Source organism: Siniperca chuatsi, linkage group LG2 (assembly GCF_020085105.1).
Source record: "Siniperca chuatsi isolate FFG_IHB_CAS linkage group LG2, ASM2008510v1, whole genome shotgun sequence".
Lineage (NCBI taxonomy): Eukaryota > Metazoa > Chordata > Actinopteri > Centrarchiformes > Sinipercidae > Siniperca > Siniperca chuatsi.
In genome coordinates this window covers 14,302,167-14,412,166 of record NC_058043.1, presented here as the reverse complement: position 1 = coordinate 14,412,166, position 110,000 = coordinate 14,302,167, and the positions used below count along the sequence as shown (strand labels likewise).

Sequence of the window (110,000 nt, the reverse complement as noted above, 5' to 3'; positions counted from 1 at the left end):
TGACAAACACATGGTTTTCTGAGAGAGATCACTGAAGACACACAAAAGATGGGCCCTTGTTTGTGATTGTGAAAATATCCTACTACTCCTGGGTGACTCTTCATGCATAAAGCCAGTAATGACATTTAAGTGATTAGAAAAACAAAAAAAAAGAGATTACAAAACACTTATTTTTAATTCCCTTTCGATCAATTTTTTTTTTTTTTCATTCACACATCCAACTATCTCAGATGCAGGTGTGTTGGAAAGTATACATTCAATCTTGAGAAAAGAGGACTCCAAGATGCTAAGTGAGTAAGAGGAGGGTGCGAGTGTCTTTTCTCAAGATCAAATTTATTTGAAATGCTTTCACTAAAGGATATATACACAGTTGCCACTTCATACTTTACAATTTCTTCTGTAATGTCTAACTAACTTACTGAGGCTGTGATGTTATTGCAAGTTATTCCAAGGGAAACATGACAAATGCTAAAGACAAAATGTTTTAATTACCAAATTGAGAACTACTTAATAGCGTATTGTATTTAAAACAAATCTAATTGAATTATTGTATCACACTATCCAAACACACACACACATCATTAACTGAAAAGGATAAGAAGATTACAAAGATATTAGTTTAAAAAGATTTAAACATTTTGTCAGTTTGTTTACAGAAATAATTTCAGCAACCACATAAACAACGTAACACAAAACATTTGCTTCTCAACGACCAGGGCTGGAATTTTCAAGAGGAAAGCGTCATTATTGAGTTGACCACGTTTTTTTTTTGTTGGAAAAACTGAAAATGAATAGAGGCTTTACACAGTTAGGCAGCAAGAAAAATGCATCTTACATGGTGAATCGGCAATGCGTGATTATCTGAACGGTGACATTGATTCTAGTTGTGGCTCACTCTCTCGTGAGGACCCCATGCTCTTTGGGATACCAAGATGAGTTGTTCCTCCTCTAATCATCTGTGACAGTTCAGTTAGAGACGCTCAGATGACCAGATATTTTACTTGGAAAAGCAAGAGGAGTCTGCTTTGAACGAAGAAGGCAGCTCCAGACATTGTAGTCAAAGATGTCAGAATTTAATTTGATTATGTGGAAGATGCTACTAATATCTACTAAGCACTGAGCTTGCTCTTACATTGTGCTCTAACAAACACCTCTCACTACCTCTGTAAGCTGAAGTAAATCAACATCTAAAATATTTGACATCATGGGTTTACTATATAGTCCCAAACTTCTTTATATATATTCTTTCATAGTTTTTAATGTTGATTTATAGGGTTAAGGTTTGGATTTCAGGTAAATTGAAAGTCTCCTTTTTTCTCTGCATCCAATATAAACATAATAGATATTATTAACCAACTCAAGTTTAGAATCACAAAACTGATTTGTTTTGAAGGGGAAATATTGATTGATGCACAACTTTTGTCAGCTACTATCAGTGCTAGTTACAGGTTTTGACATTACAACTTCCATCAAAGCTGCATAAATCCAAACCTGAACTGTGTTTCAGATGTGGAATTGAGGAAAGCTCTTTTTTACATTGTACCTGGTTGTGCTTTTAAGTTCACACTCTCTGGCATAAACAGTATGTAGTATTAAGGAATACTTTGACATTCTGGGAAAGACGTTTATTCAGTTTGTGGTGGAGAATTAGAAGGTTTTTACCACTGTCGTATCTATCCGTTAGCTTAGCTTAACACAACAGGGGAAAACAATTAGTCTGGCTCTGTCTGAAGGTAACAGAATCCGCCTACCAACACCTCTAAAGCTCACTAATGACCGTTTGTTTAATCTGTACATAAACCGTAAATGTAAATAAAGTGTAAAAATGACAATTCATTGTTTTACGGGCGTTATGTGCTGGACTATTTCTTGGCTCAAATACATGTTGCACAGAACCAGGCTAGCTGTTTCCCCCTGTGTCCAATCTTTGTGCTAAACTAAGCTAACCGGCTGCTGGCTGTGCCCTTCTATTTAACAGATAAACATGAGAGTGGTATCAACCTTCTCATCAAATTCTACGCAAGAAAGAAAACAAGCGTATTTCCCAAAATGTCAAAGTATTGTTTCAATCTTCCACTGGATCTAAAACTTTGTTTATTAAGGAATTTCATAAATAATGGCGCATATCTAAAATAATCTCAAAAAAGTTTTTGAAAATAACTGTGCTGCTAGAAAGTGTAAAGTAATCACATGGAAGTCGGACTCCCCTCTTTCTACAGCTGGATGGTTTTCAGAAAACAGCTGTGTCCCCTTTGAAAAGATTACAGTCTAAAAAGCGGTACAATTCTTAGAGATTGACATGATACCTATATTGGTGGTAACTGTTGAAAATAAAAATGTAATAATCTAACTTTGAAAACCTCTCTTTGTAGTGTCTCTTCTTGCGTATTGAACCCTTTTTCTGTTTTACATGCATGTGGCTTGGTGTGGGCAGTTTCTGGAAGGGGGTCTGAAACAACAAATCTAAAACTGCATCTTGAAACACCTTAATGTTCACTTTGTCCCACCTGCTTAATTATTTTCAAGCTTGTAGTTTGGAGCCACTTGAAGCACATACATGGAAGGCAAGAAGACACCTTGGACAGGACTTCCCAATACAGAAATATTGTGTAGACATTCATTTTTACAGGTTCAGCAATGTTGACTATCCAATTTACATGCTAGCCTTGTGTAATGTGTAATGAAGCTATTGGAGTACCCCCTAGGAAACCCACATGAATGCTGGGAGGCCATGCAAACATTAGTATGTTCTCTATTCAAAATGGTGCAGGGAAATGTCCAGATCCCATCATGAACCAGATCACAACAAAACAGGCCAAATGTCTCTGTCCTGAACAGGAAGTAAGAAACACAACAGAAGTGAATTTTCATTTCTTGTATGTGGAACTTTGAAATACCACATTAAAAACACCAGTGATCGAACCTGGGTCATTGTGTTAACCACTGAATCACTGCATCACCCTAACCTCTTGAACGGCCTAAACCATTTTATGCTACTTACTTTTGACCACCATTTCTGCACAAAATAATACATTTTCTAAGGTAGATTATCAGGAAAACAGCCAGCCAAAGTATTTGGTTAGACCAGAGGTTTTCAAACTGGGAGGCGGGCCTCCCCAGGGGGGCTCTAGAAAGTTTCAGGGGAGGCACAGTGAATGGAAGTGAAAAAATACATTAGTTATCAAAAGGAGATCACATAGAATAGTCTAAATGTGTGTGAATCTGAATTTTGAATTTTGCTTTTCATAAGAAAATGTATTTTGTCAGAATAGAGTAGTACTTCCATACTTTATTGCAGATCGTGTTAGTCTAAACTGGTGCAAACTTATGAAAGTTATGATTCTCTATTGACATGCAGTTTAAGGAAAGTGTGCTTGTAAGTTCACAGGGCGAAAGGTATTTCAAACTTGTGCATTTTCCAACCACACAGCAGTTTTATGTTGTTGTTTTAAGTTTATTTTTTGAAAGGAGCACCATATGCATAAGATTCTTTAGCACGGTTATTCAGAATAATGGATCCTTTCAATCACAGGCGCCGTGTGACTTCTAGTCTGTGAGCTCTTTGTGATGCTCTCTGGTTTTTTAAAGCATCTGTGTCCAGCTTCAGCAGAAATAGAGGTTATGGTTGCGTAGAGCACCTAATGGAAAGACAGGATTCAGTCACAGATAGGGGGTCAAGTGATCTCCCTTTTCTGGAAAGATCTTTCAGATGGTTGTGGTGAGACTAATTGTGATAGCATGCAAAATGGAGTCATCACTTTTATCTTCATTAACAAAGAGACTTTTTCTTTTTCTGATACTTTTTTTCCTAAGATTTGTCTTCTCTTGCCGCCTCTGATTAAGGCAAAATGTTCTATGTTCTTTGGAATTGGGAGGCATGTGGTCACTTGCCTCAATCAACAAAGTAGTGCATGTTGTGGGTCATACACACAAACCATTTCATTAGATAAATATAGAAGTCCTTATACTCTGATTTTAAAAAACTAATATTGTTACTTTGAAATGCTTTTATTTGTTTCTAATTATGTACCAACAGTGTTAATTTACCAAAGCAAACTGTTGTGTTGCCAAACTGGTACTCTGGCTCCCTTTTCAAATATCAGCAAAGAATAAGTGTATACTGTATTTCAACCTGGACCATCTTCAAAGACCAGGATAAAGCTGCATTTAAAAATCAAGCGCACAGCACAGTTACGATCAATTCATTAAAATGGGGTTGTAAACATCACTTTCAATAAGGTTTTAATGACTTTATTTCTTCTTCAGCACTGGAAAGAGGAGGTTGCAAAAATTTGGCCTACTAAAAAGCAAATGTTTGTGACCATGTTTATACTTGTACAACAAATATGCCTGTCTGATTATGTGAGCTCTCCATTTTAGAAATTTACATTTTGAAGGCCCAAACAAGTATCCATTTAATAGTTTTTAAAACATTATCAGACTGTTTATGTACACTTAATGCCTGCTGTGCTATGCAGGATTATTAATTTTGATAGGATGTGGGTTAAAGGTAAAACATTGCACTCAATCAAAGACAAACAGAGAGAAAAAGAGAGCTGGGGCACATGTAACTGATGTCACAGTCCAATGGTGCAATTGTACTTTTTACACCACTATATTTATTTGACAGCTGGAGTCACATTGCAGATTCAAATTCATTTTACACACAAATCATATGATCAATATATAAAATTTGCATTGTTACTGATTAAACTACCCAACAGTATATAAAGTACTTAAAATCAGTTTAACCTCGAACAGCTACAGCATTAAAAATGCTTCATCTAGGTTTATGCATCAGTGATAATGATTCAATAATATAATAGGTCTGTTAGAACTTTTAGTGTTTATTTCTTTTTACTTACTCAATTTCTATGTTCAGCACAGAGGAGTAAAATGCACGGACATTTCAGCTATGCCTTCATCATGTACAATAGGCATTTAGCTATATATAAAAGGACATGGGTTAAAGAACCTCTATAAAAGAATGCTAATAATTTACATTATGAAACAATTAACAGCCAGTGAGAGCAGACAGGGTAACTGCAGCTAGTTAACGGTAATATTTGGTCAAATTCAGTCAGCACATCACATTGTGATTCCTGCTTTAACGGGTCGTGACCTGCTTCCTGTGCTGCTGCTCTCCCCAGACCTCTGCTGGCAGAGCTGAAACGGCAGAGCCACACTGGTAGGTTGTGTGAGAGGACAAGTGGATTTGGCATGCACATCAGAGCGTGATACCCAAGCATTTTGGTCCTATCACATGCCACACACACACTCACTCACACTCTCTCACACAAGTACAACACACACACACAGAGAGAGCATTCTTGGTCGTGTAAAATGGATTGTAACACTGGCCACTGTAATGAAATTATGCCAGCAACCCACAGTATTCCTTTACAGCCAAACTCACTAAAGGTTTCAGTGTACTCTCAGTGTCCAGTGTTGTTACAGCATAAAAAGGAGTTTTAACAACTGTATTTTTTTACATTGTAAATAATCTGTGTTTCTTGTTCTGACCGCAGACAGGGGAATGGTAGGGCAGCCATACTTGAATTTACAACAGGTTTACATTTCACAAACTTAAAAGTAGATTTAATTTAGTTTGACCAAAAGTGTTACAATTAATAGAAAAAGCCTTCCAGTTATTTTCTAGTCAAATCTTTGAAGGGATTTTGAGCAGAGTGACAAATATCATCGGGGACAAATTCTTCCAAAATGCTCGTTCTCTGATTTAGTCTCGGTCATGTTCATGCATGCTTCAGGGAAATCTGTTCATCTGTGATCTTTCACATTTAGGTGTTGGTATAACCTGTTTATTGAACACCCAGTAGCAACACAGAGATTTCTCCTTGTGTAACTGTAATGATGCCCCACTCTTAGGAAACTGACACTAAACCAAAAGCTGCCTTATCTTAGGGACATCGTAGGCGGCCATGACAAGTTATACACCATTTAAAATGTTGCATTATCTGAATGCATTTGTGCCGGTCTGAGGCAAATCATCAAAGACACGAGATCAACGGTTGGCTATGACATGGTACCTTGTTTATGCACAACTCGGAGTAGCAGGCATCGCGTTAAACTCTCACGACCAGCGCCATCCTTACATAAACAAACTGGTGTTGAAGTGAAAGTGTGATTTTATGTGACAGTGAAACAGAAAGAGGTGCTTTATTGGTTTTCTGTTGCGTTAAACAGAAGGGGGCAGGTGAGCTCTGTTGTGGGGTGATAAGAGCCTTGGGATATACAGACAACAGGTTTCTTAACGTATTGTGTGACGAGGATAAAGGAGCACTATTGCACTTCCTGAGATGCTGAGGAGACAACAGTCATCATCATTGCTTTGTCATGTGCCTTGTATTTTCTCCTTATTTGTTCCCCGTTACTTCCTGGCTTCAAAGTGTGAGATCGCTCTCATTTGAAGACTTCAGATTGTCCTGACTGTTCCTTAGTGATCAAACTACATTTGCACTCTCCTTCTTTCCTCCAGACCTCTATCTTCAGTGTCACTAGCTTCATCACTATGCTTGTACTGCTTGTGTCAAGTGAAGGTGTTATTAAGGATACACAGAATTCACACTATAATGAGCAGTGACAGGATGTCACCCACTCTGCCATAGATCACCCCCAGCCCACTGTTGCCACCCCAGCACCCACCTGCACCCATCCAGCTGAGTCCGCCTGTTTGTGTGATGTCACCCGCACACCTCGCTTGTTTCCACAGAGTTGTTCTCTCTGCAGAGCCGATTGGCCTGTTGATGGTGTTGCAACAAGGAGGCAACATTCACTCTGTCCCTTGTTTCCAGCTCGGCCTGATGTGGCTGAGTAGTCTTCTCATTTTTACCACAGTTGTACCATCGTTTGTTGTTTCTTTGCCCAGTTTTTCCACCCTCTGATACCTCTGATCTTCTTGGAATTCAAGAGAGAGCTGCCCTCTTTAAGTGGCCTTTGGCTGTGTTTGATCACTGGTTGAGTTATAGATGTCTCCATGACTCATAACTCAGACGCCAGACTCAGATGTCAACATAACATATGTTGTTTTCCCGCTCCCCTACCACACATTGTGTGTGAATAGAGTATGAGGTGATGTTGGAAAGAGTAAGGTTGTGGGATGTCTTGTGCTCTAAAGTGATGGTTCCAGAGCTTTTTGGTTTTTTGGATATCCCAAAATGAAACAATGTCTACTTGTGACTTGGGGGATGAGTTGTGAGCAGATCAACCAAAGAGTGGCTGATCTGCTCACAACTGTCTTTCCTCTGATTGTTTCTTTTGAAGGATTTGTGAGGTCTGACGGTAAACGTTTTTTGTATTTAACAAAAAATGTGATTAGATTAGACAGAAAAATATGCAGTTCTTATCCCTTCAGTCCTCTTGACACCTCAGATTCGGGGTGGGGAGCCACTGCTTCTCTAAAGGACCATTTCAAAAAGGATCTGAAATGCTGAAACTGTTCTATATACTGTAGAGTCTTTATGGTTTTATGAAATGGGGTTCTCTGTTGTTCTTTTGAAAATTTATTCCATTTTAAAAACTAGCTACCTCACTTTATTTTATTATGTATGTACTGTATAGAGCCAGCTAGGAGGAGAGTGAGAGTTCAAGCAAGGTTCACACGTATGGCTAACTTCAGTTCCGAATGAGTGTGAGGAATGCCTGCGTCCTTGCTCTCCTTATTAACCAAACATCACCTTGTCAGACCCTACATGCCTATTCTGAGCTCCTCCCTGAGCCACATATAATGAGATGAATATCCTAAGTCAGCTTTCTTGAAATAAAGTTACAACACAAAGTAAGCTTTTCACCAGTCTCTTTCTAAGAGCGCATTTTATACACTCACACTCTATCATGATAAAATAATTCCCATAAGGAAGTGATTACACATTTGGATAATTCTGAGCAGATGTGAAAATGTTTCAACATGTTGACAAGGCTGTGGTGGAAGTGCAGACCATGTCACTGTTGAAGCAGCATGCCACGACATCACGAAAGTGTCTTCAAAGCCTTCAGCCTAGCAGTGGAGGTAAAGTATGAACGGACGGAAGATGATGATAAAACACTGTCACTTGTTGACTATTTGTGTGATTCATGCACTCAGAAACCTCCTCTATGAAATCTTTGGGAGGCAGTTTATCTTAGTGACCACTGTTTTCTTTTCATGCAGGCAGATTTTGCATGCATTGCAGAGTCGAGGCCAGCCATCATGGGATAGAAAAAGCAGCTTATGATTCATGTATTGAGTACTAATGCAGATGTAAGATTATTCTTTAAACACATCTGCCATATTGTCAACAAAGAACTGAACTGAACTTGCCTTCAGCATTAATATGCCCACAAAATGGAAAAAAGCTTCAGAATTGAATTAGATTTATAAATTTATTTTATTTTTATAGTTCAGGCCAGCAGGGATCGTAAGACTACAGGAGATGAAGTATTTGTCTGAATTTTTACTGTGTTTTGGGTTTGAACTACATAATGTATTAACGTTCTGTTTTTTAAACTCTTGTGTTTTATATATTTCACTGTCTATCCTCTGCCCTTCAAACAGGGCCCAAATTTGAAAAAACAAGGGTTTTCCTTTTTGTTTTATAGAGTTTATTTATAGTATGCAGGCAGTGCAGAACAGAGGTCTATCAGCTCTGACAGACATCTTTCAGAAAGTCAATCGGCTGTTGTAATATATAATCAAATATAGTCTGCACACCATTCACTAAAGACAAAGAGTGTTGTTTGGATGCATTTATCAGTCCACCCTCACTTACTGGAAGATAAAAACACTGTTAAAATTTAAATACAGGAAAAAATCATGTTTATGTTCACTTAATGCCTGTACTTCTCGCCTTTGTTCAGCTCAGACAAAGATAAAGCCTAAATTGGCGATGCCTCTCATCAAAGGTGTTTTCTCTTTGTGCTCCTCAATGTGAATAGCTAAGTGTTGTGTATAGAGAAAATACATGTAGATAGGGGGGGGAGTGTTCACCTACAAGCAAAGAAGAAACTTTGGTAATTGCCATAACACAAATAATGAGAGGCTATGTAGGGAAGTGTTTGAAGAGCAGTCCTGATCAAGATAAGATTGGAGACAGTATCATAAGAGAGGAAGTGTTTTTCTGTCTGCTGCAGCTGAAAGGAAACGTAAGTGACAGAGTTACTTATATGAGCCAGAAGCCAGCCTAAATGGAGTTTAGGGTGTGACGAGGAGGAGTGTGATTCAGATGCCACCTGTGGTCAGATAATACAGAAACGTAATGCATTCATAGATACAATAGGACTACAAAACTGTTGTTTGGAGCAGCATACAGATCACAAAAAGGTTGCCCAATGTGGCTTTTTTCCCTTTTCTAACACAATGATGGAAAAAGTCGCCATGTCCACTAGTCGCCCACTAGTGGACATGGTGTCACAACAACATGAAAATATTGTAATCCTAAACATAAAATACTTGAAAAACTCAGTGTAAAAAATATAGACCTATTACAGGCCTTTGTAAGATTAAAATCAACTGTTTTTGCTGCGGTGTTGAGCTCTTAGTTCTTTGTTTCCAAAGCTCTAATTAAAGTAAAACTGGCTTATAGACTACTAAAACATTTAATGAGGAGGCTGTAATAACCAGTTTTTCTATTCAACATTTCTGGATTACATTCACTGCAAGTGGAAGTTACCATACATTTAAGCAGGCATTATGATTTTCAAAATTATGAATTAAAAAATGTCCTTGAACATGGTGTTACATCAAGAAAAATTTGAACACAAAAAAACAAACAGCTGTGCAATAGTGAGATGAAAGAACAAAATGATTGATCCATAGTATAGCCCACTTAGCTTTTCATTTGGAAGGAAATTGTGACAGCACAGTAGATCAACATTCTTGAAATACCTATAAACAAACTAAAACATCAGAATATACAGGATATACTGCAGTAGACATATTCCAGTCCTGCAAGTGAAAAAAACACCTGCATCTTTATGTTTTTACAAACTGAACAACTTCACATTTACATTCATACTAATGTAGCCCAAATTAATTTCTCTGCACACTGCAAACTCTTTTCTTTTTGGGTGTAATTATCAACAGCTGCATAACAAATGAATACCAGGCTAATAATGACAATAATAACAGAGGCAAGACCTGACGGTGGTGAACCAATGATATTTGCAGGGATACTTAGGGATTATTAGCTTTATTTGCGTGTCTGTGTGATTTCAAAAACATACCTGTGGTAGCTTCAGAGAGAGGGCGAAACAGAGAGGTGAAATGCTTGTAAAAGAACAAGCTTTCCATAAGAGAAATTTGCTATTGTTTGGATTTCACATGATTGATGCTTGACTTAATCCAGTGCTCTTTGCGCCTTCCCAGGAGGGTGAGGCGGTCTCTTTGTGCTTTTCTGTCCCATGTGAAGCAAACCAGAGCGGGAGAGTGAGGGTCATAGCTATTCGGCAGGGTACCAGATCCTTCCCACCGGCGCATCTGCATGTGAAATCGCCATTTCACCCCTCCACACTCCCTAATTGTTGCTAAAATTATTTGTGAAATTGCCTTCCACCAGGAGTGTTTTCCACGGCAATTGTCACACAATTTTATATGCACGGTGGGCCCACAGAGTTGACACATGCACCTCTTCTTTTCTGCCATATGTGCTCTTTTTATTCGAGTTTAATAGTAGCGCATTATTGTTTTTAACAACTACCTTTAAGCAATTACTCGAGGGCAAGTCAAACTGCTGTCATCAATAGCAGGTCGATCCAAATGTTGTAATTACCACAAAAGCTATAGGACCGTTTTAGATGTTCATGCTGCACACATTTACTTAATTGAAAGGTTAACAAGCCAAACGCATCTTATAGTCTAAACTTCGCCAAGCAGGGCTGCTTTTGCGCAGCATTTGTCCATTCAGAAATCACATCATCAGTTCCTGACTCAATAATTTTGGGCCGTGATTTTATTCACAGGAAGCTCTGCGTGTGCACCGGTGCATCTATGGAAGAATAACTTGAAGTTTGATCGGAAACAGGATGATTTTGGTCAATTAATTCAGATATTCTTTTAAATCGGAATTTAATTTTTTTTCTGCAGACAATATGAACAATAAACATTTCATAATAATTTACAAATATGTTTTTTCTAACGAAATCACTTAAGTTTTTTATTTCAGTCTGCTATTGTTGCTATAGATGCAGTTTATAGGCTATATGTTTTTTGAATTTCTTGAGTTTCTCATGATTAAGCAAAGAAAGAAAGAAAGAAAATGGAAAAATAATCATTCTCAAAGCATTAATATTCCACAGGTTTGATCAGCTGAATGTCATGGAAGCAGACACATTTTGAAAAGACAGGATTTAGAATAACATTTAGATATAATAACATTTTGAACTGGTTTTTGGTGTATGGAGTCTGTAAGAGGGAGGCAGCAGTGAATTAAAAGTGGAATATGTGTCGCTCTGATTGGTCGGTCGGCTTGTGGCTAAACCCACTCTCTTTCATCCATAAAAGAAAGGCCAGGGAGCCTATGGGAGCGCTCGGCTGTCTCCTCCTACGACATGCACGAAAGTTGGCCACTTAAACTACTTCCAACCAGCCAGCAGACATTATACTGAACCCAAACTACACCAAGGGAAAAGAATAACAGTGCATTTTTGTCCAATTCAGATACACAACTTAAAGTGCAGCTGCTCTATTTAGCAGATTTATATTTTATTCGTAGCTGCAGTTATTTTTTTATTTTTTATTTTGGCACGTTCATCGCATCAGTGGAGAGATTTACTTTTATTCTCCCCGGTGGAAGAAGGGCTTGTCCAGTTTATCCGCCTGGGATTGGGATTTGACAGCAAGACTGAGCATCTTTTTGAGCATTTTAAAGACATTCCGTTTTTGACCTGGACGTTGTGAGGGTAGCAGATTCGAGTCCGTTTTGTTGTTTGTCTGAGTAGCTGCAGGATGGCTACTTTACCAGGAACAGTACCTCGGATGATGCGCCCTGCGCCAGGCCAGAACTACCCCCGAACCGGCTTCCCCCTGGAAGGTAAGAGAAACAACAACATGTGTTTGACGTATAAACTTGTGTTGTGACAAAACTCCTCAGTGCTGCACTCTGTCAGCTTGTAGCGTGATAGTCACACAGAGCACAGTTTGTTGCCGGCGACATGCTGGGAAATAAAAAGGTGGGTGAACAAATACGACCTCCAGTAAGTGATGATTAAAGTTAACAACCTGAATCAAAAGTGAATTAACCTATAGTTGCAGAAAAGCATCAGTTCTTGCTTTGAAAATCAACCCACAACCTTTTAAAATACCACACATGCATGTGTTTTGATTTAGCCTGATGTTATTGTCTATGAATTTATGTGTTCAGCCTGTATTTACTTATAACTGATTTTAGTTTGAGTTTAGACAGAACTTCTCTCAGTAATTATTATACACAATATACCTGAATTATTTGTATTAATAACGATTTTTATTTTCTAAATTATGTATTTGTTTTTTTAATTTTGATGCTTTGACTGTTAAATTACAGACATTGTATTAATAATAACATTAGGCCTAGAAAATGTTGTATTTTGAATTATTATTCGTACTTAAATTTAAGCCAAACTGAAAGTAGTTTACCCTCGTAACACTTTAGATGACAGCATAAGCAGATGCTTGTTCGGTACATTTTAAAGAACATTTCTTACTTCGATTGTTACACACACACACACACACAAAACCCCAATCTAATTGGTATTTTTTTTAAACTTCGATGCCCACACTCAAGTCGTCTAAACATATGGGCGGAAAAAAGCTCACTTTGTATTTGCATTCATTTATGGAAACAGTTTTCCCATTACACCCAGTTCGTGCTCAAGTGCCCTGGACTGAAATGTACAAAAACCACGTAGCACGCAAGTTACTCGAGCTTCGGGATTTGTTCAAGTGTCCTGCTGCTGGAAATGGCAATAATACACACAGCAGAGAGATGACTCAAAGGATCACATCAATATTTGTACAGCATGACTAGGAATAATCAAGGTGGGAAGTGTCACCCTCTTTAGTGTCTCTTGAATGTGAAATTGGATCGTGAAGTGGCCTCGGATACATCCTGTCAGCCAGACTGACGCTGGATGAATTTGGCACGACGCTCTCTCGAAAATGTATAATGTGCGTAAATTGCGTCCCATTAAAAGTCAGAAACATAGCAAACATGCCACTATTTGACTATAACACAGGCTACATTAGCTTCATCTATTGCCAAACATGAAGTGAACATTGTAAAACTTTACAGAACCGGATGTGTTGTTGTTATTTGTTGTTTTTGAGACTTTATTGTTTATTGTGGCGCAGTATCCACCCCTCTGGGCCAGGGTAGGGTGAACCAGCTTGGCGGTGTGTTCATCAACGGGAGGCCCCTGCCAAATCACATCCGACACAAGATAGTGGAGATGGCCCACCACGGCATCCGACCCTGCGTAATCTCGCGACAACTGCGAGTTTCTCACGGTTGTGTCTCCAAGATTCTCTGCCGATACCAGGAGACCGGCTCGATCCGTCCGGGGGCCATAGGAGGCAGCAAGCCCAGGGTGAGTGGGATCCATGAACGGGTCTGTGGGTCACTGCAGCGCGAGGATGGGCGTCACGAGGTGCATGACACCTGAGTGAGCTCAAAACTGATAGTGTGTTATTATAACAGCCTGATGGAGTGCAACGGTCAAAAAAAATTTAATTATGTTAGACCTCCTCTGTTTGGTCTTTGGATGTCTGAAATATAATAATAATAATAATAATAATGATAATGTGCCTTATCTAATCAGTGACTTGTGTCTCCTAAAATTTTATTACATTAAGCCTACATTACAGCCCACCTGTAACATCATTTCTGGTTATAATAAACTTTGCATCTGATATTTAGTTCCTTCTAAATATTTGAATAAATATCCAATATTTTATATAATCGATCAAATAAAAAAATCATCAAAATCATTTACCAAAAAATTAACGTTTAAAATTAAAAACACTGAGAAGCCAATTCATCATTTCTCTGTGGTGCTCAGTAGTGAATGATTATACAGTAATATGAATATTTCATACTAAATAATAGGCATATTTTATCTTTTCCATTACAGTATTTTGTTATTATACGGTATATATTATACTGTATGGGGACACACAGTTTTTCACTGGTGTTAAATATTTAGTTTATTGTACCGTTCACTGGCCTATACTATTCCCATAAAAAATTATAGATAATTTATAGTTTTGTCTTTTATTATCAATGTTTGTTTTGTATGTTTTATAGTATCACCGTTCTTGTTCATCTTTAAAAATTCCCCTCAATTAAAACTGTCTGAAATCCCCCCCCCCCCTTGTCTTGTCTTTTTTCCTGCCTTTACACCATTTTCAAACCTAAAGCAGGTGGCAACTCCTGACGTGGAGAAGCGGATCGAGGAGTACAAGAGAGAAAACCCGGGTATGTTCAGCTGGGAGATCCGGGATAAGCTGCTGAAGGACGGGGTGTGCGACAGAAGCACAGTTCCTTCAGGTGAGGCTTCATCTGGTAAGCTGCACTTTTTTTTCTTATTACGAGCGAACACTGCAGCAACACTTCTGAACATCACTTTGAATCCAACATGTTTTAAGCCCCAGTAACTGATAATAAAATGTTTCAGTGTTCAGTGTAGCAGGAAGCACACCTACAGCTGTTTGACCCAGAAAAAAAAATCACCCTGTTGGGAAAATATGCCTTTGGTGCTCAATAGTTAATTTTTATTATTGCATTTATAGTGTAATTTTGGTCCTTTAATATAGAATTTTATTTTAAACATTTTCTCAACGCAGCTGCTTCATGTAAAACTTTTCATGTGCTTTTTTGTATGGTATCCTTCTAAAAAATGTATGATAGGATTACTATGGTTCTTTTATGGGTTTTAGGGCTAATCACCCATTTACCTTTTTGTTGCCATTAGTGAGCTCCATCAGCCGCGTTTTGAGGGCCCGATTTGGCAAAAAAGATGACGAGGATGACTGTGATAAGAAGGATGAAGATGGAGAAAAGAAAACAAAGCATAGCATCGATGGCATCCTCGGTGATAAATGTAAGTTAACAGCAGAAAGTATATGGCCCTTTTGTATATGTCTGAAATAACTAATCATTATTATTATTACCATTATTATTATGTAGAGTAAATCACAGCCTTGTAAGCAGGAAGCAATTGTTTTAAATAGACTTCCTACTTTACGTCCTCTTGGGAAAATGTCCCACATCCGAGCTGCAGCTAAACGCAGAGAATTTATTCCTGCTTTTAACTCCGAGCCAGCAGTTGTTCATTCACTCAATTATTTATGAGAGCCTTGGCAGAAGGTATTTAACTGCAGAAAATTAATTTGTGTAGCGAATTCCTCCTCATTCATTCACTTCATTTAACGACCTCTAAACGACAGCTGACAGTTGACCCGTTTCACAATCGATGTCAGTTCAGTGACATTTCACCACTTGTCAGTTAAAGTGGAAATCAATGTTCATATTATTATTTGCTCTATTAGTAATGCTGCGAGGAGGGAAAAATAAAGCTTTGATGCAGGGATTCGCATTTGTCAATAGTATTTACAAGCTTATAATAACCTTAAAATGTACTGGTATCTCCTGTGGTATATAATATTTTTGTAGAATATTTAGAACATTTTAATAAAACATTACACGTGAGAAATAACACATGGGGAATATTAGAAAATATTAGATTATTTTATATTAAAGTTGTTTAATAGAGTTGTTTGACATTTTACAAGACCAACTTGTGATTTTACTGTCATATTTTATTTTTGCATTATGTTTAGTGCTTCACTGTTTTTCTTGCCCATGGAGTGAAAAATGCCCAGCTTCCAAACGATATGAAGGTTGGCCCCTTTTGATGACCAAGCACGAGTGAATGGGGTTTAGATAAGAGTTCACAAAAGCCTCCTTTTTTTCCTCAAAAAGACACTGCCAAAATATTTTCAAACTTGAAGATGAACTTCACGAGCAAAACCTCCCCTCCTTTGACGCTGTTCTAAAGTGAAGAGAACGAGGTACAAAAGCAAATCCTGGAAAGCAGGGCAGCAAAAAGGAGAGTATGGGCCCGTCCATTCTCATTCAAAAACCGGGTAAAAGAGAGAGAAAAGTTTGGACAAAGGGCAAGGAGAGACATAAAAGGAGATGAATTATTCAGTACGCCCCGCTGGTAGATAGTTTTGTAATTTTATATAATGGCCCGTTGGAGAAGAATCAGTTGATAGCGTGAAAACGGTCTCTTTTTTCTGTCACACCACGCATTAATGTTATGAGAAAAGTGTCACATTTTTGTTGCAAATATCTCCACTGTCCACATAGATGGTCTGTTAACCCTGCTGGCTATAAATGACCAACATTTTTTTTTGAGAGTCTGCTCGTTAAGCGTAAAACTGAGGACACGTTTTCTGAGTAATGTGATAGTTTGACTTATAAAGTGTTAACTACATTATCATCGCATTATTATTGACTTTCTACTGTTGGTACAAAATATCCACATAATGTTCCTGCTTCTTTTTCTTTTCTTTGCGGCGCTTGTGTTTTAAATTGGGACTCAATTACGTTGCTATAAAAAGAGACGCACCCTCTGCGTAATGCAGTTTAGACTACCGGCATCCGGATGGCATCTAATAATGTTAATACTTATTAGAGTAAGCACTGGAAACGATGGCTGCTGAATAGGTGGCTGTGTTCGTGCCGGGTGTAATAGCTCGCAGGCATGGTAAGAAATGTATTTATCCCCAATCAGCGCCTCACTCTCCGAGTTTGAAGCACAGCCCTTATGTGGAGAGGGGTTTTAAAGCAGATTAAATAGAGCCTTTTATTTCTTTTCACTTTCATCTCAGAGCGGAGCTCACAGTGGCTCGCCCAGGGCACAAAATTCATGAGATTTTTTTTTCGTTTACTTATCCAGATTTTAAGACTTTATTTATTTATCTATTTGTTTATTAGGCCTGTGTATTTGATTTTCTCAGAGTTTACATCACGGATTTATCCCAGCTCTAATCTAGGTTTATTAAACGTGTATTTAAACTGCTAACCATATTACAATATTGTAAATTGTATTTTGTTGCATGGAGTTATATCTCAGAAGGATGTAGTGAAAGCTAAACCAACCAAAACTCAATGTATGGACCGAAAATAGTTCCACCTTTTCACGCTGCTGTATTGGCCCTTTTTTATTCTGATAATTGTTAATCGTCTGTTGAACACCGAGCCGAGATCTTGGTCCACGCTCTGTTCTGTTTCTGCAGAAATAAGTTTCCCACCCAAGGAGCGCACTTTATTGGTCATGTACGGCTGTAAAAATTATGTGTCAAAGTTTAATTACGCGCAAGAAACGGGGGAAAGGTTGCGCTACATCTGTGCAAACTTGGCCATCCTTTTGTTTTGCGCCACACCACCCAGAAAGAGAAAGCGAATCAGCTGTCCGGCGTCCATCTGCCACACTAATGCAACCAACCTGACCGTCACATGAGGTGGAGACAGGCGATGGACGCTTCAGCAAATCGCAGGATTACCTGAGGTCCTCAAACTAATTAAACAGATGCCAGGTGGGATTATTTCCGCGCATCAGGGAGGGAAAGTGACAGAGCAGCGGAGATGTGCGTGTGAGGAAGTCAGACAAACCAAAGATCCAGGTTAGGATTGGCTAAGAGGAGGCTACTATTATATTCAGTGAAATGTATTTTGTAATGCAAGGAATATGAGGCATAAATTGTGACATACACTTTGTTTCAAACATATTTGGAGAAAATAATTGATGTTCCTTTTTCCGTTTCTGCTTCAGTGTGTGCTGTAAGTACCTGTACAGGTTTGTTCATTTACTTCATACATCAACCAATTAGCCTACGCAAAAAAAAAAAAAAAAAAAGTTTTTCAGGTCTATCCTCCACTCCCAGGTACAACTGCAGAAGCAAAGAAACACAAAAGGAATAATTCTGCTGTTATTAACGATAAACTCGCAGTGTGAAAGCTGCCCCCTCCATGCTTTTCCGCGTCACAAACACACATGCACGCACGCACTAACACACACACTTTCGTGCACTCACACCCAGTCTCTAAGTGTATGGTAATATAATGTAGCTATATTTCGGGACTAAAGCCGTGCTGAATGAGAAGGACAGGGGAATGAAGCGAGAGACCACTTCAAACAAATCCATCTGGAACAGTGTGTGAGAGAGATTCAGTGAAAGTATGGGGAAGTTATTTAGCTATTAATAACGTTTTTTCCTCAGGCATTGAGAGTGACTCCATCTGCACTTTCTCGCAGCTATTTGGCTGGGTGGAAATTGAGGGAGACCCAAATGTTGGGCAGAGATAACATACCCATCATAGCCCAGACCCTGCGCTGTGCTTCACTGCATTAAACTCGGATTAACCTCCCCTGTCCCCGCAGCCACTCAAGCCACATTTCACTGGAATTTACATCGGTAGGCCTACATTTCTTATAAAGGGGGCAGGAGCTGAAAGACACGACATGATCGATAATAATAACAATAATAATAATAATACTTATTATTATTATATCATTATTATTATTTTAAGGTTGTTTGTATTTGCAGTAAATTAATAAAATTAATAAAGATGGCAAAATATGGGGCCTATTGAATATTGACATTTTTTTAACTAAACAGTACAACATTTTTTTGTTAAAACTAAACACCAATTGTATTTGTTAAAAACTCATATATATATATATATATATATATATATATATATATATATATATATATATATATATATTTTTATTTATTTTAATAGCCTATAAACAGTCAACAGTGTCAACTTAATAAGCTAATTTTTGGACATTTTCACATTAAAATGATATTTATAGTCATGTGAGTTTTACACTTGGCTCACTCGTTTTCAAGACTTTTCAATACCATCTCTGAATTTAAAGGATATTTTTTGTTTTGTTTTCAGTGTTCAGATGATGTTTAGTTGGCACAGGTGATAGCTACCTGTCATCTTTCTCTTGTGGTTAATGTAATAAACAGTGGCAGGATGTCTCTGGGACTTATGCGTAGGCTACCATGTAGCCTTTAACAGCTGCTCAATAATAGGCTACTACAAATAATAATAATAATAATAATAATAATAATAATAACACGTCAAATGGTGAGCACATTAGCTGTTGCAGTTAGCTTAGTTATTTGGTTGTGAGGTAACTGCAGTATCAGTAGGCTTAAAGTGGTGTAAGGAGTTTTAATTTTCATTCATCATTCATTAATTTATTCATTCAATCATCTTGTTAAGGCTACTACAACACTGAGCAGGCTTAAGATGAAAAATATCTGTGTGTAAGCATTTCCACCAGATAGATTTGGTGACATTTGTTTTATTCAGAATATTTTTTTAATTAAAAAATGGGGGTATGATTTGTTGTTAATGGCATATCGCAATATTTTATGGTGAAGAGCTACTACCAGTGTAACAAATTAGCCCATTGGTTCCAGCAAGGTAAAAGGAGCAAACCATGCAACATTATAACATGAAACCCACTGCTTATGAGTAATGAGTAATGCATCAATTTTAAGGAGTGCAGTTTAAGCTTGTAGGCCTACGATACTGGAGAGATGATTCAGTGTCAGGAGCTTTAAGAGTCTGCAGCATTAGGCGAAATAAAAAAAAATTGGAGTAGGCTTAAATTCATTCTGTGCTGGCATTTGACTTTGATCACATCAGAAATATTCATGGAAGCACAAACACTGGCTCTGCCACCATTATCCAGGCTGACAGTGATACCTCTCAAGGCTGTCTATTAATTAAAGTGGCGCTTACCATGTGGGACGACTCCCTATCTGGGCGCAAAAATGGTTTTTCCATCTCTTGTGGGGCTCTTGAAAAGGGGCAATCTTTCCTCTCCAGCTTCTTGTGGGAAATTTAAAAGTGTACAGAGGAAGACATGGGGATTTCTAGCTCATTTATAAAGACGAGTTTATAATCCTTTCCTGCTTAATAACTTAAAAGGATTCAATTTCTCCCCTCATTTATGGGGTTATGATCACACATTGTTAGCCGCAGATAGTAGCATTTCAAGGTTAACATTTCCTGCTCGGAAATATCAGAATATAAGCTGTAAGCCCATAGGTGCCTTTTGTTTAGCTTGCAATTTCCCCCACAAATGCTGATAGGCCCATTTTAGATGTTGTTACTATTAATGTGATAACAACGACGAAGCAGAGGAAGACCAAGTTGATAAGATTCCTCTATGCCACAGAGCATTTTTAAATGATATAATATTTAATTATAGCATATAATTTCACCATCGAGAATTAAATTCAGTAGGCTTACGCAGACTCTGAGGATTGAATGTCTGGTTGGGGGTCTCAAACCATACGAGACAAATTAAAGAGGAAGGGTTGCCCTCCAGGTATCCTGTCACAACAGTAGGGTGCTTCAGCGCGTCTCTCATTTCTGTCTGTGTTTTATTCCGCCAATTTTCACTACAGGGACCCGGGATCCTGCGCTGTGCCTGCAGGGCTGTAGTCCAAAATAAATAGAAAATCTCACTTTTTCATCTTTTTTTCTTTCTTTGCTTAAGTTTGACTCCCTCCCCTCTCTTTCACACACACACACACACACACACACACACACACACACACACACACACACACACACAGCCTTCTGATGTGCATCACACATTCATGTCAACAGGTGAGGGACAAAACCTTGTACTTTTAGGTTGCTGAATTATGTGTAACTTAATTTTTTGTTTGTTTTATTTAAAAATCTCAGATTTTTCTGGTTTTATAATGTTTCTAGAGATAAATTAATTCTGTGGAATATAAGGTAATTTGGGGGGTGATTTTGTGATGGGTTTTTTTTTTCAAATATAGGGTTAAAATTTTGGCAAATATTTTTAGTGTTGATAGTTAATATTCTGGGAAATATTGCTTCTATATATTACCCTATTATTTTATATAGACTATTACCTTATTATTTTTGTAGCAAATGTCATCAACAACTCCAACTTCAACATCCGATATTGTACACTATACACGCGTACACTGCAGACTATCCATTACAATGTAAATATTTTGTCAGTCAAGAGAAATTTTTTGTATTTTGTTTATTAGTCACATTTATGCTAATCTGTGCTATTATTATTATGTTAGTGTTACCAGCCTAACATCGCCTCAAACATTTACATTTCCACTTTAGGCGTTTAACGTATTCCCCCAAATTGCCACCGCTTTGTTAGCAGTGATGTTTAATTGGCTGGAAGAAGATGAATGAGGCTGACAGGAATCAGCTGTCCAGAGATTCCCTTGTGAGTCTGACTCGGAAATCATAACCTGACCAGCTTTTCCTCCTCTGAAACCAGCTCGTTGAACTTGTCACATCTAATTAGGGTGTTAAAACGCACCAAGTGCATCGGTGGGAAACAGTAGGTGGTTGGTCCGGGGCAGCCAATAAGGCCTTTTTGGGTCAGATGGTGGAGGGGGTGGGGTGGCGTGGTTGGATGGTGAAGTTGTTGAATTGGACCGCTGCAGGCTTTTATTTTCTAAGCAGGCTTTTTCCGCCATTACTTCAGTTATGGCCATCCAGCAGGCTAAACAGGCCAGCCTGCATGGACTGTATGGCCTTGTTTTAATTAGGTATGAAATTAATTACAGCAGACATCTATTAAAGACTTTTAAGTTTGGCAAAAAAAATTCCACAGAGTTTAAAGGTATAACAGTAGATTAATGGCTTACAGCCAAAATTACATTTTATTGCATCCCATCATTTCTGTGCTGCTTCTTTAACAGGTGTCAGGCAATCTTTGAATTTATAGAATATAATAGAAAACTAATATCTTCATATTCATTTCCTCTGTTTTTACACCTTCAACAGTATTTTAACCTAGAAATTCAACCAAACGCATTTGAAATATAAAATCCAAAAAATGTTATCTACAATTTCTGCAAAATATTAATGTTATTTTTGCTGTAATAAGGGCTCCAGTGCCTTACAAATGCTCTCTGCCATTATATACATTTATATATATAATGCATATGTATTTATACATTTCAAAACAACTTTTGAACTTATTGTGCTGCTTAACTTAGCCTATATATACCTTCTATGCAAATGTGAAAATACAATTGTCTTCGATTCCCATTTTAAGAGGCAGCATTCTCTTTTTTTTCTTGTATTGCTACAAAAAAGCCCTGTGATGTCTGACAGCCTACTCTCACCATTGTTAGACGAACAGCCACTAGAAAAGGACGAGAGAAAGAAGAGGGAGGAGAAAAGGCCTTTCTGTTATTTTCTGTCTTGAGACTTGCTGCATAGGCTATTCAGGCAAGTTGATGAACTCCTCCAAAAAGTTTATTAAGGGGCTGAAAACAATAAGAACCAAAGCCTTTGGGTGCCTGGGCAGACAGTTTATAAACTAGCTGCTTTTGTGCCTCAAAGGCAGATGCATGAATACTTTTGAATAGGGGCCTTCAAACTGACACGATCAGGCTGGACAGCAGCAGTTTTAAAGGAAGAGAGGGTGCTTCTGCTGCAGCTCGGATCTCTGCCTTTTTTGCATTAATGTACATCTGCAAGGGAAGGGGGAGGAGGAAGAGCTGGGCACTGTCTGTCATGGCCACGCTGGTTTTCCCTTGGGCTTTGCACTATGTGTGTGCTTAAAAAGAAGATATATGTTTGGGTAAACGAGCACGTTCTTAGACTTTTCTCTGAAGAAATTATTGGAGAAATGAAATGAGTTTATGGAAACGCAGTATGCTATATCTTCATGTTCATTTATTCTCGAAGAACAGAAGTCATTTTATAAGCATCATATTTGGTGAAATTCAAGCCCAGAAAGTCTGTCCTGTGAATCATCATAAAAGCAGATACCTCGCATCCTAGTTTCTCCTACTACTAATGCAATATTTTGGGTGTGGAAATTGCACAAGCTGTTATGTGAAGACCAAGAGCAGAGTGTGACAATTGGTCTTTCCTGTTAATGCTGAATTTCGAATAAAAACCCTTTCAAATATTCTCCTGATCATTTATTTGCCCAAAAGGAGGCAGAAAACTGTTGTGTGCTTTAGCGACGTGGATTCACTGTTGATATATTTTTTTGAATGGGGCACACTGGTTTGCGCGCACTCAAGAAGATACATTATTCCCCTCCTTTTCAGTAAACAATAGACTGTCACTCTTTATCCCTATTCCCTCCTCTGTCCCTCCCTCTCCAGCTTTCTCTTTTAGTCCTCTCAGTCTCTGGCTCTGTGCCTCACAACATCAGAGGGAGTCCAGTGATTTGTGACCCCAGCAACCCACACTTAATCTCGCTAAAGAGGGGGAGCATCCAGTTTGCAGCTTGGCGGGCCCCAAATAGGCCAAGCCTGCTCTGGCAGGTGTCAACATTAGCAAACAATTGGTCCCCAGTCCCATGCCCCGTACCCCAGTGCGACACTGAACCTAAACTATTTGAGGCGCGCTGAAAGGAGCCACATAATAGGGAATGTGGAGGGGGAGGAGAGGAGGGGGAGGACAAGGGAGAGATTACACTCTGAGACAGCTATTAGCAGGGATGAGGCTTTTCTAAACAAACAAACAAAAAAAGAAGACGATCAATACTGTGTTAGTTTACCAAGTGGAGTCATCATTATGGCTTTGGAGTATTTATTTTCTGCTCCATTGTTTTTCTCGACTTCTCAAACGTCTGTGGGCGGTATTGGCAATCCAATTTAGTTTGGAGGGGGGTCCCTGGGAGGCCTATTTCTTCTCCCGGGCAGTTTTGTGTTAGTTGCGGGTTTCGCTTTGCAGTGGGCAGTTCATTCATAGATTTGGTGTTGTAATGAATCCTGATTGGTGAGTATTACCTTTGATAGAGGACCGGGCTGTCCGGAGAGAAAACAACACTCAGGGATGACAGAGCTCTGCTTAGCCCTGTGGGATTGCAGTCCCTCTATTTCATTACACAGGAGTGTCTTAGCAAAGACAGCAGAGGAAATGGGAAGAGAATGAGTTGACATGTGGACTGTTGCTGCTCTCGAGTGGATATGTGTCTTGACAAGGGGGCCAATGTTTTTTAAAGGCCATTTATTTATCTCTCACTGCTGATTCCTAGCCATGCCACGAGGAGAGACAAGTGTTCTCAGCGGGGGAGATTAGTTTCAAAGGTTTTAATGGAAAAACCTACAGTTATCGGACAGAAATCTCATTTAATTGCTTTGAGATGGTCTCTTGGCATCTTTCCTCCTGGGCTCCAGAAAAAAAAAAAATACAACCAGGTCAATTCAGGTAACATCCATTAAAACAAACCTGGTGCAGTTGTTCTTGTCATTAGAGAAGCTGCCATCATTTTGCTGCAATAAACAAGAGTAATTAACTGACCTCATGACCTCTACAGACAATGTTGCCTGTTGTCAGAAAGCACCAATAACAATTTCAACAAGCGATAAAATTATTCTGAGCATTCATGGCATTAAGGACAAGGCAAACGAGCCCTAAACATAGACTGATCAGACTGTATGTTTGTCCTAAAGACTGGTGGCAAAATCTAACGTTCAGTCTGTTTGTTTTTGTCCCAACTAGGTGAGTTGCCAAAAGGGACAGACAGTTTACAGAGTAATTTCAGCTTTAAACAGTATTTAATTAACCATGTAATTCCATAAATCATAGTCATTTTGCCTAATAAGTTATCTACCAAACAACATAAATGTTGTTGCTGGCTGACAGATAATGTCAAATGATGACAAAAGCCAGTTAATTTGTGAAAGGTCCACCAGTAACTCTTCAGTATATTTATTTAGGCCTTATTGGTCAGGAGACACGTATTGGCGTGCAGTTGCCTCTTCGATTTCAGCCAAATCTTCCAGCAGAGAAATCAGTACCATCTTGTTTTTGTGGCTAAATTGGACTAAACACTGTCTTTTTTTCAGTGTTAAATTTGATAGTGTGCTTTTTAAACCCTGTGAAAGCCAGCTTTTACAAACTGCCTTTGCAGGTAATCCACAAATATCCTACAATATACTGTATAGGCTCACATGAAACATAGTTTTGCATTTGTTTCCCTTCAAAAAATATTAATTACGATGATTGATTATCATTGAATCAGTAAAAATGGTCAAATTTAGTCTTGCTGTCCTGTCATTACAGCGATCTGTTTTGGCTGAATGTTGTCTTTTTATAGCATTTAAATTTTTATGTTAAAGTGCATGCTTAAGATTGTTCTCTGCAGCTTGAGAAATATAGAATGAAGTATACAGTACGACTGAATTTGCTGCCTGTCTGAGGTAATCTTAGGAAAGTATTAAGATGGAGAGTGCAATAATAAGCAGGACCTTAGTCTTCGTGATTAAACCATTGTTATCCTGCTAAACAATAAAGCTGAAGGATCACAAAAATGAGTATACAGTACATCAGGGCATTATTATGTCCATGTTAAATTTTGCAATGGATGAGTAGGCCAGAGCCACATAATTTACTGAAAGAAATGTAGTTTCCTCCAATTCGCCTTGCCACCTAAGGTTGTCAAACTCTGACAGCTGGCATAGATCTGGACAGTGTGTTGCATTATGACCGTCCACTGGTTACCATGGAGCTGCATTAGAAAAGACAAAAAGCATTTCTGGCTAATTTTATTACAATACAGGAATAGCCCACATAATGTGCAACAGTAATTACGTTTAGCACAGTGCGCCCATGCTCTCCCCCAGTGATGAATGAGAACCATTGACCATGGTCTACTAGTTTAAAAATCGCCATTAGCCTATGCTACTTAGGGCCATAACATTTCACATTTTATGCTCTTGATCTGCCACACCACTGAAATATTCATTTGTTTTAATTGTGCATGTTTTTTCATAACCACAAAGACAATAAACATGTTCCCTGAGTGTTGCAAATCAGAAATGTGTTTTTTCCCACCAAGTTAAAATGTGTAAGCAGTTGTCCAAACAGTGGGGTGGAGCTCCTGTCCTTGCCGACAAAATAACAACTTCTAATGTTGTCCCCTATTTCAACTAATGGGCTTATTTCTGCATCGTCATTCTCTCCTTGGGGAATATGTAGTCTCAGTATAAAAAGCTTTGCTACTGTGCCACATTACAACCCCTCAATATGGAGGGATATCAGAAATTAATGCCAAGCACTGTAATGCTTCACTGTGCCCAGAAAAAAGCTCTTTATAGTAAATATTCATTAAATTGTTGAATATAAAGGAACTCTTCCGAAACAGTTTGTTTTCTTGCAATCCACTGAATGTCAGTGCACTATAATGGAGTATAATAGAATTTTGGAAATATGTTTAATGATTTCACATCTTATATGAAGATTACGGAGCATTTTTCTGAGGTTTCAAAATCAACTATACTGTTGTTATTTTTTCCAATTACAAAGACAACTCAGTGTCAGGATGTACAGGAATAAAGTAATATTCAAACATATATAGGCCATTATAGCTCTAAAAACAGTCAAGTAAATGTAGTGTTTTCTGTAAAGATAACCTTAGCTTTCCTGTCCATTATTTAAATATTTGCATAGTTTTTTGGGGCTTTATTGACATCAATCCTGAGTTTTTAATAAAGTTTCATTCATAACTCTTCTTTCCTTCATAGTGTCCTCTATATCGCACAAACTTTTCCACAATATTTGCTGCCCAGCCTTGTCCAGAAAATTAGGAAACTTCCCTTGGGCACATAAAATTGTCCGCTGTGCATTCCTATACTGTGCCCAGTAATCTCTCTTTGGCTTTGTTGAGAAAATGATTTGTTCCTCCAGGAGACCTCAGCTCATAGCCCTGAGACGTTACTGTTTGATTTCCTGCGTAGGTTTTTAGAGCTTTTTGCTGGGGGACCAAGGCGCTGGCTCCAGTGCCATTTGGCAGAGACCCCCATGGGCTCCTTTCTACTTTCTTGTGCTCTCTGTTAATTTCATTACTTACGCTGTGACCTCAATTAGCAAAGATTCAAGCTCAGGCAGTGACAATCTGCTAGACAGAAGAGGAAACCCAGTGCAAAGCTCAGTCTTAGTGGGGAGGCGAGAGGTGGCAACAGTCGTCCTAACAAGGTTCACATTTTGTATCCTCTGAAGTCTTTATGGGTCCATGTGGCTCCGTTGTGGATCCTTTCTAATATGGCTTTTTTCTAAAAAAACTGCCACAGTAGGAAATTTATATATGCTCATAAAATATAGGATTTTGCATTGTATTTGCAATGTAAGAAGTGCATTTTCCCTAATATTTGCACAAAAAGATGCCTTTCAAAACTATAATTTATATATTAAAAATTAAATTAACCTCATGACCTCTACAGACAATGTTGCCTGTTGTCAGAAAGCACCAATAACAATGTCGACAAGCGATAAAATTATTCTGAGCATTCATGGCATTAAGGACAAGGCAAACAAGCCCTAAACATAGACTGATCAGACTGTATGTTTGTCCTAAAGACTGGTGGCAAAATCTAATGTTCAGTCTGTTTGTTTTTGTCTCGAATAGGTGAGTTGCCAAAAGGGACAGACAGTTTACAGAGTAATTTCAGCTTTAAACAGTACTTAATTAACCATGTAATTCCATAAATCATAGTCATTTTGCCTAATAAGTTATCTACCAAACAACATAAATGTTGTTGCTGGCTGACAGATAATGTCAAATGATGACATTTTTTATTAATTAAATTAAACAGTACTCTGGAGAACAATAGTATTTGTCACATGTAGAAACAAAGTATATCTTAGAGTTAAAAACAATCATATTGTTGCTAATATCCTAGTTTTAGTCAGTAGTATATTAAAGAAAAAGAATCCCACCCTTCAAGCCCTTCACGCTTTCACACTCAGGCAGCACAGAGGCATGGGGAGTCAATATGTCAGCGTTTATGGATGCCCTGCGGAGCTGCACAGGGCTGTCAGGCCCCTATTCATGCTCTAATGGCCCCCTGAGGAGCTCGTCTCTCCGGGCTGAAAAGGCCGGGAGGCCCAGTGGACGCCCTGTTGTTGAAGGTGAGCGTGCGCTCTCATGGACGCGCCGCGCCTTCATCCATATGACAAGAGCCATAAAAGAGCATCGCTCTCGCTGCTTCTCCTTCTCTGTCTCCTCTGCTTTCTCTTGCGTCCCCCCCACCTCCCTCCCTCCTCTCTCCCACTTTCTCCCCACCTCAAACAGAGAAAGGGGGGCTAATTGTTTGTTGTGAGAGCCAAAGATTATAGAGCCTCCCATCTTTCTTCCTCCCTTGCCTTTTTCTCCTCTTTTTCCAGCCCCCTACTCCTTTTCCAAAGAATGTGATTCTGTCCGAGAGACAAGGGAAGAAAAGTATTGGAATTTTCCTGAGGAATGTTGATGTAAAAGAGTCTAAAACACTGACACTGGCAGTGAGAGGTTGTTGCAAGCAAAAGCAAGGCGGCCTTTTCTGTTTTCATCAGGTAGTCGTTTAGTCTGTTTGAAGTTTTTAACAACTACTTATTTAGTAAAACCACAATGTGTGTAATTGCTGCAAGACAGGTTGTCTGCAAATTTTAGAGCTCCTATTTACCTCCACTACTTTTCTCACTTGTCCGATCTTACCACTTGAAATAGATTTTGGGACAAGTGCCCGTGGCCCTCAGCCACCTGCTATAAACTGGTAATTGACATGATAGGCATGGGACAAAGCTGAATCCAATGACATCTGTCCATAAAGGTGAGCTGAGAATGATTTTATTTTAGATAGATGGTGGAGTTTTAATATCCTTATGTATAGTTACTCATCTCATCCAGATTCAATTTCAGCTAAATGTCAAATTATGGCCCAGAGAAGGTCACTGACAACCAGAGGAAATTGATGATGCATTTTGACATGTTACCAAGTAAACAGTTAACTTGATTTTGTCACATATGCATTCTTTTTACAAATTGTTTGGTATGTTGATCTGAATATTTTAATCTAATATATGTGAATAAATGCCAACTATGCTGAGGTTATGCTCACTTTTAGAGTTTTGTTTTTGTTTTTCACTCGCAGGGAGATAACTACAGGAAAAGATTATTCATAGAGAATTTGTCTTTAAACCATTCTGGTTATCGCTGTCGTCTATCTTGTATTCACATAAGGCTCCTATCTCAGATACATCCTTCGGTAAATGCCTTGAATCATATGCTTCCTTTAACTTGGCAACCCCTTTGGGATGAACAGGCAAGTGCATTAAACAGAGATGCCGCACCATTCTCAGAGAAATGCAAATTGGGAAGTTAGTTATTTGATGTTGCTGCACGATCCCCCCCGCCCCCGAAACATCCCTCCACTCCAGTGTTGGTGGTTGAATCACATTCAGTCCTGGGGACAGGCAGGGCTGTTTATATGCAGGCCTGGAGCCGCAAAGACAGCACAGAGACAGATGCATGTCAGAGATAGCAGATCCCATCTCAGGCAGATGCCTCTTATCACAGGCCTGTTTGCATAATTAGGCCTTTTGATATTCACCCCCTCTGACTGACAAAAAGTATAATTGCAGTATCAACTACGACAAAAGGTAGGCACAAAATAAACAAGTCAACATAAATAGGGAGAAAAGATGCGGTGTTATTTTTGTCCTGTGGGAAAAAAAGAGGGAGGAAAAAACACCATTTTAAACTAAATCTGCTGTCAGTCACAGTCAACTGGTGTGACTCGGTGCTCAGAGGCTGGTCCTGTGAATGCCTGCAAAACACAGAGCGTGAGGCCTGATTGTAATTATGCTGGAACTAATATGCTTTTCAAAATGAGCCATTATGAGCTAATGCTGCACTGCCAAAGCCCTGTCTGTTTTTGTCCCTCTGTCTTGGATAGTTTGCAAAGGTATGGCTGATATTGAGGCCATGGGTTATGATATCAGAGACAGTCTGACTAGGATGAGCGCTACTTAATTTCAGGCTAATACTGCTCACAGGTGAGTTAGAGATGAGGGATACAAACACCTGACACCTGCACCACTGGAAAGGGATGTAATATGCAATGTAAGATTATTATTGCATTGTATTTGCACAGAGAGAGTAATTTCTCTTCATATCATCGTCAGTATTGCTGCTTTGTTTAATTTTTGTTATTTTGTTTGTTTTCATGGCGGTTTTGGTACTGCCATTGGTACAGATTTTTACCCATTTTTTAGTTTTAGTTTTTTAGATTACCCATTTTCAGAATAAAGCTTTTTTACTTTTTCTTGGTGTAGTTTATACAAGGATGTGGTCTTAAAGATGGATAAAACCCAATTTTATGCATCATTTGAGAACTGAATGGATTTTTGCTCATACTATTGAATGTAATGCTTCATGATAAACAGTTAAGGCATAGTTGCTGATTTTTCATTCAGAACCACCTTAACATATCAGATGCACGTATTTAGCCAACATTTTTCAACAACCCGGTTGACACGAAGTTTATTGCCGTTGTTATGTATCATAAATCTGTAACCTTACAGATCACCTGGTTAATTGCCGGTATTGAGTGGACAGCTGTCTGTTTAATCAGCATTACCTCAGCGTCTCGAGGGTAAAGGTGGAGGATTGGAGGAGGCCGAAGGGTTGGAGGGAGAAGAGGAGAAGGAGGGCTGGTGGAGTAGGCGGGGAGGGGAGTCGATGTGAGGAGGGGAGGGGTTTTGAGGAAACAGGGTGATGATGAGGATCCCATCTGTCTGCAGTCTGAGGAGACTGTCTGCAGGGTCAGCAGAGGAGCATCAGGGGAGAGAGCAGGCTTTAAACCTCATAGTGACCTTAAACCTATTAACTTAGCAGCACAAGTCCTCCAAGAGCAAGATCTCTGTTTTATCTAAAAGGTCTGGTCAGAATTAAAGCATCATTAGCCAAGCAAAGTCACATCAGGGTGAAAGAATTTGGTGGTTCTCCACATCTTTAGGGATTATTTCAATTGTGTGTTAATTGTTAGAGTTCACCCACTGTGCAACCATAGTTTGTTTAGTAAGAGTGGAGTTTTCCAGCACAAACTAAACAACAATATACTGCAGTCAGTCAGTATACATACTAAAAAAAACAACCTTACTTTCTGAGTGTGCTGTTGATGCACACTATTCTCCCACAATGCAGTGCACAAACAATACAGAGGAGCTGCTCATAGCTGGAAAACAATTCAAACTAATTGTGAATGATGGTGAAACAGCTCCAGAAACACCTCAGAAAACAAAAAAATAAGAATTCATTTTTTTGGAAAACCATTTAGCTGTCTCTTTGTGAAGTTTGTGAAGTCGTAATTACGACTGGGAAGCTCATATAACCTACGATATATACCTGACTTGGGGCTAAATAACCAAACAAATATCATGGATGTCTCACGTCAGCTAAAGTCCATATTTTTTACCCTCACACAACCAACTCTGTAATCATACAACCGTCTTGAGTTGTCTGATGACGTTAATGCTCGCAATACATTAACATAGGAATCTTTCCCATCTCCATCATCCATCCAGTATGATATGAACAACACATCAGCATCAGCTTTTGCCCTCTTAAAGTGGTCACCTTTTTTAAGTTTTATCAGTTATATGTAGAACAGTTGTATTATAGGTCAGTGATTGATCTCCTTCAGTTAAATCTTTAAGCTATTTCCTGTATTGAAACCATGCCTTTCATAAGTCATGACATTCATTACAATTTAGGTTAAGGTAGCTTTTACTCAAACCATTCCCAGTGTTATTCTTAATCTTAATCAAGCACTTACCTAGATAAAGCAATGTGTAAACCTGATTAATTCCTATTTGTAATGGCACAATTTCAAATCAATATCGGGGAAAAACCTCAGAGGGCCCCTGGAGGAGATGGCAGGAATCATGCCCACTGGATGGAAACATAATTAGATTCTAATTGGACGATAAGTAATGAGACAAGGCATGAGTGGTTTATCAATATCCCATGGACCTGTGAATGGAATTACCGCAGCCGTATTATACAAAGGTCTAATCAGAATGTACCTTTTTGTGCTGAGCAGACCATTAAGGAATTGACCTCGACAGCCCTGCAGGGATTTTGTTTGCTGAGTCTATGATTGTTAACACTGGTACATGCGTGAGGGGAAAAAAGTGCTTTTGTCCGGAAAACAGACTGAAAAAATTGTCGTTTTCTGTCTTTATACCTGCTTGTGCTAATTGACATGTATTCAGGCCAGTTTCTAAGTCATCTGCTCTTTGGATTATTGTAACACTACTGTATGTTAACCAGAAATCAGTGTCAGGCTCTGTCTGACATCAACATGGAGAGCAGCCATGTGTTTTAATATATTTTCTATTGACCAAATGTAGTCGGCATATAGATGAGGTTTACGTCCAACCCCCAATCCCAGTTGGCCCCATGCAGCGTGTGCCATTTTCCATTTTCCCTTACTCATTACAGGCAGGGCTGTTGACCCTGTGCTTCTGGTTCATGTACAAGAGCAGATGTGTTGGCTCTGCAGGGCTTAATGGAGAGCAGCAGTACAAGCTATTGTCTGTTGAGGTTTATCAGTCATTAGCCTGATAGCATGCTAAATGTGACACAGATTGCCACAGCGGTTTACTTGCAAAATAAAGTCTGTGAAAGCGCCTCAAACAAAGGGGAGGAAAAGAAAATAATTTGAGGAGGAGAAGACTTTAGTGTCTTTCTCATAGCCCTTTGAGTATGTGTCTACCCTGGCCCCCACATCTCCCTGTAGGACACAGGGGTGACTTTGGAAAGTGATCTGCAGACTGCTGGGCTGGTCTCAAGTGTCGTCATGGCAAGTTACCGGGCAAATGGATATACGCATCCTCATGAAAACCAACAAAGGGATATGTGGTGTATGTACATATTCAACTTTGTATGTTCAAGGGTGTTCTGCAGCGGAGTGAGCCTGTGCTTCAAGAATCAATCTTTATTAAAAAGGATAAGACTGAAGAATTGATTTAATGAATGCGGCCTCATGTCCTGCGGCCACATGTAATCCGCAGAGAATCATTGAGCATGAGCTCAGGGGGACAAAAAATGTTCGTAGAAGACTCATAGAGTGGCCTGTAATGATAGTCTCCATATAATCCCATAATTCCTTGTTTAATTAAACTCTGGAGCTGGCCTTGAGACTGCGCCAGCTCTGTTGCTCTTTTGTTCTCACAGTTGTTATTTGGAGGCTAGGTTTGAATATTCTTTTGTCCACTTATGTTGAAAGATTTGACTGGAGTGAGCTATAAACAGAGATCATGGCTGTAAAACAATGAATTACACAGTAGGAACTCACTCAGGCGAGACATTCAGGTGAGCATTATAGTTTTCATTTGAGCTGAATAGCAAAGGGCCTCTGTCAGAAGCAGAAATCTCTTCATACACCCTCTTCTTCAATATCTCCCTTTATTTTCCCTCTCCCACACTTTCTGGACTGAGCATGATGCAATCCAACTAGGCCTGGAGCAACACTGGCACATCACGCTGCCTTGTCAATGTCTCAATGAGGAAATTATGAAAATATGAATTTTATGACATGAAATGAAAAGGGCCATGTAGTTTGAATAGACATGCAGAGGAGGTGAAAATGATGCAATTTTCTAAATTCAGTTATAATGGTAATGTGCAATGGTAATGTGTATTTGCTGTCAAAAATTTCCCTGTCGGCCCGGATTGTACAGCTTTGTGCTGTATCTATATTCCTCGAGCAAAAATTCAGCTTAGTTGAATGTCTAAAAAGTAATGTAAAACATGTTCTAATTCATTTAATGACAGCAGACACATGGGACTGAATGGTTTTGGTGTGATATTGTGTTCTATTTTATACACTGTGGCTGTGCTGTGTATGAGCAGTGTGCCCTGGGCCAAAGAGAGAGAAAAGCAGGGTGAGGAGCTGCAAGGTGGCCTGTGCAGATTAACCCCTCTACCCACCAACACCCCCGCTCCCCCTCAGCCCTCTGCCTTCACAGCCTCTGGGGCCCCTGTGTATCAGGGCCTCTTCTATATTAAATAATATCCACAGATTAAGATAATATTCTCCTAGTTGTATATTGAGAGAGGAGAGGCTGTCATTTGAATCCTCTGTGTTGCCAGTCCTGCTCTCTTGAGCATCAAAAGAGGCTCCAAAATGCAGATAATGCTGTTAGAGCTTCTTCTTGATCAGTTTCAGCTCACATTTGATGCTATTTTCTACAAACACTCCTCAGTTCATTCATACAAAATACTCCTTAACTTGTTTTCATTCCATGATCACACAGATGGCCCTCTGTCTTTTTCTTTTCACCTCAGGTAACCGCACGGATGATGGTTCAGATGTAGATTCGGAGCCCGACTTGCCCCTGAAGAGGAAGCAGAGACGCAGTCGCACCACCTTCACCGCTGAGCAGCTGGAGGAGCTGGAGAAGGCTTTTGAAAGGACACATTACCCAGACATCTACACCAGAGAGGAGCTGGCTCAGAGGACAAAACTCACAGAAGCGAGAGTACAGGTTAGACATACCAGTGACGGTACCAGTGAGATCAAGCACTGTGCTGTAGTACACCTGCATGTCAGTTCACCCAAATTATTAAAACATGTACATACATATGGTGCTACCTAGTTATGCAGAAAGTTTGAGTTTAATTCGTCCACCTCTTCCCAGGAACAGAAACTTTCTGGAAAGACAGATTGCAGATAACTTTTCAAATGTCATTTTTCACTGCCGTGAGCACCTGAGACAAAATTCGAATCACCGACATTGAATCGGCATTGACATATTGCGCTGTGCATGTAAGGTAGAAATCTCAGAGATAGATATCTCAAAACCTGGACAAATAAAACCGAAACTGTCTGCATGGCTGGACGTAAGTGAGGAAATGTGTTTTTTCATATTTTGGGTGAACCAGTGTTTTAAACAAGTGGACTTAGTGGACTTAAGCAATGCTAACTGTAAAAACTCCACCTGCCATCATCCATGTGCTAAAGTAGCTCAGTGCTGAGAATCATTAAGAAAAAGACGCTCACACTGTTTCACCTTGTGCAGGCCTGACAGGGATCTGTACTGCCTGAACAGCAAATACCATAATTCACCTGAACACACAGCAAAATGTATCACACTTGACTGAGCTCACGCTTGAAGGCTCTCCCTCGCAAAACAGAATAATATTGATCTTATTTTACCCACAGCAATTATTTACTCATCTGTCAGGAGGATGTTGCCCTTTTTACCATATTGCACTGTGCATGTAAGGGAGTTTGCTGCTTACCATTAGCCTTCATGTTCGAGATGTTTGACAGAGATGGTCCCCGTCTTCACACCTCAGACCCAGGAACCTGTCTGACAGCCTAGGTGCCCTGCGGTTCTGTGTAAGATTGAAGGAAGATATGTACAGTAGAGTTATAGCAGCAGCTGTTCTTCCAAAGATGGAGAGGGGGGAAAAAAGAGGAAAGGAGAGAAAGGGAATGCATTCCTGATGGATTTCTCATTTCGGCCTTTGGCCAGGATCTTATCCCATCACTTTCAAGCTTGCCGCTGCTTGTAAAAGCCTCCACATATCACACAGGGTTCCTCATCCTCTCTAGGGACCCTATGCCCCGACAACAACATTAATCAATCAGTCGCTAGTAAAAAAAAAAAAAAGGTCTGGGGCACCCTTCTCCTTTTACAACAGTCGTTCACACTCCCTCTGAACCCCCAAACTCCTCACCGCATGCTAACTGTTCATCACACTACAAACATGCAGTTGGGGTAACTAATTCCACACATGTCTTTGTCCATCTTGAAACCCCCCAACACGCAAGGATGTCCTATATGTCGGAGTGTTTAATGCCTCACTCAAGGGAGGAAAAATTTATCTCATGGCTGTTATGAGGCAATATATTAGTTTTTTTAAAAGGTAAATGTGGACAAGAGGTGGAAGAACTGAAAGCTTCATCAATAACTTTTATTTAAAACCTACTCTCACACATTCTGGTTGTTAATATCTAGAAAGTAAATTCAATTTTGCATTTTGTAGATTGAGTTCCAACAATCTAAATTTGTTTTTTATATAGCCATATAATTGTGCAAACCACATTTTTTGCTTCATTTCTAAAGCTTATAGTAAATGCCATGCACCAGTCTAGTGCTATTCAAAGTCATCATGGAGGACAGTAACACCTCAGGTTTGGGAGCAAAATCCACCTGTGTATTTATGGAGACTGACAAAAATATCTCAACATGAAAGCAAGAGAAGAAAGAAAACAGAGTGACTGCTGTGTCTTTGCTGTTAGATAATAGACTTAAATGATGTCATGTGAAAACCTGAGGAATTTGAGTCATGGCTATAATTTGTTAATGCTGTTTTCCTCATAATCTAATTCTTAAAGGCTTTGAGAGTCTCAAAAGGTCAGCTCAAACTTAATTTTCTGAGAAGGTTATGAACAAAGGGGCTCTGGTAGCCAAAATAAATAATGCCTAAAGTTGCACTGCAGTTTGGTGAGTGTGTATTAAGGAAGATATTTTGTTATAACTATAACTTTTTTCAGAGTTTGATAGTTTTGTCGTAGCATTTCCCCAAATATATCTCAAAGGAATCATTGTTTTTCAAGTTTTTAAACAGGTTCTGAAACACCACACAAACATCAACATTTAACTCTTTTAATGAAGAAGTTGATAATAAGAATTATTTTAAATGTGAATTTTCTGGTGTATGCATGAGAGTGTTGTTTGTATCACAGCGTTCTGAAATTGTCCACCAGCTGGGCTTTCACATAGGTGCCCAAAAGGCCCATCACAGGGCAGGAGAGAGGAGACCCTTTGGCCTGAGAGCAAAGCTTCTCCAGCACAGCTGCAGTGACGCATCTTCCAGATGTTGTTCACAGACTAACTGGTGTTTGGGGCTGAGAAAGAAACTATAGGCATGGATTGTTGGTGCTCCCACAGAATCATATTTTAACTTGAATTTGTGTCCGCAGTCATGGTTCTCCGTTATCCGTTTGTCATTTAACATGGTGATAAGGTGAAGAGTTTTTTCAGGTTGGACTGCACTCATGAGGCACAAACATGGCTGCGCTGGCACTCAACCGCCACAACCCAAAGCTGTGTTGTAAATTAAACTGCTAGATTCTTGTGTAAGTGATGAGTGTTTGGCTTAGCGCTGACTCACAACCTAAACTCATAAACAGAGCTAACTCCCTTGTGTCTGCCCTCGCCTGCCATTTTAAGACCCTTTCACCATCCATCTTTATCAGCCCCGCTGCCCCTTTCAGCAGAGCTACCAGCGCTCCTTCACCACCATGAGCCCTGCAATGGTTTTATCACCCCAACTGACAAATTGTGGGATATGATCCGTATCTCTCAGCCATTAGTTCCAGGCTGTCTTAGTGGGAGGGGATACTGCCAAGTCTACCTTCAGTATGTGCTCCGCTGATGCAGTGTGCGCTGCCACTTTCCATCTGATAACGCCTCAGTTTTAACAGGAGCAGGCAGCAAAGCCATTCCATGAGCTATTAGAGAAGAGAGCATCATTTGTGTCTGGTGGACCAGGTGGGGGTTGTACTAAGGGGAGGGGGTGCAGGCAATAGGCTGCAGGCCGCTGTAAATCAGTGCTCACAGATGAAGCAAATTACATTCTCCTCTATTTAGACTGAAGTTTTTAAGAGAGTGACTCCTCGAGTCTCGGCTGAGGCTCATCATCTCAGCATGCCGCCTCCGGCTCGCTTTACCAAATCTGTCACATAGATCCTCTTTCATTACCAATAAACATTCTGCATGTAGCTATTATACTTAGTGGAATCTAATAAGGTATAAGCATCGCTTTTTACGAAGCATGCAAATCAATTTGGTAAAAAGTTTCTCTCTTTATCTGTGGCTTGTGCCGGCCTGTTGATGCATGGAATGAGCACAGCCAAGACCTATGTGGACACTGTGCACTGGCCTTCATAGCTTTATGTGACAGACCAGTACAGGCAAATTCAAACTCATGCTGATGCTTTAAAACACGTTTTCAACACAGCGAGTGAAAATATAATCCCATAGGGAGGTATGAAGAGGTACTACACAGTTTCCTGATTGTTATAATATCAGTCGAGTACCAGCGGCAAGAGAGAAAATCACAATGGAGCTGAGTGGTGACAACCAAACCCAACAGGCAACTGTATTCCCGCCAGTATGGGTTTATGTTTCATAAAGGAATAAATAGGATTTGTGTAGATTGTAGTGGAGAAATTGTTGCAATGTATCAGTGTGAATGTTGTAACAGTTTCTTATTATTAGAATTTAAATGACTTTGGTACAGTGCTTCTGTACTCCTGATACTTATCAAGCTAATCCCACTCTCCTCTCAAATTCACACTCCTAGCTACTTTAATTAGCATAGTGCCAGTCTGGAAGGCAAGCAGGGAGGGAATCAGAAAGAAAGAGAGGGGAAAGAAGAGGGGAAGGAAAGAGGAGGAGGAGGTGTGAGGAAGGGGGGCATTGCGTGGTATGAGACAGAGGAGGATTTGTATGTTGAGGCTGGTTGCATCACCCCTCTGTGTTTTTGTGGATATGAAGTCAGCAGCACATTTTGTTTTGTCATTATCTCGGCTCTTGGTATTCATCTACCGAATGTTGCAAATTGGCTCCTGAAAGGCGTCACATATTCAGTGCTCGTCTTTGACAAAATAATTCATGGAGGATTGTCTGAACGGGGTTTTCTGAAATATGAGTGATCCTATTTAAGAGAGACAAGAGAGAGAGGTTTTTACTGCAGTGCAGTGTCACACATTCACAATGTTTGGAGTATGCATTATCACTGATCAGCGATAAGAAAATGCAAAATGCCACTTGATCGCTATGAATCGATTCTGTTGGCTGTGAGTGAATGGAAGATTAAAGGCAATGAAACGATGCAAGCCACCAAACTTGAACTGGGGACTAAAACCGTGAATGTCATAGCTGCTGTCTATTGTCAGTTTGTTATCCGATTGCAGGTTTGAGGTTTGCAACAAGACCCCCTTCTATTTGTGCTCTACAACAATTTTCACCACCCTATGTCTTCCTCCAAGCCTTCCTCTTTTGTTTCACAAGCAAGGCTAAGCTTGATTTCTATAAGTTGGGTTATTGCTCTTCAATCCTCCCTGCTTCCCAAAACTTTTTCCATAACCATTCAGAGATGCAATGCAGACGTATCCAAGTGCACCGGATCCATAGAAAACCTTTTAGTCCGTGAAAACGAAACAGAAGTGAGCCACAAGAATTCGGAGGCACACTTGTAGGTAGATAGTGGAGACATGGAGGAGCGCTTCAGCTCTCTGTGCTGCAGAGAATTAAACCGGATTGGGGAGAGCAGAGGAGAATCTGTGGTCCAAGGTGACTTTGTGATCAGGTTCCAGAGCGCAGCCTCAAATCCTCAGCTTCAGGCTGTGTGTTAGTCTGTGTGAGAGTGAATGTGTGTACGTATGAGTGTCCTGGTAATGTATGCATGTGTGTGATAGCGTATGGGCACTTTTGCGCATGTGCATCGCCACCTGTGTACATGTTTATCCCAATCTGTGAGTCTGACGATTGTTGCATTTTTGTGCAACAATCAGTAGAGCTGCAGCCTGTTCAGTAGTTTAGGTAAGTTTGGTGTATTAACGTTGAAGCAAGCCTGTTGAAAGCCTGAGAATACTGTAATTTTCCAATAAATTATGAGGATACCCTTCATTGGCTTTCCTCTATGTGAGTTTTTTCTGGCAGCTGAAGGGATTGTGATCAGACACCCTGTTCCCTAGAAATAATGTTTACATGCTACTAATTTGCAACAGCAAATACATTTTGAAAGAAACAATGCAGCCTGAATTACATTTTCTACCGGCATAATAAGGAAACATTGTTAGTGAACGTATCTGCCAAGTGGCAAAATGTTGATACTGAAAGTATCAGTCAAATGTTTACTGACAATTTATTTCATGTGTCTTCTCTACAGTATCTGCTTGTTGCAACTAAAGCAAACTGTGACTTGAAACACGAGATACAAAATTTTAACCAAAATGTGTGGTATCAAATCAACTGCAAAACAATTTAGTAATATATAAATGTAATATCAAGCAGACAGGGTTGGATCAGACAGGAAACACCATTAGTTTATGATTACTGGCTAAAAGAAGTGACATAATGACAGCCAATGAGTGACACATTCCTGTATAATGACAGGTCTCATAAAAATCAAAACAAAATCCAGTTTCAATGAAGGCGTAAACACAGAACAAACTCTGTAATTATGATGGATTTTATTAGAAAATTGGTGAAGGGCTAGGTTTTATAAATTTACATTCAATCTACTGTGGTAAGAACCACGGGATCATATTTGTTAGAGAAGTTATTTTTACAAAGGAAATGTGTGGAACGGCTGCAAATAAATCTACATATGCAATGTAAACATTAGTAAAGTTAGGAGCAGGAGATTGCAGGAAAAGGAAGTGAAAATGCAACACTGAAAAAAGGAAATTGGTGAAAGAAAAAAGCGGACTTCGGCATTTAAGACTTTTGTGTCTGCCATGATGGAACACCTCCTTCCTAAGCTTGGATGACAACAGGGGAAGGAAGTTAAAGTGAACATAAAAGAGGGGTAGGGTGAGTGGATGAGGTCGGAGGTGAAGTGGCACTGTGGGGTGGGGTGATGGGGAGTGTGTGGAAGAAAGGGGTGTGCCCCCCATGCCCCCTCCCCTGGGCCAGGCAGCTGTTTGTCTGGCCCAGTAGGAGCTTAGTTCAGACCTTGGACCACGCTCCACTACATCCCAATAGCAGACATTTCACTGGAGCCACTCACCACATTTGTTTTGGAATAGCTGATTGAGGGATTCAAATGGGGTCTTTAGAAGCGATCTGGCTTGAAATAAAGATTTCCTGCTGGTTTTCCAGTTGCATAATTGAGGTTTGCCTGACACAGTCATCGCCTGTTGCACCCCGTTTTCTTTCTAGTAAGCGCTCAAGACTAAACCGATCTATAGGCAAAAAAAATCACCTGGTTTTGCAGAGGCAGTGACTGTGTGGGAAAAGAACTACATTCAAATTAAGATCTCTGTCGGGCTGAGATCCCTTGTAGGCCTATACGAATTTATATGTTTGTGTGTACAAAAAGAGGCAGCCCCCGAAAAGCAGTGAGTATGTTGCTGTGTAAGTCCCCTTGAAAGTGTCCCTCTTTAAGACCTGTTTAAAAGGGACGCCCCCTCTTTGTGTCCAATGTTCTCCATGGCGTATGGAGGGGCTTTTGTCCCCCTCTTTCATGTGCCCTCACAATAGCCTGGGCCGTTTGAAACACAACAGTAGATGAACTGCGCTGACAGTGTATTAAACTCTGATGAATTGCCTGTGCGAGGCATAGATCAATGTCCTTCAACCCTTAGCACACAGTAAAGCCTGGGCCTTGTCTTGGTAAAATGGAACAGGTTGCTGGCTCTTTTCATAAGGGCCTGATTATATTCATGTTTTGTTGAAGCAGAAGCCTTTTTAAAATGTGTAAATCTTTGCAGTTCAAAAGAGTCCTATTTTTTTCTCTTTCATTCAGGGAATTTGGTGCTGCTCATTTTGTGAGCATTTTGTTATTTGCAGCCTTAGAACTTGGTGTCTTGACTCCAAAGTTAAAACACTTTCATTCTCTCTCTTCAAACTGACTTTTAAAGCTTTAAAAACAACCACATTAAAACAGCACAGTCGTAATATAACAGTTAATGTGTCTCTGTGTCTCCAGAAAAGTGATGGCCTCTCTCAAAGCATCTAATAGCTTCACAAACATACTTGAGGTGTGTGATGTGGAGGCTAGTGGCCTACGTCTGACCTTTAAATGACTTCTTCCCTCTGAAGGGGCTTAGGGCAGCCTGTTTACACAGATCACAGCTTCAGCCCCTTAAGAACAACAGGGACAGACCACTGAGCCTCTATGGCAGCTCCCATAGGGACAGCAGACTCTCAACTACCACTAGCACCACCACTCACACTAACTGGCAGATTAATCACAGGTGGCAGGAACCAGAAGACTCTACTTAGAGTCTACTGCAGTCAAATGCTCACAGCACAAACGTAAATGGAGTTTAAGTAAATGAAAAATAAAACAAAAACAACTTGTAACCTACAGAAGCTCAACATTCAACGCTGAAAATTAGTAAAAACAAAGAATTTTGATTTGAAGTTGTGTGTATTCCTTTTTTCAGGTGTGGTTTAGCAACAGGCGAGCTCGGTGGCGTAAACAGGCCGGGGCCAATCAGCTAGCGGCCTTCAACCACCTGCTTCCTGGAGGATTCCCACCCACAGGGATGCCAACTTTACCCACATACCAGCTACCAGATTCCAGCTACCCCAGCACCACGCTATCGCAGGGTAAGGCCGATACTTCTGCACGCAGTATCATAAAATATTTCTGTCCGAAGTGTACAGTATGCTCTGTACCCAGAGTTTAATCTAATTTTGGTAAAGATTACATTAGTCCGATTTATTTGTGGTATGCCATCTACATTTTATGTTCTTTTTAATAACTTGTAAAGTATATATTTACCATGTGCAGTATATAAGAACCACGCAGCATGTAGTTATGTTTACAACCATATCTTTGGAACAGAAACAAACTTTCACTTGTTTTCTTGTTCGTTTCATTTTTCTGTGGTAAAGAATTTGCAAGACGGACACTTAATATATGACTTATGACTTACTGAACTCAAATTTTGAGGCTGCTGTTTGAGGATTCTTGTTTAGCGTCAGCACTGAATTTTAAGTATTTTTTTCCTCGATTCTCTCTCACCTGTGCAATGTTTGTGTTGTTCTTGGTGTCAGAGGGCAGTACATTGCACAGACCCCAACCCCTGCCTCCATCCTCCATGCACCAGGGAGGTCTGAGTGCTGACAGCAGCTCTGCTTATGGTCTCTCATCCAATCGCCACAGCTTCTCCAGCTACTCTGATACTTTCATGAGCCCCTCAGCATCCAGCAACCACATGAACCCTGTCGGCAATGGGCTCTCCCCACAGGTCAGTCCAACAAGTTTTACCTCCATATATCTGGATGTTCCCACATATAGGTATCCCCTCCTCCTCCTCTCACTGTTCAGAATATGTAATTGTATTTGACTGAAATTAAAATTCAGAAGCAGCATGTTCAGCAAAATAACTGCCAGTGTGGGCTTTTATGTTCGCCTTCCAAAGCCCTGGATTTATTTTAGCTACTCTAAATTGCTACATTTGTAAAACAATTGGATTAACATCAACAAATTAAAATTCATCTTGATAGTACCGCAAGTGCTCAAGCTGCTCCAAACAGCAGTTTTGACTTTCCTGGGACATCTAAATCCTGTGCAGCACAGTGAGATGAACACATGCAGATGAAATAATTAACTAAAGCTTATAAATGTAGACCCATAATCTTCTTCACGTAATTGTCTGCAGCTGGAAGACTCCAGTGCTATGTATGATTTTCCTCATCTCTTTACTGCATGATTTCCAGGCAGTTCAATGTACAGAGTGACAGAGGCGATGTGCTTGCTACATGTGAGGGTTTTCTAGTAGGTTTATCCTGCTGGCCACTTCACATGCTCTTATGCACCCCTGTGATGATAAAGCAGAACATTACCCAGGCTACTTAGAATCATGGGTTTCCTAATTGCAGTTTAAATCCATAGAAGCCCTAAAATATCATCTCTACCCATTCTCCATTTTGCAATCTTAATGTGTGATACTACATGTGCTGGTTTATTTGTGTCCTCTTCTGAAAAGCGTTGGATTTCACATGTTAACCTCTTTGGACACCTCCATTAATGAGCGTTTAAATGTGACTCTATGGTAAGGGTTGAGCTTTAAGTAGCACAGAATGAAAAATGATTTGTATTGATGCAAATCGTGTGTACGGAGTGAATTATACACAATTACCCATCAATACTGGCCAGTCTTGCCCACCCTCACCAACAAGATGTGCTTAACAGGCAGAAAATAAGATTGAAATGGTGTGTAAAGAGTTGAAAATGAATTTCAATGCTGCATTTGTCCACAATTACCCCGTCGTTCACACGTGTTTTATTGGGAGTTTTTTTTTTTCTTCAAATATTTCTCAAAGCAGATTGGAAACATTCTTGGTATTACCCTCTTTCTTCAGAGAAGAAAGAATTAAGGATTTTGTGACAAAAAAGAGATTTTCTCTCCTGCTGGAGCGACGGAGGATAACATGGAGGCTCACAGCGTGTTTGATTGTTAATCGTGGCACAGGGGCTTTAACTGCTAATGCTCTCACTGCAAACCTGCAGAAAAACACCAGGAACATGGAGTCGTTTTTTTTTTTTTCATTAATGGCTCTCTCTAATACTGGCATGGGGTACACTGTCGCTTTCTCTGCCTCTCTTCACAGGCATTCAAGAATGTGTTGGGATATTAAACATTTCCTGTCATAGTGAGGATTAGGACAGGAGCCTTTGGGCAACTGTACAGCATGGATTTTCACTATTCAATTACTCTATCAAGTGGGTTTGATTAAAGTATTTTTTTAAAAACACCTGAAATTTATTTTATTTGTTCTTTAATTCATTTATTTTTTTAGAAATTAAATTGTGGATTGCGTGTTTTCATTTTTTTTAGAGGGGCATAAGCATGTGGTGTGGACGTTTTGATGCACTTGATGTTTGCGCTGCACAGAATTGAAATGTATTGAATGCATGCAGAATGCTGTGTGGCATTCCTATCAGTCTCTCAGCATGGAGATGAATGTTCCCACTGACAGCAGAATCAGAGTTCACTCTGTGGTGCAGCGTCCTGCTGGTCTGGGCAGCCCCCATCTCTCTCTCTCTCTCTCTCTCTCTCTCTCTCTCTCTCTCTCTCTCTCTCTCTCTCTCTCTCTCTCTCTGTGCACAAACATGCCGCTATCCACAGAAAACTCACACAATAAACACTAAGTTTACCTTGTCCAAGTCAGACCTTGTTTTGTCTTTGCATTTAACAAATTTCACTCAAACGGCAAATCAGTTTCAGCTGCACATTGGACACTATATTTTTCATGATTTACAGAATGTTTTTGCCCTCCTGTTTTCCATTCCCTGTAATGGAAAAAAGGCAACACAAAGAGACTCTCCATCGAGATGGAAATGAGAATTTGATATTGTAAGTTACAGACAGCATCTGTTTGCAGGAGATATGCTTGTGCACTGGTATGTGCAAGCTATTTCTTCAAGTGTCTGGCATTGATGGCCTAGCTGTTGCTGTAAAGATTGACAAAAATTCTCTGATTCCCAGTAAATGGGCTGCGGTGGCGAGGTGCCAAGTCTGTAATGGAATCCTGCAGCGTTCAGCAGTCCCGACAGGAGCTTGCGTCCATCCCAATCCCATAACCTATCCCGACAGCACACATTTTCCCATTACAGGCGGTGGAAAAGCCATCCACACTCAAACTGGTTGGTGTCATTGTGGGATACACAACATGTTTGGCTGGTTGAGGGAGGCAGTAATATTAGGGGTGGTGAGAGTGAAGCTGTGCATGGATGGGCAAAAGGTATGAAACCAGAAGTGTGTTTTGTTGTTGGTCTTGTTTCATTTAGCAGCACAGCAGGTGTTGGAAAGAAGGAAAGGCAAGGGCACAGAGGTTAGGCATTCCAGTATTTTTCTATCTTTACCTGAAGATTTAAGCTTATGTCTGCTTTTTCATTATGATCTTTTTCATTTTAAATATTTCATTTGAAATAGGCCTTTGTCTTGACCTTTTTAACAGCTAACATGATGCTTCAATTTAGACTTTTGCATACTGTCCAAAGCAAATATTGCTTATTTGTTTTGGACAGACAGCTTTCCTTTAACTGAAGAGGTTATGCTTTTACAGCCAACACAAAATCATTTCTCAAGAATATTGTTCATTTTCAACAAAACCTGGTAATAGGAAACTCTAAAGAGCCTTTGAGATACTTTTCAAATGATTCTTTGAAGTGTTGTTCATGGGCATTGCATTTGTGAGGACACATTTGGGCTGAATTCCTCATTGTTGCATGACAGGGACACCTGCTGGGAGAGGAAAGAAAACAACTGCACTGACTGGAGAGCTGAAGCCATGCAAGAGGAGTTCAGTGGCAGAGCTTGGGTTTCACTCCTCAGAGAAATATCTAGACATAAGGACATCTGGGAATTTAAAAAAAAAAAGCTCTCTTGCGAAGTAAAAGTATGCTGTTGAATGCTTTGCAGTGATGTTGTATGGTGTTCACAGGCTATTCAGCATGATTGAAAGACATGATAGGGAGAGTGGGAAGTCAAAGGTATGGTGGACAGAGATTTTATTTCTGTTTTGATGAAGGAAGTTCTCAAAGTTTTGTCAGGAACTTTTTTTCTGTTTTGCAGTTTTATAAAAGTGTTGTGTGTTTTGGAATGACAAGGATGTGTGTGTGTATCTGAGGAGGGCCTTTGGGCTGTGTGAGTGGGCCGGGCCTCCACACACACATACATACACACACACACACACACACACACACACACACACACACACACACACACACACGTACACGGGATCAGAGGCAGAGCGGCTCTCACCCCTGCCTCCCTTTGATCTGTGTCCCCAGGCCTGCCTGCCCGCGCGGCGCTGCACCGTACCACGCACGCTGACACCATGCTCACCAGCGACTCCCCACAACTGTCTGAGAGAGATAAGCCAGGGGAGACTCCAAACTGTGCTGCTTCTCTTCCATTAGCTAGCACAGACGCTTCTTTTAAAAACGGGATGAATTATTTTTAAGAAGCAAGCTCTGCCGTTGCCAAAAAAAAAAAATGGAGAGGGGAAAATGTACGGAACAATCTGGAGCTCTGGCTTCATTCCGCCTCCCTCCCTGACTTCTAACAAGACATTCTGCACCTGAATACCAATGAGAGGGGGAGATTCATGTAGTCCCCCACATTATTAAAACTTGGGCATTAAGCCTCTCACCGGGCAATGTGTCAGCTGGCAGGCTCCACTGACAACAAATCAAAGGGGATGAGCACATAGCCTGCATTCATAGCTCAGCCACTCGCAGAGCAAGAGGGGGAATACATACTGGTTAATTAGAACTCCCATTAAAACAAATACTGTTTCAATTTGGCAAGTATAAAAAAAGATGTAAGAGGCTTTCAGAAAAAAGAGACCTGCTGTTGGCAGCTGCCAAGAAAATCCAGGGACTGTAAATCATATCCACTGGCTATACTGTTTCTGCACAGATTATTAGAGTTTGCTGTTATTTTGCAACACTTTTGAACTCTGAGGAAAGATTGTGGGTCTGTGACACCAGAAACGTACCTCTGTACACACTGTGATTGCCGTTGCCATCTTCGTCATCGTTGTGTCCTGTTGGCCTTCGTCTACTGTAAGATAATGTATCTTGGTTTGTTTCTGCTGCTTATAGAGACTTATATCTATAAATGGCATTGTTTCTCAGTCTAAACTCAAAGCTTCATGACACTTTACAGAACCAAAGAGTGCCACTCACAGAGCACATCTTTGTCATGGCTGCAGCTTTTCATGTGGGCCTCATTTGCTAGTAGCTGAGAGAGTACTGCAGCTTACTATCCGACTGTGTACCTGAGCCATTTGTTGCTCACTCCATGTTTTAGGTCTCCCCAAGCACCCAAGTGAAGCCATTTTCTTTTTCATTCCAAAATATTTTTGGTCGGAGCTTTATGCATTCATAATCTATTTTTCACCTACCAACCTTCCTTCCCTCCATTTGGCTTTTTGTCATCCCATGATGCCTTGCCAATAGTGCTTTGCTCTCTCCCTCTCTCTCCCCACCTTCCTCTCCTGCTCCAACTCTCTCCCCTGGAGAGGCAGCTCTTCTCCCTACGCCCAGATGAAAGGCTATGGCGGACAATAAAAATGCTATTTAAATGCAAGGGTGTTTGTGTGCGGGTGAGAGATATTTCCTGCTGAAAGTGAGCTGCTGCATCCTGATAAATAGTAAATATAAGGGAATGTGATTTACATTTATCTTGCAGAGGCAGCCAATATGAATTTCAGTAAATCCTAGAAGATGGGGATTTAAGGAGGAAAATGACTGAGACTGATTCACATGCTGTGTGTCCCACGCAGTTGAAATGCCTATAAGGTGGAGAGTGGTACTGCCTTTATTAAAGTGTAGGCACAGACATCGATCCTATCTAAAATACCTATTACACACAGACACACACTGTGTCACATGCTCATCTGCGGAGATTTTCAAGCCTCATACACACACAATTTGAAGGTGACTTGTATTGAAATAATAATAATAATAATAATAATAATAATAATAATAATAAGTAAATGCAGCCTGTAATAGCAGGCAGCAGGGCAGGTGAAGTGTCTGTGGGGCATACACCGGGTGACCTATCTCTTCAGGGTCAAGGGTCAGGGTGCAGGGGGTTATGGGACAGTTGGAGGAAGAAGGAGGGCTGGTTTTGCTGTGAACCTGTACTACTAGCCGGAGGTCTCGGGATGTTGTCTGTCTGCATGTGGTTCCTTTTAGTTCCAGATGCCACTCTGACAGGTGCATATCTGTGATTAATACTCTCTGACTTTTTCTGTTACCCACGTTTTCTCACTTTGTCCCTCCTTCCCCTCTCTTTCTTATGTCCCTCATTCGTTTTGACTCGTGCTTGTGACCCCTTTGCAAAGTTGATCTAACACTCACAGTTTTCTTAGCCTAAAAAAAAACGGCTAGAAATATCAGTATCTATTGCCAGCATGCTTCATTGCACGTGTCTCTTTCTCTCTACTCCTTTCTTCCTCCTGACAATAAGACGAGAATATGGGAGGTGGTTGGGTCCTCAGCTGGTTGTCTCATGCAGCAACTCTCCCCTCTCAGTCTCCAGCTGAGAGCTATTTCACTATTTATTTACATGTAATTATGGCTATGAGGTGCAGATATTAACACTGTCAAGAACAATTTGACCTGACATTTTTCACTAGACCTGGCCCCTGCTGTTTTTTGCAAACAACCCCCATCCTCCCCCTCCCCTCCTCCTCCTCTTCCTCCTCCTCCTCTTCTTCTTCCTCCCCCTCTTTTTCTCCTTCACTCCCTCGATCCGCCTCGCTTTCCTTCTGGAGCTGCTCCCTCACACACACACAGGCCCTGCCTCGCTGAAACCACTCTCCTGGAATCAGAAAATCTGCCGTTTAATTTAGAAGAGGCGTTGGTGCAAGGTGCGGAGAGTTGATGTCTGTGTGTGTGTGTGCGTGTGTGTGTGTGTGTGTGTGTGTGTGTGTGTGTGTGTGTGTGTGAGCTTTGAAGGGGCCTCTCTTGTTCCCAGTGGCTGAATCCATCCCATAGTTACTCAAGCATATCACTAGCAGAGAATAGAGGATTGCTCCCCACACGTTCTCCAATTGCAGTCCAATAGACGGCATATTAACCTCTGGTTAGTGCGAGGGCCAAGTTTATAGCTTATACTGTGGGACGTTTAGGAGGGAGGGGGACCTTCCTCCAGCTTGAGCAGCTGTGTTTTCTTGAACATAAAGGCTAGCATGAGCTAAAGTGGGCTGGAGAGGATTTAGTTTAATGTAAATTTGCAAAGACAGAGAGAAGAGTTATGGACAATCCTAAAATAAATATGAATTCTATTCCACTTGCATTTGTTTCAGCCTCCTTTGTATGCATGAACAGCTTCATGGAGCGCAGGGAGATGAGACACAGGCACAGGGTGGCTAACATGTTGTGAGGAGTGACAGCTTGTTCCAGTGCCCACTAATCGTCCTCATCTGTGCCTGCCTTGTCAATGCCCAGATTCTGTCAGTGCCAATCAGCCAATTAATTGAACACAATTAGCACCCCACCCCAACCCCCCATATGCACCACATTCTTCAAAGGCCAATTTCTCTCCCTCCAGCACCAACCCCCTCCTATTCTACCTCTCATTCTGCTTCTGTCTTTTCATCCTATGGTGCTGGTGGAAGGCACTTTTCAGTTTTTATTAATGTGCTGCGGCCAATTAACGCAGTGGCATGCAGGCCAGAGCCCGTCATCTGCTGCCTGCCACCATCCCGGCTGTCTGCTGCGGCCCCACGCCACCCCTCGCGCCACCTCCACCGTGACCAAAACGCTTTAATTCAATTTATGCAATCACTGTTATTTTTAAATAGTCATTTTGTCTGCTCAGATGAGGGGCCTTACTGCCCGCTGGGCCGGCCCTCTCATGTGAGGGATGGGGGAAGGGTGGAACATGGTGGGAGCCGGAGTCGACTGTCTTGGGGAGGGGGGGTGTCCCTGATATTTTCATTTGTTATTTACTTCCTTCATGTTTGTTTAGTTTCAGGTTATTGGGTGTTTGATTTAGATTTTTTAAATGAGGATTCGAAGCAATAAAAAAGGTTTAATTTAGCAAAGAAAATATCTAGATTTTTTTTCTGCATTTATATATTTTTTCTTTTAATATTTTGGCTATTCTCAAAGTCAGACACTTTCCAGACACTGGATCTGTGTGACTCCTGGGTCACAGGCTTAAACACTATTCTCTTCCTGTAATCCCACCCTCAGGACTGGCCTTCAAATATTGATCTGAAATTCAGTGTCATCACTGTGGATCTTTAATCATTCTCTGCTAAAGCGAGTATCAGCCAGGCAGATCTGCTAAGGTGCAAGATGCTATTCTGCACCACTCAGATAACTTACAGACATTTGGAGTGCTCATTTTTCCCTGTCTGCCCCGGTGACCTCTGCCTAACTTAAAGGTACATCTTGGGGGCATTTTGATTTGGGCAGAACAGGGAGCTATCGGTGACAGAGGAACTAATCCAGTCTTGCACAGATTAAGAGTATTTGTGGAGTGGGGTGTGTTGGCGCTGGCGCCGGGAATGGAACAGAAGGGGCTCCTATCAGTTCTCCAGGCAGGCTAGCCCTCAGGCCAGCGCAGTCCTACAGGAGTCTTTGTACTTCCCAAAGCCTCCACTTTCCTCTCACTCACTCTATATCACTTTCTCTTCTCTATTCTGCCCCCCTCACCCTCTTTCTATATGCTATCATATTTTCACTGCACCATCTCCTCTCTTTACATTTGTGAATTTGTGTTGTTTTAGTCAAATGCGAGAGTTCATGTGCCCACTTATTATCGTCAGGTGCTTGAACAGTTGCAGTATAATTTTTCAGAGATTTGCCACAGATTTGAGGCACATTAAGTCCATTCTGCTAAGTATAAAAATACATAAATGCTGCACATTTCAATATTGCACAACATATTAAAACTAAATTGTTAAAGTGCAATAGCACCAACAAGTTTTAATTAAAAAAGTGGTATTGTAGCACATCTGCACTTTATTTCTTTCCTGACTTTTTCCCCTTCTTTTTGTTTTTATTTTTTCTTGTTTCACTCACAGTGTTTCTCTCAGCACTGTCTCTGTCACATTGTTTTATTCTGGTAACAAATCCAACAAAGAACATCTCGTCAAACATTCATGCAGACAAAAAAAAATGTAATTTGACTGTTGAAGAAATTAGGGAGGTATAAAAGGGCCTCTTTTTGTGTCTCAAGTGCGCTATTTATTTATCTGAAAGGATGCACATTGTATCAATTTACACTTCCCCATTCACTTCGCCACAGGCTGGAGGGCTCAGAAGTTGAGAGAATTAATTACTTTTTTATTATTATTTATAAAATAATCTATCTGTAGAGAGGGAGCAGAAAAGGAGAAGGAGAGGGTGAGGGGAGGGGGGTGAGAGAGGCAGGGAACGCCCTGGAGCATTGTCCTTTAAACTAGGTCCTGGCTCACATTATCTCCCAAACCAGCACTCACACAACGTCAAACAACAAACGAACTCTGGGCTGCTGAGGACGCTGTATGCAACGAAAAAGAGGGAGGTGGGGGAGAGAAGAGAGAGGGAGGGATGGAGAGAAGCAGGGAGGAAGTCTTCTCTGCAAGGGTGTAAAGAGTATGTTCGGAAAAATAATGTGGCTGTTAAGATTTTTTTCTCAGCTCTTAAATTTTACACTAATTCAGACTCCACAAGTCTTGTTTAATGCACCTGTGTGCATACTGAGATGTGAAATTTAAAACTTGTGTAACAATCTGCCGCACCAGACCCCATCCAGTGAAACTCCATCAAATGTTGCATCGATAATAAGCTTGTCAATCCAAGACCGCATTCCATTAATGTCTATCAAGCTGTGTGCATGTTATATATATATATATATAAAATTCTAGCAAAAAGCTTCTTATTCCTCTCTGAGAGTAAATTCACTGGCTAAGAGTTTTTGTGCCAGAATGTGATATCTATAATCTTCTATCTATCTTCAATCTATCTTTTGTTTTACATAGCATGCAGAGACAGAAATATGTGCCGGTATCCAGCTGCAAATGTTTTTTTAACGAGCATATGTGACTAAGTATCACTTAACCCCTGAATGTGAAGTGAGAGAACTTTATGGGGACATCAAAGTGACAAAGCCATGCAATTAAAACTGACCCATGAATAACATACAATACTGTAGATGTGGGTGCTGAGAGGCTGAAGTGACTCCAACACAATCCAACCTGACACTTGAAAGATAAGTTCCACTCTATCTGTGCCTTCACCAGATTGAGAGGACAATGGTGAAACAGCATTGATTTTTGTTTATGGTGGTGTGAACACAAAATCTAACTCATACACAGCCAATGAGAACCTGACTACTCCAGAAGAGCTTACCTTCTCCCCTCCAGCAATACTCAAATCATTAAGACAGAATCCTCTTTTGGGAAGGACAACTGAAAGATGGCGACATCCTCACAGATGACAACACTTGTTAGACTCTAAAGTGGCTGACCCATCCTAATTCGTTAAAATAGCAAAACTGCAACAATGTCAATGATAAGAAGTCATTTTCTTTTGAAGAACTTTTATGAGCATGAATAATATTCGGGCCAGTTGTTGGCTATTCTATTTCATAAGGGAGCGATGTAATCAAGCTTCAATTAACCAATGACTAAAATGGACACATGCCCTCCAGCTGTCTCTCTCAGGACACTTAACAAGCTCTCCCCCTTCACTTTCAGCCACCACAAACCATCAAGACACGTTCTCCTCTCATCCTCCTCATAGTCTGCAGCTCGGCTCCATATGGGAGGGAGCATCACATGTGTCCAGCATGAAGAGAGCCATGAATCTCCTTCTTATGGATACATGTCACATGCTTTGTCCGCAGATGTGGAGGGGACGGGGTGGGGGTTTCCATACTGATAGAATTAACATGTGGAAATGACTAACCAGCCTTTATGTTTCTGATGCGCTTCGAGTGCTTTATATTTCCTGGGAGGCCTTTTCTAAAGATATGATTAATTTGTAGAATATGGTTAATTTTCCCTCTGTGGGATATTCCTGGCTTAGTGCATCGTTTGTGGACTGCTTGGCTCGCCCTTGCATTGCCTCTATTTTCAGCGTACGTGTGTGTGCACGCATATGTCCATTTGTGTGTGCATGCATGCAACTATATGTCTGCGTGTGCATCACCCCTGTGTAACCACCTCCATGATGGGCTAATTGGTTTAGCAGTCAAGGGGCCAAAGGCCAGTGCAGCATAGCAAAACTCAACATGAACCTGATGTTGAAAGGAAGGCTTCCCTGCTATAGGAGGGAAGCATGTGTGGGACAATTCCCTTTTTACCACCCCCCTCCCACACACACACACACACACACACACCACTTTCCTTTTTCACTTAAAGAAACTTGCAGCATAAGAAAACAAAATTCTTCACAGTGTTCTGGATCGCTGTGCTTCAGACTGGAGTAGCACTAGAGGTAATCTCTTCCATTTTAACATATTTTGAGACCTTCTTCTGACGAATGTCACATGTTATTACATTAATCTAAAATATTGAATTGGAAGCTTTTATGCACTATGAATAATATACACACTGTGATATTCAGGCAAGCCTCAACCTGCAGTATCAGCGGGCCCCTCAGTAAGGTTTGTGGAGCCTACTTTGTGTGGGGATCTGAGGGGATCATTTACCAGTTCCAACTCCATTACTATTCATGAGATGGGTAGGCTAGGGGCGAGGGATTAGGGACTCCCTTGGTGCTTGTTGTGCTGTAGGCTTGGGCTCAGGCCTCATGCTTCGGGACAGGGGCTGTCTGGCACGGATGGTGGGTCTATTATCACCCTGGGACCCTTCTGTCCCACAGCAGAACACTTACTGGCAGCGCCAGCTAATGGAAACAGTCTCTCTTGTTCCCTTTCTCTTTTTTTTAACCTCATCACCCTCCTTGTATCCTTCCCCCTGCTCTTTAAAAAAAAAGATGGGGAAGTTTTTCCCTTTCCCTATTTCAAAGTTGAAATGGTGTATTTCTATTGGCATCTTTACCGTGAAGTGCTAGGATGGCTCTATATTTGCAGGAAAAAGTACTTTCCCTCAACTCTGTTAATGCTTTGATCCTCAATTTTCCAAATTTCTAACATCCTCCGTTTCCCCCCCCCAGGTGATGAGTATCCTGAGCAACCCGAGCGCTGTACCCTCCCAGCCCCAGCACGACTTTTCCATTTCCCCCCTGCACAGCAGCCTGGATAGCTCCAACCCCATCTCAGCCAGCTGCAGCCAGCGCTCTGACACCATCAAGAGTGTGGACAGCCTGGCTTCCTCCCAGTCATACTGCCCCCCCACCTACAGCGCCACCAGCTACAGCGTGGATCCTGTCACTGCAGGCTACCAGTATAGCCAGTATGGCCAGAGTGAGTAAACCTTGCATTAACACTTACATACTGTATGTTTGTGTTTAGCTTGAGTTGTTGCATAAACAAGTGCTTATGTCTTTTAATGTGTCCAAATGAGAGCAGCTCATTCTTTTATATCCTCCTCTTAAGTTAATTAGATTCAAAAAGCCTATGAAGTGATGCCCAACTCCCAGGCAAGAGAGCCTCCTGACCTTTGCACCCTGGTGGGTGGATGCAGACACGTGCTCTTGATAAAGACCCCCCCTCACACCACCACCAACACCAACACCATCCTCCTAGAGAGCTGCCTTAGTCACACCCCACTCCACTTGGATGGGAAAGAGGAGAGGGCCACTTCAAAGAACGGCACACCCTCAGGGGCCACAGTGTCCTCTTGCCCACCTCACTCTCTCTCTCCCTTTCTCTGTTCTCCATCACACACACACATACACACACCCTCAGGGCAGGAAAGAGTTTGCTTTATTAGATTAGCATAATTGACTGATGCTGTCACAGCCATTCATAAGAGGTAAAATGAAGCACACTTCCTCAACAAGCTAGCCAGTGCCAGCTAGCCAACATTTGTTTGTATTTATTTGCAGCTTCTAGTAGTTATCTGGTGTGTTGTGCATCTACTGGTTTTCTTTTTTTTAATGTGTTTGTGTTGTGGTGCGTGAATGCACGTGAGCGTGTGCCAATCTGTCACGTTTTGTGTGTGCGTACCAGTGTTTTGTCAGCAGCAAGAAACTGATGGCAGTTCGGATGCGAGCTGATGTGAGGTTAATTAAGATGGTGATTGAGCACAGTAGATGGGTAATGAATGGAGGAGAGAGGAGAGAGCTGCTGTCTGAGGATGAAAATGATTGGCCATGTGGAGTGTGGAGGGCATGAAATCAGAGATGCCAAGTGTAATGAAGACTGGCACATAGAACACACGCGGGGACCCGTCTGAGTGACAGCATGGAGACTTTACCAGGATGCACATGCTCCGTGCCAGCGGTGTGCCAACCTCAGACAAGGGACAGGGGAGGGGTTTTTATCTTTCACTCTCTTTCTGTGAATTGTTTTTCATTTGACTCACTCGCTTCTGCCACAACTTATTTAAGCCTTAATCAGAGGAATGAAATGAGAGTGAATAGGACATATGTCTCAGGAATCTACCACCTGTCTGACGTGTTTTTTCTGTCTTTTTGTTTCTGTGTAGCTGCTGTAGACTACCTGGCTAAGAACGTGAGCTTGTCCACCCAGAGGAGGATGAAACTTGGAGACCACTCGGCCGTGCTGGGACTGCTGCAGGTGGAGACGGGACAGGCCTACTAAAGCCCTCGGGACACACCCTGCACCACTCTCCTCCGCCCTCTGCCACCCTCCTCCATGCTCCATCAAGTCTGGACTCCAACTCCAGCTCGCCTCTCTGCTGCTCACTCTGCAGCCCGGCCATGACATCAGCGCACAGACACGCAGCCTCGCTGTGTACCAGAGAAAGTGACGCTTGCGGGTGTGACAAGGCACTTCGGGGAATGGAACTAAACTTTTCACGCCATTGTCAACCACCAGGCGGCTCTGCACTCTCTCTTTCTCAATCTTTTGGCGTCTCTGCCTGCTCCTTGTACTCCTACCCCAGCCCCAAACCCTGTTTTGTTTTGCTCAGAAGGCCAGACAGGACCCCAGAACACCCAAGGATGATCGGCCGCCTTGGCCCGGGTTCCTGTTTGTCATGGCTGCAGTCCAGCACACATTTAGAGCCATCAACAACATGTACTTTGACCTTGCTGTTCATAGTAGTTAACAAAGCCAATATCATTTGAACGACTCTTATTCCTTTTTGATATTGTTAAGATTATTGTTGCTGTTATACGATTATGGTTAATGTGATTTATGTTGTTCTTTGATTCCATTCGTATCTCTTTTCTCTGTTAGATGTTGGTGTTTAAAACAGTGTGGGTGACTGAGATGATTTGGGAGTGAGTGTCTGTTGCGTGTGCATGTTTTGCGTGTCGGCACAGTCACACAAGAGAGGATGATTGTTTTCCAAGCTGCTGTTCCTCTCCCTGTTCCCTGAGCTCTAATGTTCGTGAGCGATTTGACCTTCCCACTTTCATATTCATCTTGACATTCCTAAAGAACTTGGCCACTCTGTGGGAAGTCTAGCTGGATGGATTCTGTGGGGAATTAAAGCAGCATTTTGGCGGCCAACAGCTTTCCCCTTCTAACTTCCATCACATCTTTAGCCGCGGTCCATGGGGAGGGGGGCATTGTTTGCAAAAACAGGATTGAGGAAATTAATGTATTTTGTTTAGAAATATGGACCTTGCCAAGGAGGGCTAACTCAATCACCCCCCCAACCCTCCACCACCACTCCTCCCAAATCCCATCTGCCAGGGAACCCTGTGTGACTTTAACAGTGTAAAGCAGATTAAATCACACTAAAATAATGTCAAAGCTAATTCACAATGACCCTTTCCATTACTAGCCAGTATTTCTGTTTTTATAGAGTAATTAACACATTTTGTAAATGCACCCTCAGTTGGTTTCCACTCTCGGACTAAATAAGCATTCCTCGAAACATTCCACAGGCTCCATCTACGAATATAGTATAAGCATTCCAACGCTTTCTGTTATGAGATTAAAAAGTACACAAGCTGTGCCATTCACATGCACTCTGGAAAATCATATAATCCAGTCAGTTGTGAAAGGGCACAGGTAACACTGATTGGCCCCCCTCTCTGGTTTGGACTGGAGCCCCCTCTAATCCTCTGCTTTGACGTACTCATTGAAATGTACAAAAAGAAGAAAAGATTTTAAGAATAGTGGATATGAGACATTTGTGTAGCACTCATAGTTGACTTTTGACACGATCCAGGGCCAGCTGTTCCTTTGAGATGTGTGTGATTTTTTTCATTGGCATCAGTGTGATGATGATGTACACAGAATTGTTCACTTATATCTCAAGACAGGATGTGGTCCTCAGTCGCCTATAGGAACTGAAAACTGTACAGTAGCTGGAGCAGATTGTGTATTGCTTGTTTATAAAGAGTATGTTTTATACTAAAACAAAACTATGTCGAGTGGTAGGTAAGCGAGGGATCTGTGGAAGTAAATGTTTGATTTGAGTTTCCTCAACTGGCTTGTTTCCTGTTGGTTTTGTTTTAATTGTATTTAATTGGTTTACTTGTTTTGACCAAAAGTTTTGTTTCTGTTTTGGGCCCAGGTAGGAATGAATTTGTATAAATTAGTCAAATATAAATTCCATTAAAAATGTTCCAATTAAAAATGTATAAAAGAGGATCAAACTGAGCTTAATGGAAAATGAAAGCTTGGTGACACAGATAGACTCCCTGGACCACAGGACCACTGTATATTTGAAAGGTGGCTGGATGAAACATAGTCATGTGTCAGAGCATTTTGAGGGTGTTTTTGACCACCTGATCTTACAGACTGATTATTAGTGCAGACCAGACTTGACTGGACAATGGACCTGAACACACCTGAACCCCCCAAGACTTTCGGTGTGGGAGTCTACCAACGGTTCCGCATGATGATGAAGCTGATGAAGACAGCCTCTCTGCTCTGGGAAAATGAATCGAGTCACATTTGATTTGTGGACCAATAAGACTTCAGGAGAAAAAGTCAAAGTAACGCTGACTCCGCACTGAATCGCAGCAGTTCCAACTGCTCCGCTTAGACGCCTCACTCATGTGTATATTTTAAAAAGGAAGAATTTTAGAATCGTCTTTAGTGTATCAAACTCATTTCTAACACTTGCGTCAATAAACATTTGGATATTTAAAGCATACAACTCCTTATCCCCCCTCCCGTCTGTTTGCCCCTTAACCTGTTTAGTTGCTTTCTGACATCTGTGCTTTGCTTTACTCCTTTTTCTGTTCCGCATGTGTGTATATTATCATGGTATAATTTATTCTGCTGTATGAAGTATTAGAGTAGTGGGAAACTTGTACTGGTATTTACTACCTTCAGCCTGTTGGTGTGTTTACTGTAACACTGGCGTAACTGTTATCAATTAAAGATCCAAAACTGATTCTGCCATTTGTCTCTTTTTCATGTGTGTGTTGATTGTTTTGCTTTTTTTTAATATATTCAATCATGATTCCAGTTTTACCATGCATGTGTGAAGTAGTGTGATCAGCCAATTAATCAAATACAGAAAATTAACATCAATCGACAGCTATTTTTATAATCATTCTTTAAAGAAAAAACTGAAATTCTTTCATTTCAGCTTCTCACAGTTGAGAATTTGCTGCTTTTCAGTCGTTGTGATTTGAATATTTCTGAGTTTTGGACTGTTGGTCAGATAAAAAATGAAAGACATCGTGTTGGGCTCTGGGAAATTGTGATGGGTATTTTTCAGTATTTTTTTTACATAATCACAGTAAAAATGGAATGATGAATGGAAAAAAAGCTCAGCAGATTAATTGATAATCAAAATAATTGCAGGTTGCCACCCTAGTGTGAAGTTTATAAGTGTACCTGTGCATATGCTGTATATATGCGTACATTAAGTATATGCACATTGCTTGTGCATGCGTGTGTGTGTGTCCTCTGTGTGTGTTCAAGTACACTATTGGAGCCAGCAGGCCACCAGTTACTGTTCCAGTGCTGGTGATGTGATTAGGGAGTGATGAGCTTAGACGTCCCAGACTCAGAGACACAGACTGAGAGCGTGTCTGCTTGCAGCTGGAGGAAGTCATTCATTCTGCCCACTGACCAGCAGTGCTCTCCTCTCTCCCGCCGCTGGCCGGGGAATGTTGTCTGCAAATCTCTGTGGTATGGTGTGAATGTAGGAGAACTAACCGGTGTGGTATGGAAGCATCCGCTGTGCGTTATATTACACGTCAGAACAGTTGAGCTCATTCAGTTTTTACCATCAGCACCGCTGGAGGTATGTCAAACACGCCTTAGGTATGTTCATTCAGTCCTGACTGATTTTAAACACATCTCAACATGTTGGATGTGTCTGCAGTCACTGTAGCTATAAAATGTCTACACATAATCTTGTGTAAATAAGTAATATAGCAAATCATGCCAAGTTGCGCTGTGAGAGATGTATTTACATTTTATATACCACAAAACAATAACCAATACTTCACTGTTCATTTGCAATTAAAAGAAACTAATTAAAGGCATCACTAATCAAGTATTGACATTATTAACATCAAATTGTATTAGGAGATAAATTTGATGCTAAATAAAGTAAGTACTCATCTGAATAAACTTCTCTTTAAACTGTTATCATGAGGTAACTAACATTCATATTTCATACTTTGTTAAATATTTGAGAGCTTTGAACAGCTCAGCGAGTATAAATAGACACAGAATATTTAGTATTCCCTTTAGATTTACAGATTCAAATCAGCTACAAACTGCAGTGTTATCACCACATTATATCATCGAGGCTCAGTGAAATTTGATGCAAATGGAAATTCTCTTCAGTGTCTGATTACAAAACACTTTTTAACTGTGTTAGTGGGAGCCTGAGACGCATGTCAATAAGGCAGGAATATGATCAATTACGAAATCGATTCCAAAGCAAATCTTGTATATGCGATCACTCTGAGGAGACTTCAGTGGATCCTCTCAACATATTTAATATGCATTGTTAAGTGGCTCTTTGCCTGCTTTGTGTCTTCTCTCATATATTCCTCTAAAAGTTTGTGTTCTGGTTGTCCAGATTAGACCTTGGCATGTGCTATGGTTGTCCCCTTTGCTCCAGCTTGTCTCCTGAGGTGCCAGCCCAAGAGTTTTGTCTCCCTCCGGTCTGCTGTCACTCAGACTGGACAACGTGGCAGCTCAGGCAGTGGTGTGTGGGAGAGCTTTGTGACACTTCCCTCATCTCCTCCTTTGATCCCTAATTGATTGACTACAGGAGCAGAGGATAAACAGAGCCCACAAGAGCCGATTCCACTCGCCTCTCTGGAGTGGTTTAGATAAAGTGCAGAGGCCCAAGCTCTCCGTTCCTCCTCTCCTCTCTCTATATGGACATGTGGCCATTGAAGGTGGCTCTGTGCCACGGTAGCTTAGCCATGGGCTGTGTCCTCAGGCCCGGGGCTTGCGTACTGCCCCTGTGCATAAATGGCTGGCGGTAATGGGTTTGTTTAGATCACAGGGATGGAAATGAAACTCCTGAGCCTCGCTGTAGAGACCAGGAGGCCGTATCGCTCAGGAGGCAGCGATAGAGAAGTCACAGCCTCAGCCTGGTCATACTCACTTTCAGATTGAGCCATGGAATACAGGCTCTGATTCAGATCTAATTTAGGACCAGGCTCCTGAACCTGGCCATGCTGTGATAAATAACCTGCTGCTGAAGAGTCGGGAAAGCCATGAAGAAGAAGAACACAAACGACCAGTGAGGGCCTTCAGTGAGGAAAAACAGGCCAAAAATGTCTCCATATTAAACATTTAATATGTGTTTGAAAACATGACTTTAGAATGATTTATACCAGATATGATAATTATATTCTAATTTTACAAATCTGTCTTCAGAAAGAGAGTTTGGAGCCGTGTGCAGGTATGCTAAGAAATGATTAAGAGATGCTCTGGGGGTCTTGGTTTTATTCTTTGAGATTATGTGTCACGGGGAGTAAAAAGCTCCCAGCTGTCGCCATGAAAGCACTTACAGTATAATAATCCTCCAAATCCTGTAATTATGCCAGCATACGCCGTGTACCTGAGCCTCAGCTTTGTGCTCGTCACCTCAAGGATCCCACTGACACAGACACAGATGCACAGCTTGGTGTGCATACATCTCCTACCCAACTGTGTGTTTTGCATAGGGAGAAAATCTTATTTTCAGAACATTTTAGGTATTTTGAATTTCATGGTTACCCCTCTCAGGTATTATAGATATACAATTTGTCATGTATAAGTAAAAAGCAACAGCTCAAATGTGGTATTGTCATAGCTTAAAATTGTCAGATTTATCACAAACTGTGCCCTAAGTATAAAATATTTTACCTATATTGCATTTGATCTGTTTACATTTAGTTTATGAGATATAACTTGACTTATTTGACCAATATTGTAAATAAAAAGTGTGCGCATGCATACATACACACATACACACACACACAAACCAATGCACACCTTCCCTATAGCAATTTTTTTTAAACAAAAGGGGAAGAGAAAAGTCCAAGTAAAGTTGTAAATCTAAGAAATCAAAGTGAGATAAAAATCACTGTGAAGCCAAGCTTGATTTACATTTAAAATCTGAGCTGTTCTCTCAAACTAATTAATATTAATAACAAAAATGGAAATGAGTGCAGTGGCGGCCCTAAGTGAAGAACAAGCTGGGTGCATTCAGTCAGGAGATTCATATATAAGCCCTTTCTCAGGAGAGGTGGGCTCTGAACAGGCGTGACGGCGGGGCATAGACCGCCATACACAGTGACAATTTTTCTAGATAATAGCCTATCACGCAGGATACAATTTAAATTAAAAAATGCAATTTTCACCTTGAAATGAACAAATGATTACAGTTTCTATACAAATTAAGGCATCCAGGCTGTGCCTCAGTACTGTGCCAAGGCCATGAAACCTGACATAATTACCATGAAATACATTTTCAAATATTTGTATTTTGTCCATTGCTTTAAAACATGCCACTCTGCCTTCTGTGCGTTTGTGATCTCACCTTCTGGGGAAAACACATAAAAAAGAGAGAAAATCATCAGAGATGAAAAGCTCTTCAACAGGAGAGATAAAAATGTGGAAAAAAACAACCTCCCATACACACAGTAAATCAGCGCAGCTCAGCACAGCGGCCCCCGGAGCTATCTCTAAAAGCCAAATTACTGCTCCTTATCTAAGGAATCATCTACTAGTTATCTGCTCCTGAGATAGGCTCCTCTCTCTCTCTCTCTCTCTCGTGCCTTGTGCTCATCGCTAGAAATGCTATTTATTTGTGATTACAGACACCCTTTGAATAAAAGATGTTTGTGTTTGAGATCCAAAGTTTTGGCAGATTCTGAACTCTTCAGATTCTTCAGAGAGGAGAGTATTGAAGGCAGAACACCTTATTTGGGCAAGGTTGCTAGGGGTGGTCTGCTGCAGAGAGAGGGATGAAAGTGTAGCCGATGGGAAATATGAGACAAGACCTCAAACATCTCTGACGCTTCATATCACATATGCTTTCAGAGTGGATTCATACTGAGATGAGGTGTCGAATTGACTTTAAATGCAGAACCTTATGTTTGAAACACATGGAGACAGGAAGTTCTGGCATGTATTTTGTAGAAAGCTGCCAAAAGCTGCAAAGTTTGGAGTTTTGGGAGTTTCTCTACTCAGAGATTTCAGTGCCCTTAACTGCGAGGAAAAATATGAAAGTAAAACATACTGTGCTTTAAGATGAAATAAACAAGGTATGTCCAAATATTGACATACCTTATAAGACCTTAACTAAATGGACACACATTTTCAGTGTAATATATACATTCGTACTCAAATCTTTACCTCACTCCTCTTGTGTCCACTTCAGTCTAATAAAAGCTCAGACAGTGATGGTTTTGCAATCTTAACATCATGGTCTCGTGTTTATTCTTAAAATGTTGAACTCCTTTCAAAGAATTCTTCCAAAATTAAAACAAACCAGGATGAAGCAGATCACTAGAATAAAAGAACATGACTCTTGAAAAATGTGAAGCTATTTCTCACCCCACTAACAGATTCTTAAACTTATTTTGAGCAAAGTAACTTTTTAAGACTTGGTGCTATAATGGCCGACTTGTTAAGATGATTCTTTTTTAAGCGCCTCCTTTCTCCTTCCATTTCTTACCTTCCCTCTCTTTCCCTCCATCTGTTGAAGTCCCTCAGCCAGAGAGGCGCACATCAGATTTCAATAGTTGACCTCTTAATGCTGAGGTCAGTGCTGCACCGGCAGCGATTTCACACTCAAGATGAAAGGGAAATGAACACTGAGGATGCTGGGGCTGACATGGGGCCCTGACCACGCCAGCCATTGCCACTCTAACTGCTTCACTGCACCAGGCTGGGAGCAAAGAGGAGCCAAGAAGGATGTGCTAAGATTGAGATTTGCCACCTGTATAACAATGTTTAAAGTCACTGACCTAAAACAGACATGCACTGATTGTTTTTCCGTGATGTCAAGACTCTGATAAACCTATTTGTACTATTGATTTCTGATGCAGCGCGGGAAAAAGAGAAACTAACAGAAGCTGACACACATCAAGCTACTCCACTAGTATCGGCAGGTCTGGAGAGCTGAGCTCCCATGTGACTGAAACTCCACCAAGACTCTCAGTGTCTCTACAAGCTACTGAACCCTGACAGATTTTTCTTTTCCACTCAATGAGCCTGGGCCATTTTAAAAGTCTCCCGATGCTTAGCGTCAGACTCCCGTCCTGCCTGCCCAGTTACAAGCGTTCTTTACTGGTGCATTTCTCCGAGGCCATTATTGAATGAACACTGAGACAAGGCTAGCAGTGAATGGACAGTTTGGTTACACCGCCGTGAGGCTTGAGCTCCTCAGAGTAATGTACCGCTTAAGTACCTGTCAGCTTTATAAAGGAGGGAGTAGACTGTGTAAATGTGTGTGTAAATAGAGTGTCAGATCAAGACCCCAGGGAGCGGAGGTGGGGAGTGTGCATGTGTGTGTGTGAGTGTGCTTGTGTGCATGTCTGTGTATGCTCTTTTGTTCACTGATGCATATGTGTGTGCATGTGAGTGTCACAATAATGATCATTTAACCCTCCTCAGCATTCCCCAGGGCTCCACGTTCCCCTTTCGACTTCATAATGCTCCAGGCTCTCTCTCTCTCCGTCTCTCCGTCTCTTTCTCTCTCTGTCTGTCTGTCTCTCTCCCCGTCTCTCTCTCTCCTCTGTCTGCTCCTCACGGCTGGGCACAGTTGGGGAGCAGCTCCTTATTCATTCATGAGAGAAGCACCGGATAAATAAAAAGGTTCATTACTGTGCTAAAGTGTTACTAATGACATGTACCTGCCACTGAGCACCTCCGAAAATCTAATGTGACACACTAGAATGGAAAATCTATTCTGCCGCACCAAGGCTTCCAATGGTGCTAGCACATACTCTATGGAAATTTCTCTCCGCTTGCCCTCCAATTGTGTCTCTCTAAAACCAATATTTACAATCCCATAGCCATTATGTCCTACTACGCCCTCTGTGCCTGCTGTTGCGACCTCCATATTAGCTGAAAATTGGACTTTGCAAACTTAGCAGGGGAGAAGACTCTTCTCACAGATGAAGGGGGGGGGGGCAGCACCAGGGGACTCAGCATGAGGCTCACGGTGCATCTCAACTCCCTGCTGCCCAACCCTAAAGTGACAACACCCACCAAATGCCAAACAAAAATACAGAAAAACTCACCATGCGGCATTCCATCATTCAGTCTCTTCAATACAGTCAAATTCACAGTGTGTAATAATCAAATTCTAAAAAAACATTAACTGACTCTTAGAAAGACACCTTATGTCTGAATGTTAATCATGAAAACTCTACTTTGTGTTGTTTCAGTTGAGATATGAGTTCTCTTACCGCTGAAATGTGTCACTTGATCACGTTCATTCAGCCATTGGCGTATAGGTTATGCAAATAAGCACTTAAGCAGTAGGAATGCTTTTGCAATTGTCTGGTTAATATACCGAAATGCAGGCTCAAAGTTTACTTGATAGGGGCTGAATGAGGATATAACACCCACAGCAAGAACACTTAATGTCTTTGATTCAATACTACTGCTGTGCCAACAATTTCTCTGAAATCCTGAAAGTTTCATGAAGATGTTATACTATTCAAATCAGATGCATATACTGTGTTCTCAACAATGGAAAATGTAATGGTTGTTTTATTATTCTGTCGCAATTTTATTTTATATATCATGATGATATATAATTAGATTATGATATTTTTGTACCACATAAAATCTAATACATGATTTGTTTTGTAATGTATCTCTGCAGGTTTATGAATGCAAATATTTGTAAATAAGGGGAATAAGCTACTATATATCCTGCTGTTATTTTGCAGACTTTTCACGTAAGTAAAATTACTAAAAAATCTATTCAAATTTATTATAAGAGTTACATAATACAATCAAAGTAAACGTTGCTGAGTTACTTTGCGAATAAGCAATGTTAAATTTAAGCTTTAATGTGACATTGTGATATTGTACATGTTTTATACACTATATGAGAAGTATGATATATAAGAAGTTTATTTGGCCTGCTTAATCACAAAAATAATGACAGAATCGTTTTCTTCTGATATATCTGATATATCATACTTCTCATATAGTGTATAAAACAAATATTGAACTCAAATTACATTTAACTTAAATTCAACAGTGTCTGTTTATTCGTAAAGTAACTCAGCAACATTTACTCTGATAGTAATATGTAACTCTTATAATCAATCTTTGCCCAGTAAACTAGCTATTCTGCTAGCCAACCAACAGTTGATTCGACAACTGCCCTAGTGCAAACTCATAATATTGTAACTAGATGGATGTTGACTGTGTTGTTTGCAAAGGTGATGTTACAGAGAGATACATATAGATTTCCTCTATATGGTCATACAGGTTTAATGCCAGTTTCTGATGCAATGCAAAGGAGCTACAAAATGTGCTTAACAGATGTGAAATTTAAAATGTACTCATGTACAATAAAGTAAAAAAGAGATAAAGTAGTTACACATGTGAACCAAGTTCCACACATGTACAAGGTCTTACAAAATGTCCTCCTCCTGCGTCCTCTAAATGATAAATACAATTTCCAACATAATTCATTTGCATACAAAATAAAGTATGACCTGAATACACAATATTATTACATTTTGTTTGCAGCTGTTATCACTTCTCATCAATCAAATAATTTAACCCACCCTCAGGAGCTTTACAGAAGTGTGAGTGTCAGCCAGTGGGTTTCTGTTGAAGCCAGCTGTGGTTGTTGTCCTCCCTCCTGAGCTAAAAGACTTGTTGCATCTTTAAGAGCTCAGTATCTAATTGAATCATGGGTTCCATCAGTGTCTCAGCAGAGTCTTAAATGACTGTTTGCTCAACATGTCTGCCCATTTCCACTGATTAATTCATATGAAGCCAAACGAAATGTTCTGCCTTGTTTGTCATGTTACATCCACGCCCGGCAGTCTTTCCCCTCTCAGAATGAAAAACCACTGAAATATAAAGCAGAGAATTCATATGTATAATAATATAATTCAAGAATTATATTCAAAATGAAATCAGATTTGCAGTGATATATTTCCTTCCTGAAAATTTCTAATTAGTTTTTAATAATTTACTAACAATTTGCAAGTACAATCTTATTATATAGTGTCTACATAATGTCTATACACCTACACATAAATATAAAAACCTGACAGAATAAGAGATTAAATGAGGTTTGCAGGTTAACAGTGGGACAACACAAAAGTGTACATAATCAAAATTCATCATTTCACACAATCCCCACGGTAAAATTGTATTCCAAATGAATGACTCCTACTTGAAAAAGTGAAATTGTTCACATCTTGTGTTTTTTTAACTAAACACCACTCACTGCCATTCATGTAGAAAAGGAGTAGAAAAACACCAGTGAGAATTTCACAAGGCATAGATAGGCCCCTATGCTGTGCAAATTTTACAATCACTGTTCTACACATTTGTGCACTGGAGTCAAACCTATTCCTTTTTTGTATACACATTGGGAACATGTGTCCTTGGCTGCATCCAATTGGTCAAAACTTATCTGGCTAGTTGTGATTAGACATGATGCAGAAAAAGGCAACAAAAATCAAGAACAGGAACAATGTAGGACCAAACGTCTTTCAAAGCAGAACAGATTTAACATCACTGCACAAATCTGCCTGTGTTGTAGTACACTAATTAAATGGATTATTCAGATTATTTAACATTAGTGATGCATGGACATTTGGTCAAGCTAAGGATAAAGACATCAGCTAACAGCAGAGGGAAATGAAAACAGCAAATCAAACCCAGTCCATTTTGATTGGATGTTTTCAAATAAGGCCCACAAACCATGATTAAACTGTGCTTTTGCCACACCTAAGTTGAACTAACATCCTACTGGTGGTGAGTCTGATCCATATTCAAGAGGAATCCCAGTGGGTCTGTGGATCAGACATGAACGATGTGTTTCTGTTTGAGCTCTGGATTGGACAGTTTGTCTCAGGGACAAGAAATGCCTCCACTGGCATGTGATTTCCTGTGAAAATAGTCTTATACAACAACAGGCAAACTTTAACTTTGAATTAATGTAGCAGGAGGCCTTCCAATGGTCTTATGGAGATGAGGTGTAACCAGCCAGCAAAATACTCTCCTAGTAGCAGCTATTACTGGTTGCATGTGTGTATGTGTGGTTTGGATGTGGTGTTGTTTTACATTCAAAAGCATGTGTTTATGTCATTGTGCTTACTGAACGAACAGAAATTCAAGTATCATTAGTCTCATAATAAATCATTGTATGGGTTAAATACTCTGTGGTGTTGTTATATCACAGACCTTGTGACAGCCACTATAATTATGTCCCCTCCCAATGCTTCCTAAGGGTCCTATAAACCACATTAGCCACTCTTAGCCAGGCAGATCATTTAAACTTATATGAGGGGCCTCCTCCTCTGAACATCACTCCACCAACCCACCAAAGCAGCTACATCCAGGATTTGACACAGCTGTAAATATTCAAATATGATGATTTCATGAAATCTGTGTATATTGGAGTCAGTATTTGTTTTTGCTTTATTTTTGGTCAATTTCAAACACAAGACAGATTTGTTATGTCTTCATATTCTAAAAATCTAAAATTAGGGCTTGATTGTACACACATTTGTTGCACTGTGTCTCTTTGAAAAGCCAGCTCAGTTGCTTATTCAGCAAGCTGTTCAGTCCGTGATTGACTTTTCCCTCAGCACCCCTCCAGCAGATGAAGGAACAGAGCTTAAACCTGCTACTGTCAGCTTCTCACCTGGATCATAAGAACTCCTGCTCGGAGCATGCAAACCAATATCCTCCTATTCTTTGCACAGCCGGCCAGGATTCACAGCAATAGCTTTTCACAAAGACCAGGGCAGAGCGCTGCCCGTGTTATCTTATTGAGTTACCTGTAGCTAAGCTCTGAGCGAGCACATACAATGACAGGCAGTTAATGACAGCACAGGGCCTAACCCCTTGTCCCCGGCCTTTCCCTGAGCCTCATTTCCGCGCGGCGGCTGCCATTTCACAGCTGTTAGCCACAGACTCTCTTTGTCATGATTAAGGACAAATTAATAGATGCCTCCTGGTAATCAGCTTTCATTAGGGCTGTCAAACCGTCAGTGGCGTTCGCTCAGTGCACTGGACAGGGGATGATCACTTCCCAGTTGAAAGACACTACAGCTGGCTGTGTGAGGCTGTGGTACTGCCTCTCAGCTGCTGTATTTGTGTGCTTGGTGTGGCTAAAGTGTGGGTAACCAGTGCATTAGCACGCTCCTTCGTGGCACAAGTGCTTGTAGTTGGTGCATTAACAGTGCTCCGCGTGGAGCTGCAAGATGGAGGTCATCGTGGGAATGACATAAAGAGTAGTCTTTCTGCTGGGTGTAATTGGCCCCAGCATGCTGAAAATGGACTGTGAAATGTAAGGGGGGGTCAAATAATTGATTTTCCCCCGAATGCAGAATCCAGGGCAGGGCTGTTTAGTGAGTAATTTACAAGAGCAGTTCAGCCCAGGCTGACTGGCATATCTGTTGAAAGTTCCCAGGGGCACAGGAAGAGATAACACACACCTGAGACCCTGGAGCAGATGGACAGCAGTCACTGTGCTACTCAGAGGGCAGAGAGGATCCACATCAAACTTACTTCCACACATCTATGTATGCAGAGCGGATATAAGTGCACATTTACACATGCACACACACACATACTCAGAGGATGATGGACACAGGCTATTGTATGTAGAAATTGACTCTCTCCTCTCATTCTGTCCATCTCTCTTTCTCTCTGTCTGTCTGTCCCCCCCCCCTCCTCTCTGCAGCATTTCTGGAATTGATGAAATAAACTCATCAGACTTCCAGCAAGTTTGGCATTGTGCGAGAGAGCTGAAGTCATTTCAGTATGTAGATTTCAGACTTAAACCCATAACCATGTTGCGTGGTGCATGACCACCCCCACCTGCTGGAGAGAGAAGGCTGGGGTGTGCATGATGGGATAGGGAAACGTCTGTAAGACAGGATATAGCCTGACCCTCTGTATGTTTAGTGATTTTTCTACACCACAGCCTAAGGGAATTAAGACAATAGCCTTATGTCAGATAGCATAATCTAGTGACAAAATGGCATTTTATTTGCTATGCCAAAACTGGGCTCAAATACATGTGTAAGCTAATTGAGAAGAACCAACTGCTTAGCCATCTGCATGGGTAAAATTGGTTTCATCTTCGATTTGGAGAATTTCTTGTTACATAAAAAGATGAGTGACGATTGTCAAGATCCATGATCTCTGTAATTTGAATTTATGGAAAACACAATGCTTAGCTATTATTGTATTGTGCCAGAAAGTCATTGCTGTCAAAAATGTAGATGAGCCACCTAGAGCTTGTAAATTGTGCTCATCACAACAAGACATTTGTATGCCGCACAGTCAGCGCTCTTCAATTTTCTTAAGCATCTTGGTAAATCGCACCAAACAATTTTCAAGATCAATTCCAGCGTCAAAAACAATGCACACAAATCCCAATCTTCAACCCATATTGTGTTGGAGAGGGCCCCTGTGTTTGCATGAAGGTAATTACAGTGGGATTTGATGTTGTGGTGTGCCCAGAATTCTCCAGCTTTAGATCAGGCTCAGGGTGCTCCACCCCATTAATACTCCATATGGGGAACCCAGCTGTGATCAGAATTGGAAGAGCGGGAGGGGAAATCGATTTCATTTGCAGGATTATTGATGTAACCGAGATGCCGTTTGTAGGAAACAAAAAGTCTCATTTCAGAGGTTATGGATAAAACTGGATTGAGGGGCTGGCTGTTTGTTTTATTCAATGAAACATTACAGAAACAGAGAAGTCAATATACACACTGCTGTACAGTCCTCACCCGCATTGCACCACATTAAAGCTTTAGAATTAGTTTTTCATATCTCGCTGCCTACACTGACACAAACTGCTGCACACAACATACAGAGCATGTCATGAAATGTGGAGAAATCTATGCATTAAGGATGGAGAAATAAATGTGTGAAGGGATTGTGGTTTAATATATGTTTTTTAAAAGAATGTGGAGAAATTAACAAAATAAAAGTGATTTACGGCATTGCAGGAAGTAAAAAAAGGGGGGTGGGGGGTTCAAAGCAGCACATAATGTTGGCAGAGAGAACTGACCTGGCATTCGGCATGTTTCACCCTTTGCCAAACTTCCCCGTCCACCTGTTCCCTACATTTTTAAGAGGCTTTGTAAGTCAGGCTGATGTGCTGGCGAGGTGATCACCCATACATTAAAAACAGTATCAGACTTTCCCAGGGTTTGGATGGCCTAACAGCTGGATCTTTCAAGTGAATCCATCCCTCTCTCCTACCATTCCTCCTTTTCTTCCTCCTCTGTGCCCAGTGAGAGACCATTGTAGTTCCCACACGTATAACAGCAGCATTTGGACTGATGGCAAGCCAGATGGGAAAACATTTTTCTGGCTTCACAGCATTCCACTGATGACAACAGCGGGGTCAAAACATGGTAAAGTCTTCTAAAAAATATTTCCTCATACCTTTGATTACACTTTATAGACAGAGAAAGAAATTCTGTTTCTTATAACACAAAGATGGTTAATACATATAAAACTGCTGTAACATAGCCACGTGTGCTGTCTGTAAGATATTGTGAAGTTCACATAAAGTTCTTTCATCAAGACATTTTTAACAACTGCTCCTGGTCTTCAAATTAAGGGATGGAGGCGTTTGCGGGCAGTCTTCTTCCCCCGACTTACTGCCCTTGTTCAGAACAGATGTTCAGGGTATTCTAGTGTCAGTGATGGGCAGTGTAAAAGCAGGCTTACACATGTTGCCATATCATTACAACTAGAGGAGGAAGTTATGTCATCGGGCCAGCTGGCTCTAATATGTGCTGCAGCATTGTGTGAAAAATATAGAGCAGGGGTGGAGCCAAAACACAAATTTGGCTGAGTAGCCCACAGTATTTTTTAGCTTAGACGCACAATAAGATCTCCAGCAGAGTTTCACAAGTTCTCATAAGTACATCATTAATTTTAAACTGCATACATATGCAAGGACACGCATGCTCTGCCTGTCAATCCTCTCTGTGCAGTTTTGTTTTCAGTGACAATAATTATGGGTTTAACAGTCGAGAAATGGGCTTGTTGCAGATGATGAAGGAAATTGCAGAATTCCATCATAGAGCATTTGTATTTTGACAGGGAGAAAGCTGAGCCAAGTGAAAAAAGAGAACATGCCATTTTTGAGCTGCATGTCTGCGAGGGGCCGGTGTTTTGATATGTGCCTGTGTGGAGTGAGAAGGGAAAGTGGGCCCCTGTCTGGGAGAAAGGGCTGAAGCTCTGTTATGGAGCTTAGGTCTCCATCTATCCTAATAAAAAACACTTAAGCCAAACAGCCCCCTCTTGCTCTCCCTGTGTCTGATCCTGGGAGCTACCTGCAGGCCCTCCACAGAGCACATTTAATAATGGTCTCCATCCCGAGCGATGGGCAGTCCATACGACTCTAGGCTTGAGGCAGCAGCACAGTATTCTGGGAAGGCTGAGGCTTGTCGTTTGGCCATGAAGGGTGTGGTTAGTCTCTGCAGTGTCTGTTTCACAAATCTAACAGCACTGTAGTGTTTTCAATAATGATATGTTTTGGCACTTTTCCAAACTGCTGACTTTAACCACACTAAAACTGACATATTTATGTTTATTTTCTCCTCTTCGCTCTTTTGCACCCAGGCTTTTCAAGACGCTATTCTTTGATGGTTTTTATGGAAGCAGTTTGAAGTGGTTTTCCTTTGCCACCGTAATCCCTGTTTCTGTTCCACACAGACCCTGATGTGAATGAGCGGGAACGTAATGAAAGACTTGTGCTTTCGATGGTGTTAAACCAGAATAAAAAGTGGCATTTTTTATTTGTTTTGCCTCGTGTTTGATTCTTGGTAATGCAGACAATCAACAGGGTAGAGGAGTTAAGTGCATTATAAATTACTGAGAGGGAGCCACCTCGCTCTTGGAGCTCATCCTGATGCTGCTGCTGCCACTTTGGGTTATGTGAGGAGTAAAGTACTTTAGCAGAGACCGTGGAGCTGCTCCACAGCACTCCTTTGCATATCAAATAAACAGCAGGGCATGATGGCGTTGCCAACCCAGACAGCTATGTTATATGTACACAGTGATGCACATGCATATGTCTATAAAGGTGCCATTGCTATTGAATATCTCCCATGATACAGATCATGGTGACATAGTGTCTGAGGTTGAAGTGGTTTTGTATGTGGCGTGTATAGAGTCCTGGAGAGATGTTTGAAATGGTGAGCTTTACCTTAAGGATGTGACACTTTTGATTTAAGCATCGCAGGTGAATATGGTAATTAAAGTTAACTCACAGAGAATATAATTAGGATTTTTACTCAAGAGGGATTTCATATTAACACTGACACTATACCCGATCATTTGTACTGGTTTCATGTTTTTAAATTGCATTGTGTTGATAGATGTATTTGAATAGGGCATGCTTTCATTTACTGTAAAAAAAAAAAAAAAAAAAGATCAGGATTTTCATGCTGAAAGCCCATGTTTATAGTCCCCTATTTTGGGTGCTCATTCCGTAAGGTGAAGATCCATGACTCTTATTTTCATAACAAAGCATTCCAGGGTCCAGCAAACAAACTGTTGTATGGATGTACTATTGATTTCACATTCACACGTCCGAATTTAAAGGGACTATGGGATTGCCCATGAATCCCAAATCTGTGTGCTACTCACAGTCTGTCAAGTTGACATCCACTCTCTTCTGTAAACTGGCAAGATTATTCACTCAACAGGATCTCTCTCCCTTTCATCCTGCAAACTACAGGCCAATCCGGCCGCTGACAGCCAAGTGATAGCATACAGATGGAAATGAAGGCGAGTGGAGGAATGGTGCTGTTTGTCAAACACTAGAGGAAGCTTCTGGGTTCGGGGAGTAGACTGCTGTGCCAAACTGGGTCCTCTGACGCTAACTTCACTTACTGTGAGGTTTCAGCACCCGAAATCTTATACTTACCACAGTTATCATACATGTTGTATGCAGGCTGAACTTGGAACTCAATATGATCTGATTACCACAAGATGTATATGTTGTAGTGCCATTAAAGTGACAAAAAGAAACCTCACTTTTTATCACAAGCTTGTTGTGAGACAGCACCACACCCTTACACTTCCATTTGCTACACATACAGATGTGAAGCACTTCACTGTAAGCAATGGTAAAGCATTTTCTTACAGTGCCATTGGTTTTTGGCCTAGAAGATGTATGCACAATAATTTATTTTCTCCCTCAGACGCCCTCCATTCGTTCTATTATGAACAACATATTCTGAGCTGAAGAAGAACACAAATACAGGAAGATCTCACTGTCTGCAGAAGAGACGTCATTCATGTCAGTTATTTGTGGAAAGTAAATTATGTACAGTCTCTACGTTGATAACAATCATATAACAACTAAACTGGTCTCAAAAATTGATAAGAGCAATATGCGCTGTGAAATGTATTTCCTTCTCCTTGGGCAACAGATAATATACATTCATCCCTGTAGTCCACCAAGCAATACAAAGAATGTATTCTGCCTGTTCAATCATAACACTGTCGTCTGCTTGGAGATGGTCATTGTGCTCTCTGGATCACAATTCACAGTCACTGGAATAAAACCAATTTGAGCTCCTTTCAAGATAATGCAAATAAATATCAGCCCTGATTTACCCGGGGTTTTTTATTACTTTCCTCTCTTCTCTCCCTTATCAGCACACAGAGCATTTCTCTCTTTCTTAAGGGTCGAATGAAAGGTCTCTCTTTTCTTGAGAATCAAGGCAGAGGAGAAGCCTGGTCCAGGACTGATTCATGTCGCACACACTGGTGGGATGTTATGCATGGATAATTGATTGTCGAAGCAGCATGGCCACTGTTGGATCTTGATGGTGCTGCCGAAATGTCACCTTACTGATGTTACAGCGGCGCCGATATTAAAAAGGCTGGTCTCAAAGGCTTCCATCCGAGCACACTCCTCTCCCACTGTGTCTGGGAGAGACAGCACTGTTTGTCAGGCTTCTATTTCAGAGAGACAGATCTTGCATTCGCAACCTTATCTGCACAGGACAGTGCACCCACTTCCAGAAGTGCATTGAACATTTCCAATCATGGGGATATATCACTCTGCTTTTAAAGTGGAAATCAAAAGTGTGGGAATGGTGAGGAAAAAAACAGACATAATTGAGATTGCATAGGATTTATTTATAGGTAGTTTGTCTCCTGCAAAACCCTGAAAAATTACACTCCAAGCTGCAAATACTCTTTTCCACAACAATAAAGAAGCTATCATTTTCGTGGGAATGTTTTCATCCCAATTTGAAGAAGTTTTAAAGGAAAATTGTTTGGAAATGTCTCAGACATTGAGTCAGATAATGCAGTATGCATTTATATAAAAAGTAGGAGATTAAGTGAGTAGAATCCGGTTAATTTCAGAGTTAGGATAGTGTACGGGAAGCTGAGCAAGGACTGGTAAACTGTGTTAATCTATAAAGGCTTATGCAGGTAAAAATAGACTACACCTGCATGCCTTTTTACCTCCATAATATTTTGTAGAGGGAGACTATTGAGCATCCATTTCCATTACCAAGGAATGAAAAAAGGATATTTTACCATCAGTTTTTGGAGTGGCTTCGGTAAATTGTTCAAAGAATGGAGCATAGGTTTTGCTAAATTTGTTGCACCATGAATTATGCTGCATTGAAAATATATGTATATATAAGTAATACCACATAGGAATAAAACTGTTCTAATCAAGGTATGATAAGTTCATAAACCAGTCTCCATCAGCAGCATACATTATTTAATTGTATTTTGTGATTAGTTTATTTTTCTAAAAATCATGTAAAGTAAACTATGTTGTTATTTTCCTGAGCAAATAGGAATATTTTAATATTTTTGTTAAGTATTGGATTCCTATTTTTGTATCTACTGTTAAAGGGATAGCCCTTTCCTTATTGTGCCTCTCTGACATACTGAAACCATTCAGAACTCAGGGCTTCCCCCATAATCAAGTGTGAATGAACATGTAAACTTAGCCAAGTATTAACAGAACTTGGCCTTTCTTCTGCACACAGCAGTTCATGCTGCTGCTGTGTGAATCCTGGTTGGCGTGACAGAGGTAAAAGGCAAACAGCTTGAGGAGTGAAGAGGACCCAAAACAGACAGGCGGGAACAGACCATACTGTTTGGCAGAGAGCTGCAGCTGAAAAGGGAGAAAGGAGCAATAATAGCCACCATATGTCTGCATATTCTGGGGTCTCCAGCGTAAATTTCATTACCCAACGCACTAAATGGACCATCTAAAAGACGTGTGTAACGTGGCCTGAGACAGCTACCGTGTGAAAAGCGGGCCGTTATGTGTGAGAGCCATGGCCTGATCTGTCACGCTGGGGTTTTTAAGGAAAAACGGGGGTAGCAGCTGTTTGGTTCACCTGTCCTGTCCTGTACACGGCTCTCCATCAAACCAGAGGCTACTGTCCTCACAGGCCTGCACCCACAGACATGTTCCTCCACAGTAATCTCAGATGTAACACTCCTATCTAATGTGACAACATTTACAAGACCACGGCCCCTCTGTTTATCAGACTTGTACAATTATATGGTGTTCCATTTGTATAAGCACACTGGTTATAGTGGGAGAGATATCCATAAAAATACTGTAAGGCCTTTAACCTGCCTATGCTCTGTATCAAACCCTGTTTTTTCCCGCTGGACAGTGAGTGGGATAAATGAACACAGAAAGACACTGTACTACACTTGTGTTGGACCATCAGGTTGCTGTGTAGGCTGAACTACATGATCGTGGGTTTATTGATGGTAAATTTCAAGCGCCTACTTGTCAAAGAGTTGGAGTTCTGAGCTCTGAGTTCACTGTGGCAAAGTATTTAGCGAAAAAATGTGCACAGCGCGAGTATGTGATTGAATTAAATTTAACTGTTTGCACATATGTTCCCTTGTTTAAGGGGGAAAGTTACTACAGCACTGCTTAAGCCATGGATTATCTGTCTGCGTCCTCTGCCTCTTTAGCATCAACATGAATTCACCCACTCAGAGTCTATCACACATCCACAGAGCTCCCTGAGAGAGAGCGGACCTTGGGGAAGCCCAAGCAGGGGGGGACCTCAACAGAGCCGAGTGGAGCTGAGCAAGGTTTTGGTTGAGCCCATGGGCATGGCCCTCTCACTCTCTGGCAACCACTTTGTTAGGCACACAACACTAATCCTCCTTGTGTCTTTATTGCCCTCTGTGTAGAGGAGCAGGCTGGGGCTGGGGCTGGGGCTGGGGCTTGGGGGCACCGCTGCAGGGCCAGCATCATCAGCATTCCTGTTTGAAGATAGGCCACGCTGTACAGCATTAAGGCATCTAATAGAGGCAAGCTGAGAGCAAAACAGACTGATACTCACTGAGACAGAGAGGGAAAATAAAGAAAAAGGAGAGTCACTTTTGCACCCCCCCTGTAAAATAGTACGGGTGGAGGCATAATTTGAGGATAGGCAGATTATTGCAAGCAGAAATGACTGTGAGGCAATTCTGGTTCATGTTGTTACACATACTCAGTAATCTAAACAACACATTAATGTGCTGCCTTAATTTGTAATTCTGCCTCTGTAGTTGAAACAATTAGTTATGCATTGAATTTGTAGGAATATCATTTTGGATAATTCTAAAGCATTTAACAAAATGTTTAATGGATGTTAAGACATACATCAAAACGTATCTTTGTTCAGTTTATCTGTTCAGTTAGCAATATATATTATACATCTGAAAACGTTTGATGATTTGACAAAGAAGATTGCCTTTGTTGTAGCCTTACAAAGTCAACTTTTGTTTTGTATTATTGTATTATTATTTGTTATTTTTTGCAGAGATTATTTTTAAAAATATTCTGACACAATTGCTTTTGAACTAGCCTACTCAAAGTTGAACTCACTCAACTGGCGCCATCTTGTGTCTGTATGGGGCTGCCGACTGCCAACACAGGTGCATAAAATTCAATGTCACCTTTTCTCCCCAGAGCTCCTCACTGTCCCCCAGCTGTCACCTGAGCGCTTGGCAGCATAAGGTAATAGCATCAAGATGCAATCAAGATTATATGCTTGTCACTCACTCCATACACTCAGTGGCTTACAATGTGTGAAACAGACACAAGATAAAGCCTGTGCACAGATGGGGAGATAAAATGCTTCTAAATATTCATCAGTTTTCTGACTGCAGCAATGTAAGCCCTAAATGCTGCCATTAGATCACTGGGAAGACTAACTGGTTAGCAAAGAGTTGGAGCAAAATGAGTTGAAATGTAGCAATGCAAAGAATAAATAAAGAAAAACATCTGAAAATTTTAATCTCTCCCCGTAGAAGCAAATTTTCTGTAACCACTTTAAATTTAGTGGCACTCTTTCTTACTGGGGATCTGAAACAGGGTTTGGAGCTGTATATCTCAACTGAACAGAGCCTCTGCTTGCAAGCTACATCCATATTAGCAGTCTATTTCCATGTTTACACCGCTCCATATTCTTTGCAATAGTAACAGGATTACTTTGTGACAAATGGTAATTTGTGGAATTCCCTCATTTCAGTTTGAGGATTTTCTTTTTCCTCTGTCCGCCCGTCTTATAAAAAAAGTTTCTGTATTCTCGTCTCCCTGGAGGTTTGATTCCAGAAGCCCTTCAGGTTTCTGAGCAGACCTCTGTGAAGGGCCAGATAAAGCAGAGCAAGGCCTGGTGGTGCAGGCATGAGGGAGCACGGGAGGAATAATAATACGCAAAGGAATCCACTGACGTGCACCCTTTTACATCTCACATATCCCAAGAAGAACATACATACTATACTGTACAGCGTGTACATATACACACTGTATGATCATTTTCTATTATTCCACACTTATGGACCATACCAGTTTGTATATTTTGCTTGTAAACAAACAATGCATGATTTTCATAAAGGATACGTTTGGCGTTATTTTATATTGTTCTTTTTGTCAATGAATCCTATGAAAAAACTTCCCTACCTTGTCTGTGGCTCTCAGCCCCAAGTCCATTGTTCCCTACTGAAGACGTAAAACTTTAAAAACAGGCCACAAATATATATAGTTTCATTAAAAAAAGACTAAGTCATTTCCTAAAAGAGCTGGGCACTGTTGTTTTTAGCAAGGGTTAACTCAAACAGGAGAAAACAGTGCATTTGTTGGGGACTATTTTCAGCCGTGGATTAATATGCGCTAGTGAGTATTTATGGCAGCAGGACCGTGTATCAGGAATTTACTGACTGAATAAACTCCAGTGCCCTTGTTTATCGTGTTTAAAGGAACCAGTGCAACAGTGTGGCTCATATATGTGATCATCTATGGCACAAAGGAATACACTATATCATGCTTTAGCTACGCAGACAATCCTTTGTTATAGGATCCATTTATTGATGGTTTTTGTCTTTTCATGGGATTTGTTGACATTAATAAAAATATAGAAAATCATCTTCATCATCGTCTTATTCTTTGATGTGTTTTCATTATTTTCCAGACATTGTTTTAATCTATTCTGCATTGTATAAAAATCTGTGTAAAGAATTGAACCTTGCTTGAGATGAGAAGCTGAAGCCCTGTGCAAACAATTATATAATTATCATTTGTCAGTTGTAAGTCAGACCCTTTGTTTTCAGTGTCTCCGACTTTACTTGTCATCATTACCACTGTCACTTTGAAACATTTCCTCAATGCAAACATGCACCTTATGATTACATACTGAAAGGAATTAGTAAATGTACATTAGTGAATTAATATATGGAAATTAGCTTGAGTGCTAGTGTGGGTCTGGTTCAGTTGATCCCCAGCTGCATATGTTGGTAATCACCGCTGCCTCTTGGATTCACTCACAGGCACGCAATAAACAACCTGCTGCCAGCACCCCCTACGCTTTTGTCTAATCTGCTGTTTCACTGGGCTCTAGTTTGTCGCACAAATATGAAAGTGCATCTCAGCAGCAGAATGCACAGAGGCACATTAACTAGGATGGGTGCCTGCACACTAAAGCCCCAGACATTAAGTCTAGGATTTACACTGGAATATGATTCCCTAAATGTCTTAAGAGTTTTGGTGCAGAAGTTCTTAGATAGATCTTGAAGAACTTGGTGAACTTGGTGACCTGCTGCCTGGTGTTGTTTTCAAAACCACAAATTCTTTACATTGCTGAATTAGCTCTTTGAATTGAACCTTACAGCTGATGATAAGGCTATGATTAACCGACAGGTACATGGATTTCTTTATAGCTTTTTGGTGTTGTCTTGAATGTCCGAATAACATTTTTCCTTTGGATTTAAGACAGTGGAGAACATCATTGTATAATGTAAACTTCTTTCTCAAGCTTCCCTTGACATCCCTTCCAGAATATTTGGTTAATGCCTCCACCTACTGGAAGAAAGGATGTACTGTCTGTTATTAAAGGCCATTATAAGCACCTTGCTTTGATGCCTGCTTGTAGTGTAACTACACTACAATACCACACAGTAATAATAATCTTTTTTTCTTATAAGGGTGTTCTTAATGGCACCAAAAGCTGTTAACATATAACATGTTAATACCGATGTCCCTTGCTTACGGTTAATTAAAATTAACGCTGAAATTGACAAGGCATGTTTTCATGAAAAATAATATTATCATTCTTATCAATGAGTTGAGTTTAAATAATCCTCCTCCTCTGGAAAGCATCTACTCAACAAGTTTAGACACTTTTAAATTAGTCGGTGTTGTTTGTCAGTGTGAGTCTAGTATTTGTGACCACGAGGACAGGCTGCCTAACCTGATGCCCTCAAATTCACTCAAAAAATATTATTTTGATTAAATCACATAGATCACAATGCATATTCTGAGCTATTGTGCAATTGAAAACCAAACAAAATTAATAAATAATACTAGAGCTCTAAGTTGTCCCTAGTTATCAAGCTAACAGTCAAACTGACAGTTTGAGCTGGATGGTTGTTGGTTGATGGTTGAGCTTCCAGTTTTGTTTCCCTGCAGAGGGCAGAAGCACATTACATTTGTTTTCTGTTCTCAGTAAGTGCAGGTGTAAGTTATTTGTATTCGTTTGGCAGTTCATGTCTGTTTGGTTTATAAACTGGTTTATGCCTTGACGCTATTTTCTAGGCAAGGGATCGTACTTGACGTGTGTGTTGTTATTGATGTACACAGTGGTGGAATGTAACTAAGTACATTTACTGAAGTACTGTTCTTAAGTACAAATTGTAAAACGTTTACTTTACTTGAGTTTTTCCATTTTATGCAACTTTATACTATACTTAAATATTGTACTTTTTACTCCACTACATTTGTCTGACAGTTTTAGTTACTAGTTACTTTTCAGATTTCAAGAATTCATACCCTTCCTGTCAAGTGAAAACCACATATCTCCAAATTTGATTTGATTTTGAATTTGAATTTAAATACTAATAAACTGAAGGATTAAGTGTTTCTTTAAGGGTTGAGAAAATTCTCCTACTTCTTCAGCTAAATAAACTATTTAAAAACGCTTCGGATTAGCTGGGAAATGCATTGTTACAAAGCTGAAAACAGGGCTGTTAGAGATATGTGGTTCTCACAGGACAGTGACGCTACAAACAACTACAGCAGTAAAATACAACATACACATTAATGCACCAGTAATATTAATCCAAAAATAATTCATATTTATTATTATTACCCCTCCTTGAACCGCCACCTTAACGTGGTGGAGGGGTTTGAGTACCCGAATGACCCTGGGAGCTATGTTGTCTGGGGCTTTATGCCCCTGGTAGGGTCTCCCATGGCAAACAGGTCCAGGGTGACGGGTCAGACCAAGAGCGGTTCAGAAGACCCTTATGGATTATCTAAAACCAAGGCCAGTTACGTCGCCCCGGATTGGCGCTACCGGGCCCCACCCTGGAGCCAGGCCTGGGGTGGGTGCCCGACGGCGAAGCGCCTGGTGGCCGGGCCTTTCCCCGGGGCCCGGCCGGGCACAGCCCGAAGGAACGACGTGGGGCCGCCCTCCCGTGGACCCACCACCCGCAGGAGGATCCGTAAGGGGCCGGTGCAGAGAGATCTGGGCGGCAGTCGAAGGCAGGGGCTTCGCGACCAGATCTCCGGACACAGAAACTGGCTCTAGGGACATGGAATGTCACTTCGCTGGGGGAAAGGAGCCTGAGCTTGTGCGGGAGGTTGAGCGTTACCGGCTAGATATAGTCGGCCTCGCCTCCACGCACAGCCTGGGCTCTGGAACCCGTCTCCTCGAGAGGGGCTGGACGCTCCATTTCTCTGGCGTTGCCGGGCGGGGAGAGCGGCGGCGGGCTGGTGTGGGCCTGCTCATAGCCCCACAGCTCAGCCGTCACGTGTTGGAGTTTACCCCAGTGAACGAGAGGGTCGCGCCCCTCCGCCTACGGGTGGGGACAGGTCTCTCACTGTTGTGGCGGCCTCACGGGCCGAACAGCAGTGCAGAGTACCAGGCCTTCTTGGAGTCCCTGGGAGGGGTACTAGACAGTGCACCACCCGGGACTCCGTTGTTCTACTGGGGACTTCAACGCCCACGTGGGCAACGACAGTGACACCTGGAGAGGGGTAATCGGAAGGAACGGCCCCTGATCTGAACCCGAGCGGTGTTCAGTTGTTGGACTTCTGTGCTAGTTACAGTTTGTCCATAACTAACACCATGTTCAAGCACAAGGGTGTCCATCAGTGCACGTGGCACCAGGACACCCTAGGCGGAGGTCGATGATCGACTTTGTTGTCGTATCATCTGACCTCCGCCGCGTGTCTTGGACACTCGGGTGAAGAGAGGGGCGGAGCTGTCAACCGATCACCACCTGGTGGTGAGTTGGATCCGCTGGCGGGGAGGAAGCCGGACAGACTTGGCAGGCCCAAGCGTATCGTGAGGGTCTGCTGGGAACGTCTGGCGGAGCCCTCTGTCAGCAGGGTCTACAACTCACACCTCCGGGAGAGCTTCTCCCAGATCCCGGGGAGGTTGGGGACATTGAGTCCGAGTGGACCATGTTTTCCACCTCCATTGTCGATCACGCGCGGCTCGTAGCTGTGGTCGCAAGGTTTCTGGTGCCTGTCGCGCGGCAATCCCGAACCCGGTGGTGGGCGCCGGAAGTAAGGGATGCCGTCAGGCTGAAGAAGGAGTCCTATCGGGCCTTGTTGGCTCGTGGGACTCCCGAGGCAGCTGACGGGTACCGCAGGCTAAGCGTGCTGCAGCCCGTGCGGTCGCAGAGGCAAAAACTCAGGACTGGGAGAGGTTCGGAGAGGCCATGGAGGAGGACTATCGGTCGGCCTCAAAGAAATTCTGGCAAACCGTCCGACGGCTCAGGAGGGGGAAGCAGTGCTTCACCAACACCTTGTACGGTGCGGGTGGAGAGCTGTTGACCTCGACTGGGGATGTTGTCGGACGGTGGAAGGAATACTTTGAGGATCTCCTCAATCCCGCTGTCACGTCTTCCGAAGAGGAAGCGGAGGCTGGGGACCCGGAGGCGGACTCATCCATTACCCTGGCCAAGTCACTGAGGTTGTTGGCAAGCTCCTTGGTGGCAAGGCTTCGGGGTGGATGAGATCCGTCCTGAGTATCTTAAGTCTCTGGATGTTGTGGGACTGTCTTGGCTGACACGTCTCTGCAACATCGCGTGGCGGTCTGGGACAGTGCCTCTGGACTGGCAGACCGGGGTGGTGGTCCCTCTGTATAAGAAGGGGGACCGGAGGGTGTGTTCCAATCACAGAGGGATCACACTTCTCAGCCTCCCCGGTAAGGTCTATTCCAGGGTACTGGAGAGGAGAATTCGTCCGATAGTCGAACCTCGGATTCAGGAGGAGCAGAGTGGTTTTCGTCCCGGTCGTGGAACACTGGACCAGCTCTATACTCTCCATCGGGTGCTCGAGGGTTCATGGGAGTTTGCCCAACCAGTCCACATGTGCTTTGTGGATCTGGAGAAGGCATTCGACCGTGTGCCCCGGGGCGCTTTGTGGGGAGTGCTCTGGGAGTATGGGGTCCGGGGCCCTTTGCTAAGGGCTGTCCGGTCCCTGTATAACCGGAGCAGGAGCTGTGTTCGCATTGCCGGCAGTAAGTCAGACCTGTTCCCGGTGCATGTTGGACTCCGCCAGGGCTGCCCTTTGTCACCGGTTCTGTTCATAATTTATATGGACAGAATTTCTAGGCGCAGTCAGGGGCGGAGGGTGTCCGGTTTGGGAACCACAGGATCTCATCTCTGCTGTTTGCAGATGATGTCGTTCTGATGGCTTCTTCAAACCGGGACCTGCAGCATGCACTGGGACGGTTTGCAGCCGAGTGCGAAGCAGCTGGGATGAGAATCAGCTCTTCCAAATCTGAGGCCATGGTTCTTGACCGGAAAAAGGTGGTTTGCTCTCTTCGCGTGGGTGGGGAGTCCTTGCCTCAAGTGGAGGAGTTTAAGTATCTCGGGGTCTTGTTCACGAGTGAGGGACGGATGGAGCGTGAGATTGACAGGCGGATCGGTGCAGCGCCTGCAGTGATGCGGGCGCTGTATCGGACCGTTGTGGTAAAGAAGGAGCTGAGTCGAAAGACAAAGCTCTCGATTTACCGGTCAATCTACGCCCTGCCCTCACCTATGGTCATGAGCTTTGGGTAGTGACCAAAAGGACAAGATCGCGGATACAAGCGGCGAAATGGGCTTCCTCCGTCGAGTGGCTGGGCGCTCCCTTAGAGATAGGGTGAGGAGCTCAGTCACACGGGGAGCTCGAGTAGAGCCGCTGCTCCTCCACGTCGAGAGGAGCCAGCTGAGGTGGCTAGGGCATCTGATCCGGATGCCTCCTGGACGCCTCCCTCGGGAGGTGTTCTGGGCATGTCCCACCGGGAGGCGGCCCCGGGGAAGACCCAGGACACGCTGGAGGGACTATGTCTCTCGGCTGGCCTGGGAACGCCTCAGGATCCCCCCGGAGGAGCTGGAGGAAGTGTCTGGGGCGAAGGAAGTCTGGGAGTCCCTGCTTAGACTGCTGCCCCCGCGACCCGGCCCCGGATAAGCGGAAGAAGATGGATGGATGGATAATTCATATTTATATATAATAGTACATATATAATAGTAAAACACTGACATGACTTTTCTGCAGAATGAGTACTTTTACTTTTGATACAAAAAAATACTTACATACTTTTACTTAAAATAAGGTTTTGAATGCAGGACTTTTACTTGTAGTGGAGTATTTTCACAGTGTGATATTGCTAGTTTTACTTAAGTAAAGGATCTGAATACTTCTTCCATCACCGGATATACAGCATACACAGACTATGGTATACAAGGGTAGAGTGGGACATGGAGCACTGTCTTTAAAGGGGGATAGAGGGACGCAGCCTGGCAACCCTGCTCCTGTCAAAACCTCATTGCAGAGCATGCCAGTTGCTGCTCGAAGTAGCACACGGAAGTTAGCGTCTTTGCACTTGGAAGTAGCATAACTGCAAGCTAACCATGGCAGGCAAGAGGGCGTTAGTAATCCTGTCTAAAGGTGCAGAGGAGATGGAAACTGTTATTCCTGTGGATATCATGCGTAGAGCTGGGGTTTGTAACTCGTCTGCAGGCTTGTTGACTTGCTGTATGTTAGCGGTTAGCTAGCTAATAATGCCACTGACCACAGTTATTTAGCCAGCTAGCCTGAATTTATATTAACATTAGCCACCCCTTCAGTGGGTCCACAACACTATCAGGATTTGTCAAGACATACTGTCACTGTGATAACAGCGTTGAGCAAAAAGCGAGCTAAGGTTAACACAAATAAGCCTGCTAACTTTGCTGAACTAACAGGAGCAATAGTTACTAACGTTACTTGACAGTTATTTGTTTGACTTTAACAATAAACTCTAAGCTATAACGTTAGCTAATAAGCGGTTTGGTTAACTGTTGACGCAGTTACAACCTGTGTGAGTACAAGTGAGTACAGACACAGGCCAAGTTAAATGTCAAAGTCCAACGTCATTGCACTTCTCAAAAGTCTCAGCCATATACAGACAGGATGCCATGTCGTGCCTTTATGCTAATGCTGTACTTTTTATATTACCTACCCAAACCTATAGATAGCAGTCACGGTTGCAGGGCTGACGGGCAAAGAGCCAGTCCAGTGCAGCAGAAACGTCGTCATTTGTCCTGATGCTAGCCTGGAGGATGCCAGCAAACAGGTTGGGCTCCATCTACTAACACTGTCATTACCAGTTAAAACGGTAGCCTAAAGCCAGTCAAAGCCATATTTAGTATTTTATAATGTATACATTTTAGCTACATTAATCAAACCATGTCGGATGGTATCCTGCAATTTCAAACCTTACAGTCATGGTTTGTCTCGCAGGGCCCCTATGATGTGGTGCTTCTGCCAGGAGGAATGCCAGGGGCCCAGAATCTGGCCGAGGTGAGAAATACTCAGACAAACTGCATGTAAATGGCTCAGTCTTTTCATGTTTTGATCTGTTAGGGTTCCAAAAAAATATAGGGTTTTTACATGGACCTGGGTCAGTCTGCTTTAGCTGCACCGTGCCAAGCTAAGTCTAGATGATGTGTATCCATTACTGCCTCAAAGCAGGGGTTTGGTAGCAGGGACATAGACTAGCCCAGTGATTCTCAAACTTTCTCTGTCACTATGTTGTCACTACTTTTTGGAAGCAGCAAAAATGTCACACCTGCAACCCCATGTATAATAACATGTTCTTACAAACAATTAATAATCATGTGGAAATGACTAACAAAACAAGCCAAGTTAAATGTTATTTTAATTAAATAACAATATTAGGTACATGAATTAGTCTGAAAACTTGGTTTAAAATTTTAATTATTTCTCTATAACAAACAATTATGACCACTGGCGTAAATATAGACAGTGTGGTTGCACTGGAGCCCGTGAGGTGGGAGGGCCCGTTAAGAGAGCAGGCCCCACAACAATGTATTGGGTGGAGAAAGGGCCCCTGCTAATAACTTAGACAGTCACATGTGCCATTTGCCCTCGAAAAGGCATCTCCCTCATGGTTTTCATATATTTTGATAAAATATTTTCTTTGGTGTTTTTGTCATATACAGATATGCTGTGATGATTGCTGGGTAATATGTATGTTGATGTTGTCCAATATCAAGTCTCTATTTGATCATATGACAAGACGATACGATATACGGTAGCTAGTTTAGCCGCAACATCTGTCAAGACTGACAAGCTGAGCACAGCTGCAAGCCAAGTGAGCGGTCATGACTTTCAAACATAAAAGAGGCAGTAAGAAAAGATGAGAGAAAAAACAGGAGAAGATAGCAAAGCTGCCTAAATTATGCATCAGCATCGCTGCCCTCAGTGGTGTATCAACAATGATGCACGTTGCATGTTAAGACTAGTAAGCTAGATATAGGCCTAGCGTTAGTCCTAAGTGAAATAATCGCATTGTGTTTTATATATTTATATATACATTTATATTCAGTGGTGTGAAAAAGTGTTTGATTTCTTATTTTTTTTGCATGTTTGTCGCACTTAAATGTTTCAGATCATCAAACAAATTTAAATATTATTCAAAGATAACACAAGTAAACATAAAATGCAGTTTTTAAATGAAGGTTGTTATTATTAAGGGAAAACAAAATCCAAACCTACATGGCCCTGTGTGAAAAAGTGATTGCCCCCCTAAACCTAATAACTGGTTGGGCCACCCTTAGCAGCAACAACTGCAGTCAAGCATTTCCGATAACTTGCAATGAGTCTTTTACAGCGCTGTGGAGGAATTTTGGCCCACTCATCTTTGCAGAATTGTTGTAATTCAGCCACATTGGAGGGGTTTCGAGCATGAACTGCATTTTTAAGGTCATGCCACAGCATCTCAATAGGATTCAGGTCAGGACTTTGACTAAGCCACTCCAAAGCTCGGACCGAGCCACACAACACTATTCCAGCCATGATTAGTGTGTCAGGTAACGTTAAATTACTTTCCCACGGACATTCAGCTTACTTTCTAGTTTGCCAAGATATGCTGCTGTTGTGATGTTTGCTATAGTAGCAGGAGAGTTGTGAGTATTGCTGTCTGGAGCTGGTTTGCTGGCTCTGGGAATCCGACTTGTCCTCTCTGGCTGTTAGCTTTGCAGCAGGAACTGTAGCGACAGTTTGCTAACCTACACACTAGCTACCGTTAGTTACATCACTTGCTGTGTTGTTGTTCGCTCTATATCATGGTATTTGTCATGGTATTGGATTTCTTCAGACACAACAACCCACCAACTTCATCAGATTCTAATTCAAATTTGGCTAAATCCTAATTGATGCTAAAAGCTGGGCTTTAGGGCCTTTAAGTTGTCATTTTGCTGTCTGGATAAATCTTGCCCAAACCATAGCCCTACTAGCATTAAAGCATTTCCCCTGGTTAATTACGCCTGTTCAGCAGTTCCCGCCCCACAGTTTGAGAACCACTGGATAGACCAATCCCTGTGAGAGTTCTTGCAAACAAAGGACAAATAAGTGTCAATATAAAACATGATGTGATTAAAAGTACCTAAATGAGTTATCCTAAAACCGTAATCCACAGAGTCAATGATAATTATTTGATGCCCCAAATATTTTACTCTATGTTGAATGTTAATTTAATAAATGACTACCTCTTGCCCAGTGCATGCTGAGATAGGCTACAGCCCTTCTGTGACCCTGAACAGGATAAATGTGTATAGAAAATGGATGGAGGAAAAATAAATGACCCTAAAAGCAATATAAGAATGTGTCACCATCATTTATATTAAAGAGTTCACATTGCATATAATATTTCGGTATCATTGGTTGTACTTACATCAAGAATATATTTTGGGGCTTTAGAATTGAGAATACAAGAAAAGTTTTGTTTGAATGATTATACCATAGTCAGCATATACACTGTGCAAATCACATGGCCTGCAAATGACTCACTGTGCACCTGGATTCCATGCTCTCTTGCAGTCTCCTGCTGTGAAGGAGGTGCTGAAGGATCAAGATTGCAGAAAAGGCCTGATTGCAGCCATCTGTGCAGGTACAGTTTGTGAAAACAAACCAAAGTCATAATTATCCAGGACCAACCTCTAATGGTGATGCCTTTCTACGGGTTAAAGTTTAAATATGACATGACCTCAAATATGACCATTGTGTTGTTGCTTTTAATCAAATAGATGTAAATTACCCAACCTACACAGTGCAGTTTATTCTGGTGCTTCTTTCTAAAATAGCATCTTCATAAGTAATTGAGCAATAAATGTACTCACAGTAATTTTTCATATCAAATCAAACCAGTTTGACAATCCAGTGATATAGATTAATAAACCATGAACTATGCTACCATGTGACCCGTAAACATTTTTAACTAGAAACAACGCTAAAGATATGATATTGTGGTTTTAAACATACCAAGCTAATGTTGTGCCAGTAAATGGGATTTGGATTTGCTTGCAACTAGAATTAAAGATCTTGGACAGAACAAAGGTGCAGTTTTTAAATGCGCATGGCAGTGGATTCAGTGGATTTTCTGGTATTTTAGGAACTGGATGTGCCCTTAAGAGTCTATCATACACACACCTTAACCACATTTCAAAAAATATACACGGTTAACAAACAACATGCTTCATTAATTTATGGTCATGTGTGACCCATTTTTGGCATTTGGAATGAAAGTGTGAGGGTTTGATTAATAACTGTCCCTGAGTGAACCCACAAGCACTGACATTTTATTTGACAGCCTCCGTATGCAGAGAAAGGACACTGGAAGGACGTTTTGAATAGGGACGGGGACCAATGCGGCAAAGTGGATTGAAGGGTGCCCTAGAAAATGACTGAAATCCTCACAGGAATATACAGTTTAATGAACCTGCTAGCAAGAGGGCCAGTTGCAAGACTTAGAATTCTGCCCTAACATGAAAATTATTAACTTGACATGTGAAAAAGGTCCATTCAAAAAGGACTTGAAAAAATGTATATATCCTATTCTATATTTCTCTTTTTGAGCTAATATTTGTTAAATGCATGTAAAGTCGTGTCCACAAAACATAGATACATAATTTTTTAGGATTCATCAGATGATAGAAAGATAGTTATTATCACCCTTCTCTCCACCTCTGCCTCACTGTTTGCCTCTGGTTCTCAGAAGGTCTCTCTTTCCCAGACTGGCGTCCTCTGGGTGGGGACTGGCTGTAACAGGAGTAGCTTGGCTTTAACTGGCAGTCTGCTGTTCTGCCAGGGGAAAGTGTAATCTTTAGACCGCATGGGAAGCCAGCCAAGGAGCATAATCAATAACTTTCTATTTATTAACAGTTTTTGGATGAGCTCACTGCAGTGCTACGACATTGCCAAAGTTAATGCAGCAGCATTCAATGTTTTCAGCCTCTTCTTTTTTCTCTCTTTTCAATGTGGTGCAGAGTCTTTGGAGAGGCTGAAACTGTATACTGTATGTGTGTATTCTTAGAAACAATGGTACAGTTGAGGACACCTTTAGGACATAGTGTTGTCATCAAACATTTTGTACTTATGTAATTCATTTATAGTACTAGCTGTAATTCCTAATGCTAAATGCAGCATTTTCTGTATTTATTTTTCTTTGGCTGTATGATTTTCATATATTGTGTTTAGCTTGAGGGAAGTGATTCAAGGATACAGTATTTTGCCCTTGACTCTAACATTTTTAAATGCATAAAGATGAAATTATGGAATGACACAAGCAACAGAAGTTCATAAGTGTCACTTTATAACAGTAAGCTGTTAAATTAACCTTAAACAGCTTTGCCCTTCTACAGGTCCCACTGCACTTCTGGCACATGGCATTGGTTACGGCAGCACAGTCACTACACATCCTGCCATGAAGGAGAAGATGATGGCTGGAGGTAAAAAAAAAACCCAACACTTCATGCAAACACAGGGGTAGAACATTTGTTGAAATGTACAGCTAGGGGCGTTAACATTTGCAGCTCTAACTCAGATGTAATCATTTGTAAAGGGCAGCAGATGGTGCTGTACTAGCTCTTTCTTGCCTATAGAAAATCATGTCACTATGCAGTAGAGGAGAGCACACCACTCAGGTGAAAGCGGATGACAGAACATACTAGAACTGGGTCAGTTGAAATGGTGATAGATTATCTATGTGAAAGTACTTATAGTACAGTGTGATGTCTGATGTGCAGCTTTCAGTCTGTAGCTTGAAGCTCTCATATTGTGCTTATCCTCATGGTATTGCTCTTTGTCTTTTTTTAGACCACTATAAATATTCAGAGGCTCGAGTACAGAAGGATGGACATTACATCACCAGCCGTGGGCCAGGAACCAGTTTTGAGTTTGCCCTGACGATTGTAGAGGAACTTATGGGGGCTGAGGTTGCAGCTCAAGTCAAGGCTCCTCTTATTATGAAAGACTGACTGTAGCCGTGTTCACTTACATCCTGCAAGCAGCACCGCCCGCTATATAAGTCTGGCACTACTGAGACAGCTAGTCCAATGTAGCTGGCACAAGGAGTCAAAGTCACTAGTGATAAATTATTCTCCCTAGGGGACATAAAGATGTTTCTGTTTTGACTTCCTTTGTCTTTCTTATTTTGCAATTAAAGGCACCCTTTTGTTATTTAACACTGAAACATAACATGGATAATTACTGCACATGCTTTCTGAATTTGATGAAATTGCTTTTGTTTCATTGTAGTTTTTCCAGAAATTGCTAGCATATTATTTTGAAAGCTTTTGTTGTTTCACTTGTCATTAAAACATGAATGTGAGGAAACTCTGTTTGTCTTACTCTACAGGTATACTGATATTGGAGGTCACTGCCTGCACTGGTTGTTGACACCTAAATATAGGCTGCATAAGTAATGTCTTGTAAGCACTGCTTAGAACGCGGGAAGCAGAATCCAAATAGATTGGCAGGTGGTCTGGCCAATGAGAAGCTTCGGCCTGGCTGCAGTTATATTCTAATTGACGAATGGTAGCTCGCCCGCAGCTAGCAGGGCGGGGCTCTGATGCAGCGCGTGGTAGTTGTGTCAGAGCAACAAAAATCCAGAGGGTTTTCACACAGTCAAAAAAGGAAGAGAAGGATTTCGACAAAGGTAAGAGAAATTGGGGTTTGTCCTCTGACTGTAAGTGTTGTGTGGGTTATCTACACTTTTATCAATATAATGTTCTGCCGAAACGGATTTAGTAGCGTTCAGATATTTTCATGTCAGCTGTTTTATGTAGGCAAAGCAGTTAACGCATTGTTAATCACGGTAGCTAGCGACTAACTTAAAGGTATTGAAATTAACATGACACAAATGTTAACGTTTGTCAATAACACGGCAGCCACACGGACAAGTGTTACATCATTAAAATAGTGGGTGTTTGTGACTAGCAATCATTTTGTTCGCCGTGATTAGCTTGCTGAGTGGTGAGCCTCAAGTTCACCGCAATCCATGGCATAATGGACATCAGCGCGTGAATCGGCCGGGCAGAGTAACGTTGGCCTGAGGTAACATTCACTACATGTTCACCATTCAAAGCTGCGTTCAGACTGAGTACACACGAACGCTAGTGAAATCAGAGGAACACCGTATCTTAACACAGATAGCTCTGCAGATGTGACCCGACATGGAGACGTCAGTCCCCAGAAGCTCTCCATCCTCAGCAGCAGCAGCCGCAGTCAGACTGTGCTGCATACACTGACTGTAGCTAATACAGTGCGGCAGAGGCCAGGTTAATTCCTCCATCAGTCCCGAGACTTCACCGTGACGACGAGAAAAAAAGCCCTGTCAAACACGTGCAACTAATAATAAAATGATAAACCTAGAACGACTTTTGTGCATACTTTGTAATAAAAAAAAACACTACCGCTGAAAACGTCATAATCTTGGAAGTTATGGCCATGTTGGTATAGCTGTCATTATTTGAATGACTTATCCTCTTAAGACATGGACACTCGTGTTTCTCATTAATCTTCATTAATCTAGGAAAGTACCCGAGCAGAGCTTCACCATAGAGACAGCTTCATTGACAGGAGACCCGTCAAGATCATGCTCTCATTTTCGTTTGAGCTCTTAAAGCAGGAAGTACCCAGAGGTGTTACCTTCACCTCTTCCACTTTACACAGACAGGAAATACAAAGCAAGTTCTTTCTGGTAGGCTGCATTTTCAATTGCTGGGAAACCGCTTCTTAGTCATTCTTAGCAAAGCAGTCACCAGTCAGGGGTCATCCAAATAGGAGGGCAACTCAAGTGGCTTTTTCATCCACCATTGTACAACTAAACAAAAGTGAGCCAAAAAAAGACAAAGTGAGGCTCTGTTCCCATTACAGTGCATCAAGAGAGCATTGTTTACTGTTAAAATCACATCGCATCAAAATCCAAATCATGAGTGTGCCTGTGTATGACTGTTACCTGTGGGTACACACTAGTTGTTTGCCTTATGACAGTCTTGAACATTTTAGATGGGGCTATGGCAACATCACAACATTGTATGCCTGAGCTAATGTTTCATTTCTGTGGTTCAAAATTAAGAACTACTCTTCGCGACTTCCTGGAAGACAAACATCAGTGATTAAATAGTGTCTTGGTGACAGTTATATAGCACGGTCTCATTAATGCTATGTTTTTCAGTTGGATATTTCTGGAACGTAACATTTTGCACTGTTGCACATAACATGTTAGAATTATTCTACTTGAGCAGCTGTACAGTAAAGAGCTTGAGGCTTGACTCCCTATTTCTGGATGGGGCAGAGGAGGGAGAGGTTGGGGGAGGGTGAGGCTGAAGTGACTGTGACTGAGTCATTGGTTTAGCTAATGATGCAATTAGAGTGCCGCACTTTGCATCTCCTGATTAGATCCCCTGCTCTCATTGGCCTGCAGACAACGAAAAATGAATTTGCTTGCCTGAGTTGCTTTGGCAGATTAATTTCAAAAGGTAATAGACAATGCAAGCAATTAAGAATGCATCAAACATCAACATTATTTGTGCCATCAGCAACGAATGGATAGATTTGTCGATCACTGGCACTTCACCTAATGAGGAATCTGAATTGTAGCTCTTGGTGATTGTACAATTTGGAACCACTATAGATCAGTGATTCCTATACTTAACTTTGGAGTAAATAGACATTTAATGTCAAATTGGGCTGTAAAGGTTTAAACATTAACTCTTTCAACATATTCACTTGAACCAATGTGCATACCGTAAAACTTGCTTTGCTTCAGTTGCTGAACTCAACCTGACCGTTTGGGACAGGTGTCTATATGGGACAGGCCTTTAATTCCATTCGCACAAAAGTCTTGCCCAGCAAAGATGGGAAATACTATCAAATCGCGCATCTAGGCCAACCTCATGCACAGAGAGAGAGAGAGAACTGAACACCCAGAAGAGTCCTTTCTATCAGCTGGTCCTGACACTTACTGATCAAATACCACCCAATACTGTTCAACCTCAGACCAGCACTGCTTTCAAACCACTAATTAGTAAGTAAACCAAATTATTAAATTAACAAAAGATGCCTATCTGGAACACTGGACGAATCAAACCAAAACTCAAAACAAACTTAATTGCCATCTAGCCCTGAACCATGAATACAAATTGGTAGAGTATCTATTTACTGTCAGAGGCACAAAGCAGAGACAGATCCTGACCAAATACTGTGACTAGCCATAGAGAAAGGACAACACAACAGAGGAAAGTCTGTGGTCACTGCACGACAGGTGAGGTAGAGACAGAGATGCACTTCCTCTTAAAATGTGACAAATATAATATCAGAGTGGAATAGCCTACTTTAAAAACGTTGATTTGTTAATCCCAAACTTCACAGAACTAGATGACAGTGAAAAGCAACAGATTCTAGAAGAGGGACATGCAGCACACTTAGTTGCGCAATATGTGACTGCATGTCACAAACTGACGGACACATAATTAACACAACAACACTGAATATGACAGATAATTATCTTGACATAGCCTATCACACACACATACTCACTCACACACTATTGGTAAAATGTTGCAATGTAGGCTAATTGGGGGGTTGGTTTTGTGCCAAAAAAAAAGGCTGTACCTTCATCCTCCCCTAAACATCAGCCCTTCATCAGCACACACACACGCACAAAATTATATACATTTGGATGGTTTTGATGTTATATACTGTATTTTTTCTATGTTGTGTTATTGCTAATATTACTCTTTCTGTTGTCCAAATATTTGATCAATTTGTAGCACGGATGCTTTGGCAAAATTGTTTTTGAAACTTACATGCCAAAAAAGTAATTGAATTGAGAGAGAGACCATCAGAAAAGACCTGAGAAAAATAGCAATTGGAAAAACATTGCCTACCAAACAACCCAGCCATACGCATTAGGTACAATGAAATTTTAAACAAATATAAACGTACAATTAGGAACAAAAAAGAAAATTCTACCCACATGAAGCTTGAATATACTGAGAACGGCATTAATCAAAATCTATTCTGGGATATGTGGAACAACTTCAACACAAAGCAACCACAAGCACTACCCATCCAAAATGGTGACATGTGGAGAGCACATTTTGAAAATCTGTACAAGGACATACCGATAAATCTAATTAATTCAGATCAACGTATTATAAAAGACCAACTCCAAACATTAGAAGAAACCATTAAAGACAACCAAAACAATCTTGATTTCCCAATTACTTGGGAAGAATTGACCACAGACAAAGTCTCTCCAGCCGAAAAAAGCTTGTGGTCCGGACAGCATTAAAAATGAAATGCTCAAATGCAGCACTCCAGAGATGCAGGATGCAGTGTTGAAGTTGTTCAATATCATATTACAGTGAGAATATTTTCCTGACATCTGGTGCAAAGGGCTCATTTCCCCCATTCATAAGAGTGGGGACAAATCAGACCCTAGTAACTACGTGGCATTTGTGTCAGCAGTCTAGGTAAACTATTCTGTAGTATTCTAAATAAAATAATACTAGATTTCCTTGAAGAGCGGTATGATATTTGTTTTTATTGACTTCAAGAAAGCTCTATTTGGCATAAAGGGCTCTACTACAGACTTCTACATTGTGGTATAGGGGGCAAAATGTATGATCAGGTTAAATCAATGTATATGGAAATCAGGTGTGCTGTTAAAATTGCAGACATATACACTGAATCCTACACCCAGAGAAGAGGTGTTTGTCAGGGCAGCAAATTAAGCCTGACTTTAATTAATGTGTATAGAAATTAACTTGCTGTACAGTTGGATCAGTGTGCTGCTCCTGGCCTCTCCCTCCTAGACAGAGAGGGGAAGTCTCTGTTTTACGCTGATGACCTTGTTCTACTGTCTCCTACTGAACAAGGACTACAGCAACAGCTGGACGTAGTAGAAAAGTACTGTCAGAACTGGGCCCTGGCAGTAAATATGAAAAAAACGTTGTGATTTTTCAAAAACGCCCTAGATGTCAGGAGAACAAATACCAGTTTACCATAAATATTCATATCAACACAGTTATACCTACCTTGGTAAAACCATAACAGCATCAGGGAGTTTCAACATGGCAGTGAATGCACTAAATGAAAAAGTTTGAAGAGCTCTAAATGCAATTAAGAGAACATTTTATAATTTCCAAATTCCAATTAAAATGTGGCTTAAAATATTTGATACTGTCATCCAGCCCATTGTGCTGTATGGTAGTGAAGTATGGGGTCCACACTGTCATCATAGTTATACCCGTTGGGACAAACATCCAACAGAATCTTTACATGCACAATGCTGCAGATACATTTTACACATACACAGAAAAACACACACACATGCATGTAGATCAGAATTAGGCAGATACCTACTGATAAATAACATTCAAAAGAGAGCCTCAAATTTTTTAATCACCTTAAATCCAGCCCCCTAGACACCCTCCATTTCAAAGCCCTCCAAACCCAAGAGCTGAGCCCAGAAAAGAGTCCCCTATGTCAGTTAGTGATGACATAGGTAATAGATAAATGCCCCCCCTCAGACACACTCTGACCAGTCTCACAACAACACTGCTTTCCAAACACTCCTCAGAGTAAACCAAATTATAACGCAATGTAAAGAAACCTATCTGGAACATTGGAAATAAGAAACTAAAAGCCAAAGTAGATCAGAATGTTATCTGGCCCTAAAAACAGATTATGATTTGGCAGAATATCTCTCTACTGTCAGACATTGAAAGCAGAGACAGATCCTAACCAAATACAGGCTCAGTGACCACAAACTGGTAATCGGTAAAGAAAGACACAAAAAAACCTAGCAACCAAAAGAAAACAGAATATGTGGTCATTGTTTGACAGGTGTGGTTGAGACAGAGATGCACTTCCTCCTACAATGTACAGCATTCAATAAAATAAGAAACATTTACTTTAACAAGTTCAACTCTGTAATCTCAGATTTCAAAGAGCTAAATGAGCTCTCAAAATTAACAATACTCCTAGGAGAAGAAGACAGAAGACAGGGCGGATCTTGCTGCCCAGTATGTATCAACATGCCACAACCTGAGGGACAGTGAATGACCTAGAGACACACACATTTATACAAAGTTGCAATGTTTATGTGGTTTTCACTTACTTGTATTTTTAACTGCAAGTCAATATTTTGTATTATTATTATTATTATTATTATTATTATTATTATTATTATTATTATCTGTATATATTCTAATAGCACATTTTTTCTGTTTATATTTTTATTTCACACATGCTTTGGCACATCTGTTTCTCATGCCAATAAAGCTTAATTGAATTTCACTGAGAGCGATTCAGACTTTATGACAGCTTCAAAGGTGGGGAGTCACCAATTTAAAAAAAAAAAAATAGATTTCCCGTCTCTTGTTTACCATGCTGGTAAATCTGAATGAATAATACTTTGGTGTTTATGGTTTCTGTAAAATGAACTGAACAATTGAATTGTGGAGAATCGATTTGAGCCATTGTCCATATTGACAAAAGTTTAAACATTTTATATTTGTATGCATGATCTAAGCAGCTTAGAACTAGCTCAAGCGGCCGACCCGGTGGGCTTTAAGAGGTTTTATACTTCCAAAGAACTTCTATTAAACCACACCTGGCATCTAATTGAGACCTGCATTTATTTGTCAAAACGTGTAGCCACACCCAGCCAGTAAAAAGGACTTGGCGTTTAATTGGGGCTTGGCTTTTAATTGAAGTTTTACGGTGTTAGCATAATGAAACCGAATCACACAATCAAGTCAATATGAAATTCTGTTCCAAAGACATGAAAAAAGTAACTTTGTGAATGTTGCTGTACTATCTCAGTATTGCTGCCACAGGTATTTGAAGAGACGATGTTAGATTATATGCTTTAAACTGATCAGTATTAGCGTGTTTGTTTTCAGAAACCATTTTACCCCAGTTAATTACTCTGGGGGACTTTGTTTGCCAGAGACATGGTATGGAAAAATTGCTCTGATGGCATCTACAAATGCAAAGTACAGACTTAATTTGTGCTAGTTTTATTTTTAGAAGATAATATGACAAAGTAATTCCATAGATATTTTAGACTTTTATCTAGAACATTTTCAAATGCAAAGGTTAATGAGAAATGGTGAACTTGGCTGGCCAGAGCTACACTTATCACTCTGTTATTAGGTTGTCTGCACTGCTCTTGTATAGTGCTTTCATAAACAAAATTCTTCAGGGCTATGTTGGGACAAGCATACAAGCTTTAAATCTTAATAAATCTACATGTAAGTTTTTATGTATTGGTGATGGCCGTAACTGGATCGGTATTTGCACTGACTTCAAAAAAAGTATTGGAGTATCCTACTGATGTGACCAATACACATTAGTCACTGCTTTCTGCATTTTATTCTGGTTTGTCCTGAGGTCAGGTACAATTAAAGGAAGTAAGCAGGTTTGATTTATGATATCAAAAAGGAACCTAAACCAAAACAAGAATTACACAGCATTACACGGCCTGGTGCCCCAGTACATCAATGAGCTCCTCTGCCCCCTTTCCAACCCAAGATCTCTCAGATCCTCAGACCAGCTGCTCTTGGCTGTCCCACGTTCAAGGCTAAGGAGTAAGGGCGATGGTGCTTTTGCAGTAGCCACCCCAAAGCTTTGGAACAGTTTACCATTTGCAATTAAGTGTTCCTCCACTGTAGACACTTAAGGCTAAACTTAAGAGCCACTTGTTTTCTCAGGCCTTTGAATGCCCTTAATGGTTTTATGCATCACTTTTAGTCCTCTGTTTTAAAAATTCTCCTTTTACCAGTTTATTTTGTGTATGCGATAGGGTTTTTATGCTACCACGTTATGTGATTTTATTCTTTCATGTTAAATTATTGTACAGCACTTTGGTCAACTCTGGTTGTTTTTAAATGTGCTTTACAAATAAACTTGATTTGAAGAGTGTTACCTTACTCAGCTTGTTTGTTGTATGTACTAACTGTATTGTATTGTTTGTCTGCTTGTATGTTAGTAAATGTGAGCAAATACACAGACAAGTACACAAATACACAGTCCCATTGTGACCTGCTATTTGTCCAGCAGCAACTGTTTACTGTAGCTGAAGTTCCCTCAGTCCTGAAATAATTGGTAATCACATCATTCATATACCTTGTTGTCAAGAAAAACAGATTGTTGGGGCTTCACACACGTTTTTTGAAGCGGAAGACAATATTTGCTACTTTCCTATCCTGCTGATTGTTTATTGTAGTCACAATCACTTAATACCATCTGTATACATGTCTTATTTCTGCAGTATCTGTATTGCATAGCACTGGTTTAGAATTAAATGATTTAGATTTTTTGCAGCATATCTATGGCATAATCACTGTCTTCTATGACCTCCAGATTTGAGATCTGAGACTAGCTCAACGCTTTTCTCTTCCATGTCTTTCGATTATCTGACTGTGTATTAAGCGTAGAGTCCAAAACTTTAGCAATAACATGGCATCATCACTCTCTTCTGTGGTCAGCTTGAGGCATCAGTCAATACTGCATCTTTACACTCTAATCTACCAGGTCAGGAGCTGATCAAGGGTTGTGTGGCTTTTTGTGTTGTACAAGTAGTTACAAACTAATTCCTCAGAGCCTGTCCTTTTGTTTACTTAATGCCTGTCACTTGCTCTGTTCTCTGTGTGGTAATCCCAGTGAGATAGTGCAGAGACTGTAGTACTAAAAGCCTAATGGCCTTCTCCTCAGCAATACCCCAAGGACATCAGAGTCAACTCAATATGGGGCTGAAAGTATAACCAATAATAACTGCATGTAAACTGCTGTGTGTTGTATGTAGAGTGATAAGAATTTGCAAGCCAGTTCTGTTTTGTCTATTACTGGTGGTCTTTATTGTTTTACCTCTACAAATATAATGTAAATATATAAGCCTATAATTTGACAATAATTGCTCAAAATTTGTGTTATCAATTAGGCTAGTTATTGAAATTATACCCATCGTATCACACAGATTTTAATTACAAGTGAATAAGTGTTTCCATGTATTCTGCAACAATTAATATGACAAATACTATCCAATTTTCAACAAATATAGTTTACATCTAATTTTTGCGCGTTTCAAAAAAGGCATGGTGATTAACGAGAGCAGAGTGCTCATTCGATCTTTGCAAAAAAAAAAAAATGTTTTCACTTGATACAGGTGTGAGGTTCAGCATCTTGCATGGAAGCTTTCAAGGATCCACCTGCTGTAGAAAAAATGGAATAGTGTTAAAATATGTTACATAACTTGACCTCATCTCCTTGAGTGATTACTCTTGGGAAAGTAGTGATTAGCAATAAATCAGGAGAGGCACTGATAAAGCAGTGTTTTAGATGCCTGCATCATTCTGCACCAAGCATTACAGCGGGCAAGCTCCACTGGTTTAAACTAGACACACCGTGAAGAGAAAAATATCCCTATCTATGTTAGTTGAGAAAGAAATCACTTCTCGTATATTGTTAAAAATGTCACAGGATGCATGTGCCTGTAAGAACTTGTAACTCACTGGTCTACAGCTCCTCCTCTCTGCCCTGATTCACCAGTTCATTTTGACTTGGACTACACAATACAACTGTGCAGTGGACACCTAAACTAACTAATGTACTCCTACATTAAAATGAGTAAAGCCAAACCAGTTTAGAGTCTGTAATTTTTGACAGTGAATAGCTTTGAATTATGAAAATATAACCTGTCTCACAATTTACCTTTGATAGTTTACTAGGGTGTTTTATGGCCTATAGTGTCCCATAGTTTTTTTTTATATCTACGAAGAAAGTAGTGTCACTGTTGAACTGTTGGTGGTAGAAAGATTTGGACAGCATTTGAATAGCTTCTCTTCATCCCTTGCATAAACAAAATAATGGAGTTTAAATGCAATTTAGCCAACTAACCAGTTTTAGAGGCGTGGTTCACCTGAGAAATGTCAGAACAGACTAAAGGCAAAGCCACAATTTTTTGAAGGCCTAGTTTGCATCACTTGCTGAAGCTATCTGATGCTTGCTGTCATTGTGTATATCAATGATTGAAATTCTTTCTTCTGTTACAGCAGGTGAGCACAGTGAGCTACAATTATCAAGGTATCTTAAATGGGTCAGGCTTTATATAGCTGATGCCTTAATCTGCCCCTGATAAAGATCCTGCAGATTGGTTTGGACCATTTCAATTGGTGTTCATTATCTTTCTGTAAACACTATGAGCATGAACAGGCATAGTTGAGTGTAGAGGAAGGAAGGATGGATGTTGCCGTACATTGTTGTGAAATGACATTTTGGTACATTTTTGGGGCCTCAACCCCTACCCTGCAGTGACAGCTGGAAGGTATGGGTTAAAGTTAATGGCCTGATTGTTTCTTAAACTTCCCAGCTGGTATTGAGGAGGGCAAACACTCAAGCACCTGGCACGATCACAGGAGCATCACCCTTCCCTAATGCAGCTGTCTGGCAAAGCACCAGAGTTTTCCATGCAGACTACAGTCTACCGCACTAGACATACATAGCACGGAGCCAACTCTTAAAATATTCCGTATGAACATGGAGTCATAGATGAGACATTTTGGAAGGAAGTATTTGGGAGTGTGTTTACGGTGGTCTGTGGAACAATGGAAACAGTGGATTTTGTAGTAGTGTTCATGGTCATGTGCATTTTTTCTGTTTGCCCCCAGTTGCAGATGGTGCAAAATCAGCAAAGTGATCCAGCATCATTGTATCCATTTCATAAAAGGCAACATGAAATGCTTTAGATGTATTACTGTTTGGGAGGACTGAATGAAACTTTTAGGAACGTGTAGTTATTATTGTGGGTGAAGATCTCTTGCTGTGGCCCTATCAGACTGTCTTGCAGAGACCCTGCCATGCTTGGTATCATGATGAGAAGAGCGATTTGTGGAGCCATGGTCTGGCTGGAAGCAGAAGTTGGAGATGCCGTGACTGGGCTTGAGCTCATAGAGAAAGGCCAGGGACAGTGGTGCGCAACAGTGAAGCTGTAGCTGTCCCCTCAGGCTCTGGGCAACACACACAAACGCACACAGAGAATGAGGCAAATCCATTAATACAAATCTGGAGGAAGGAAACTGATCTGAACACCACACTGACATCAAACATAAACTAAAGGGATAGATCAGATCTAAGAATATTATTTTTTGGAAGTAGAAGTACTTAGAAATCACTTGCCACAAGCTAGGCAGAGAATGATAACTGTGTATTTTTTCGTTACCATCAATATATATTTTTCAATTTTGCTGAAAATGTTTGCAAACAACCAGTAATAATAAATAACTGATAAATAACTGTTTTCTTGGCTGGCTGTGTCTACTTATGTAGGTTCAGATTGGCTGTACTCCTAATGAAAACAAAATATATAAACTGTGCTACACCTTTCAATTCTCTTGCCTGAGCACGAACTCATCTATACACTGATAAAATACTGCTAAATATTTCCTTGGCCCAGACTAGTCAGAAACACATGATGGGATGTTGGCTGTGTTCCACTCGAAGGCGTCATCTCTGAGACCCACTACCTGCAGCCAATAAAGTTTTAGCCAGTTTCAATGGAAACCACAAATCTCCATGAAGGTGTGTCTTGTCATTGAATTTAAAATGAACACACATGCTTCTTGCTTGCTTTCCTCTGGCCCACCCTTCTTCTCTTTCACCATTTACAGCTCACTCTGATTCACTGAATGCATGCTTACTCAAATGCTGACAGCGCAAAGGCAGGTGGGTGTGTGTGTGTGTAGAGGAAAGAGGGAGGGGCATTTCCTTTAATCCATCTCCTCAGCTCAGTGACTCTCACACATTTATTCTGTCTCTTCTCTCAGTCTCTTTCTTTCTCTCTGTTCCCCTTCCCTGTTCTGTCTGTCTTGTGTCACTTTTTTTTCTGTATTTCTGTCTTTCTCATGTCAGACATACATGCTCATCTCACTCAGACACATAATCGTTGTCTCACAGGATCTCACATTTACCAGTCTTGTATCATTCCTCCTCCCTCTCCTCTCTGTTTTCCTGCTCAATCTCTTGGATTTTGGCTGCTGCTCCTCCATCACAGCTCCTGTATTCTGCATTTACTGCATTTCTACTCACTGCGTCAGGAATCAGCAGCAGACTGAGGTGGGTGTTTTAAGAGCATCATTGCTAGGTCTAAGGCTACATGTCGTTGGCATCTCTCTCTCTCTTTTCCTCTCTCTCACCCCTCTCTCCCTGCCTCTTCTCACTTCGCTCTGTCAGTGAGAGTCGATGATCGTGCTTGTCTGTTCACACACTATGCTAGTGAGGTAGCATATCTATCTCTCTAGATCTCTCTGACTGTCTCAGAGCTGTGAGTACAGTTGATAGTGCTGCTGCCACTGCTGCATTGAAAACCGTCTTTGCATACATTATTATACTGGCATGTATTTTGCTCGCTCTCTCTCTTCTGTCTCTACTCCATTACTCTCCTCAGTCTGAATGTCTGTCATGTTTTATGCATGCTCTGTCCTTTTGATTTCTTGCCAGATACTTGGCCAAGCTGTAAGATTTATAAAGAACTGCCTTAAAATAGCCAGGGCAAAAGACAAAACACACATGCACACACATGCGCATTTACACAGGAGGTTTGATTTCTTTTCACCTTGCCTGCCCCACTGCTGCTGCGTGCTGCTGCAGTTCCATCTGTTGCAGTTACCACAGCCAGCAACACCCAGAAGCCAGGCTGTAACTGTTCTCCCAATGTTGTGATGTGTGTTGCTGAGAGGTTGTGATAGTCATCTGTGCCTGGCCGAATGTGTTACCGTGTCATTTAAATGTGTGTAGGTGTTCATGCTGAGGCTGATTGTTGCGGGCCATTTGTGCGTGTGTGCACTCTTGTATACAGTATGTGTGCTTGTTTGCCCATGGGCTCTGCTCCAAGAAGAAAGCACAGGAGAGGCAGGCTGCAGGGGTTCAGTTTGGTGCAGTAAGCTGTTGAATGCTCTGTAACGAGCAGAAAAGGGCAGATTCATGTGCCGGCGTGTCCTTTCACTGATATTGAAGAAAGCATGGCTTTTTCTTAAATGTCTGCAAAGAATTTGTCCTTGAGTAACAAAGTTAGATTGTTGTTGTTAATACTAACATGTAACATATTTTCAACTAATGGGCTCATGATGAGACAGGTGTTAGTATGACAATGCTAGAGCAGTAATAATGTTTTGCATTATTATGTATTTGTTGTCTTGTATTTTAAGGAAAGGCACGGACAAGGCCCTACAAACAATACTACTAACAAAATGTCTTCAAAGAAATCCTAGTGACACCCTGTGACAACAGGAAAGGCAGATTCATCTGGAATTTGCAGAAGTGCTTTGGTTAAGTGTCATGCCTAATGCTTGTTATGCTAGAAACAAAGGAGACAGTACTTCTCTGATGATAATGCAATTATGCTGGATCTGCTGATTTTTAAAGTGAACCGTAGACACATTTTAGAAGACACAAGTAATTCCTGTGAGGGTTGTATGCTTATGGAAAATGGCCATCTTGAGCATACAAACTAGCTGCAACCAAGTGCTGCTGCATTAATAAAGAGCTCAACATATGATTCATTACAAAATAAATCGCACACAGTCTAAGGGTAAATGTGAGCACATAATACATGACACAAACATCTTTCTTATATCATCCAGTATTCTGGGTGATACATTGATAGATATTGATGATATGATGTGAAACTAGAAATTTTGTCTGCATTTTGTCTTTGATTGTTATCAGATGTACCATATTGTGGTTTTGTGGCCCAGTTGACTTCGGTTAGGAAATGGCTCCATTGCTAATTCTAACAACATTAGCAAAACTGCTTCTTAAACTGCAATGTCTTGCTTGTATTTATACATGTTAAATACACAAGACATAATTTTTTAAAGGTTGTTTTGAAGGCACTTTGGACAGAGCTCAGCTAACACCTTGTCTACCACACAGTAAAGCAGCACATTTGCAGCAAGTTATCCGTCAGTATCTACACTGAATCTATTCATCCATAGTAGGGCTGAGGCTAACAATTATTTTCATCATCGATTTATCTAACAATTATGTTCCGCAATTTTAACATTTTGTTTAAAAAATGATAAATTGATTATCAAAATTTTTGCAGATTCATTTTCTGTTGATTGAATACTTGATTAATTGACTAATTGTTGTTGACTTGAAGCATACAAAGTCACTTTGGGCGGGTTACTTACATAATGCGTAGTGAAGTGAAAGTCATTATGAAGCCAGTATAGACAGCTATGTTGGTTAAAGTGAATGTGTATCTGTTTCACATTTTCACGTTTGACATTTCACTCAGCCCTATCACTAATGTAGGTCCTGACTCGCTGCAGTTTCTACAGCTTGGTCTGCTGGATGCTTCAGTGGGGGTGTTTCCTAAACTGAGCTCAGTAATCATTCTGCAGTTGAGATTTAGCGACCTGTCTAGCTTCATTAGCCCTGTTTTGGAGCTCCCAAGGAGCCTCACACTCACACAAAAACACACACATTCCCGCACACACACAGGAACTCAGTGACTTTAACACACATTTGTTCAGCAGGTGTGTTATTCTCCCATTTAGTTTCCAAAATGTTCAACATTTTTGCTTAAGAAATTACAGAAGATTGTATTAGGCTCTTGGTAAGGGCTGAACTGGGTTTTCGAATCATGATTTGAAAGAGTGCAGTTTTCTGAACACAATTCAATTATAAGTTACAATATTAGGCCCTGAAAACATATTTTCTCATCAGCTTTCCATTCAAAAGTGTCTGAAATGAACACACAGTTAGACTACATCCAGACAGCTTTTGTTTTTAGCTTGTAACACTTCACTATTAGCCGAGCTAGCTCGCTGTGCTTGTGTTAACATAACACCGGTGGATCAGACTGCAGACAGAGCAGATTAAAATATCACTTTCTACATGTTCACATGTTAATGCTTGTTGAAGAGGTGTATTGATGAAGTATTGGCTTTTTACTTGCGAAGGTTTTATTGCACTTAAGGAGCGTAGTTGTCGTCAACTCGAGTAAGCTCCATTGCCTCGCTGCTGTTCTGACAGCTGTCTGTTTGTTTGTGTGTGTACTCAGCCCTAACGCAGAGAGAGGCTGCAGCCTGATAATAAATTACATTACAAATTATTACATGTTTTTTGACAGCGGGGTTTCTTTAGTTTATTAATATGATTTCAACACGTATTTGTTGTTCACAATGTCGCATTATCGGGGGGGGAAATAGGGTGCGTCCCCTGGACGCATCAATAGTGAGTTTACTGCATCCTTTCGGATTTGAATGTGTCAAAGACGCAGGACGCATACCTTGCAACATCATTGCCTAGGAGGAAAATTATAACAGCTTTGAGCCTGGCTCAAATTCTCGGCCATCACCGCTGGTTGATGCGAAATGCGTTCTGGTATACATGTCCACACAAGTCAGCTCCCAAAGTATCCTCAATAAAATGGGTGGAGTAAGAACCTTTCCGGTCATTAGGAATTGTACTTGGCTAGATGCGGAATTTGAGAACAAGAGACAAAGCAGATTGAGAAGGCCTTGACTCTCCTTGACTCTACTTGCCTCTCAAGATCTCGCTTTCCTGCTATTGTGGTATTTGTTGTTTCATGGCCTAGGCCTAAACAGCTGCTGATTTAAAGTTAATCTCCCTTAGGGTTGTCTTAAGACATTTTGAATGGGTAGTGATGTTAGATTCATGAACCATTAGTGGCCAGTCCTGATCACTGTAATGCCCTTACTCTGTGACAGGTAGCCTATTGTATGTCTTTGGAACTTTAATAAATCACTATAATGGAGAAAACCCCCAGAAATATTCCTACGCAATGCTGGATAATGTGTTTGTTGGCTAACAAAGACCTCAACGTACAGCCTTAAGTGTTATTATAATGGCTGTTTGCTTTGAAATGTCTGCTGCTAAGTTTTCTTAGTGGAGTCCTCTTAGTGGTACCACCGCCAGGAAAAATGTATTGGAGGATAAAAGTTTGTCACCTGACTGGTTTGAAAATGAGAACCCTGAGTAGGGCAGTGATTCAATCATATCATTTGTTATTGGTGTAATTGTATTGTAGTAACAGGGTTCACATTTCTCATGTCTAAATTACTTTTGACCAATATCTTAGAATGAGATTGCAAATGTTTTGTTCTAGTACTATAATTGGTTAAAAAAATGAATAGGAGTGTACTTTACAATATGATAGCAATTTTTACAATTCCAACCTAAAATAGAATACTTTTTCAACCCTGATGAAGGCAAGGTGAATGTGAATCTTAATTTTATCCATATCATCCCTCCTACTTTGGCGCCAGTGTTAAGAACTCTCTATAAGAAAGTATGTGTTCAGCTGTGTTAATTTTTAGCTCTATGGAGTCTAGTCTCATAAGTCAAACTGTGCTAACTGCAAATTCCATTTTATTTTTTGTATTTATTTTCCAAACCATAGTGGCTTTTTTAAAAGTTTTAGATTTTTTTTCTGTGTAAAATGTGTCCTGCATAAAAAAAAAAGGTCTTTTAGTTTTTCTCCACTGCCCCTCACCAGACCTCATCACCTCACAGCCAATGAAAAATGTCCCAACTGCAAATATTTTAATGGTTTTCTGTTTTTGCCAAACATTAGAACATATTGCTTTGATTAACCACCACAACGCAAACATACAATGTATTAGAATTTCTGTCATGCATTTTGTCTTTTGTGATCAATTTAGCCACTAGATGACGGTCTAAAAACATTGCTTCACTCATGTAAAATAGTGCCTCTGCTCTTTTCCTTTTGAAGGTTTTTTTTCTTAAAGGTGTACTGAATTCTGATTTTGGAGGAGGCCGCCTCCGCTATAAAGCAAGAAAATCTTCACATGGAAGTAAGGAAGAGGGAGCTTCTGTCTGCATGTAGCCTCCTACTTAGCACTGACCACAAACATTACATGCTAAAGGTCCTGAATAGCACAGCACACATTTTCACACATACAAGCTTAGATCATGCAGGTCAGTGTTGACTTACAGTGGGGCTGATCCCTGATCTTACACAGATTCAATGCAATCATCATGATTTATGGTGCCATGTTAATTTTTTCAGGGCTTCTGTTTAAGTAAGTAAGCGTGTGTGTCAGTGGTGATTTGTGAGTGTAGATGTTATTGACAAAGACCAAACCATGTTAATCATGATACACTGCAACACTGTACAGACACCCCGAGTGAATTACGGAAACAATATTGCAGGTGTGAATAACGAGTTAGCGCTGACTGTGGTTGACGTGTGTCTGTGACTTATGAGACATCTTTCTGGTTGTGATGGCTGAGTTATTGGGGCCATATCTGTATTTGCTGCAAATACTTAAGATTGATTAGAATGCCTCAGTCTGAAGCCTGGGTACTGTGTGGGATTTTTCTGTGCTGATTTTTAACTGCTACATTAGTAAAGCTCCACCACTGTATTGCAGGTTTAGCATACTAATCACTGACTTGCACCCAAAATGTGCTAACTGTTTATTTTAGGCTAACATGATGCACCTTAGGCTTACTCAATTTGGTTCAGTTTGGTGTGATGTGCACAAATGAGTGTTGTGTGTGTGTGTGTGTGTGTGTTCTGTGTCCCAGTCTTTGGGACATAGGGGAAGTGTTAAGATAACACACGCCTTAGATGGTGTCACTGCCCGTTAATTTTTCCGTATGTGCATCCCTCACACACACTCAGGCTCTGTCTTTTCTGCTCCAGGGTCCTCCAGTTGGCCACAGCACATGGGGGCTGACTAAAAAAGGCTACAGCCTATCTCCATTAGGTAGCTTCAAAAGAGACAGAGTAAATGGTTCAGGAAAATGGGCTGAGAGGAATCTAAGGCTGTTTAATTCTGCTCACACATGACAAGGATGACATGAGTAGGCGCAAATCTTAAGTAATAAGATCAGTTACACATTAACAAAGTTGCACTGTTAATATAAACACATTCTGAAAACAAATAAATGAAATCACATCCCTCTGTTGGAGTTTTGTCAGTCTCTGTGTGTGTCTGTGCTGCAGTGAGAGCAGAGAACTGGCTGACCTGGCACATAGCTCTCAGACAAAAAAGTGGGAGAGGGTGAAAATAGATTGATGGAAAGAGAAAAGAGCACTAGTAAAGGAGACAAACCTGCCAATAGGCATATTTACTACTTATTTGTTGGTACTTGTCATGTTGAATGTACCCATTAGAAGATTGCCTGCAAGGTCAGGGTGGATTATGTACTTGATTTTTATTTCAATGTCTTTGGGTGATAATTTCATGTTATTATTTACCATGTCTTCAAACAAACATACTGTGCCAAAACTTTTGGAAGGTCTTATGAACTATGACAGCTCACTGGAGGGATTGGGTAAATAAGACAACGTAAGTGCAGTGAAAAAAGGAGGCCGAGTAAATCTGTAGCTGACATGAAACACTGACATGCATCCTCATAGTCAGCTAGCAGTCACGTACGTCACCTTTGTGATAAGTAAGCTAGTAGGGATAGCCATCGCTATAGCTACGTAGCACTAGCTCTTTAGGGCAACATTATAGCCACTTTCAAACTGAAATGCTCCCATGACGATCAGCTCTTGGTGTGACAGTGATTTAAGTCTGAACGCTCTTCTGCTGTGTAATAGTTTGACAATGACACAAAGCTTTTGGGCAGATTTTCACTTTCAATTCCTTTCAGTCTTAGTGTAATTACTATAGTATTTCTTTTTATTTCGTACACTGTGCTTGGCATACAGAAAAGGTTCACTTATAGAGCAGTCTATATTCTTTGAGGCGTCAGTTTAAAAGGTGCTGGCAACACTATTTAGTTCCCGTCTGACTCCTTATCCGTATCCGCATACTTGGTTAATATCTACAGCATTCACGGTGAATGTGTGACTGTTGCTACAGCTTTTGTAGATGCATTGACATGGCAAATAACCTCATCCCAGAAGTGTGATTTAGTCTAACTGATGTC

The 110,000-nt window shown here is 40.9% G+C and overlaps 3 protein-coding genes across 7 annotated transcripts in view; all 3 read left to right on the top strand.

Annotated features, from left to right (window-relative positions):
• Positions 1–11,526: 11,526 nt before the first annotated feature.
• On the top strand, positions 11,527–58,466 carry pax7a (paired box 7a). Of its 2 annotated transcripts, none has more exons than XM_044171563.1 (9): positions 11,527–12,023; positions 13,322–13,557; positions 14,387–14,516; positions 14,941–15,069; positions 34,153–34,352; positions 41,999–42,164; positions 42,615–42,808; positions 54,196–54,445; positions 55,632–58,466. In XM_044171563.1, the coding sequence occupies exons 1-9, from the start codon at positions 11,939–11,941 to the stop codon at positions 55,745–55,747; spliced, it is 1,506 nt and encodes a 501-aa protein (XP_044027498.1). In that variant the 5' UTR covers positions 11,527–11,938; the 3' UTR covers positions 55,748–58,466. The 2 variants fall into 2 exon arrangements, with proteins under 2 accessions (XP_044027498.1, XP_044027490.1); XM_044171555.1 differs by having other exon boundaries at positions 14,387–14,531.
• A 26,552-nt stretch (positions 58,467–85,018) lies between these two features.
• Positions 85,019–91,388, top strand: park7 (parkinson protein 7). Its single transcript, XM_044172987.1, has 6 exons — positions 85,019–85,213; positions 85,726–85,827; positions 85,995–86,054; positions 88,596–88,665; positions 90,416–90,502; positions 90,870–91,388. The coding sequence occupies exons 1-6, from the start codon at positions 85,124–85,126 to the stop codon at positions 91,028–91,030; spliced, it is 570 nt and encodes a 189-aa protein (XP_044028922.1). The 5' UTR covers positions 85,019–85,123; the 3' UTR covers positions 91,031–91,388.
• A 205-nt stretch (positions 91,389–91,593) lies between these two features.
• Positions 91,594–110,000, top strand: part of kcnab2a (potassium voltage-gated channel subfamily A regulatory beta subunit 2a) — an 87,216-nt gene continuing 68,809 nt past the window's right edge. For 2 of the 4 annotated variants that reach the window (XM_044176175.1, XM_044176155.1), the window contains exon 1: positions 91,594–91,710. The gene's annotated coding sequence lies outside the window, so the exon portion shown is untranslated. Of the gene's footprint in view, positions 91,711–102,878; positions 103,179–110,000 lie in introns of those variants that run through there. The other 2 variants (XM_044176149.1, XM_044176165.1) reach the window with 2 other exon arrangements.

Excerpts from the sequence above, each read along its gene's own strand:
- pax7a (XM_044171555.1), top strand. The coding sequence starts at position 11,939 with ATGGCTACTTTACCAGGAACAGTACCTCGGATGATGCGCCCTGCGCCA. Across the intron at positions 15,070-34,152 it reads TGGCATCCTCGGTGATAAAT|GTAACCGCACGGATGATGGT; the intron begins GTAAGTTAACAG and ends TTTTCACCTCAG. Across the intron at positions 42,809-54,195 it reads GCAATGGGCTCTCCCCACAG|GTGATGAGTATCCTGAGCAA; the intron begins GTCAGTCCAACA and ends TCCCCCCCCCAG.
- park7 (XM_044172987.1), top strand. The coding sequence starts at position 85,124 with ATGGCAGGCAAGAGGGCGTTAGTAATCCTGTCTAAAGGTGCAGAGGAG. Across the intron at positions 85,214-85,725 it reads ATATCATGCGTAGAGCTGGG|ATAGCAGTCACGGTTGCAGG; the intron begins GTTTGTAACTCG and ends CCAAACCTATAG. Across the intron at positions 85,828-85,994 it reads TGGAGGATGCCAGCAAACAG|GGCCCCTATGATGTGGTGCT; the intron begins GTTGGGCTCCAT and ends TTTGTCTCGCAG.